This window comes from Rhamphochromis sp. 'chilingali' (assembly GCF_963969265.1).
Source record: "Rhamphochromis sp. 'chilingali' genome assembly, chromosome: 12".
Classification (NCBI taxonomy): domain Eukaryota; kingdom Metazoa; phylum Chordata; class Actinopteri; order Cichliformes; family Cichlidae; genus Rhamphochromis; species Rhamphochromis sp. 'chilingali'.
In genome coordinates, this window is record NC_137939.1 from 35,652,268 (window position 1) to 35,796,446 (window position 144,179).

The following is a 144,179-nucleotide window of genomic DNA, read 5'->3' on the forward strand; positions in this document are numbered from 1 at the left end:
GAGAGCCATCCATTTATCCATTTCCTGCCACTTATTCAGAGCTGGGTCACCAGGGCAGGAGCTTAAACAGAGAAGCCCTGACCTCTTTGTCCAGCCACCTCCTTTAGCTCATCCAGGAGAACACTGAGGCATTCCCAGGCCAGCCGAAAGATGCAGCCTAATCTCTCCAGTGTGTCCTGGGTCTATCTCAGGGCCTCTTCCTGTTAGGACATAGCCAGAACACCTCAACCAGGGAGCCTGCTAAGAAACCATCCCAATCAGATGCACAAAACACCCCAATTAGCTCCTTTCAGTGAGGATGGAAATTATCAGCTAATGCTAGCTACCTTGTTTAGCAATTTTGCATCATAGACTGTACAGGTGATTCATAAACTATACGGGTTAATCATATCCGCATACATATCTGCTAATTAGCACTAGTTACATTTTTTTTAGACAGGCAGTAGCTCACAACAGTACCAATAGCACAAACACGGACGATATCAATGCGAGTCTATCTGGTCTGTAACTTTTTTAACATGTTTTTAACATGTTTTAATGTTGTTCTATTTAATCTCAACAAGCCCGTAAAAACAGTCAGTGATCACAGTTGGCTTCTCTTGGTTTTTATTACCGCTAATCATTTTAAAGCTCAGTTTTTAAACCCTTGTGATGCAACTACAGCCCAGCCCATGCAGCAGTATATTAATGACTACCCTGATATTGTGGATGGATTATCTCAGTTGTTCTCCTGAATGAAGTTTGGTCCGTTTACAGCATCCTGCCATGCGATTGCATTTGTCCCTAACCATCGGGAACCCTCACGTTAACTTTTATCGAGTGGAAAAAAGCTTCACTGTGTTTGTTATGCTAACGTAGTTGTGTGGCTAGCGATCACGTAGCACAACATTATATACCAGCTAGCCCAACTTCAGTAACCTTTCAAACGTCACTGCTGTTTACTTTCCTGTCTTCATTTATGTTGGAAGTGATAGCAGAGCTGTACATTTGAATTTGTTTCATAAATCTCTCAGTCAGAACATGCTATATTATACTTAGAGGGAAGCTAGCGAGCTAACTCCTTGCTAACTTCTAACTCCGTTAAATGTCATAAATTCCATATTCATGGATGCCTGGATGTTAAACTTAATTGTTACACCTGGTGGAGCAGCAACAGTGATCATTTTTATTACAGATGAAAGAATTTAGACAGTTTTTCAACTCTCAGTAATGCTGCAGTGATCATTTTACTTAGGGACCTGCGGCGGAGTTTGGGCCCAGACATGGCTAATGACGTCAGACTTAAAGCCCGGATAGGAGTTTACTTAGTTTGTAGCCATTCAAATCATCAAAGAGAAACACCCCAGCACTCAATAACTGCTGTGTACACATACACTCAGGATCTCACAAGTGAAATGTCAGCAGGTCCTGATTAAAAAGAACCACGTCTAACATTAACGTGCTGGACGTGTATTCCAACAAAGACACAAGTAGTAAAGAAAACAGCTCAAACAGCTTAAATCAGTTAGGCTCCTCTGTAATCTGAGGGAGATTCCGTTACCACCTCTCTCTCAGATGTTACTCATGTTAAAAGCTTTGCAACTTGGCAGGAGGAAGATGAGATTTGCCCTTAAATCCAAGGCCTGGGTGCTTTTAGGTTGTGCTGTGTCTACACATGAAAAATAAAATACAATTCAGAACTCCATCACAGGATATGTTCAGGTAAAATACCACTGTTTAGGTGAGGAGAATGTGAACTCCAAAATTACAGCAGGTCTCTTTGGAGGAATAAATCACTACATGATGGCTCAAAACCCAGGTGTAAATACGAAGGGAAGCGTTATAGACGGGCTGAAGTTGCTCCAATTAGATGATGTCTTATTAACACAATGTAAGTGCATCTGCCTCTGAATATGCAGACATATTTTACAACTCTTCTCTGTGTGAAATTAACCAATAATTTCTATTTGTCAGCTTCCCAACACTTAAACTGTTGAGATATGGATATTTTAGGTGCAAAGTTCAAAACGTGTAAATCTGTGTAAAAATGTGTAAGAAAATACTGTAACAATGTTTAAAGACTATTGACATAGTGCTTTTCTCCTCGTGAAAGTATTGCCAGCGATTGTCCCACTGATGAACACTACAGCGTTAAACCCGTCAAGTGCAAACGAGCTGTTCTGCCTGTAGCTTGTGGCTGACTGCAATCGGGTTGGAGCAGCCTAAACATTTCACAACAGATGAACTGACAAGGCTTTGTTTTGTGTTTTTGTAAGCAAGGCAATCAGAAACTGCTTCACGTTATATGCAACAATGGACTAATTTTCTTCTTCCCGGGACTTTTGCCCTGCCATTGAAATGTCAGACACAAAGTACTGGAGGAGCTTTAGGCTCCGGAAAAATTTCTGGACAAAATTCAAAAGCTATGAAGTTTCTAAAGAAGCCGAGTAAAGTGAGTAAAGTTTCCAGCTTTCGAATCGTCTTCGCAGTTCTTATGGAGGGATTTTAAAATACTACATGAGATGTAAACAATCATCAGATTAATTCAAAAAGTAAACGAACAATTCTGCTGGATAAACTGCTGATGAGTATAGAGGACTAAAAAATGTATCGGAATGAGTCCCTAGAGGAACATGAACCACATTTCTTGGTAATCCAGCCATCCTTATATACTTGCTACCATGAAGTGGGATAGAAGTTAGTACCTCAAAGCTGTACCTCTAGAATTATTACCTCAAAGTTATCTGGAAAAAGAGCAGAATGAGTTTGAGAAGAAGTTATTAATGAGCATCCTCTGAAGGGTCCTCTGAACTCGTCCTTGGATAAAGTGTGAGAGGATGAACTGCTTCGATCCGGAGGACGTGGTTTGAGTGTCTGACCAAGTTGCTTCCACAGCTTAGGTAATGTGTTTTGGGAGCGTCCATCTAGCAAGTGGTTAGGATATGCCTCAATGTCCACCCTGAAGAAATTTAGGCGATGGTTAGAGAGATCCACAGATGCCTAGACTGTCACAATTTTACATTGGATAACCAAAGGTAAAAAAAAAAATCACCCAAGAAAGTTTGAACCACAGTCCATCAAAACTTTCTTTCATTTGAGGCTTGACTGAAGACACTGCTCAATTGTCTGTAATATCTCTTCACCTACACAGCCACCACGGTCCTTAATAACTCTGTATATCGTTAAGAAAGTAAAAGTCTGTAAGTCAAGGTAAAAGATCTAACTTGATTTTTAATAAGGTAAGTTTCTAAACTCTGAGTCATTTCTCAGAGCGTCTAATGTCTGATTGTGTCCACACAGGCTGACCTTCAGCTGTAGTGGCCTCATTAGACAAAACTCTTCAGGACTTTACCCAAAACAGCTTGTGAGACCTTCTGACTCTCAAACAGGAAGTGTAACAAGACATGGTAGCTTGCCTTCAGACTGGTTATGACAGATCCCCCGATGTGAACTTTGGCAGAGGAAAGAGGGAAGAGATGAAGCGGGGATTTGACATCTGGAGCAGGTGTGTGTGCTGAGATCTGATACATCACCGGTGTGTGTGGCAGCTAACTGAGCGAGTGCGTCTGTCAGCAGATCAGCAGTTTGATCTCCTTCAGCTGTTGAGTCTGGGTGTAATAAGGCTCCATCAAACTGTCCAATATGTGACCTTTTTAATCGGAGGATCAGTGTCTGTGTGCACTTGTGTGTGTTTGTGTAATGAGGCTCTGGGAAACTGTTGACTACATTAGACGGGCTCTAATGGACCAGTTTAGACATGCTTGAAAGAATAACATCCTTTTCTCTGACTCTCTTATCAGCACCGAGGTTGTAGTATGTTAATGGAATCCACTGCTTTGACCTCGCTAATTTAAAATACGTCACTTGTGTTACAGCCAGAGAAGATGCAAAATTACCAGATATGCACCACATGGGCATTATTGGGTCTACAGCTGTGGCTGAGATCCGGCATCTGCAATTGCTGTTTGCACAAATATAAGTCCTGACATCTCAGCCATATAAAATCATAACAAATCTAACTATATGTGAAGCGTTGCTGATACATTTTATACTGGTAGCAATAAACAATTAAATGATGATTGTTTACTGATCATTAGTAATGTTAACATTTACATTAGACAAGAAAGTCTTTGTGAAAACTGTCAGCCTCTGTATGCTAAACTGATTAGGCTCCAACAATCTGAGGCTAAATCCAAAGCTCTGTTTTTGCTTTAGTGACACGTTATTATCTGAACCACTAAATTTGGGCTCTCTGATGAGCATTTTGAAACTGAACCCTCATTAATTTGATCTCTAGGCTTACAGAGACTTTGATGTTTGCCTTAGCAAGTTGGCCAACGGCTCATTTATTTCCTGTGCTTGAGTTTCCAGAGTCAGCTTTATTGACCAAGTATGTGTACACATACAAGGAACTAGGCTCTGTTTTTTTCTTTCAGTACACTTCCTGGGAGACTGTGGATTCTAAAAACCTCAATATCAGACACAGTGATGTTGAGTGAGGTGAGCGTGGCAGTGGAGAGGAGCTCCACCTTAAGTCCACAGTTTTGACCATATTCAGCATGTTGTCATATAATAAGTTTCATGTTCAACTTCTTCCCTTACTATACCTGCCCGCTTAGTCAGCATATTAGTAAATGCTAAGGAGTTTGGACCACACTCTTCGCCTAATTTTGAGATGTGCTGATATTTTTTCTGTCAGATTTAACCTCATGAATGTAACAGACGACCGTTTTTTCAAGCTTCCTCTATGTGATACTGAGATTTTTAACCAGTCACCTTTCATTTGTGTCTCTGAACATCAAGATAGTAGAGAACACGTCCAATCCTAAACCTGTCTGTCTCAGAAAGTGTGTTTTTTTAGCCATTTAAATGTGGAGACTCTTCACTATCAGCAGATATGACACACGGCCCGATGAAACTGTCCATATAAATGAAAACAGGGAGGGGTGATTGTGCCCACGAACTGCTGGGAGACAATGTTGGAGCATGCAAACACAAATAGAGAGGTCTACGTGGTTATGAAGGACCTTCATCATAAGTTTTGCATACAAATGCAAATATGTGTTAAATGATTCATATCATCTTTCTCTCCTACTTTGCTTTAATGTCACATTTTGCTGTTGTACTTTGTAAACCTCTGTATGCTCAGCTGATTAAGCTCCAACTATCCGAGGTTAAATCCAAAGCTCTTTTTTCCACTTTAGTGAGTCATTATTATCTGAACCAGTAAATCTGGGCTGCCTAATAAGTGTGCCGGTGGTCATTTTGAAAATAGATCCTCATTAATTCGATCTCCAGGCTTACAGAGGCTTTGATATATGCTTTAGTAAGTGAAAACAGGCTGATTGTGTCCAGGAACTGCTGAGGACCATAAACACACACAGAGACAAGCCTACTTGGTCAGGAAGGACCTTCACCCTGAGGTTTGTATACAAATGCAAATATGTGTTGCATAATTCATGAAACTCTAACACATACCAACTTTTTTCTCCTACTTTGCCTTCTGTGTCACATCTTGCTATTGTGCTCTGCTCACCATAGTGTCAGCTCATACTGGAGATAATGCCTTGTCCTTTCCCAAAGCTCTGTTAGGCAGAAGCCAAAAAGAACTGAAAGGACTTTGCCGGCCTTAAGCTATAACTCCCAGTACAGTTTAAGTAAGGTAAATAAATGGTTTCGGAAATTAGGCCCACAACCTTGTTAATCTGCCATTGCTGCTGCAGGTTATAAATCTCCTGTGCTGAGAAACTGGAGGGCCTGAAACTGCAATCTCATCCGAACGCCTCCCTCTGTCTGTGGTCCAGTTGCTGTGGTCGTTAGATATGGAGGATTGTGGGTTCAATGACCACGGGCACTAACAACATAATGACCAACATATGGTGCGCAGGGACGGAGGGAAAGACGAGAGACAGATGGAGGGAGATTGGATGGATTCAGTGGATCCAGACTGGGACACACCGAGCAACAATGAAAACCTGTCATCCTCCATTAACGCTGAAACACAAATACATGATATTTGCAACAGCTTTGGTCCTCTTCGTATCAGCGGAGACATCATTTTACAATTATTAAAAGACAATCATGTGCTGTGCCATAAAGTTTTATATGTATTAACTAGAAGGAGGTAATAGTAGAGTAAATGAGATTCTGTTCATTTGTTAATATTGTGATGATGTTGTTAATAAAAAAAACAATCTAATTTGATTTAATATCCATTTCAATAATCTGTTTTTTCTGTTTCCTGTTTTTTATTTAAAAACACAAACACTTTGCAATGACCCCTACGAAGGCCACGAGCCGCAGCACGTTGCTCAGCTGGTAAAGCCGCGCCGCTGGAGTCTTTGCGTCTAAATAATCTGTTCACTGACAGGATGTTTTCCCCCAGGATCCAGTCATGGAGCAAAGTATCTTTGCAAACAGGGGGTTTTGATTTAACATAGCGAAAGTTCAGAGTAACTCGAGCCGAACCAACCAAGTGGCGGTTTTGAACAAGAACAACACCGCGTGCAGGTGCAGCGACACGTCTTTCGTGAGTTAACAAACATGCAAAGAGATAATTTTTTTTTTTTTTTTTTTTTTTTTGCCTGTCCCGTTTGGCTCTTTTGCCATCAGAATTGTTGTCTAAAGGCAAAGAAAGATGCCCAACGGATTTACTTTACCAAACTGACCATCCCAGCCTTGCCGTAATGGTCCATTTGATTCACCTTTTATTGTTTATTTTATTTTCACTTACTGGATACGGGACAGACTTGACTGGGGGAAAGAAGGGGAGAAAGAAAGAGGGAAAGAGAAACAGCTGAGAAGAGGGACGGGGGAGAAGGGCAAAAGACAAAAACCAACAGAACGGGCAGAGAAAAAAAAATGCATATATCAATCACCTGGATCACCTGCTGAGAAAGAAAAAAAGAAAACAAGCAGAAGAGAACAAGAGTAATAGAATAAACAACATCACAATGATATATGGGAATATGACAGTAAATACTAAATATTAAACATTATTGTGCAGCACATAAGATCAACAGAACACAGTGTGCTTTGAGGTAGGAGCCAAAAAGGGTGTAGTTTGTGTGTGTGATCACCCGTGTGTACACCTGTGAGCATGGACGCGCTTGTTTTTTGTTTTTTTTAAAAGGTTCCTTCATGTAATAATCTGCTAGAGGGTGTGGGGGGGCCACAGCCCCGTCCTCCAGGGGGTGAAGCAGGTGTGGAGGAGATCAAAACTCCAGACATCCAGAGGCCCCCAGAACACAAGAGACCAAGGAAGACCAACAGAGGGGCAGCCGCGCCACTGTCCCAGAAAGAGCTGAGGAGAGTCCCAGATGAGGGCTCACTCAGCAGCCGCGGAGCAGAAGCCAGGGGGAGTTGCAGTGACGCGCCCGTGAGCTCCGCTGGCAGCCAGCTGCGCCTGAGTGACCGAGCCCCAGGCCGAGAGGCCGGGGGCACCCCACCCCCGAAGTGGCCCGAGCGAGCCCCAGGCTCCAGGCCCCGATAAGCGGCCGCCAAGGAGTGAGCCGGTGTGTACCTGGACGCCCATCCCCGGACACAAAGAACCACCAACGCACCGATGTCTGAGGGGGTCCGCCACTGGCAGGGGAAGTGGTGGTAGGGGGAGATAGGCCTCCAAACCTTGGAGGGCCTGAGATGTCCCCAGAGAGGTGGCGCCTGACACCCAACCTGACATATAGACACAGACATACAGGCACACACAGATACAAACATCCATTCCCACCCTCATGCTCTCATATGCACTTACTCCACACTCAACACACGATCACACTCCCCAAGCGTACTCTACAAACCGGGTCTAGGTGCCCCCGCCCCTGGAGGGGGGAACTGCACCCAGACCCAGGTGGTGTTTCCCTTTTCCCTGCGGTGGGGGGAGGCAGACCGCCCCGACTCCGCAGCAGCAGGAAGGCTCCACACTCCAGACCGCAGTCGGACGGCCAACTCCTCCTCCTAGTCCTAGCCCCCCTGCTCCAGCAGGTCGCAGAGAACGGGGGTGAGAGAAGACTCCAAAGAGATAATTATTAAGATATCGTGCCAGATGATCAGGAACCAGTCACAGACCAGTGGTTCCCAAACGCTGTGCGCTGTGAGGCATATCCAGGTGTGTGATTTGTGTCAATCATGCAACAAAAATGTTTTTATACCTTCCGTGAAAAGGAACTCAAGTCGGCTCTGTAAGCTGTGAAATGGTGGGAATTATTATAGCGTGATAAAAGTGTGCAACGAAGCGTTGAAAGCAGCCTTTGGCTCTCAGGGAGTACCTGTAGCTGACCCCGTTATTTGAAACTCCAGCTATGTTTGATGTAAGCGTTCACAAATTATGTGAAAGCTGGTAAAGAAGATAAATAAGTTCACCTGAACACGACTGAGGAAACTGTTCAGTTGTCTAGAAACGTGTTTGAAGGTAACAGATTTAACAGAAGATTCATGCAACATGATGCAACAGCCTGCACGAGGTGAGAAGATTAACTGTGTCGTCCTATAATCAACAGGTAAATAACATGAAGGTGCACAAAGTTTACTTTTCAACTCTGTGTCTGCATGTTTAACCCAACCTTTGTGTCTCGTTTTAGCCTCGTGCTAAATTTTCAGGAAGTAGAAGATGGTAGATTTCCAATAAAGTTTTTTCCTGTTAGAGCTTTTAAAGTTCAATGGTCCAAACAGGCACAAATTAAAAAAAGGTGTTGATGTTAACTCCAACTTTACCTCCACTCACTCAGTTTACAGTGTTATGCTTTTGTGTCTGATTTAATAGGTTCAAATTATTCATATGGAAACTCAGACAGTTAACATGTTTCAAGTCCTGCGAGCGGTTACGTGGCTGCTGAATCTAATTTAACCTGGTCTGAAAACTGAACACAAATACACTGAAAACCAGGCAACACAGTCTTTGGCAAATGGACACACAGGAGCAGAAACACATAGGCAGTCTGTGTAGCCTGAAAATATTATCCTAATATAGAGTTTTAAAGTGAAAATGCATCACTGGGAAAAAAACAGCTTAATCATAAAACAGAATGAATCATTTTTAACAGATGTGGAATCAATAAATTGGTTTTTAGGGCAAACTAGCCTGAGAAGTTTTATATCCAACAGTCTGAATTCATCACTTGCAACAGGTCCCCACAGGTAACAGGGTGTGTGTGTCTGCCTGTGTGTGTGTGTCTCGCCTCTGTGAGGGTGGGCGGTTAAGTCCAGGTTCACGGCACTCCCTGAATAACAAATCAATGTCTGCTGAGTCACCCGAAGCCCACGCACACCCTGCACAGCTACGCTCTGTGCATGTGTGCACAGCTTTGTGCCATTTGTGCGTGAGCCAAAGCACACCTGTCAGGACCCGACACCGGGGCAGACAAATAAAGCACAAGCACACACAGACAGACAGACACAAAAACTGGAAAATATGTATCTGGAGATAAAAACAATGCCTTTGCAATTAAAATGACGAGCAATGCAAAATCATCGCTCCAGGCTTCTGAGTCAGAGCTGAGACTCGACACAAAATGACAAAACTTATGTCATTTTTATAAGTTTTTATCACGGCAAATTTTTAGTAGTTTCATTTTGAAGCTGAGATCATCATCTGAGCTCACTGGCTGCATCTGGCCACATGTGCTGAATCACAGAAGTACTGGGTGTTTGGATGCTACGAGTGCTAGACGGGGATTATACTCGGTTGTTGACAGTGACACAGACAGCTGCAGACACCATGGATCAGCAGCCATTCTCATTATACTTAATAATGAAAACCGCTTGAAGTCTGCCTGAAGGGGGCATAACTGGTGCGTTTTAATGCAAAGTCTCCACAGATGAGTCTGATCTGACGGTAAAATATAAATCAGTTAGATTCCAGTGGACCCCGGTAGACGTTCAGGTGTGGAAATGCAGACACACGTTTAAAGGGGACATGTAGCACACACATATCCATAATTTACATCATGGAGCCCTGCGCTCAAAAAATAGATAGATGTAAAATAGATGAAACTCTGTCTGTGAAGCTAGATTTTAAATATAAGTGCTTAAAGTTAAAGTTTTAAAAACATGTTCAACACGAAATGTGACGTCACATGGTCGGTTGGTTGGTTGGTTGGTTGGTTGCCGCTGTAGACTTACATTAGCTTATGTTAGCAAACTAGTGACGTAACTGAGAGGAAAACAAGGACACTAAAACTAAAACCTTTGTGCCGCCCCGGGTGCAACAATGAGTTTTATGTTAAGAAACCGAGGCTCCACTGTCGCGCTCCGTCTCATACGTGGCTCGACGTCATTGACTAACTGCATGCAAACGGGACTAGCTGTTAGCCGAACTCAGGCTCCTAATGGCTGAATGGTATCAAGTAGGAAGAGATAACAAGAACAAAGGAGTCTTGTCCCAGTGTTCAGTGTGATTATTTTCACCCTCTTAGCTGTTCTGTCATTTGTTTTGCGCGCTTGTTTCTCTTCATTTAAGTGCTTGGCTTAAGGCTCATCTTTGACCTTGTGTTATATTTGTTATGTTGTGTATCTGAAATAATTGTTTTACTGATTATAACGTTTCATCAGGCAGTCCAAAATATAAAATCTCTAATTCTTACTTATTTTGCTTAATTATGGCACTTTGTAAATGGTAAATGGCCTGTATTTATATAGCGCTTTTCTAGTCCCATAGGACCCCAAAGCGCTTTACACAACCTGTCATCCACCCATTCACACACACATTCACACACACATTCACACACTGGTGATGGCAGCTACAATGTAGCCACAGCCACCCTGGGGCGCACTGACAGAGGCGTGGAAAATATATTGTTTCAGCAAACACAGTCCAAGTAATATTTAGGCTGTGTTATTATTCCAGGATGTTTTCACTTCAAAACATCCACAAATTAAGTCAGTGAGCACTACCAAACTGAAGGCAAAGCTGCCTGACCTGGGGCTCTTTGGATCAGATACTACTGGGAGGATCTTTGAAATACATAAATCTCCTAATGCACAACATCACACTGGAATGAGAAAACATTTCTGCCAGATCACATTTAACAGCTTTATAACAATGAGTCAGGAAAAGAGTTGTTGTTTAACCAGGTTTCAGAAAGTTTACTGCATATCTTTTTTCTTTTTTTCTTTTTTGCAGCAGAAATCAAGTTCAACAAAAACTACATCCGTCGTAACATTTTATTTTATTCCTTTGAATCATTAAACATTCCTTTAATCTCACTAAATAAATATGGAAACAAACTATGTGGTAAATAAAGATCCTTCAACACAAAGTACCCCATGTTTAGAGCTTCAGTAGTCTGGAGAAATTTGTTTTCGTGGGATGTTGTCCCCCTTTTGTGGGATACCATCGTGACACACAACCTTTGGCAATGGTCCCAAAGTTGGTGGCAGTATCAGCTCCACAGACAAGCTAGCTTTAGCTCAGTTGGCAGAGAAGGTCACCTGCAAACCAGAAGGTTGGTGGTTCATCTGCTCCAGTCTGCACCCTCAGGGAAGATACTAACTGCAAGTTTCTCGTATGAGTTAGGAAAGCGCTCTATACAAACCAGTCCATTTACACATAACTGAGCCATGCCAGTGGCTTTGACTGATATAACCTGAAGACTGGATTAAGTGATGCTAAATGAAATAGTTGCAGGCCTTTGCTATTCTGGTTTATTTACCTGGTCTTAATGCAGTGTTGTTTGGTTTTCTGCATATAATCCATATTTCCATAAACAGTGCTGCTGCAGCATGCAGGCTAAGCACAGTTGCTCATATGTTTGTTTTTCTATCATTTTTTCTCTTTACCACACTGGCTCTGATATTCTTCCAAAACCTGTTTGAAGATATTGATGAAGATAGAAAGAGACAATGCAATCAAGCTGTTTGTTTTAGGGGATTGGAACACCCTCTTATTAAAACTGATTAAACTGATGGCATTACTTGGAACTGGACTCAGTGATTTCTACAGATTACTCATATTACCTCACCAGTAAATACAGCCCCCGGAGCACAAACAGTGTCGGCATGAGTCAAATCACTAATGCAACCCGTAACAAACATTGTAAAATGAGTTTTTTCTGCTGCGTCTGTCCACCTAACCCGTCTACATCACCAACCTCCTACCTGTGTGCTCACCTCTTTCAATGAGGCAGCTCTCTGCAGTCATTCAATAATAGATGAAGGTCTTTTCTTCTAAAGCCAGAACCTGAAAAAGCAGGAATGGACCAGCACAGCAGGAGGGAGTATTTTACATACACACAAATACAGTCCTCAGAGCCAATGAACTAATGGCTTCCTCGGGGACCAGGCTTATCAATATCCCAGTGGATGCAAGAGAGAAAAGAAAGAGGATGAAAGGTTGAACAATTTAAGGTGCAATGCAAACACCAGAGAGAAGCTGAAGTGTGGAGCAAAAGTGTTTTCTGTCTGTATACAAACTGAAACGCAGTCCAGCTGGAACTGAGTTTCCTGATTCACCGTTTTTGGGATGAAAACGTAGAAACAGGAATTTTACATTAAAATCTATGTTAGCTCTGCTCACTTTAGGGGGACTTTTTTATAATGGTGTAATTATGTATAACTGCAGTTGCAAGAAGAAACGTCGACGTTGACCAAATGTGGAGCTTTGGAGACAGCCAGCGTCACTGCGACAGTAACACAAATGTCTACAAACCAGCAGAATGTTTCAGTTCCACGTTGTTGAAGTATCAGGATACACACACGCTGCATGTCTTATGAAATTCAAAAGTCTGTGTCACAAAGATCCCGCCCACATTTTTATGGGTCTCACGTTCTTTTTGTAGGGGGAACCACACGGGCATCTAACATGAGGCCCACTTGGGTCCACACAGGACGATTCCACACACACGTGGGTTCTAGCTGGTTCATTATAGGAGACCTGCTACTTGTTGTCGTCATCTCCAAATTTTCATTCTTCAACTCTAAATAGATCTTTTTGGAATTTACAGTTGAGTTTAATCCTATTTCTTCCCCTCTGCTGTTGGACACATGAACAATAAACGTACGACTGTTCCCACCACTAACACATGACCCTACGCTGTGTTCACTGCATCATTCCATGTTTGGCACTGATCACCACCTGCACTCATGCATATATCTTTCTACGTAGCACTTTTAATTCTTCTTCTTCTTCTTACTTTTATTTTTTCATGTCTATTTAAGCGCAATTTATGACAGTATGTTTGCACTGAAGCACCGCAGCAATTTCCTAATGTTGTAAACCTGCTCAACATTTGGCAATAAAACCCATTCTGATTCTGATTCTCTTGAACTGTCCCTGCACTATGTAAGGACAGTAAAAGGGCCAACTACTCTATTGTCCCAGTGGATCCATGATGTAATGGTGCCCACATTAAAACATGTCCCTGGTTTGATCCCTGCCAGAGACATAAATCACTTGGCAGTCTAAAAATTTGCCAAATTAAATATTTAGAGCTACCTGCTGTGGTGACCCCTTCTGAAAAGGGAGCAGCCAAAGGTAGCTTTCAAGCTACACTGGGCCTTTTTGCAGAGCATCCTGCTTAATTGTTCTTTTTACCTCAGACGTGTGTTTGAAGCCAAAAGTAAATTGATGATAATATTGCGAGTGTGGTACAGCTTTAGCCTCTTCAGATTTGTTTGTGCACCTTGGTGTCAGGCAGAGTTGTGGGCCCACAGTGCTGACTCGCAGGCTGCACTGTGCTCGGAAATGGATTTATTGCTGGTTTTACAGAAACAACAAAACTGGAAGGCTAACTGGCAAACAGCAATAGACAGGTTCAAACAGAGAATTACTATCAAAGTAAAACAGGAAGTACTGGAAACACACACACTGAGACGCAGACTGACAAAACCCAGGGAACAGAGGGAGGATAGAGAAGGCGAGGGAGCGAGGACAGAAAGACACACACAGAGACGAGACAAAGAGACAAACGGGCCGATTAACAACCAAGGAAACCTAAACCAGAAATACTGAAAAATTCAAGAGCCCAAGCGAACTGAACTAGAAAACGACACACAGAGAACCTAATAATGAATAAATAAGACTCAAAACTCAAAACACTGGGCCAACGATCCAGGTAACCCAACTATAGTTGTGTCTCCAAACTCTGTTTCTACAAAAGACTTGAAACTTGTGACTGAGGCCATCTCTAGGGGTGGCTGTAGCTCAGGTGGCAGAGCAGGTCAGTCACTAACCAGAAGGTCGGTGGTTCGATCCCAGGCTGCCTCCTGGCTGCATGCCAAATATCCTTGGGCAAGATACTAACCCCGTGTTTGCCTACTGGTGGTGGTCAGAGGGCCCGGTGGCGCCAGTGTCCGGCAGCCTCGCCTCTGTCAGTGCGCCCCAGGGCAGCTGTGGCTACAATGTAGCTTGCCGTCACCAGTGTGTGAATGTGTGTGTGAATGGGTGAATGACTGAATGTAGTGTAAAGCGCTTTGGGGTCCTTAGGGACTAGTAAAGCGCTATACAAATGCAGGCCATTTACCATTTTTACCATAAACTCGTGAGGTAAGTGTTTACTGTGGTTATTAATGAATTGTACCAACAGTAACAGACTTCTATAAAACTAAAGGTCTTTGTAAACCCCACGGTCGTCTCCTGCTGGCCATAAGAGAGATCTTAACTATTTTTATATACAGACTGATTAAACTAGAAAAATAAATGATTTTAAAGCACACATCTGTCGGTGAGTGCTATTGTCCTGTCCTGTCATCCAACCAATAATCTCTGTATGTGTATCCCTCACAAGCAAGGGGAAAACGCATAAGAAGCCTTCTATGGAAGTTTGTTTTGCAAAGTCCTTCGATGGAGAAGAATCTGTGTGCTGCTGATGGTTAGCAGTCCAGCAAACACCCACCCCAGCATCAAGCTGGTGTCTTGTTTTTATTTAATCTATTCATATAAAAAATATATTTGGGTGAAGATTTCAGGCTAGCATTCTAAGTGTTTCTGTCCTGACTGAGCTTTAACTTCATGTCAGAGCACTTCAAACTGTTCGGCTTCAAAGGCTTCCATTAGAAGTCGGCTTCAAATATTAATAACTGCAGCCAGCAGGCTCGCTTTTTAATCAATACCTCTGACTTGCACACGCACAAACACATCGATGCATCGCTACATGGCAACAAGGGCTACGCAGTCACATCCACACGCACACACCAGTTGTTGTCCTCGCAGCTGCACGCTACACAACTGGGTCTAAATCAGCGTTTTTCTACCATTTACTTTGCTCCGAAGGGAAAATGTCAACACACGGTTTCTCCCTCGCTTATAGAAAATGTCCTGAGAGAACAAACTGTCTGTAGAGTCTGTCCTGCTGGCTGAATGTGATGCAGCACAATGTGCACATGCTCATGAATCAGTATTTGCTTCCTTTTGGTTTGTTATTTCACAGTTAAGGAATGCAAACAGCAGCTTTAGAGCCAGCTGGTGTACTTTAGGTACAGACCACATACATTCTCTCTAAATCTGCATTTAGATGCTTTCCACTGACAAACTTCTAATATGTTTGACTTAAGATTTCCCCCAGAACAGTCTTTTTACTGTCCTGCAGTCATGTTTCAGATGAGAGGCGAGTGGAGCTGATAAAAATGTTGATATGCTCGTCGAGATCGATTTTAATGAGTGCAGCACTCACAGCAATTAAGCTTTAGGAATAGCACAAGACCTTCAGAGATGTTATTTGCCCCTGCCAATCTGCAGTAACACAAATAATTGTTTAGCCAATCGAATGGCAACTGAGTGCATTTAGTCCTATAGACACAGTCAAGACGACCTGCTGCTGTTCAAGCTGAGCATCAGACGAGGGAAGAAGGGTGATTTAGGTGGCTTTGAACATGTCGTGGTTGTTTCTACCTACAGAGAGGTCAAAAACAGAGAAAATATCCAGTGAGCAGCTGTTCTCTGACTGAAAATGTCTTGATGTGAGAGGTCTGCTTCACAGAAAGGAAACAGTAACTCGAAAATAAAAACAGTTTATTACAACCAAGGTATGCAGAAGCCCATCTTTGAAGACACAGCACGTCAAAGGTCAAAGCAGGTGGGTTCTGGCAGCAGACGACCACTCCAGGTACCACCTCTCTCAGCTAGCAGGAAACTCAGGCTACAATACACACAAGCTAACCAAAGTAAGACAACAGTTCAGGCCGGTGGTGGGACACACTTCAGCTCCTTAGTCCCAAGAGAGCATTGTTTAAACACCACAGCCAACCCGAATATTGTTGCTGACTACATTCATTATTCTGTTCTACAAAGACGTAAGGCAGGGCTCCAACCCTGTACTAGCAAGATGTAGCTAAGAAGGTGAATCTAGATTTGCTCAATACTAAGATGCTAGTGGCCAAACCTAAATCAGACAGGAGTGTAGAAATACACAAGGGCAGCTCAGCTGGTCAGTTCATACTAATATACAATATAATAGGAGTGAGTACTGCAATGAATACAACACACTGAATTTTTACTTTATCTGAAAACCAAAAAGTCATTTACATAATAGTGTCTAAGATAAATAAATAGAAAAACCGTCATTCAGAAAGTAATCCAAAATGTAAAAAACTAACTTATAAACTAACTTATATTGTGAACATGTTTTGAACCTTCGGGCCAGGGTTGGTTTGTTGAATGCATCTAATGGACTAATATTAGTTTATGTTCGCTAACTAGTACGACTGGAACCACAAACTCAGGACACTAGAAGCAGTCTAACACAGTCACGGTTGTACTGCCTGTGGCTGCTGTGAGGCTAGCTGCTGTTTTTTATTCCTACACTATGCGGCGCTATTTAAGATGCATTTAAATTGTATGCACTTGTAATGTCTCTGGATTCACTTACTAGCATTAATACCTCACCTTCTTATCCCAATATGATCACTTCTGGTACAAAAGCCAAGATGGTTGTTGCTAAAATGCTAAATTACAGGGTTTGAAACAGGATTTAAGAAACCAGTAGGTGATACAACCGTGACGACATTCACAGGGATTCAAACCAACCAGGGTGAGCCCTAAAGCTGTTATGGAAACAGTCCAATAAGCTCAACACATCATTGTTTATACTCGTGAAGATTTGCATTAATAAGGTAGGAAGGAGGACGCAGGAGCAAAAACAAGTCTCGGATCATATCTGTGACGGTTTCACGTCCATCACGAGTCCAACAGAGAGTTACAGCGTGAAACCGCCACCACAATAGCACAGTGTCACGGCGCTGCCACGCCCGAGTGGAGCTCTGCCATTATTAGCTACAGATGCCAAGTCAAAATGTTCACAGTGGGATGTGAATGGGACCGTTGTTGTTCGTGGGTTGGGCACAAAATTCCTTTGCTGACTTTTTTTGCCAAACCAAACAGACTTCAGAAACTGAAAACGCAGGTTAGTGCAAGTTAAAGTAGTGAACATAAGTCTGCTCTCTAATTACACAGAGATGCACGGGAGGAGTGTATCTGCTGGTTTCCTGCCAACTGAGGACTTGATGCTGCATTTTCCCAGAATAAAATAAAGCCCAGATTAAACCTCGGACCTGATCATGGCTTCTCTTGAATTAACCGAATTTAATTCCTTCCACATTACTTAATCGCTCTGAGTTTGGTGTCTGAGAAGGAAGGGCCACAAAGAAGATATGACCACAACAACTGTCGTATAGAATATAACAGAATGTCTTCATTGGTCGTTCTACAGGTTTACAACAAAAACTTCATACTTCAATTATCCAATGGAATAAATGACACCAAACAAGCAGAATAAGCTGTTTGGCAGCTTTTTCCTGCACGCAACTCACAAACTCTGCTGCTCAACTCTGGTGCCCATTTAAGGGGAAATGAACAACAATCAATCAACACTAATTTCTATATTTTTTTGCAAAGTTTTTATGCAATGCATGCACACAGGCAGGTCCTACAAAGGATATATGCACATATCGTTTCTACAGACCATAGTGATAGAGATAAACACTTTGATGGGATTTGAATACAGATCCTGTAGTCTGGAGGTACAGAGATTATCAATCTGTGGCACCTTTCAGAAGGCAAAGGAGTGAAAAGGTGGCAGTCAGGATGAGAAGAGGCCTTGATGTAGATCTGGTCAAGTGAAGGTAGCAGAGTGTTGGTGGTCCTCTGTGCTGGTTTGATGAATCCTTTGATGAAGAGCCTTCTTGTCAGCCTCAATGGAGTTGACATGCCACACTCTCTTTAAGAAGTAGAGCCACTTCTTTGCCCTCCTCAAAGGAGAAGTTGTGTTTAGGATTTAGGGTCCAAGTCTCTCAGATCCTGGGAAATGTCTGCTGAGGAATTTAAAGTTTGGCACTATCTCCACAATGTCTCTGCCTGCATGATGGAACATTTTTCTGTCTCCTGAAGCTGATCAGCTCTTTTGTCTTGGAGACATTGATTGGCAGGTTGATGATGGAGGACCATTGGGACGGTCAGCAGGCTTCATCCCTGTAGGCAGACTCATCACCATGGTGCATTAATTCAATTACAGTGGTCCTATCTGCAAACTTGATGTCTAAGTTGGTGTTGTGGGTTTTTGTGCAGTCATTGGTTATTTTAGAGACTAGTGGGGGGGGAAGCAAGTGCAATGGTGGAAGACTCGAGGCATTTAGGCCTGTGCAATGTGACAGTGAAAGGTGAAACATCTCCTGAGCAGCCTCTGTGGGATTCCATCAGGACCTGTAGCGTTCCCAGGGCTGCATGTTGATAAGTGTCATTTTGCAGGTGAGTCTTCTTTCTAAGCTTCTGATTTCAGGATTTTTATACAGCAGAGTCACATAAAAACACCAGTTAGTTAAAATGATCAGATGTTCTGCCTTTTTTCATTTGTTTAACCCACAAATTCACAAAATATTTAAATCAATTTAATGAATAACCTGTGTTGATAATGATCCATATTAATTTTCTCATTTGATATGCATCTGAATGCATCATTGTTCCTCAGCAGTTTTCCCCTTTGTTACCACACTATGGTGGAGAATTATTGTTATAACTATTCGTTCTGGATTTTTGAGTCATGCATGGGCCGCTGTGACTGACAGATCTAACTGATCTATGTCTAGAACTAGCTGACACATAATCTGACAATGTGTGCCGCAGCTCAACAAGTTTAAGGGTTGTGTGCTTCAGTTACGGTGGGTTAAATTTTAGCATGTTATTACTTACACATACTGTCATATGTGTTTTTGTGCATTGCATCTGCACAGTCTTGCTAAGTTAGCAGCTAGCTTAGCTCACTTCTCTTCAAAGCAAACACTAATGCTGCATCGTGGTGGCTACGTCTATCAGTCCAAACATTTTCAGTGGAGAACTTTATTTAATCTGTCTGAAAATAAAATACCATCCACAATTTACTGGTGGACACTAAAGTGCAGACACTGCTAGTCCTGGGTCTTTCTCATTTTGTGTTTTCTATTCCGGCTCATTTGCGGGGTGGACTGCTCCTATAGCTGTAGGATGGAATATAACTCTGTCGTCTTCGACTGCAGATGGCAAAGGGGGTCCCAGAGGCTGCAGCCATTGCCATCTGCAGTCCAAGATTGTCGATTTGGGGTGCATCCAAAGGGCAAGAGGATCAGTGAAAAGGAAACTGATTACTACATTATGATTATTGCCAATAGCTTTGTTATAATGATTCTTTAAGAAAGTTTGTATCTATACACAGACAAAGACCATCAGCAGAAAGTGTAGCGGTGTGTCTGAGTGAAATGCAATTAAACACAAATTGGAAGGTGTATAAGTGTCAATAATTTAAAAATAGCTGTGTGTCCTAGTGGTGCTATTTAAAGTCTAAACGAGGTTGTGCTGAATGACAGATTTGCACTGTGGGACTTGTAACATTTGCCTGAGGGAAGGAGATCATATCATCAGAGGTGCATGGGTGGAGATTATGTGTTTAATGGCTCAGTGTTCACACAAGGGTTGAAGGGACTGATGTTCTTATCAACTAATGACCTTCATGGACCAGAGAAATGACCAGAGCGAGTCGATTGCACATAATTGTTGTCACACTTTAATGCAAACATGATTCTTATTTTTAAAGTTGCAACTTTTTGATTTCAATCCAAACTCCCTGAACTCAAGCCAACACACAGCGACCAGTCACGTGCATAAGAGTTGAAAAGGGTTTCTGATAACTCAGAGCCAACATGACACGAGCCACTGATAAGTTTATTCAAGCCATTGTTACGGAAGGAAGGTTAGGTGAAGGTTAAAAAGTTAATTTGGTGGAAAAAATCTGCTAGAATTCTGCAAAAGTGAGACATAAACCACCATCATCGGAGCAGACACGAGGTGGCTCCCTAATTTATGACTCAGTGAACAAAACGTCCTGAAAAATGCAGCCCATTCACCATTTGGACTTTTTACAGCGCCAACAAAGTGAAACAAAACCTTATCAGAAATATGTTCACCTAAACGTCAACAGAACGACAAGATAAAGAGAGTTTATGACCAGGCAGCCACACCACATCAAATGATACCACTTCTCCACCTGAGCAACACCAATACAGCAATATCAGATCTATATATCATCTTTATCTATAAAGATGTTCCTTATAGATGAGTCATCACAGGATACAGATGGGCTGAAAAATGTGACGTACTGAGTCAACCTGAATATGAGGAAAACGTCATTAAGCTTTAAATTACAACAGCTCGGTCTCAAAAACCCGATGGCTGCGCTCTTATTCGCCAGTAAGGACCAACGCAGGTGATTATAATCTCGTTTCCGTCCTTCCTCAAACACTCTGGATGAAAAATAACAAATCCAAGTTTCACATGTGTCTGAAAAGCCACCAGTTAAGAATGCACTCTCTTCCTCTGGTTTAATTTAAACCCAGACAGGAAAAACGTGCTCATTACTTAAATGGCTTCAGTGCTGCTCGTTTTTATACTTAAGGCGGAAATGGACCCAGCATCCACAGGAAGAGGTTTTGTCAGCACAGAGAGAGCAAATAAATAGTTGGAAAAGAAGTTTCCTGAATGCATTCGGTTATATGCAGGCATCAGCGCTCACCTCTGTGTCAAAGTTCAGGTTTAGAGCTTACAGACACAAATCAGAGCCAAACAAGAGCCGCAGGCAGGTGGGAAATTATGGAAGTGTAAGCAGACCAATTAATGCATTTTACCCGTGTGGATATCAAAGGCTGCGGGGCTGCTGCACAAGAAACAACATGTGATGAGAAATAAATTAACATGACTCACCGTCACATGAAATGAAGTAAACGGCTGTGGGTAATTACCACCCCGAGGACAGCGCCTTCCCTCCAAAGCCGCAGCTTCTCTGGGAGGCTGCAGTTGGAGGGAAGTTTGATGTCAGAGTGTGCGCGTGGGAGCCGTGGGACAGCGTTTTCATGAATGTTAATGAGCCTTAAATTTTTGCCTCTCTCAGTCCTGGCAGCGGCGAATCTGCAGAAAGCGAGCGGCTCTGTGGGCATTATCAGATTCAGGTTGTCTGATCAAAAGCAGGGAGCAGCTGTTCCAGGTTTATAATGTGGACAGGAAGGACTGCGGGGACTGCACTCGAAACTCTCCCAGCTTCTCGCAGAGCAAAGAACAACTTGTTTCGTACCCGTGGGTCCCAGAAAAGAGCATTTAAATATGCATTTAGATAAGATGGTAAGATGAGAGAGGATGAAAGATGGCAGTCTGAAACACCAAAGCTTCAGAAAGCATCAGTCTGTCCATCATCAGGACTCACAGGCCTCCTGTTTGTGACGTTACATGTACGAGAAGCTGTAAAACTATTTTCACGAAACCAGTTCAGCTTAGGTCTCATTCAGATGAAATATAGGTCTCCAGAGGTGCAGCAGGCTTTTTAATATTACCTGCTTTGGTTGGTAATCTTTCACCTCCTCCCCAAGTAATAACTACGACTAAAATTACCTCTCGTTTTTCAGCAAACTCGCTGCTTGTCCTTTAATTTAACCCGCACACAGAGACACGTTCTTGCATTTAAAAAAAGAAAACGACATCTCTCCCTCCTCCGTTCTCGAGTGTGACAGTTTGTCTCGTGGAAACATGAGATTGGTAAACGACACATGCACCTCCAGGTCCTCGAACGGCTACTCGAAACCTGCTCCAAGAGCGAGACGGTCCCCGAAGGATCCCGTGTCCAAGTGCCAGTTCGTGCAGAAATAAACATGTTTACAGGCTGGTAGAAAAATATTTTAAAGGTTTCCCTTGGCAGCCAGTGCTGATTGGTGCTTGCTTGGCCTAATGCAAGTCAGTGAACCGGACCTCTGCAACTGTGACTGTACTGCCGGAGCCTTTTGGAGCACTTTAATTAATTTACCTGACAAATAATGTTCATTTCCATGTGCTGCAGACTGTCCTAGAACTGGTGAGTTAAACCCAAATATTTTATTAGTGTGTTAATTATCACTAATCAGCAGGTACCTGTGCACCCATAAATGTTATTAATGCCGCGTCTTTATTACAGCTTGTGGCCATAAGCTGCTCACTGATGTGCAGAGACATCCTGTGTTTCCTTTTCTGGAGAGTAGATGTGGGAGGGAAATATGAAACTGTAAAAATAGAATATCAGAGTTGTCTCCTCGATCTCAAGTTAAGCATCTATAATAAATGAACCTCCAAAAGTTGATTCTGTTCATCTGGACGTAGCGTTTTGTGGGAGAAACGTTTCGTCATCACCCAGGTGACGTCTTCAGTCTCAGCTGACTGCAGGACTCTCCAATCTTATAAACAGTACATTTGCATAATGACTGAAACCAGCCCACTGAGGAACAACGGGCTGGGAGGTCAGTTCCTAACCAACAAAACATAATTTCATGTTTTGTTGGTGATGGTGGAACGTACCAACATTGTGACCTAAAATCTGCCACAGGCAGTCGGGAAGGTTGTGATTTGTCTTCATCAAACCTGAGAGTGAGCCCTCATCAAGAGTCCACTCCCATCAGAGATGCAAAGTTCACTACAGGTTCACCACGAATAATAATCCAACAAAGCAGCAGGAAAAGGAAAAGCCCAAAGCTCGAGTCAGGGAGAAGATCATTTTCAACATATTAACTATGTTAATTAAGGTATTTTCTTTTTAAAATCACTACTTCTGCTTGGTTTTTCTGTTTAAATTGAATTTAAGATGAAAAGAACTCGGAAACGAAGCTTTTTTTCTATTATTTTTCAGCGTTTTCATCAACCAGGCCTGTACATCTAAAACAGCGTTCATCCTAAATCCCAAAACAAGAAGATAAATCACCAGGAGCCACATATCCCACCTCACATCCCTCTGAAATGTTAATCCTATTTAAAAAGAGCTTTGTGAGCAGACTCCACTGATCGCAGCCTGGTTCGTATGAAAGAGATGGAGAATGACTTTATAACACGAAACACGAACTCAGTTAAAACTAAGACTGAAGCCTTTATGGATCATTGTGGGAATTACTGTATGTATTTAATATAAAGAGTTCCCTTTGTTTTGTTTGATCACGAATACGAGACAAACATCACGTTTAAAGTTCTAGAAGTGTTTCATCTGCTCGCTTCCTAATCTCAACAAAGTAACGTGCTTCCATCAGCTCACACTATTTATTTACTCGCCTCAGTTTTTACTTACTTGGATTATTTTTGCACAGTTTGGTTTGAACACAACACATCTTACTGCCAACTGACTTCAGGTCAGCTTCTTTAGTTTTCTGGTCCTATAAAAAAACTCGCCTCAGTCCTGGAAGGCAAAAGCAGGATTTCACCCGTGACGTGTCCACGTGCATGACTCAGATTTTGCCGTCATCAGTAATCCTCTGCTTGCATCCTTCATAGTAAACAGCGTTAATGAGCCACAAATAAAGTTTGTTACCTCACTCGAGTCGATTTCTTTCATGCTCGTCTCCTCTGTCCTCGTCTCAAATTCAAAAAATAAGGAAATAATGACGATTGTTTCATTGCACATTTCTTTATCTGCGTGTGTGACATCTCCCCTGTGGCTGGAAGCGCCTGCGTGGACCACTTAACCCATAAACATGAGATTAATGCACAGGAACGATCAACGGGTGTCAGCTTAATCTATTGCAAGGACACACACACACACACACACACACACACACACACACACACACACACACACACACACACACACACACACACACACACACTCCGATCAGGCTGTATTGAACAGGGGACAGGAGGGTTTTTTACGCACGAGAAGCTCTCAGGAGAAAATCAATAAATCTACAAATCCCTCTGTTGTGTTTCGTGCCGGTGAACATCCGAGGCTGTAAAGCCCGACCCCGAACACATCGCGCTGTTGACACTGCAGATGGACAAAATCAATGTGGATAACACAACAGGCTGAGAGGAACCAATCTATTAAAAACAGGCCTTTTGTTGGTGCTCGCCATGGGCGCAGGGCTGCCTGTGGTCCCTCGCAGATCACGCGTTGTTCAGTAAAACAATCAGATCATTTTTAAACACAAAGTGCATTAAAATGTTTTTAAAAGAAGCTGACAGAAAGAAAATGTATAAAAAGTTATCTCGCTCCCAAGACACCAAAATATAAAGACTAAACATGAAAACACACGCAATAAATAATAAAAATAAAAATAATAGTGGACCTCAGAGGCAATAGGTCTGTAACATACTGTGGATCTCCAACATGTGAGATGCCTCCTGAGCCACATTAACAGATGTTAACAGATGTTCACAAAGGGGAAGTTGGAGGGGAGGTGGTGGCACATTCTTCCAGGTTTACCAGCCCACAGATCCAGGTGTGCATCCCTCTTTGTCACCTGCTCTTCAGTGATCAGGTTTAGCCACGAGGACGCCTCATACGACGCCACGCCAGCAGCTTTGATGAAGCATCCAGGGCTGAGAGCAGGTTGGGATCTCGAGCACCTGAGCCAGAGTGATGGATGGTCTTTATCTTTTCTTTCTAGCAGGGAGATACAGAGTCCAGAAAGAACTGTTTGTACGTCCTCTAGAAATAAAACTAAGAAGATGATCTTGGTTGAGAAATTTTAAATCAGGTCCAGCTTTTGGACCTGCTTACAGAACTTTTTGATCTCATCTCGTATACCAAACACGCCTTCCTATTTTAGTCGTCCGTTTAAGCTTCGATTTCCTGCTCTGCCTCTGCAGGTCCGTGCACGCTGCTCTGAATACATGTGGAGGCTCAGGCATGTTTACTCATCACTCACAGTTTCTATCTGCATCATGTTTGTGAGGATGGTAAACAATCTTCTCCTGTAATAAATCATTTCAAACTGAGGTGACTGCTCTTTGTTGTACACATTACTGTGTATAATTCATTCACTCTGACCCACTTTAAATCAGCACTAAGGCTTAAACTGAATGATTTGAATGTTTTACTATAAAAAAGCATTCATTTGTATTCTGTCATCTTCTGTTGGAACCTTTAAATCCTCACAAAGCCACAGAGATTAGACTGTTTGAATCAAAGTCTGTAACCTTTGATGAAACCGCTGTTGCTTTGCTTTGTCACACCGAGCCACCAAAGTTCAACCATCTCCAATAATTATGTCATTAAAAAGGCGTGAAATTGGAGAATTCGTTTTTCACTTTAGAGCAAAACTGGATTTAATGGCCATGAGAACCTGCGGGACGAGTGTGACGTGGCCTCAGAAATCACATTAACCCTTTCTTGTCCCGGTCACAAGTCGAAAGGATGGAACAAAACAATAAAACAATACCGCGAGCACACCTCCCCCTCTCCCAAAACTGCATCATCCCCCACTGTGACAACCTGTTGCCACGAGTTACCATGCCATCCTGTCAATCACCACGGTGGGAAACAATGCTGCGATTGGTGGGGGTCACCATGACAACACAAAGACCCGCTGATGACTCAATGGAGACCGAGACGGAGCGAGGTTTGCTCTCCTGCCGGCTGCTATGGAGCCCCTCGCCGCCTTTATGTGTCGGAGTTTAGCTCGGGGGGGATTATGAGCTCCTGTTAACAGCTGCTGATGTGACTGAGTGGACAGAAAGGTTTACAGACAGAGAAGAAGAAGAGACGGCTGACAGAGAGGGGAAGGGGAAACGTACTTCCATGGTGTCATCAATAATAGGTGTCTGGGTTTGATTCAAGGAAAATCAAACTGAAAGAACATCAGATTTTTATTTTGGTGAAAACAGAGTGAAATGGGAGGAGGAGGAGGAGGTAAAGATGGAGGCAAATGTCTTTCATGGATAATAACAGTTGAAGGAAAATAAATAGCTCTTAGAGGCTGCGCTTAGAAAGTTTGTTTACATTTATTAAAAATAATAATTTACCAAAACATGGTGAACGCTGCCTCTCATTAAGGAATCCAGCTTTACGTGGATGTAGAGCCTCACCTCCCAACATTACGTGTGGTAGCAGGAAGGAGTTCCTCCTCGGCTGTGCTGCGATCTGTGCTATGAAGGAAAAGTATCGCTGCCTCTGGACAGGATCAGACTTGGTAGCCCAAGCGAGGGAGTTTCTGCACGAGTGCCGTGACGGTGGAGCGTCACAGTGATGCTGGGTTTATGTTTTATCTGCAGAACTCGTTCGTTGTACTGGACTGACAAAGGCTGTGATTATCAGTCAGGCCACGATCCGGTCCTCATCTCTGATCATGAGCTCTGATGCAAGAATGAGGATCTTCTTCTGTAGTCCAGCAGAGCTCATAAATGTAAGGAGCTCGCACACTTCCAGAAGCCTCCCCAGCACAGGTGGAGACCCCACAGTCAGGGGCGCCACTAGGGGCACCTCGGGTGGGGCACATTTGCCAGCCGGCCTTTTTCTCATTTTTTCCATATTTTTAAGTAACATATATCTGACAACAGCATAATAAAACTGGAAACTTTGTTTTTGGTGCCCCACCCCAATATTTTTATTGGCCACTGCTTAAAAAGCTCCCGAGGAGCTCCCGCCCACATTAGACCCGGAGCCAGCTTTGGAGATTGTATATCTCAGCTGTTTAGTCTGGTGCTAACGCAACCTGAACCTTCAGATAAGCAGAAGAAAACGCTTCCATCTATTCTCTTCCACTTATCTAATTCAGGGTCGCGGGGGGTGGAGCCTATCCCAGCTGCTGAGAGGCGGGATTCACCCTCGACAGGTCGCCGATCTGTCACAGACAATGAGCCTCAGAGAACTAATTTTCCCCCCACATGCAGCACAAAGAAACTGGGAATAAGGTTCAGTTCTGCTCACGTACTGCACACATTCTTCATCAGAATAGAAAAAAGAAAATGATCTAATTAATCCACTTCATGCACTGGGTAAATACGGCTCCTGACTCTGTTTGTGCTTGCTGTGAAAAAGAACTCTGCAGGAGTCATAAAAATGAGCAGCACACACATTAGACCGACAGCACATAGATGGAGAAACAATAATTTCCTCCTGATTAGCTCTTGTTAGGAACAAGCGTAACCCTTGATTACTTAATAGCTTCCTCTACAGTGAAAGTTGAATTAATGAAGCCTTATTGAGGCTCCCCTGTGGCGTAACACCACACTGAGAAATACTGAAGCTGGCCAATGATTCCTGCAGAGGGTTGAAGATTTCTGCTCAAATCAAAATATCCACAAAACCTGACAAATCCAAGCAGCCTGATGATCTGCTGCAAATATTCATGCTATGGATGCTATAGATTATTGTTTTAGACAACAGCAAGCCCTTCAAACCTGCCCCTGACTTTGTGCTTCATTAATCTCTGTTCACATCAGCTGTTTTCTGTTTTCCTTCCATGATTTAATCTCAGGTCAAACTTTATTGTTCGAGCTGGTTTCAAACTTCTTCTTTCTACGTGTGAAGGGTCCGCTGTGTTCAGACACACCGAGCTGACTAATCAGGATAATAACTTGGACTTAAAATCACAGAAGTCATCCTTCTGCTTATTTGTGAACAGATTTTGCTGCAGTCACAAAGCTTAACAAAATGACAAGTGCCCGACGACACGAGCGACCCGAGCCACACGTGCTGTAAAAATAGTAATGACTCAACTCAAATTTATTCACATTTAAAAAGAACTCCCTTTGACCAAAGTGCTGCACAAAAAACAGAATGGATAAAATATATAGGAGGATAGAAATGAAATAAATAAAATACAAGTTAGTAGGTGCTAAACATGCACAGCAGCGGCTGAAAAGGACACAATAAGCAAATCAGACAGACGTAAATAACGATGGATAAAAAAAATGTAACCGTTTTAAAATACAAAGATGTGTCCGTAAAGCTGTTTCCGCAGAGGGGGCGGAGTCAGAAGGATCCAATCAGCTGACCCGAGGGTCTGGAGGCTGAGCAGGAGTTTGACAGGAGAGCTGTGAAGGGTTTAGTGGACAAACAGGAGGATCTCGAAATCAGTCCTGGCAGTTAGTGGAGAGAAGCCAAAGCAGGTGCCTGCGAGGAGCCTAACAGCAACATTTTAATAGCGAGGACTGGTCTGAGGCCAGTGTGGAATGAGCTGCAGTAGTCCAAGTGGGAGGAAATGAGGGCATGATTGATAATTTCGTGTTCTCTCAAAGAAAGAAAAGGCTTAATTTTGGATACGGGGCACAGAAAAAGCTGCTTTCATCCACTGAAGAGAACAATTTCAGTTTCATCCTCATTCAGCTGAAGGACGTTGTGTGCTTTCCAGCTCTTAATGCTCTGTGATGATGCCATCCAGCCTGGACTTGTTGGGACTGAAGAGGATGAAATGTTTCAGTATCATCAGCATAGTAGTGAAAGGAGGACTCGGTATTCATGAGTCAGGTAGTCACAGGTAACAGGTGTTAAAGCTGCTGCATGTATAAATGTGTGTGCATGTAGTGATATAGTCTGTTTACAAGGGGAACCAATCAGAAGTAACTTGGCTTAAAGGGGCGTGGCTTCAGCCTGTTGACTTCCACCAGATCATTGGCTATGCTTTGTTTTCATAGAGTTCTCGTCTACTGTCATGGCAGCAGCTGCTGTTCCAGAATTCATGAGTCTTGCTTTAAATGTAACATCGTCTGGTTTCTGATATTTGTCTTTAACACACAGCTTAAACAAACCCAAACCTAATGGGCCACACGGGCACAGCACTGGTCTGAAATAAGGTTGGATGAGAGAAAGACGTCTCATCCACAAACTCAATTACAACACAAACTAATCAGAGTTCAGGAAATCCAATTTACTGTGAAGTGACTCAGTGTCTGTGCTGAACAGAAGCAGCGGCGTGAGGCAGAGCCAGAGGAGGAAACACTTCAGAGGAGAGCCGGAGAGAACAAAGACACCACTCACTGGCAGGAAGTGTTTCGTGAACACGCATCGAGCGTCCCGCGTGACCTTCTCCGATGATCAATAAGATTCGAAGGCGCCGGATTTATCTGTTTATCTGGAGAAGTTTTGACAACTACACAGCTGACAAACAACTGATGAGGCGGAGAGGAAGGACGGTGAGCGAAGAGAGAGGGAGCTCGTTTTGAATAATGAATGACTTGTTTGCTGTCTAAAAGAGGTCTGGACCACTGGAGTCCACACACACACACACACACGCACACGCACACACACACACACACACACACACACATTTCCAAGCATGAAATCTCTGTCACCTGTCCTCGCATTAACTCGAAATCCTGTGAAATTGTTTCCTCTCATTTTTAAGTAAATTATTTTCTTCTTAATGAAAATCAAAACTAAACAAAAAATGTAAAAAATAAAAGGAAGCACCGTCCTCGTTTAGGTTTCTTCTTCCCCTCGCACTGTTTCCTCGCTGTCAGAGATAATTGGCTACTCTTGGTTTCACATCACTTCACAGTTTAAACAAAGAAGGATTTCAGTGCAAATTGCAGAAACGTCCGAGCTTCGGTTTTTTTATACATTTAGCACGACTCAGCATATGCAGAGTTCTTGTCATGGAAAGTAGATTAAAACTTCGTACATGAAGGTCACTGAAGAGGCTCTGTTACACAGTCTGCATCTTTACTATAAAGTCTGTGTTTAAATATCATCTGTGAAATAGTGATACATGGAAACTCCCATCTTTGAAGGCGCTCCGTTTTCAGTGCATATGTTAGTGACTGGTGTCTTTGCAGAGCAGCTTCATCGTCCATCTGGACACTAATCTGGAAACTAATTCATAAATGAAGACCATGTTGTAGCATTTGAGCCTAGAGGAATTAGGATCATGTTTATGTCACAGTGGGCAGACTTTAAAACTACACGAGTCGCCCCCTGCTGGTCATTAAAAAGAATGCGGGCCTAGGTAAGTATGTTTCCCCCTTTAAAGCTGAATAGGAAAAAGGTTTTGAAAAGAAGCAGAGCTCATTTAAATCATCATGATTCTTCCACAGTGGTAAGCTTCTGAGGCCTGAGGGTGACGAACCCCTGCAAAGCTCAAAGCTGCCACTAGCTGCCAATCCTGCTAACACTTCCATTAAATGACCCGCTGTATGTATTTAGCTTGAGCTTCATTTGCATTCATTTAATTGTGTTAATATTAATAAAATAAAAACTCAAATAAACAAAGTGGACTACACAGACGCCCTCTAAATGAAGCGCCAAAGCCAGTGCGGTCTCTATTTTATGAAACAGTTCTATAACATCTGCCAGACGGTGCTTCAGGATGCTTTATGAGTCTGCAGTGGCCAGCGCTGTGCTGTGCTACGCTAGCAGACTGAAGGTAGCAGATAACAACAGACTGAACAAACAGATCCATACATCCAGCAACACTGAGGGTGAGAAGCTTGACTCTGATGAGTTACAGAGAGCATTAATCCTTCAGACCTTCTCCAGTCACACGAGCATGTTCAGTGAAAGACTCACTCCTCCTGTGACAAAGTACAAATATTATAATTTTATTTTAGAGGCTCTGTTTGTGCCACACATTCGATCAGTTTGTCTCACTGCATAAACTACATTAGTTTACCGTTTCATTTGGGTTTTGGAAAGTTTGTACCCTCTGTCATCCCGACTGTGACTCAGAGATCAATTTCAGTGTCACATTAAAGGATGTCTTAATTCATAAAATATATCTGGAGGGGGGGGGGGGGGGGGATGCTGCAGGATGCACAGCCATGCCCTTTTCAGAAGTAGTTCACATCAATTACGTTTTATTTATCTGGTGCTCTTTCGCAGCCACCTCAAGACACTTTGCAAGGTAAAGACCATAAAATATCTGAGGAACAAGCACGAGGTTACCTCTCGTTTTAACAGGAAGAACTCCCACAGTATCAAGCAAGAGGCAGCCACCGGTTGGAGGTTGAGGGAAAATAGAAAAGAAAAAATGAGAGCATAAAGAGTCAAGCAGTAGCATATAATGCACGGGGACCACAGTGAGTGGAGAATAAGTGCTTGGTGCATCATGGGACTCCCATTCTTCACACTCAAGGAACCACAAATAAGCTGCAAAGTGGGATAATATGATGCTATAGTGCATGCAAAATATTAGGCACACTGCTAGAATATGAAACATCTGAGCTGAGAGATGCTGAGTGACGAGCATCTTAAGGTCGAAATGTAGAAATGATTTCATCAGAGGTTCAGAGTCAAACTGGAGCAGACAGAGTCCTTTACCATCTGCACACACGTATATACGTTTATATATAAAACCAGCAAATGAGCTGCTTGGCACATTTCTGTGTAAACTACCAGTCAGTGCACACACACACACACACACACATATCGTCTTTGTAATCATCACACGCTACACAACAGGAGGCCTGGGACCCCCGAGTATGTGTGTGTTTGTGAGAGTGTGTGTGTGTGTGTGTGTGTGTGTGTGTGTGTGTGTGTGTGTGTGTGTGTGTGTGTGTGTGTGTGTGTGTGTGTGTGTGTGTGTGTGAGAGAGCCTGAGGTTTGATTAAAAAGCTCTTTTGTGGTTTTGAGATGCTAATCGTTGTATTATCAGCTGGATAAAAGAGAGTTTAGCTGCTTAAAGACAAACAAATGACTTCTGGCACACATACACCATACATGGCTAATGAGCACGGTGTGTGTGTGTGTGTTGTGTGCTTTAAACAAACTGACAGAGGAACATCTAAATCGGTCTCAGCTCTCAGGCTTCGAATACTAACTCTAACACTTGAGGAAGAAATCCCATCATGTCAGCGACAGGAAGCATTCATGACATCACTTCTCATGTCAGCTTACACACAGTGGCCAACTGTGATGTCACAGTGCGAGCTGAAAGGCCGCACTGGTCTCAGGTCCAAACTCGTCAGTGAGTCCGAAGAGCCTTCAGCTACTTGGATTCGGTTTCTGAGTTGCTCATCGAGTCGCTCACAGCTCTGCTTTTAACCGTTACTCGGCCTTTCAGCTGACTTCATGTAATAGATGAAGAAACATTCCTCAGAGATTTCACTGTCGTGTTTAAGACACCAGCCTGTGATGATCTTTATGACGTGGTGTGTTATCCTCTTGAAAGCAGCCATCAGACGCTGATGTACATGGTCAGCAGCAACACTCAGGTCGGCCGTGGTGTCTAAATGCTGCTCAGTTGGTTCTAAGAGACCCAAAGTGTGTCCAGGAAATGTCGTCTGCACCAGCGATCGCTGCTTTCATCTTCCTGACATCTATTCTGACCGTCGCAGCAGAAACCGATCAATGTTAATAACTATCAGTAACACCTGCTGCTTCCTCTGTGGTCGCTGTGACATGAAGGCGCCGTGTCCTAATCCTCGGCTCCGCAGCCCGACCTAACAAAACGCTTCGATGTTAACATTTACAATGATTACTATGATAGTTTGACAGGCAACAGTTTGCACAAAATAAAAGCTTCAGACACGCAGAGAAAATGAAAATCAACCCAGTGAAAGAAGAATGATGCAAAACCAGAAAGAGAAAAAGATAAAAGCGAGAGAAGAGAGAGAGGGGCGAGAGAAAATGTAAATTTTCCACAGCTCTGTGGCGTGGGAGTTTCTCTGCTTCCTTTCTTCACACATTTTGCCTGAACACACACTCATTCGCACATCATCATTATTAAAACCTTCTATGAATGTGATAACAAATAAAAAGTGCATGAGAGAGCAATCCCAGTAATCTGTGAGGCGGAGAAAACGAGCTTCCTGTTTCCGCTCCGGATTCTCTCGGGCTGGGATTTCTGACTGGTTCCACTCAGGTGTGCAACCTGCAACATTACAATCAAAAGACTGGTGCAGCACAAAGAAACAGACTCTTTCAGCTCCCAGGTTTTACATATCAGGTCCTGTGCTTCCACAGGAGTTCAGGGTAATTAGCAGCCAGGCACTGCTAATCAAATGCACTCATTAAATGATCAGCAGCAGTTGGAGCACCTCCATGCTTAACGAAAAGTTATAAAGTCATTAAAAACAATCTGAAGTCCATCCATTCGCTTCCACTTCTCATTTTCAGGGTCGTGGGGGGTGCTGGAGCCTATCCCAGCTGTCATGGGGAAAGGGGCGGGGTACACCCTGGACAGGTCGCCAGTCTGTCGCAGGGCCAACACACAGAGACAGACAACCATTCGCACTCACACCTAGTGGCAATTTGGATTAATCAATTAACCTATCCCCACAAGCTGCATGTCTTTGGATGGTGGGAGGAAGCCGGAGTACCCGGAGGGAACCCACGCAAACACGGGGAGAACATGCAAACTCCACACAGAAAGAACCCGGCCTGATGGTGGAATTGAACTCAGGACCTTCTTGCTGTGCGGCAACAGTGCTAACCACCGTGCTGCCCCCATCTGAAGTCCATCATTCTAAAATATTCAATTATTCACAACTGAAAAACATCCAACTGTCTTCCTGGAAGTGGACGTCCCGGCAAATTCCCCCCAATGCTCACAGAAACTAGGAAACTGCCCCAGAGCTCCATCTCAGACTCTACCGGCCTCACTCAGCATGTTAAATGTTCGAGTTCATGGCAGCACAGTTAGAAACAGAGTATTGTGGGGCGATCGTGGCTCAAGAGTTGGGAGTTCGCCTTGTAATTGGAAGGTTGTCGGTTCGAGCCCCGGCTTGGACAGTCTCGGTCGTTGTGTCTTTGGGCAAGACACTTCACCCGTTGCCTACTGGTGGTGGTCAGAGGGCCCGGTGGCGCCAGTGTCCGGCAGCCTCGCCTCTGTCAGTGCGCCCCAGGGTGGCTGTGGCTACAATGTAGCTGCCATCACCAGTGTGTGAATGGGTGGATGACTGGATATGTAAAGCGCTTTGGGGTCCTTAGGGACTAGTAAAGCGCTATATAAATACAGGCCATTTACCATTGGCTTGTTTGGCAGGGATGCAGAGAGCTTGATAAACTGGCTTTTATAGAGCGCTTTGTAAATTCTACTTGAGCACTCAAAGCGCTTCATACAGCAGGCCTCATTCGCACATGTTCATACTGCAGTGAACGCACCGCAGAGCAACTGGGGCTTGGTATCTTGCCCTAAATGGTAAACTGGCACAGAGACTGGAGCAGCCAAGGATCAAACCACCAACAGACGACCTTCTCTCCTGAGCTACAGCTGCTCTCTCTAAGAACATCTCAGCATGGTGTAGCTCTGCATAGCTGCATCTGAACAAACCACCTCTGGAACAATGTGCACAAATATAGCCAATCACTCAGAACACACGTCTACTAAGCATCAGCAGGGAGGTGGCGATGATTTGTACCTTGCAGACATGAAATCAACCGTGAACTCCTCAAACGTGAGGCCACAACGTGGCTGAAGTTGGATCATACAACAGGACAGCGACTCCAAGCAGCAGCCAATCTCCAACAGGATGGCTGAAAAAGAATCAAAGTCCATAACCACACAGAGCCGCGTGAAACGGCGCTGCAGAGCATCTACGACCATGTGGAGGCTGATTACTTCAAGTTATTGCTGCTGATGCTGGCTCTGCAAACTGCTGAATCATGACATAGTTAGTACTTAGTTTTTCCTCACACCGCTTCATCATGTTGGCTTCATGTTTGTTAATTAAATAATGACACAATCTAATATTTCATGTTTTTCATTTCTCTGAGCTTGCATTTAGCTAATTTCACTGAATCCCTACATGAAGGCAGTGGAGCTCAGCTGCGTTCAACACGACAAGTTTCAACAAATAAAAATGTAAAGTAAACAGAATTTGTTTCATTCGCCTCTCTGCTCGGCTAAGTTCATTTGCAGCTTGGTTCAGACGGTCAGTGTGCGGTTAGACTCTCTAAAGGCCGGCGTTACATAATGTTTACAGTGGAGGCATTTAGCAGAGGCTCTTTGCCACAGAGTCTTACTGTAAGTGTGCAGCCATGTGCTGAGTGCCAGGCTGACTGCGCTCCCAGTGCGATCAGCGTGAGGGTCACTGAACTCATCACCAGCAAGACTTCATATTTAACAAGAAGCTTTTCTTTCACCCTCACTGAAGCTTTAGTTTGAGCACAAAGGAAATCAACACATCCTCAGACTAAAGGTCAGGTCAGCGCTCTCACTTTAAGCTGTTTAACGTCGGTTTGATGTAAAAATGAAGCAACGCTGAATCACACCATAGATCCAGAAGCTGCAGTTCCTCTAATGACCACCGGAAGCAGTCAACCCTCCCATGTTAAAATGTCCAGTTCCTCCACCACGTCTGAGCTGCTGGTGCTGTTGTTGGTCCATCAAAGGTAAATTCTAGTTTGATAATAGTCTGCTGCTCAGCAGTAATCCAAATATGGTCTGGCTCTGAAAAACATGCTCACTGTGGGTGTGTCCATCTTTTAAATACAGTCTGTGTGCTAACATAAGTGCTGCTATGTAATTTAAGTCCAGGCTGCATTGAGGTGTTTTAAGCTTGTAGAAATCCTGACTAAATGTGACTTCACAAACCGATGAGCGATCGTTCGTGCCACTGGTGTTATCTGTGTGTTGCCTTTCTGCTGGAGTGAATGGACACTGAAGATAAGCAGGGATATCACCGGCAGAGCCATCCTGAACTATTTCTGTTTGCAAGGCCAAACGTCGTGTGTCGGTTCTCAGAGATGATACGAAGATGGAACAGAGGATACTCTCACAATACAGAGATCGGCACAGGAGATGGATTCAGTCCGAGAGGAAAAGGATTAATTTGCTACTCGTCCGCTGTGTCGGTTTTCAATCTCTGCCCCGAGGAGAAAAAACATCCACTTCAAATCTATTTCTTTCTTTTTAATACAAAGTTTTCTGCAGTGAAGAGAGAACGGAGACAGAGTAGCCTTGGCATCTTGTTTTCTTCAGTCCCGCCTGTTTATTTCCATTATCTGGATTTTATTTAGTTTAATATATGTGCAAATCAAAGAAAATCTGAGATATTCATCTTCTTACTGGAGCTGACAGGAGCTGGAGGTCATTTGCCACGCTGTCTTTCATCTTCCTCCACATCGCCGTAAACAGGAGGTGAGGGCAGAGGGTTCGTGGAGCCGAGGGGAGCTGGTAACGCTCCACGATGGCCTGACTGGAATATGAAGTCCTAAGTAAGAGCGTTAATGTCCCTGAGGGAACCAACACGCGGAATAATTTATGACTTTATACGTTATTTCGCACTCGGGTTCTGTCTCTGGCTTTTCAGAGGACGAGGACTCCTTCCCTTTTCATCTCACATCACTTTCTCCTCCAGTTTCTGTTCGGCTCCCAGTCACGGTCTCACTCTCTTGTCTCTGATTGGTTGGGAAAGATGCACGTCCACTTCAAAGACTACAAAGACATTGCTATTCTGCAGGAGAGGAGGACGAGTGGACAGGGTTGGATGGAGGAGACGGAAATAGATGTTGAGAGGGGAGAAGGGAGGATGGGAAGGTGGAGGTGCGGTGCTGGTGCTTCAGATGAGACTCAACACGTCTCAGTCGAGCTGCAGTGTGTGCAAAAACTCGTGCCTGCTGCAGAAAGGCTGAACGTTGATGGAGCTCCGGGGTGACATCACACGCACTCATTCACACGAGTTGAGAGAAATCAACAAGGACGAGTTCTCTAACTCTCTAAGTTTGCACTCAGGGAGCCGTTTAGGCTTCAAAGTGAGAGCTGAGAACAGAGAAATGATGCAGAATCCTCATCTATCACACGACTCCAGTAAAGCACTTCTCTCTGGCTTATTTGTGCTTCCTTGATAAAAGTCCACGCTTGGCTTTGTGGACACCATGTGCTTGTATGTCATTAACTTGCGTCTCTGCGGTTTGTTTTGGCCTCTGTGCTCCTCTTTTCTTTCTTCCTGCTGTCCCCGGGTCTGACTGTTGACACTTCCTGTCTGATCGTTTAAACGATCGATTCATTACTTACCAATAAAATCTTTTATATAAAGAAACTTGAAACAAACACTTCTGACAGTTTTCAGGCACACAAAGATTGTGTGTTACACCTGTGTTACATGAGGAGGGTGAATTTCATCAGATCATTTCCGAGCAGCTCTGTTGGACAGATCATGTTTCAGCACAAAAACAATTCAGACATCAACATGAGAGCTCTAATATTCAGGTTTCAGGCTCTTTAAGCCTCTTTGTTACATAAGAAGCTGTTTAAGGTCTTTCTGATGATTTCAGTGACCAACACTGAGTTTGTCACAGTCCCGATTCTCCTCTGACCCTGCTCTCGACCTTATCTCCAAAGAATCAGGTGCAGTGTGTGTGTGTGTGTGTGTGTGTATTCATATCTTTATGGGGACCAAAATCCAGGTCCTCACAAGTTTGAAGGCATTTTTGAGAGTCAAAATGTGGTTTTAGTGTCAGGGTTAGTTAGGTTATGGTTAGGTTTAGGGTCAGGGTTAGGGGGAGGGGCTAGGGAAAGCATTATGTCTATTTGATGTCCCTACAAGATATGAATACCCGACGTGTGTGTGTGTGTGTGTTTAAAGGTTGACCAGTAGGACCTGTGTGTGTCTGAATACGCCTACTTACTTGTTTACATAATCCAATATGAATAAACATGAGATGATTTATGAATAAACATGTACGAGGCAGCAGTGTGAACACACACACACACACACACACACACTGCTGGGAAATCTCAGTGCTTCATGAATATTCAGGCGGCGGTTCTGTCGTTCGTTCTCACACTCATTCGTTCTGTTTTCCTCTCAGACTGACGGCTCTCTCAGGCTGGATTGACACTCGTCCCACTAAGCCTCTCCTCTCTCCTCCTTCACTTCTTTCTTCACTCTCCTCTGTTCCTCTACCTTTACCCACCCACCCCCTCTCTCACACACACACACACACACACACACACACACACACACACACACACACACACACACACACACACACACACACACCGGGCAGCCATCACTTCCTCACTTGCCACACTTTCCTCTCCATCTTTTCTTCCTTTTCATGTCTTCTTTGGTCGCCTCTCAATGAGGTCATCCACTCTTTGACCTCTCTCTCCTCCTTCCTCGTCTCCTTTCCTTGCTCCTCAGGTTTTAATGCACCAACTAAAACATTTCCACAGTGGCTTTGTTGTTTTTGTTCATCAGACGTAGTGAATATTCAGTGTTTTATGTTTTAAGCTGTTCACTTTGGTCCTGCAGTCTTAGAAGCTTTACGACTAAAATCTGGATATTTTGTAACAGTTTAGAGGTTTCGTTATGATGCTTCATCATATCTTCTTGAACATTAGGGCCCAGCTCCAGTCCAGCTTCAGCACATCCAGCTTCATCGCGTGGAGGCTCTGCTGTTCCAGATTAATTCGTTTTAAGTGGAGGTGAGTTATAAAGGCCTCCAGCTCAGAGTCAGGAGTATTAACAGCGGTCTGTGGGTCCAAGATGGAGGAAAGTCAATGTTTCATGAGTGTGACTTTATTTTGAAGGCGTTATGCTTTTAAAAACAATATTATTACCAATATGAACAAACAAGAAAGAAGAAAAGATCACAAACACATGGAAGCAGGTCAGACATGCTGTTACAATTTGGTTTTCCAGTCAGTGGACTTGATCTTAATACAGAAATCTGACAGCAGGTTAAAATGCTGCAGACTGTTTGTGTTGGAGAAAGCCGAGGGAGTCCCGGAGCTTCCTGCTGTATTTTTGAAGTTTGACTCCACAGAGTTCGGCGTGTTACGGAGCAGGTGAGTTAGCAGCCGGATCGGAAATGGCCTTTAGTCGCTAATGATCTGGTGGCCGGGTGTAACTGATGAGGCGACTGACAGCTACGACACAGGATCCGACTGCTGTGAGATAAAGACGTGATGGTTTTTATGAATATAATGCATTTCTATTGTAACACGTGTACTTTAAGGTGAAAGGTGAGAACAATATTTAAATTGATCCATTCGGCTCATTTCCAGCTCCGTGTTTTAGTGCTTGGACTCTGCTAGAGCAGCTTTGCATGATTCAAAGGTCAGAATAATCCTAACTTATCTCATTCTGTCTGAAACAAGCTCCTCCCATTTAATCAGAATCAGATACTTTATTAATTCCTGAGGAAAGTATGTGTGTTGCAGTTGCTCCAAGACAGTAACAATAACAGACTGAACTAAAAATACAAAATGTTACAGAACTGACAAATTTAAGAAATAGCACCAATTCTAAATATCAAGAATTTGAGAAGATCAAGATTTAAGCCAGCTTTCTTCTACCTGAGGATGGCGGTCATCATGACCATATAAGGATAACTGCTCATGATGACATCATACAGAAGAGTAGGGTAAAAAAACTGTCTGAAACTGAGTGTTTGGAACAGTCTGATTATTTTAAGTCTTTAATATGAACAGCTACAGAAACAGGAGATGCATGAGAGACAAGGAAAATGAAAAGTCTCGTGAAAAAATAAAAAGCTTTGCAAACTTTAGAATGACAGATTACTATTTAAATATGTTTCACGATAGGCTAGTTAAACAACACTGAGTTCAGACTCTTCGTACCTCAGTGCTTGGCATGAAGCTCACAGATCTGGAAACAATAACTGGTTTAAGTCATCGTTGAAGGAACGTCTGACCCTTCTCTAACTACATTTCAGAGAAACACAAACCTGACTTTTGGGAAGAAAATGTGAATAGCTGTTGATTTGTGTCAGCTGGAATAATTAATTCCTTTGTTCTGTGATTGCCAAGAGAAGTGGGAGAAGTCTTGGCAATCAGAGAAATGACATATTCTTATTGGCTGTCAGGGGCGGGCTCGTCACTGATGGTGACTTAGACCTCAGAGAGCTCAATCTTAACAATATTTCCACAGGTGATGAAATATTCCAGCAATCAGTGTTTTCACATCATGCAAACATCAAACTTTCTCTTAGATATTAGACACAGAAACCGCCTTTAGTGGAAACTTCCAGGTGTTTGCACAGTTGCTGTTATGTTACTGCTGCAGCTGTGGTGGAAGTTTAGGGCTTGTTTTGTGCTGCCATGATCAAAGTATCTTAAAGCTGGTCTTTCCTAGCGCTTGGTAGACGCTTGGTTTCTTCATGTCTGCCTCTTCCTCAGCCTGTCATGCAGCGACTTGATGGTCCACGCTTGTTCCTCTTCCTGTTCCTCATCACGTCTGTCTTCAGCTGCCTGAGGCTTTCTTGGAGCAGCGTGTCTCGGGAGGCTATCATCCTGATGTACTAAGCTCCGTGTTTCACACACATGTTGGTTTTATTTGGTCTGCAGCACCTGGAGACGTGTCTCACAGTCGAGGAGTTGCTGCATAAAAACTGAGACTAAATAAAAACTAAAAGCAGACAAAAGCAGCTTTTCTGAGCAGAAAGAAGGAAAGTCACAGAGAGTCGATGAAAGGTGAAGTCGTGCGGTGCTCAGACCTTTAGTGTGTTTGTTTACAGGCGGAGACCTTTCTGTGACCTTTCCCTCTCCGATGGACACACAGATCGTTTCAAATCCACCGTCTTGTTTACTTTTACATTATTTAGCTCGATCATTTGTGGGCCCCACAGAGTCGGGCCAAAACCTTTAACACAAACTTTAAAAGGTCAAAGTACATTTCAGCATTCAGAATGTGTCAGGTCCGATTTAGTGGAGGAGAAATGACCAAAGTGGCCCGTGTATCAGCAAAGTACGAAGACACAAAAAACTCCTAAAAAGCTGGAATTCTGCAGAAAATGTCGTTTTACAAAATGCACTGACGAGCACATCTCAAGACTTCATTATTTCTTCACAATGACATGTCCTCCCCGCTAAGAAAACAGAACAAATCTACGAGAAAAGAGCGAAAAATTACACACTGTGTTCAAATCTCTGTCCAGCATGCAGGTCATGAGTCCGGCTGGAGCCACGTCTCAGAGGTCAAAAAATCCAGCTGTGGACCATTTAAACATCTACACTTATGCCTGCTGTTAGCAGCATCATGCACATCATGCTCCCAAACACAAGAAGCAAAAGCAGCTTTTGTCACACACGAGAGTCACGAGTTGGCTTTGAGTTTTTCTTTCCATAAATAAAAACATTTGCACCAAGAAATGAAGCAGAACAAGAAGCAGCAGGTCCAGAAAGTTCCTCTCCAGAGTTTTCCACGAGCAGCTTGCATGAGGATGCAGAGGGAAGCTGGGGAGGTGCTGCCCCCTCTGGTCCTCACCGGTCCTGCAGTAACTGTTACACTGCCCGGTGACGAGAACATGAGCAGGACCACAGACTGACGGCGGCTCAGTGCATTTACTCAAGTACTGCACTTGTACTTTATTGAAGTATTTTTCATTTGGATATTTTGGATACATTAAATGTTTTATGTTTTGTATATGATGCATATGTGTCATCATCCGCAGCTGCAACATTAAAGTGATTTACACATTAATGAATTAAACATGACCTAGTGGACCACAGCATGCAGATTTTAATACCAAGACTTTTGCACTGTTACTGTCTGAAGTAAAGGACGCGTTTCCCTCTGGAGAAGACTTTTCTACCTTTTGAAGGTTGCCGGTTCGAGCCCCGGCTCGGACAGTTTCGGTCGTTGTGTCCTTGGGCGAGACACTTCACCCGTTGCCTACTGGTGGTGGTCAGAGGGCCCGGTGGCGCCAGTGTCCGGCAGCCTCGCCTCTGTCAGTGCGCCCCAGGGTGGCTGTGGTTACATGTAGCTGCCATCACCAGTGTGTGAATGTGTGTGTGAATGTGTGGATGACTGGATGTGTAAAAGTGCTTTGGGGTCCTTAGGGACTAGTAAAGCGCTATATAAATACAGGCCATTTCATGCAGAGGCACAGGCCTGCACACGAGCATCAAATCATACAATATCTTTGATCAAATATTCTAATATTAAACAGCAAACGTCTCATAAAAATCTAAAAATAAGTCCAGAAGTTTGTTTTGAATTTTCCCGTCATCTCATAACTCGCTCAGACTTATTTAGAGCAGAGGCATCAAACTCACTTTACTTCATGAGCTGCGTCTTCAGTGGCCCGGAGCAGCGAGCCCATCGTACCAGCTTCACTTACACGATCATTTCCATGTGCAGGTGCCCACAACACAAACACAACAGTCGCAGTAAGAGCCACAGGCCTGAGTTTGCTCCACTGATATCAGGATGGCAGACAAACATTGAACTGGCACTGATTTTGTACCTGAACATGTTTTACTGAGCAGCACAGCTGCTGACATCTGCAGGGGGAGGTCGCCCCCCTGTGTCTGCATGAGCACACTGCAGCTTAAACAGCCGAGGCTCTAACAGCAGCAGTAATGCTGACGTGTTTGTTGTTTCTGCAATTATCTTCAAATGTCGTACTTTCCTAACTTTCTATTGACGACAGTACAGGACAGAACAGAAACAGATTTATGTCCAGTGTTGATGATGTCACAGCGTCTCACACAGAGGCTGTTTGTCATTAATAGTCTCAGTAAGACTTTCACTGCTGCAGCAGAAAGAAGATGCAGAGGTCTTTTAATGACACGAATCAGTGGTGCACATTTAAAATAGACTTTAACTGCTTTATCATTTTACTTTGGTAGGTTGAAGCTCCTTTGCCTTAAACTGCTGCCGAGCATCAGGCGTCGAGCTCGCGGCTGCTGCGGCGTCTCTGAAGCCCAGGATGTTTAGACAGCGACCTTCAGCTGGTCTGTGTTTTTGGATCACATCTTTCACACCTCATTCTGAACAACACTGCCGAGACTCTGTGGGGTTCAAACTGTGCTCTTCCAAACATTTGGTGCAAGTTTTAGCAGCAGGCCCTGGAGAACGAAACGGTGGCTTTGGATGTGATGAAGCACAGCGGACCAACCACACGAGCAGACGACACCACAAATCATCAGATTTTCACAAACAAGAAAAAGTTTACTTTCACCTGAGAAGAGGACTTCGGACCTTTGAGCAACCGTCCGTCCTCTGACCTCTCAAGTGAAAATGAAATATTCTAACACTGAGTTACTGGAGCTCTGCTTCTCATGAGCAGTAAAGAGGCTTAAATTATTTACTTATGATTAACATAGATGTCTCATTTTTAGGTGCACTATTAAGAACAGTGTTAGCCCTCAGCCTCCTGGCAGCTGCAGTTATGCTATTAATTTGAAAATCCTACGTCGTTTCGTTCTCGAGTTATCACATTCACAAACTCGCCGTCCACGCCACCCAGCGAGGCGATGACATGCCCCGTGAGCTTTTTACGGCTGAGGCGCAAAAATGACACGATTTAGAATATTTGTATTAATTACAGACTTTTGTATAGAAAAGTGTCTGGACTTCTTTAAGTTGCTTGAAGACGTTTCACCTCTCATCTGAGAAGCTTCTTCAGTTCTAAGGTCAAATGGTGGAGAGTCCCAGATCCATCTGCATCTAAAGGTCAAAGGTCACTCTTTCGAGGATGCCAATGTTCACATTTTGGACAGAGAGGACAGATGGTTTGAAAGAGGAGTGAAAGAAGCATCTATGTCCACTGTGAGCGACCATCTTTGAACAGAGGCGGGGCTTACGACACCAACTCTCTGCCATCTATAATCCAGTTTTGAGATCCTTCCCAGACGCCTTAACGCCCACTCACATCCTGGGCCATCTGACCTCAGGAAATCACATGATAAGGTGGGGCCAGGTTTCACAATGAACACACCCGAAACTCTGGCTGATTGTGACCCACACCCAGTTTCCCACCTTGGCTCAGGCGATTAGAGGATCATCAGGGGTCCTTTTGTCCCTCTGTGGGGGGAAACTCCCACTAGGTTTATATCTGGGACTCTCCACCATTTGACCTTAGAACTGAAGAAGCTTCTTGGATGAGAGGTGAAACGTCTTCAAGCAACTTAAAGAAGTCCAGACGCTTTTCTTTGCAAGCTCCTTAGACTACGATGACCTGGATGACTGAGAACCTTCACAGACATATCAGACTTTGTGGAGCTTTAATGTGAAGGCGAACAGTCTGGAAACTTCACATTAAAGGTCGACCGCTTTGTTGAAAACAAAACAAACTTGGAGTTAAAAGAGGGGCAGAAGTTTTAATGTTTAAACATTCAGCTCTTTACAAACATTTTTGCAGGAAAACGATGAATGACGGGAGACTCGGCTTCAGCTTTAATGACACAAACAGCTGTTTCACACATCAGCTCATCAGCAGCCATAAATTAACACCCCAAAAATACTTAAAGGGAACATTTGATTCTCGTGGCCTCAAAACAAGCCGACACTAAACTAAATACACAGAAGACGCATTTTCAAATGACACAAATGAAACAAAGATTAAAAAACATAACTGGAATCACTCGGAGCTGCTCGTGTCCTCACACAGAAACAAAAGTACAACATGCTGCCACGTCCAGTTCAGAGAGAAACACAATTATTGCAGTTTCAGATGATCAGAAACTAAAAACAGTCACTGCAGCAACAAACACGCAGCTCAGACAGCCAACATGCTGACCTCCTGTCACATTAAACCACTGCTCTAAGCAGATGATCATCAGAACATAAAACAGACTCAATTATTTGTATTTCACACGCTGTGAGAACATGGCGTGCACTCTGATCGCAGGTGCACGCTGGAATATTCACTTCTACTCTCGTTTCTACTGAAGCGAAAAGAGCGTAAAGGTTGGAAACCCGTCTCACCCGGGCTCCTTCACTCCTCTGTACAACCGAGAAAGTTTAAATGAAAATGGAGGAAAACTGGAACGTTCTTCCACTTCCTGCTTCACTACAAGGTGAAACGGCTTTAAAAAGGTAAAAGAAAAGGCAGGAAACAACAACAGGACATAACTGTAGCAGAGTTTACGACGATGTGCTCAATACTCCTGGATGGCTTCTTTGTAGCCTGACAGGCAAGACTCGGGGCAAACTCCAACCTTGGCATTAAAAACAATAAGACAACACACGCCGCTCACGCTGCGGTCGGGTCAGCTGTCTGCACGCTAAAAACACTCCAGAGGCGCTTCCAGACGTGTCGCTTCCTCCCACTGTAATCACACGATGAGATGAAAGCACAGGTGCCGGGTGACAAGCAGCCAATCAGAGAGCAGCCACAGAGGGGGCGACTGTAAGAGGACAGAGAGCACTTAGACGACCTCACTCCAGGATTACACGACACAAAGCTCGCAAGCTCGGCTTCTGCGACGGCAGCAGCAACATTCACCTCCTCCTCTCCACCGCGCTCCTCCGTCTCTGTCCGTCCCCCGCTCAGGTGCGCCTCCTCTTGGCTCCTCCCGGACTCGCCGGGTTGGAAGACGACAGGAGCTTCTCGGCCGCTCGACTCCTCTTCCTCTTCTCTGCCTCCTTCCCTCCACTACCGCTTCCGCCGCCTCCTCCCGTCGCCGCTGACGACAATCCTCCGTCACTTCCTCCCTTCTCCTTGTCTCGCTCTCTCTCCTTATCCCGAATGCTGCTTGTTCGCTCCGACATCTTCACAGAGGAGTTACTCCCTGAAGCAGAGAGACGGAGGATCATATTAAAACCTGGTGTGGTCTAAACTCTCCAGACTGCACAAACTTCACCTCGTCGCTTATATTCTTCTAAGACTGCTGGGACTTTAATCTCTCCTCATCTTTTCTGACTGATTTTATTAGATTTACACTTGGCTGGTGTCGGTGTCACTACTGGTAGCACGAGGCGACACCTGGAGCAGAACGTTTGCTGTGGATCCTCCAGGCCCGTATCTGCTCCTTTATCCAAGGAGGAAAAGGATGAGTGCAGCCAGAGCTACAACATGACCTCCAGCAGGACACTGGTGAGAATGTCTCTGATGTCTCTGACCAAACAATCAGAAACAGACATCACGAGGGTCGCCCGACGGCCAGACGTCCTCTAGTGGGCGCTGTGCTCTGACCAAAGTCTGACTTTACAAACTTCTGCAAGTGTCACTATCATCTGCTCAGCGAGCAGAAGCAGCTGGAGGGTGTAAGGTGTGATGGAACGACTGGACTACAGAGCGGATCGACCAACTCTAGCAGCTCCCAATGAAACCTCCAAGCCTTACACATGGTTGACGCTCTGAGTCGGTTTAACCTTTTCAGACTTCACATGCTATCAAAATGTATCAAAATGCTCTCCGTGAGGAGAGGTCAGAAATATATGTTTGATTATATCAAGCTGTGCATTATTTGTTTAAACCCAGTGGATCACATGCACATGTGTCTGAAAGCGAGCAGCTAACTCTGAATTTAAGTGTAAAAGAACCGCTGAGGCGCCAGGACGCCCCAGCTGACTGCACCTTAAATGCGAGACACAGTCTGGTACCTTCTTCATGTGTAGCTGGAGGTTCTCTCTCCATCCTGAACTCCTCTTTGGACTCCTCCTCTGAGCCCAGCTTCCCTACAAACGCACAAATTAGCGTCCGTTTAGACAAAGAAACGATGTTAACTTTTTTGTACTGGTGTAAACAATTTTAAAAAGCTGCATTTCTGACGGCAGTTCCCTCACCTTCCTTCACCTCCTGGATGATGTCATCGGGCAGGGAGAAGCTCTTCTCGTTGTTTGGGAACGGCAGGATCTCCGACTCGTGCTGCGTCACAGAGAAATGACAGTCTCAGTGGTGATGACCGCGTTCAGCGCGGCATGTAACAAACACTCAGCATGTGTGTGTACGTCCTCACCAGCGCCTGCATGTCGTACATCGTTCCCAGGTGGTCCCAGATGACGGAGGAGGAGACCTGCCGTCCAATGTTCTGACTGAACTTGTCTCTGATGCAGATCATGTGGAAGTGACGGTTCACGCCTGCAGACAGAGACACACAGCATGCACTGCATCATGGTCACTGTTTTTTCCCAGGAAACACATTAACGCATCAGCTCTTTTGCCTTCCTGCAGTCTGACGGAGCCACCTACAGGCCAGCTAAGCCAGATCAGTACATTTATTGGACCATAACTTTTCATATTAGCTGTATTTTATAGAGGAACCCAAATCCTTTATAATCCTCCTCCCTCAGTTAGAGGGACTTAGCTTCTCTACTTTATACACCTTTCTTCTTTTTTGTAGAGTTTTCTTTCTTGAAAATACTGAGTCACTCTGTTTACACATAAATCCAAAATTGGATTTTTAAATGACTTCTTTGAACTTTTTTACTCTTACAAAACTGCAGGAGCAAAAATAAAAATAAAAAAAAAATTGGAAAAATATGAAGTGAAACTGTAACTGTACTGGAACTTAAACAGCTCTTTTCCACATTTACTGAGCACTCAAAGCATGTTCAACTGCACACTGCATTCAACCATTCACACAGCGAGGAACCAGGCTGGACGTACAAGAAAAGTGGTGTAGTTTTCCAAACACCTGGACTTTATTTTACCCGGAAATAGAATAGAATTCAACTTTATTGTCATTGCACATGTCACAAGTACAAGGCAACTAAATGCAGTTTGCATCCATCCAGAATAAGGCTGCCACGATTACGTCGACTATCAAAATCGTCGACGACTGATTTAATAGTCGACGCGTCGTTTGAAGCTTTGTAAGATCCTGAGAGACGCAGGAATAAGTAGCAGGATTTAAGAGTGTAATAATGGACTGAAACAGAAGATGGCAGCACTGCATGTACAAGGATGCCAGCTGCCGTTAAACCCCGAAGAAGAAGAAGAAGAAGAAGCTGTGTCCCAGAATTCATAGCGCAGCCCAGCTCAGTTTCCAACAATGGCGGCAGCTAGTTAGTTTGAATATTACTTATTATTCTTTCTGGGTCACAAAATAAACGTTTAACATATTTTCAGGCGAGAATGTAGCTGTGTAAACCTCAAATATCTGCTCAGTTTATCAAGACAACACATATTTTCAAAAGCGCTCCGACGTTTTCGGAGACGTCTGTTACCCACTAGCTCGATAGCTAGCCGGGGGCTAGGCTCACTAGAGCCGTGAGAACACCGGACTCCCAGCACATCGTTTTCAAACCCACCGCAATCTTTCCTACTCAGGTTAAACATACATAAGTCACTTAGATAACTTCAAAATGTTATTGTTTGGCTTTTTTAGTATTTTATTTGTTCCTGAGTAAATCTGTTATAGTTATAGTTTTTACACAGCTGAATAAACGTCAAGCAGACAGCTGATTATCAGAAGTGTGAGATGCTCAGAATCTACTCCGGTGTCCTGTTATATTTTAGATAGCAAGGAGTTTATTAAACTTCACCGAAACAATCTGCAAATTTCATTACAATTTAATAAACTATCATCTTGTCTTTATTTTTAGTTAGCACAGACCTTAAACACTTCAAGCTGTAAGCTAATGATAGTTATATAAGAGCAGATGCTGCTGGTGCAATAAGCTGCACGTTTTACATCCAATGGATGATGATCTGATTAGTCGACTAATTGCAAAAATAATCGGTGACTAGTCGACTATCAAAATAATCGTTTGTGGCAGCCCTAATCCAGAAGGCAATATTATAGCTCTATTACAAAAATGGGTTACAATGTACACGGTATGAAGGTATTTTATGCATAAATAAATAAATTCAAAATGCATAAATGCAAAAACAATATTAGAAAAGTTAAAAGCAACAGTGGTGGGCCCTTAAAAGAAGTCAAGTAAATTGAGTTGGACTGTAACAGCAGTAAGACTCCAAAGTAACATAAGGATCAAGACCTGTTCCAACAAAGAGGAACTCAAATACTGATGAGATCAACACTAACACACGACGTCATTAAAGGAAACAAAGGCAGCAGTTGGTTAAATCTGATTGTGGTGTTGATGAGCACTGTTAGGTTTGGTCAAAGGTATCGGTGTAATATGAGTTAGGTTAGGCTTCCTTAATACTGGCCATGGGTTGGATGCAGTGAAGTAAACAAACAAAGAGCAGTAAACCTCAGAGTCCGCACAGCTCAGCTGATCTCACGATTTTTATTCAACTTATCTCGAAGTCAGCGTGTAATTCCCTCTTTGGGTTCTCTGTCCTGCCAAACACAATTAACAATCGTTTTCCTCCTTAGAATCAGTTTCACTCTTGACCTGCTAACCTAAGTGTCTCACCTGCAAGGCGAAATCTCTGGTTTTTAACTTTTTAAATAAGCATCCTCCATTAAACACCTGTTATTGCAATAAACTGAAATTAACGGTTTCCTAGTGTTTACATATTGATTCAGAGGCTCCCGAAAGCAGTCCAAGTTAAACTGGTTTAACTAGAGGAGATGCTCCAGCTAGCCGCATGCTAACGTTAGCTCTGGTCTTACCGACTGGTTTATGTCCGATCATCGCGTGGAACAGGCACACCTCCACCTCGTGGCTCCACACCACCGAGTCCTCTCCGGGAGCCAACGCCGAATCCGGCGGCTTCTCGTCGGTCTGGTTCAGCGTCACATCAGCTTCTCCCATTATTAAGGCAAAACCTAAAACTGGCCAGAAGCAAACGACCGTGCACCGTTAGCATCGGCAACCGGAAACGTAGTAAGACTTCCGGGTATCGGATTTCAAGATAAAACGACAAAAAATAGCCAGAGTGAAAAAAAATTTAAAACCGAATTTTGAGGTAAATTCATTTATTTGTTTTTAACAAATTCCAATATTAATCCTACACTTACAGTTTCAGTGACCGTCAAAGTTAAATGATAAACGGTCCGTTAAAACGCCACATAAAGATGGCTCTAGAATTTTCTCTTACAAGTGGCATGTGTTTGGCATAGAGACACCTCAGAAAAGTGAAGTTTGTTCCCCAAATCTAGTAAATAATTCAATAAAACTAAGTAAAAGTGTCTAGGGACCTAAAAGACATTAAAACTGCTTTCGTTTGAGGAAGTCGCAAAGAAAGCGACTGGACTTAAGTTTCTTTCCAAGCCAGACACTTTACTGTTTTAATTTTACTAGAGCATCAGAGATAGGATTATTTGTATTTTTTGGCATCAACATTCAAATTTATGTTAAACAATTTTATTTTCCATGATATTTCCATATTTTTAAAGCCTCAAAAGACAAATTTAAAACCAATTTATCAGTGAGTTTACCATTGTCAGACATCAGATTTAAATCAAATTACAAGCCTCAAATATATTATCTCCCCAAATTAGGAGTTCCTCAGAGATCTATTGTAGCTACTCCGTGGTTCTCAAAACAAGACAATGTAGTTTAGTATATGTATAAATGCCCAAACAAATGAACTTTGTCGTGATAATAAAAAAAATGCACTTTTTCAGGTGCTATTTTGCCAAGTAATTAAATTGTTAAGCACCAAATCTCTAAAGGTGAACATACAAGCAGTGGATGAGGAGTCATAGAAGCAGCCAGACTCAAAGGTTATGCTTCTCTATGCGGTGATCAAAACACCAAAAGTTTTATTGCAAATAAAACGGATACAGTTGGCGCCGTAAAACGGCCGCCACCACAAATACAACCAGAGAGGAAGAAAAAAAAAACAATTTCAGGTACATTATATTTAAAATTAAGTGGCTACTGAACTTCACTGAGCTGAATAAGAGCATTTTGTTTTTACATTGATACAAAACTGTGCATCTCTTAATAAAGCATCCATAACAATCAATAACATTGAGAGTATTAACGTGAGGCTGATTATGTTCAGTTAGGCAGGGTTTTTCCAAGCATCCGAAAACTTTGTAATTATCTGCAACTGCATATGATTTTATTTAAAAACAAGTTAGGACCGTTTTCCGTTTAAACCTTTACTTTGAAACTCTGAATTACATTAAATTGCAGTTGTACTTGCATTAGGTTAAGCTCACTGGCTTATCCCGTGGAAACAGTTGTAGGATATGTTGACATTATGGGAAATGCAGTTTCAAGCAGCAGATTTTGGAAATGAACCTGTAACACAGGCCAACAGTCACCATGTCTCCGATTCTGCTGAATTCTTTTTGGCTATTTTTCTGAGTTTGATCCTAGTTTGAGGATGCTTTTGTAAAACACCATGTGACACTTTGCCTCCTGGGCTCATTCTCACTGCTTATCAAACGAAGAAGCCACGGAGCTCCTCCCATTGCACCTTTTCACCAATAAGGTGTGAGAATGATGCCTCTTGCTGGGCAGTGAAGGCAGTTCAGTCTGCCGCCGCCTCCTTTTGCTCTTCTCCTCTCACAGGCCAGAACTTTAAGACTGAAAACCAAGAATCCAGTTTTTATTTATCCACACAGGAAAAAGTTCACCTGTGCAGCTGATTAAATTCCAGACACACGCCAACTGAAAGGGACAGCAAGGAGCGAAATTGAGGGAAAATATTTTGTACCTTTAGTTTCTAACTACTTTTTGTCATCATTATTTATTTATTACGAGTGGCTGCACTGCAGTATTCACACCTGGAGCTATAACTAATTATTCTCACTAAAGAACCACAGTTGGAGTTCAAGTCGCCCCCTCGTTTTCAACAAAGAAATCCAAACTGTGCTTTTGGTTTCTAAACATTTTCCACAAAACCACACTGGCATTTTTCTGTCACTACAAAAAGTGTATCTGTTACACGTCTGAGCAATAAAGCTCCAGAACCTTCATAAGAGACTGTAAATAAAAGATGGACAGCCACTGTGGCATCAGTGAGGGCAGGTCTGACGTGCTCACTGGCCACAGACGGGTCAAACCTGCTGTTTCACATTTAAACTAAGCTAGTGACCGACGCCGTAGACCAATGATTGCTAACGTGTGGGCTGCAGCGATAACAGCAACTCAGTTTTACTCAAGTATGTAAGTTAAATATTTATATAAATTTATATCCATTCATCCTCTTCTGCTTATTGTCAGGTTCACAGGCAGATTGGAGTCTATCCCAGCTACCATTGGGCGAGAGGTGGTGGTTGGATTGTTATTACTGAGCTAAATTTGCTGCTCTTGTATTCAGTTGTGTCCCAGTGGCAGCTGGTCACACATTGGCCTCAACACTTTATAGCAAACAACCTGCGTTGTGTTTTTTGAAGAAAAAACAAAACAAAAACTAAATTAATACTTTCTCTTGAATTTCAGAGGGAAGCTTTTAAGACTGGATGAGCCTCGTGGGACTTTGTTGCAGCTCTCTTGACTTTGGGGAAGAGCCATAAACTATTCATCTAACTAATCCAACACATTATACAACTGGAACTCTTTCATCTTTTATAGACGTGTCTACGATATTAGCTCTCATCTGTGCACCAATTCACCTCCAATTTCCTAATTCCAAAACAAACCAACTACTTGATCCTCGTCAGGAACAGGAACCATATTTTAGGTTAAAAACCTATAATACTCGGACTGTTTCTACTTCCTTTCTCAGCCTCAGCTGTACGGCCCTACGACCTACAGCTGCAGGGTTTAACTTGAAGCCACGTTAGCACCACAGGTCTGATTGGAAAGCAGATTTATTCTCTGGCAAACAGCTGGACAGACAGGGAGAACTCACATGTACAGTCAGCATGGAGACAAGTGGATGTAAACACAATACAGCTTTAACAAATGACAACATAACTGTATACCTAAAAAACTGAACCTGTTAGCCGGGGTTTCCCCTCTTAAAATTCTGGCCTATTATAAGAAACAAATACAGATAAAACCAGTAGAAGAAGCTGATGCTGACGGAGCAGACGGCAGTGTGAGCAGCGCCTGGTGAGCGGAGACACCCGGAAACAAAGAACCACATCTGGAGAGTTCCCACGCCTCCAGACTTTTTTACAGGATCAGATTCTGGGGATCATCACAATCGTCAGCGGTTCTTTGTTTGAGGGTTTCAGAAAAAAAAAAAAAAGTAACAAACAAGAAAGAAAATGGCAGCAGCGCTCGTTTTTCCGTCCGACTCGTCCACGCTCGGGGCCGTGTAAAGGCTAAAACAAGCGCTCCTTCTCGTTTCTCTGCCTATCTGAGCGGCGAGCTGCAAACACATGATGAGATCCGATTGGACAGGTGTTCCCTGACACGCCACTTCGTGGTCCTGTGTGAGAGGATTCGTGGTAGGCACCGGGTCCCAAAACGACTTTTAATAATTACAAACATCATCGTTGGCAGCGCGACGGCAGTCGTAACCACGGGTAACAGTCGGCGGCCGCTCCCGTGGTTATCAGAGACAAACGCGTTGGCAACATGAGCCCCGTTTCCCCTGGCTGACAAGCTGGAGAGACTGGAGGGGGCGGGGCTTCAGTGAAATGTGGTGGCAGCAGGCTGATGATGAAAAGTGTTTGAAGGAGGAGGGAGGGCAGGGGGTGGGGGCGACATGGATATTATTGGTCCTTCTTCTCTGATTCTGTCGCTTCCTCTTTAGTCTCCTCAGATGACTCCTCATACCTGAAGAAGAGAAGAAGGACGATGTTAGTGTGTTTCACGAATATGAATCCAATGCTGCAGTTCCTCTAATGGCCTCTGGAGGCTCAAACACCCCGATTCAAACAGTTTGGATTCTCGCCAATCTCCACCTTAAAACAACTGAAAGGTGAGCGATCGCTTTTCTAATAACTCACCCATTTGGATTTTCTCGAGGCCTAAAGTTACGGGTGCAGCTGCTTTGCAGCGTTTGTAAAGATCGGTGGAACAAACAGTATCATCGTGTTTCATTTCTCGGTTAATTAGCAGCGACCTGTGTCTGTGCACTGCACCTGTCTGCTTTACCAGTGCTAATCAAGCTAACAACACCCCACCTTTGGATCAGCTGAATTTTTCCTCCTTCATGATTTTATTAATGCTATAAAAGGTGAATCTGATGGAGCGATGGTTTCATGTAGGCAGGTTAATGGGCTCATTAATGGGCTTTTTACCTGCCCAGGTGAGACAGAGAAGGGGACAGTAAAGATAGAGGGGCGGGGCTTCTACATCGAGGTGGGTTGTAATCTGCGGTGGCGCGGGGAGGAGCCTGTCGCCACAGAGACGGCATCCATGGAGCTAGCCAGGCTTGCGGGAGAGCCGCTGACGGTTGGAAAGGAAGTAAGTCTGGGAGAGGTGGGAAGAACTTCCTCTGAAGACTCATAGCTAACCACGGGGGGGGGGGGGGGGGGGGGGGGGGGGGACACGGGGAGCAGAGGAAGGAAATGGAGACACAGAGGAGATAAAAGAAAAATACAGAGAAAGAAAAAGGAGATGATAAAAGTAGTGAGAAAGAAAGGAGGCAACGACAGAGTGTGGTAAATCATCTTAAACTCTAAAGGTCTAAGTTACTATAGAGCTCTACTGCCGTGACAAACGAGGAGGACGGAGGATAAAGACCGACCGGAAAGGTGGAAGAAGAGAGGTGGGAAAAAATGTAAGAGAAAGTACAAAACAGACATGGGAGCAGGGAGTGAAATGATGAGGTCGATGAGCAGGAGACCCTCAGTCTGCTGACAGAAGCACCTGAACATACAAAGGAGCCGTCGTAGACTCTGCATTTAACATGGAAACTGCTGCTCGGAGAACCTCGGCGGTTCCTGCAGCGCAGACTAAACTCCAGACTGAGAGATCCTTTAAAAACTGAGGAGGTGCTCCTGTTTTTAAAACTCTATCATTAAATCAGGCCCCGAGGTTGTCTGTGCTGAAGTCAAGGTCCAAATCTTATTTATTCTTAAATGAAACAAAGAAATGTGGTTTAGCAGACGTGCACTTTGGTGCATTTAATAACAGAAATGCTTCAGTGTCATTGGTCGATAGATCACACTTTTAAATTTTACATTATACCCGAAGAAAAAAAGAAAAGAAAGAAATCTGTCCAATCACAGAGCTTCATTCTGGAATAAACAGCCAATAGGGTTTCAGCCCGCCAGGCATGAGATTCTGAACCTTTAATCCACTAAACAAAGAATCCTCATGAGTCTAATTTCAGTAATTACAAATAAATCTCTCAGCTCGTTAATTTTAGTGCAAACGTATGTTCAGACTTCAGAAACATGTTTTCCTGCTAAAACAAGCTCGGCCCTGCTGCCTCACCGTGGTTGGTCACCGTGGTTACTCACCTGAACATCTCTGTGAGCTCTCCTTTGAACAGCGCTATGATGACGGGGAAGCCGACGCAGGCGGGCACCAGGTACAGCAGGGCGGGCTGGACACACAGATTTAACAGCTTTTAACGTCCTCAATCATTAAAACTGAGACGGGCAACATCATCGGGTCTTTTTTAAGTAAATGATAACTGTAAATCCTAAATACAGCAGCACAGCATTTAATGGTGTCTTTCCCTTGTTTGGATGTTGGTCTGTAAATAAATAAACTGCACAACAACAAACAGCCGTGAGCGACGAGTAAATCCTTAAAGCTTTATTGGCTGCGGCTTCTTAAACACACCGTGTGCAAATTTAATACCTACAGCAGATTTTCCAGAAAATTAAAACTTCAGACTTTTCACTTAATAAGCTGCTCACAAAATCAGACTTCATGTTTGTCCCAGTTTTAATAAAGCCAACGTTTAGTCCGCTTCCAGGAAACAGACTCCACGTTAGACAAAGGACGGACGCTGAAGTTAAAGGTCCCGAACAGTGAGAACACAGAGTCACTGCAGCCATTTCATCAACCTCATGTTCTTGGCAACCAATTATCAATTGTTTAAATAAGAGGAAAAAAAGAGAGCAGATTAGCTGACTGTAACTCTGGTCGGTATGACAGGGTCCCAGAGGTGGTTTAAACTGGAAATTCGAAGCTTTACTGCACTGATGATAAAAGGAATAACGCAGGAACACAAAGGTCCCAACCCTTAAATCGGAGCCTCTCTCCTATTCAAAGCTCTCTGGAAATCTCCCCGACAACATTCAGCCTGGCTCAAGAGCAGTTCTGGACATTGAGTAGACTAAAGTCTGTATTCTGCTTGAATAAATTAGACTGAAAGGAACAACAGCAAACAGAACGCAGGAAGAACTCTGGGATACACAACGAATCGAATTTTAATCTCGATCACGATTTAGACTAAATTATCAAACGATGCGGCGTTTGCTAACGTGAATCGTCCAACATGAACTCAAATGCCCGTAACTGCGAGTCCTCAAAATGAGCTGATGCAACTGGCTGCAAAGAGGCTGTTTTGAGAAGAGACTGAACAAAACAAAGTTGAGAAGAGTGATTGCGCTTTAAGCCTCGTACCTGTGCATGTTTGAAGGTGTGCATGACAAAGATGGTGAGGCCCAGTCCAAAGATGTAGGCCAGGAAGCTGGAGTAGAAATACGTCCTGCTGTTTTTATTCAAGCTGCAGGTAGAAGACGGTTTCACATGAAAGGGAATAAAGAACATTCATCTTGTTTAAATCCCACAAATGAGAGAAAACAAAGGAAACGAGGCAGCTGAGAGGAAAGAGGACCGAGTGTTACCTGACATCGAAGCGCAGCAGCAGAGCGATGAAGATACCCGGGATGACAATGTCTCCCAGTCCCAGCATGGCAAAGTTACTGGCCTCCAGACCTTTCTCCAACAAGTCCTGTGGAAACACCACTGCAGTGGAGCAAAGACGGGTGGGGGAGATCACAGCAGGACAGGAGGTCAGCTGGGTGAAGTCTATGAAGAGCAGGAGCTAAAACTGACTGACACGGTCATACACAGCACTTACATTTGATTGGTGCTTCAAATGACTTGGCAACAGTCACCATGACGTTGGTCCCAAACACCTGGAGACACACAGAATAAGGATGATGTACAGCTGTGTTCATGCTGGGTCATTGTTGGAACATCTGGATTGTGTCAAAGTGCTGAAACTGAACATCTGGACATGACAGAGCTGAGCTCGAATCTTCTGGAACGTTTCCGTACGACTACCTGAGCTGGACACGTGATCTACTCACCCAGAAGACGTCGTAGATGAACAGCCCCCCCAGCAGGATACAGCCGGTGCTGACGTTGTTCAGGTGGAGCAGCTCCACTCCGTTCAGGGCAAACGCCAGCCCGAACAGGTTATTGGCTATCCAGTGCTGTGATGTCACAATACACACGCACACGTGAGCACAAAATGAAGCATCTGAGCGGCTGAGACGAACACATTTACACAAATCCTTTTGTTTTTGAATCCTTTATACAGATGTTGACCAGATGTTCTTTAGTCTCAGCTAAATAAACGAGTTTGGATTCAGAGGTTTTATCCTCATTATTCTTTAAATAATAATTACGGTAGAAGCCAAAAGTGAAGCTGACAGCAGGCTTCGATCGCATTACAGATTTCAGCTCTATGTCACAGCGTGGAACATCATTTCTGATGGAAATAATTAGAGCTTACATTTTATACCATCTGTCGGAAAAACAGGAAACATTTTAAAATCTGTCGATTTTCTTTGTTTCACACCAGAAGGAATCAAACATAAGCACTAAAAGCTATTTACTCAGTAAATAACTAATTTGGCATCTTGATGAAAAAACAATAATAACGTGCTTCACTGTTTTTACTGCTTTTATGTAAAAGAGTAAACTGAAAAATTCAAGAACAACAAAAACAAGATTTTAACACCATGAACATTAAATATCACTTTGATTATAAACTTGCACATGTTTGTGGATTAACCATTACTGTCATTTAGGGCTTCATAAATAATTCATTACCCCACAGATCTAAGCTCAGCCATGTCGGAGCTCACAGCTATGCTCAGCTCTGTGTGCTGCACGTGTCACTTTTACCTTTTTGAGCAGGTACCAGACTCCCACCACGCTGCTGATGAGCAGACACACCAGGTTCTTGGTGTCAAACTCATAATTGACTATTTCTGTAGAGACATGGAGAGACGCAGGTCAGACATGAATGTGAAAGACGTCAGAAGACCTAAATCGGGTTCAAAAGGCCGTTCAATAAACCACATTTATACAGAGATGCTTACAGCTCTGACAGATTCAACCTAATAAACTTTAACTGAGGCCGTTTGTCGCTTCCTCAGTAAACACGATTCAACGAGAAGATTTACTCTAAAACTTTACTCGTGCAGATGAACCTGTACAGCAACATTATCGTCCTGACAAAGAGAAACAACATTCACTGTTCTAAGGTTTTATACATCAAGACATAATAAACAGATCATGTGTTTCTTTACTGCTTCAAAGGGACCTCAGAGGGTAAGTGGCAGCCAGGCGCTGATAGTTAAATGCACTTCATTAAGTGATCATCAGCAACAAAGTCCATCATTCTAAAATTAAAAAATACTGACGGCTGCTAGTGCCATCTGTCAGCCTCCTCCTAACTCAGGGATGGGGAACTGCAGGCCTCGAGGGCCGGCGTCCTGCAGGTTTTAGACGTGTCAGCTGATGTAAATGGTTAAATGACCTCCTCAACATGTCCTGAAGTTCACCAGAGGCCTGGTAATGAACTGGTCATTTGATTCAGGTGTGCTGACCTGGGGTGATCTCTAAAACCTGCAGGACACCGGCCCTCGAGGCCTGCAGTTCGACAGCCCGTCCTAAATTCACCTTTGGTATCATTTTGAAACCTACGTACAGAGATTTTCAGACCTCTGAGGTCACTGAGATTCTAACTCATTCGAGATTAGTAGCTGCACCTTTGGTATGAATTTGAAAATACTGCGTTGCCTCGTTCCTGAGTTATCGCATTCAAACTCGGGTCGTCACCTCGGCCCATCCACCCGTAAAAATACCCTTTTACAGGCGAGGAGGGCAACAATTATTCATCTGAAAACTTTCCATGTCAGACTCTACAGGCCCCAGTTAGCATGTTAAAGGTTAAAGTTCATGACAGCACAGTTAGAAAAAGAAAGCACAGCTTAGGTTAGGGAAGCTTCATCTGAAGGAACGATGACATAATCCACAGCAGCACACACATCTCACACCAACCGGCAGCACAGCAGCGATTTAATCATCGAGCCGAGCGTGAGGTCCTCTCTATACCAAAGTATTCTGGGGTCAAGCGTGAGGTCGTCTGTCTCATAGCTAATGCTTGAGCTAACATTTGGTCCAGAGGAGGATCCAAGCACAGCAGCAAATCTCCAACAGAATAAGAAAAGAATCACCGTGCAGCAGCGACCCAGTCAAAGTCCAGACCCGAGTCTGAATGAAACTCTGCAGCAGGACTTCAGAGAGCCGCGCATTCACGAAACCCCACAAACCAAAGACTGGACTAAAATTCCTTCAAAGCGATATGCAAAACAATTCACTTCCTCTGGCATCTTTGCCGTGCAATACTTTAAGAATTAAATCGGAGCAATAAACAGTTTGAACACGTTTTGGGTTTTTTGTGTGAAACAAAAACATTTGCCTGCTCTTTTTAGGAATCTGGGTCTTTTAAACTGTATTTTTAAACGGTGTTTGTTCCCGTCGTTGGTGGAACGGGCAGCAGGTCTCACCTTCTTTGGACTCTCCGGAGCCCTGAGTGAAGAGCAGCTGGTACTGTTTGTTTGGGAAAGATGCTGGGAAGACTCTGGACATCAGAGGACTGAGAGACAGAACCAAGAACAGAGTCGAGTCACCTCCAACATCAGTTAAACCAAAGCGATTCACTCGCACACACATTCACGTTCTCTGACGTACCTCATAGTGTGAGACAGAGCCAGGACGCCCAGGACGAAGAAGTAGACCGACAGCAGCAGGTTGATGTACTCTTGAGAGAATACCTGCGTCACAGCACACGTCCAGCATCAGAAACAAGCCTCATCTGACGAAATGCACCGTCGCAGCTCTCCCCGAGGTAAGAGACGCCGACTTACCTTGAAGAAGAGGTAGAGCCCAAATAGAGTGCAGCTGGCGATGATGGGGAACCTCGCTGCGTCCCGACTGGTGATGGTCTCGGGCATGTCGGCTGCATTCTGGGAGAAACGGAGCGGAGACAGAAATATGAGCAGGTAAGGTGAAGGTTCACCAGAAGACAGGGATGTGCACACCAATCCAAACACCAGGTGAGACCACACCAAGCTAAAGCTTCCCATCACAAATTTAACCTGAAAGAAGATGAACTAGTCTCCAGACAGAAACCAGTGAAGTTTTAAATGAAGATCATCAATTTTAAATTAGGGTTATATGGACCACAGTTTATGTGTTGTAATGTAACTGTTACTGTCAACGTTTAACGCCTAAACTAACCCAAATACCGGGATTAACCCTGAGGCCCTGTGAGGCCCTGTGAGGCTCTGTGAGGCCCTGTGAGGCTCTGTGAGGCCCTGTGAAGCTCTGTGAGGCCCTGTGAGGCCCTGTGAGGCCCTGTGAGGCCCTGTGAGGCCCTGTGAGGCTCTGTGAGGCCCTGTGAGGCTCTGTGAGGCCCTGTGAGGCTCTGTGAGGCTCTGTGAGGCTCTGTGAGGCTCTGTGCCAACACTGCAATAAGCAGTTGCTTCACTCTGCAACCACAAACTAATCTGAGGCGCCGCCTGCTGCTCGTGAAATGAGGCAACACAGGCACCACAAACCTGCCTGCACAGCTGTCATGCTGGGGGTCAAATACTCAGTTTTGCTTAGAAAGCCTGAAGTAACTGCAGCTGTAATCAGAGCTGAGCCAATCTCTAAATACTAGAATAACGTGCTGCGGTGCGTCCTCCTCTGTGGAGGTGACAGTGGAGCATCGCTGAAGAAAGAAAGGAGAAACTGTCCAACAAGTGCTCACCGGGACTGATGGCAGGCACACGGGCACAAATCAGGTAAATATTAAATATTAGTGTGTTTTTCACGTCATGCTACAAACTGATACGAGTTTAACCTTCAGTGACAGCCTGAGTTAGACCCACAGACGAACACTGAACACTATGCCTCTGTGATAAAATCTGATTCTTATCGAGGCGTCGCTCGTGTGGATATTCATCATTTAGCAACAAAGCTTCTGAAAGCTGGGACTTCCTGGTGGTATAAAAGGCTTTGGAGGATACAGCCATCACACCAGCGTGGGTTTGAGCGCTGCAATAATTACACAATGGCAGAAATGTGCGTTTCCACAGACATGCCAGAGGGCACCTCCCTGTCTCTACCGAGGCCTGTCCTCCTCCCGATCAGGCCGTCCTTCCACACTCGGGTCGGATCACAGAAAAGAAGAGCTACTGTAGACTGACAGAAGCCCTGAGAGAGAAGCCTGAGAGTCACCTCCATCTATATTCTCCTCCATCTACTCACCCGAGACAGAAACTGGGACAGAGGAGGATGTAGAGGGATAAGGAGAGGAATCCTACACAAACCAATGCTTTATAATCCAAAGCTCAAGTTTACAGTAAATGCAGGATTAATATTACAAACATTTTCTAAATGGTAACATCCTGTCTTTCCTGAAACTAAAGATGTTTTTAAAGCAACATGAGCTTCTATAGAAACCAGTAAATCTGCAGGTGACTGAGTTACTAGGGGTGCAACGATACACAAAATTCACGGTTCGGTACGATACTTTGGTGTCACGGTTCGATATTTTTTCGATACAAAAAAAATGTTCATGCCTTTTTAATTTGTCATTTATTAAAATTATAAATATATATTTTAACTCAAAAGTACAGTTTTTAAATTTAACCCTAACCCTTGTGCGTGTTTTTTATTTTGACAGCGAATGCGCACCTGCGGACCACTTATGTGCAGCCCTGGTTATTTAGCTCGTCATATTGCAGCCACAGAAATTATTTTGTCCATGAAACCATAAAGCTGCACTTTCTTTTTGCCTTATAGTCTGATTTGTCATAACTTCTCCTGCTGCTTTTACACACTCACTCACATAAGCTCAGCGATTCTCTGCGCGATCAACCTCTCACATGTTTAAGCTGCGGGAGATTTCACTTGTCATGTTTGCATAGTAAGCTAACGATTAATAAGACGATGTCAGAGGAATTGGTGCACAAATTATCATCACTCACAGATCAGTGCTGTCGCTCTCTATACACAGTTCGCGCGACTGCAAAGTGAAAGCAAAAAAACAAGCGCAAATTCAAACGCGACTTCAATATGTCACATATTGACAGTGGCTCACCGATGCCAATGACATAATTACCCAGCTACATTTCTGAAAGAATGCAAAAGCATTGACATATATTTTTCCTTCCTACAATAGCCCGACGGGCAGGGCAGAGAGATTTTTGTAGCCCGACTGAAAAAAAATCGCTAGCCCCGGGACGTCGGGCTAGCGATATTGCGAGCCCTGTATCTGATTGAGGAATCACTCGTCTTTGGAAAAGAGAGTTTATTACAGAGAAATGTCTCTTTCCAAAATAAAAGCTATACTATCCGCTTCTTCTGGGCTATATTCTCAGCAGCATAAGGAGAATCATGTGCTAACAGCTGTCTAAATGACTCGGCTAAAGTTAGTAGCATGCTTGTTGTTTTTGTCTTTGCACTAGGATGATGTCGGCGTAAATGTGCAGTCATATTCGTTGTGTTCCCACTAGTGCTTTCAGGTTAATCTCGTTGAAATGACCTTAATGCCACAACACGGCAAATCTCCGTTAACGAGCTACCGCCGATCGCTCCGTGCATGGGGCTAGACGGCCAACACGTTAACGAGCTAACTGCGCTAACACACTAGTTCACACCAATGTAATTGAGCATTGCATGGCACATCCAACATACTGTTTTACTTTAGTCCATGACTCGCTTACCTTCAGGGTCATACGTCACATGAAAACCAAAATAATTCCAAACGCCAGATCTGAATGAGGGTGGGGGAGGTCCATGTTGTAAGGAGAGCTTAACTTCTGTCTCGCTAGCTTGCCCTGCGCTCTTCCTTCTGACGATGCTGTCTGTGTTGAGCGCTCAGTGAATCTGCGTTCGACTACTCCGCCTAGGCTGCACTGTTGACCCTAGGCGGAGTAGTCGAACGCAGATTCACTGAGCGCTCAACACAGACAGCATCGTCAGAAGGAAAGTTGATAAAATAAATTACAAATTTTGTATTGTTCATACATATGCGTACCGAACCGAAAGCACTGTATCGAACGGTTCAATATCGATACAAATATCGTTGCACCCCTATGAGTTACATGTACCACAAACACACAGCTGTTAGCAAACAGGCTGAAGTAACACCGTGTTAGTGCGAGTTAGACGCTGCTAAGATCTACATGAGGACGAGGTTAGTCGCAGGAACCTTCCTGCACAGTTAATATATTCTAAAAATAAACCTCAGTACTGTGAGGTTGTGCGTTTTATGTACCAGTGTTTGGGCTCCACTGAGTCCAGTCATTTTTACTCCCTTTCAGAAGTATTTTCTACTTTAAGCCGTTATTCTATTTGCAGGCTGTGTTTGTGGTTTTGGCTTCTTTAACGAGTCCTCTGTGCATGAAACTGGTTCCTGGCATTGCTGTAGGACTTCCTGCCAACATCCCCCCCAGTCTGTGTTATGTGCTGCTTTGAATTTGTTTTTGTTAAAGTCTGGCTTACAATTTGCATGAACCTGAACCAGACTAAGTGATCAGTGCAGTCGGGACACAGGTGAAGCTTCAGTGGAACTTTGCATGTAATCCAGACGCCACGGTCTGTGTGCGACTGCCGAACCAAAGAGGCCGTTTAAAGTAATCAAGTTCACGTAGCGTTATCAATTCCTTACGTCACCCATGAAATGCCGTGCTGATGGTTTGAGGACACTTTAATGCGGCCATCAAAATGCACATTACTCTGTTAAATTTCGTATTTTCTTTCACTCAACCTTCATATTTAGACACGTCATTTCCCCCATTCTGATAAATTCCTTTCTGCACAAATTTTCCTGAAGTAGTTTTAGACAATTTCCTGGGAAATCCTGCAGCAGAATCTTGAACCTGTTTCAAAAACGTGTTTATACTTTTGGCACCGCGTTTCATTTTCTCTAACGCCTACAGAGCGTGTGAGCAGCTAGCTGTACCCACTAAGACACAATAAAGTTGAATATATCAGGCAGGAATAAGCTGGGATTATCAGCCACAGCAGATGATCTTTTTTTAACTTATCAGTGCAGAAAAACAGAAATCTAAATCTGATTGGTTCTTGACCCTCTTCTTCTCCATTGCAGGCGTTCCTTTTATTTCACATGTCTGTTTGTTTTTGGACAGCACACACACTGAAACAAGCGTGAGCTGATGAGCAGTTTGTTGTTCCGGCTCCACCCAACACCTCTGCGTTCATGCAATCCCTGCTGTGTCAGTGCTGGAAACCAACAGTGTCTGGGTGTATTGGTGCACACAGCGGCTCTCATACTCACTCTGAACCCAGAATCGTAATCATTTTCTCCGAGCTCCTACAGATAGACAGACAAACAGAATGGGTGGACAGACAGATGTGCACACAGACAGACAGGGAGAGAGAGGATCAGATCGGCAATCAGGAGCAGGGCTGGAAGCAGGGCCCAAAATTAAAGCAAGCAAACAGGTGTCCAATGCAGGAAACAGATCATCATTGCTGGAATTACACAGGGCAAAAGCTTCAGTGAATAAAAGCTTTGATGTATCTGAACTCATATTCATATTATAGGATGGCTGACAGAGGAGAAACAGCGAGAAAGAGGAAGAACGGAGGAAGAGAGGAAGGATGCCATGGACGCCGATTTTAAACTGAACATCACCCGAGGCTCAGGCAGAGACTTTCTGTCAGATTTACCAACGCCAGCACAAAACCGCGTTTAAACCCCCCCACACATCTTTGCTACAGAGGTACGACCCGAGTCGTCACCCAGAGGGTTTACGGCCCAGCTCCAGGTATTTCTCATCTCCAGTGTTGCTATCCCAATGTCACAGGGCAGAGCGTGTAATGCTGAGGAGAAGGAAACACTGAGGAGCCACAGAAAGAGCCATACAAGTCACAGATGTATTAAAATGAGACAAGTATCCCCGTACAGTGAGCAGAGCGCTGTGTGGAGGGTTATAGTCAAACTTCTGCAGAGTTCACACATCATCAAGAAAACCTCCATTGGTAAGTGCGCACACACAGAGCTCTGCAACATCACAAATCCCTGTCATGTGTTTTGCAATAACTGTTAAAGGCTCCATCCCATAACACGGTGAAATATTTGAATTAATTATTCAATACTGTATTTCAATTTTCTAGGATCATTTAATGCCATATACAGATAGCATTGTATCTCTGTAATGCTTTAATAAACAACACATTTGAATGAAGTCAACACAGTCAGGCTGATTTTCATACCTTGTTTTTTCCGTTTCCAACTAAATGTGAACAAAGACCCAGTTTGTAGATTTAAATTATTTTGTGAAGAACTATAAAATATTTAAATTCTCAGCATTACTGAAAATTCTCCCAATGAGGTGCTTTATTTACGCAGTAATTACAAATTACAATCAAAACAAAGCCTATAATGTTAAAAACCCACATATTTCAAACTATTTTCCATCTTCCTCACAACGGTGGGAAGAAACTGAGCATATGGAGAATTAGCAAACTGACAATTTCACAGTAGTATGTATAAATGTAGGGTTGGGGTCAAAATGACCCACTGGAAAATTAATCCACAACTAAAAATAGTCCCCCGAAAGAAGACTGCCTGCTGTTTTCAACATCTAACCAGCTGACGTTTTAATGGTTACTTTGTTCTTTAAATTTCCAAACTGAACATAAAATTAAATATTTAGTTTTGAAATTTCATGTCAAATTATCATTTCAACTTTGTAATGATAAATGTATTTTACTAACTTAAACATATATTTTATCTCTAAACATTTAATACTTTTCTCTCTTTATCATTATTATCACTCCTGCTATTTTCTTAATATAACTGCACACTTTCTATTTGCTCATGTAAAGCTGAGGAGCCAAAGAATGTCATTATGGGTAAACGTGGCTACACGGTTTATCTGCACATGACAATAAAACTTGACACTCTCATACTTGCTGTGTAATAGTTTCATGTAAGAAAAGACAGAAACTGCGTCCTTTCGAAAAATTATTTCCATTCTGTGAACATTGTGATCTCAATCCATCTCATTCCCACCGAGTACGATCCTGTTTTGTGAAACACCTGCCTCAGGCCACCGAGCCCATTCTCTCCTTCCTCGCGAGATTTCATTCGCTTCCTGTTTTTGCAAATGTGTTAAGCAGCCGCTGATATTAAAGAGACCAAAGGAACACCCGTGGTTATGATTTCAGTCTAGTTACTGCTGTTTACGTCTCATTTCAATTAATGTCGCAATTCCCCCTGCGTGACACGTCCGCCTCGGTTTGTGGATGCGTTACATGCGAGTGACAGGATCCGCTGTGACTCAGTGAGATAAAACAGAGTCTACGTTAACTACAACCATCAGTGAAGGCAAACGTCAAAAACCAAAGAAACGAGCGACAGAAAATGAGAAACATGACAGACAGCAGCGTGAAGCGTTCAGTCTGAAGTCATTTCTGAGAGACAGGTGAAGCTTTCTGGCATTACAATAACTGAGCAGCTCATGTCAAACTGAAATTCATCAAAAGTGGTTTTAGTCTTGTGCTGTAACCAGGGGAAAGGTACATTTGTCCCTAATGTGACAAGAATCCATCTAGTTTCTGTTTTGTCTTTAGCCAATTAAAACATCTTGAGGGGAACTGAATATTTCTCTCTGCTCGGAAACCCGTTTTTATGCCTTCTGTATACAAACAGAAGAAAACAACATCTAAAGTCATTCTCTTCTGTCTCATTGTCATGTGTAAATCTGAAAATTTAAATACCTATAGTGCCAAAAACATTGGGCGGGTGTGCCACTGCAGAGCACTGATGCACTCTGCTTACTGTTGTTCAGCATCTAAGTACTCTTTTAAAGAATCCCCACAAGAGCGTCATCAAAACTTTTTTCTGGAAAAATCAGAAACAGGTGTGTCCCAGAGCACACGGAAAACACCTGACAGCTCCGGCCTACATGCTGTCAAAGTTTAATCTAGTCTTAAAGTTTCTGAATGTGTCTGATCTCTCGACGCTTCTCACGGTTGCAGATCAGGTTCTGGGTCAAACTGATATCGCTCCTTCACTTGGACCGTCACACAGATATCACCCACTCTGAGAATTCAGTCTAGACATTACTCTGTTTCATGACCCGACTTTTCCCTCTTAAATCCGAACTTTGTGCATCAGAGCATGGGGAATTTTCCCCGTTTCACCAGATCCTACACTTGCTGCAGGACAGGTAGTTTTAACATGCATCCCCAGACAGTGCGCCCATAAAGGCAGAGCACCGTTAGAGCAGGGTGTGTCTCTGCTGGTGATACCTGAAACAGCAGCCGGTTTCATTTCACAGCTGTTATTAGCAGCTTCCGTTATGCAGATTAACGTGATTTTCTGCCAGCTGTGTTGCGTCCTCAGTCACTAATAAAAACCTCCATCACCTCCACCCGGCCGTTCAAAGGATGTGGGAGGTTTTTTTCTACTTTAAGCTAACTGCGCATGTCTGCAAAAACCCCAAAACGAGAACAAACAGAAACAGTACACGTCTCTCTCCATCACCTGGTGATGCGTTCACGACCACGAGGCTAGCTTGGCGTTTTCTGACAGTCGGTTTAACCTCGTATTCATGTCACGACTCCGTTCAGCACAGTCTGTTTTCGGCTCACTGTACAACTTTTACTACAACTTTAAGTTACTACTCCCCACCCGGATGGCAGCGGTCCCTGTTACTCAGCCAGGTAAAAGTCCGTTAGGAAAAATGTAAATAAACATCTGTGCACACATCCTTTCATCACACGCCAAACAAGCACAAGTTGAGAAAAAAAAAAACAGTTTAAACAGACACACACCAGAGGACCCGACACCCACTACGCAGCGTTATGAGTGCAACAAGTGCAGATAACGACTTTAAAAGCCTAATTAGCATCTGGAAATAACCGGTAAAATCAAACAGCTGGATCTTTAAACCTTCACTCGGAGTCTGGACGCGTATTTCCCAACTTTATCGATAATTTCAGCACATCATTCTTCAATTAACTCTATCGCGACTCCCACTTCTGTATTTGTTTTGGAAAAATATTATTTTTAGCGTCCTGGTGAGCCGCTAGTTAGCCAGCCGTTAGCTGTAGCAGCTAGCCGCTGAAGGCTAACGAGAGGCGGGCTGAAGTCAAACCCAAACGCCGGGGTCCACTAACAGTTACCTTGGATTTTGAGCAGGTGACGGACCGCAGGGCTCCGAAGAAGATGGGCAGGAGCGCCATGAAGACCAGGCTGCCGTACGCCAGAGCCGTGCCCTCCGGGGTGGCCACGAATTTGGCCGTGGCGTTGAGCGCCTCGGTCCCGTTGGAGTCCGTGGCGTTCAGGGCGTCCAGGACGGCCGATGCGGCGGCCTCCGAAGCAGAGGCCGGGATTTGCTCAGCCTCAGACATTGTTCTTCACACACAGAGAGGCTTCGGGGTCTGTTGAGGCTGTGGCGTTAACTGACAGGCGGATAGAAGTGGAAGCTGAAGCGGGGAGTCTGTCATTCATCTACCGCTGTGCTGCTGGAGTCCTGATAAGGCCACGTTTCCTAAAGCAGTGAGCGGAGAGCAGGCAGGAAGAGGAGGGCTCAACCCGCTGCTGTTTCCGGGGACACTGACAAGGCGTGCACGGCAAAAGAGGAGGTACCACGGGAGTAAAAAAGCAGGTAATCACCATCTCTTTGTTCTGCTTTCAAAGCTATCAGACTCATATATTATCTATGTATACATAGATAATATATGCATATTCTGAGAAGCCACTAGATACAAACAGCAAGAAAACATAAATGAATACATTGCACACAAATAGCAGGCTATCTATATTAATGCAACTGAATTGTAAAACAACGACAACAACCCCCCAAAAAAGTTTTCAAAAAGCGCGAGCAATGGGATTTTTTTTTTTACAGTAATAATGAAAGTTTGTGATGCATGAAGTGTGTTGTGCTTGCAGAATGACGACACGCACAAGCACCAGATGCTTATTTTTACTGTTCCCTCATTCACAAAGAGTCGTGGCAAGGAAATGATCAGTGGGTGGATCGATTCAAATATCAGCGGTAACCTTAACAACGCTGGGATCGATCACCTAAGTCCACTAAGTCGCTCCCGTATCAGAGAGGAGACAGGTCTGTGCAAACACCGCTCCTCTGCTGCAGGAACACTTTGCTCCGCCACCTCTTTCCTCCTGTGCTGTTCAGTAGTTCCACAGTCACGTGACTCAGTGGGCCAACGTCAAGCAGGGCTGGCTCAGTGGTTGAGAAGGGGCGGAGCAAAGTGTGACAGCATGAGAGGTGTTTACATGCTTCCTTTCTGATGACCGAGAGCAAAGTATTGAACTTACAGCAGAGAAGCAAAGTCCAGCATTGATCCTGTAATAATATCAATATCCAACTACCAGCCTCTGTATATTTTATATATTTTATTTTAAACTCTAATTTGTAAAATATGTATACACACACACACACACACACACGTAGATATACATATTTAGTATACACATTCAGTAATGTGCATACACTCTTATATCGTACATATATTTATTCATATAATTCTCAGATTTAGCCATTCCTATATTTTGCTTGTTCTTATGTTATTGTATTTTGCACCTCTGTTGCTTGTGAAGCTCGCACACAACAATTTCACTCACATGTACTGTACCAGTGTACCTGCACAGGTGATGTGACAAAAGTGATTTGATTTTAACACTATCATTGATCCAATGCTGATATCAACACTGATATTGATACTATCAGTGTTTGGATCGATCCCCCGAGCCCAAAGCACTGATCTATGCAGGCTGCAGTCAGGAAAAAGTGAAGTGTGCTGGAAAGGTATTATGCCACGACACTCACTAATCTCATTGATGCTCATGAGATTAAGGAGTGTTATAAAAATAAAATGTCTCCATAATCCCAATCAACAGATTAGTTTTGTGATTAAGTGAATTTCAGACTGACATACTAATGTTCTTTCACTGATATACAAATAATCAAAGGTGATAGGATCAGCAAATCAATTTGAAATACATCCTTAAAAACTTTGTGGTGGATGAAGTGTTTTCTTACTGCAGTAAGAAGAAATGCAGGATAAGACGCGTTCTGCTCAGTTTTAATTCCAATTCACAACAACAGTCGCTTCAAGGTAAAAACAGGAGAGAACGTTCAACACCTGTCTGCTGAGGAAAAATGACAGACCGATGATTTTTTTGAAACCCTTTAACTCATTTAGTAATCGATCCATCCCTGTGGTGTTTTCAGGTGAACCTGTATCAATGCAGGCAGCTCGTCCCAAAATAACAACATCTTAAGAATGTTTTTTAAATTTTATTTTACTATTAAAAAAAAAACTTTACTGAATTTTATAAAACTCAAGCAATGAAAATCTTAACATTTTCAGAGGAATTCTAAATATTTACATCAGTTTCTGTACAGACCCGAGGGGGACACATCAAGAAAAAGATGGAAGGAAGAAGAAAACAAAGAACTCCTAAAAAATAAAATCAGATTACATTTTCACCTCATAACAAACAAGACTGTTGGATGCACTTTTGTCTTCATGCAAAAACCTTAATTTAAAATATTTTAAAATCAGCACCAAAAACCCTGAAAGTCTCATATTTGAATTTTTGTTTTAAAATTTTACACATTCTGTTCCTGGAGCTGCCTCGCTGCTCAGTCACTTCACTTTGGTCTAAGAGCAGTAGAGCTGGGACTATAAAATAAACCCGTGTTAAAAGAACGGACAGCGCCGAGTGATCCTGGCACAGCTAGAAGGTGAACTGGTTTTGGAATAAAAAAAAAAAGACAAACGAGTATATAAAGCATTCAGAGCCTGGGATGATCACAGGGCAGAGAGGAAGGACCAGAGGATCACAGAGGCACTTATTAGGCTCAGGAGGGGCGTGGCCTGAAGGAAGAGGGCGGAGCTCTTTAATACCACTTCCACTGGGTAATGGTCGCTCAGCTGCACCACCTGGCAGACAGAAGCAATGGAAGTCAGAGTCAGACATCATCAAACAGTATTTACATCGGCTGTTTTAACAGGACACACAGGAAAAGGTGACAGATATTTAAGGTGTCCTGGCAAACCCGGCCTGAGAATGAGGATAAAAGCCGATCACTTAAAAATGACATTTATTTTTTAAAAAAGGAGGAAGAAATCCAAAACTATGTTGTGCAGCTTTCTATATTTTGGATTTAAATACCGTTTTTTCAGATGCTGTATTATTATAGATAAAGCTACCCAGCAACAGATCAGTGCTTACAATATTAAAGTAGTATACACATTCATTATTCCACATGTATCAATTAATCTTACGGATCAAATAATATAATTTCTACATAATGAGTGGCCACTTTATTAGGCATACCTAGCAAAGTGTTGAGCTGCTCGTTAACACAGATGTGATCAGTCACACGGCAGCAGCTCAAACCGAGCATCAGGATGAGCAAGGAAGGGGCTTTAAGTGACGTTGAAACCTGCTGTGGTTGTTGGTGCCAGACGGACTGGTCTGAATATTTCAGAATGGTAAATAGACCGGTTCTTAAATAGGCTTTTCTGCTCCGAGTACTCAAAGCTGACGTAGTGGAATTTTCCCACACAAACATCTGTTTACAGAGAATGATCTGAATGCACAAGACATGAAACCTTGAAGCAGATGTGTTACAGCACACTCTTGTCAGCTAAAAACAGGAAAAACATCAGACTCCTTTATCATGCAGTGTATCTGTTTGAGGGCTCAGGCTTCGCACGTACTCTCATTACAGCTCAAGAAACTACTGATGTGCCATCATCCTAAAATACAAATTACTCATAACTTTAAAATAAACATGTAGATAAATTGAACCCACTAAGATGTTCTAATTTATCAAACTTCCTTTTCAGACGTGTACCAAATTATTGCAAATCCAAATGATTCAGAGTTAAAGTTTATATGTTTGATATGATAAGACTTTTACAGACCGTTAATGAGTAAACAAACTGTCTGTCTGCACACTAGAGGGCGCTGCAGAGGATTCTTAAATATCAATTTCATGCTTTCAGACATAATGCCGTGTCAAAAAAAAAAAAAAAAAAAAAAAGAAAATATGTCAAGAAGACTACAAGCAGCCAAATGTCAGCATAATCAGCAGATGATCATAACCCACACTGAAGACAGACAGCAGCGTTTGTCCTGCTGGGCAGGAACTATAACTATAAAGACTGTAACAAACTCTGACGCTTCCAAATGCTTCAGGAAGGCTGTGATTGTGTTTTATTAGACCTATTAAATGTGACCAGTATATATGTGGTGTCATGTGATCAGTTACCTCGCTCCTGGACATTTTGAACTCCGCTCCGAGATCAAAGACTTTTGCAGAGAATGGCTTGATTGCCCTCAGGAAGGGTTCTCCATGCACAACAATCCTACACACACACACACACACACACACACACACACACACACACACACACACACACACACACACACACACACACACACACACACACACACACACACACACACACACACACACACACACTAAACCATTAAAATTAAATGCAAGAACATAAAACTCCTCATCCACACATGAACCTTTAAAGTTAGATTAATAACAATAAGATTAACTGTAGCTGACATCCAGCAGGTAACTCTCTACATTCACCAGCTGTTATATGTTAATCCACAGTTTTGTCAGCACACACCTGTCGTATGCACAGCTGGTCGCGTCGGTGACAGTGGTGTCCTCTCGGTTTCTGATCAGCCAGGAGAACTCCGACTTCATGAACAGCCGTATGTTTTTCCTGTCACTTCGTTTCACATACGCACAGCTGGCATGGAAATCTCCCAGGAACATCACATTCTACACACACAACAAAGCGAGTGAGTCAGCCTCCAAAGAATCCCACAGTAAAACTTCACCAGTTTTTTAAATCCTGCTGTGAAGGCCAGTGCTGCCCCTCAGCCTCCAAGCAGATGCACCTGTGGTTTCAATCTGAAACTCCTACATCGCCTTGTTCTCAAGTTATCACATTCACAAACTCGCGTGTTCGTCCTGCCCGGTGGGGTGATGACAATACACCATTTACAGCCCAGGGGTAAAAATGTTTACATTTAAAAGACATGCATAAATGCTTTTAGTCTCTATAAATATCTGCATCTTGATGAAGTCAGTGCTTCTATTTATTTTTATATTTCCAAGTTAAAGCTTGCTGATAAACCTGACATCTTCTGTCTAAATACGGACACTTTTGCCTGCAAATAAATTATCCAACAACACTGCAGATGGTAAAGTGCTGATACCGAGGCTTCAAAATCCTGAGTGCAGAGTCAGGCTATGGTTTCAAAGTCAGTGGTTTTTGACTTTTGTGTATAAAGTGACCTTGGATTCCTTGAAAGGCTCTATGTGAATAAAGTCATTTTCCATTTTAAAGCAGACCTTTACAAACACTGATTATGTGAAAATCAGAACAAAGTTCTCTGTCACATCTGTTCTGATAAGCCTGTTATTAGATGAGTTTTCGCACCGTGTTGTTCCATTTCTTGCTGACTTCCACAAAGACGTCGTAAAGCTTGTTGATCTCCTGGACGGCCTTGCTGGGCTCACTGTGGAGAGGGACCAAGATAAACTCCCCGATCGCTGCCGGGTGGAAAGAGAAAAGGAAAAACAAGAGAAAGAAAAAAGAGAAGAATGAAGGGCACCGTTTTAGTTTAAATCTGAAACTAAGAAGAAAAGCATTCAAAATGTTTTCTTATGCACTAACATGCATTCTTGCTTTGGAAGCGAACCACAAAAGGCTCTCTGACAAACGACTGCTGGCTCCTGTACTGGTATTGACCCGTCACGTTCACCGTCTGCATCCTGTTTGGAGAAGAAAAGATTAAATGCTGTTTAATCATTGGTACGAGCAGCATGTGACCCCTGGTTAATCTAATTTTTGTTCAGCCCCTCCTTCATGACGATTAAGTGGCAGGGTGAAAGTGACGGCGAGGTCACGCTTTATCCAAAGCTGGACAATTTTAAATGTTGCATTTGATTAATGTACTTTAACAGTAGCTGTGAAGCACAGACGCTCGTCTACACTTTACAGTTCAAATCAGCAAGAGATCGCCGAATCACAGTTGGTGTTCACGTACTGCAAACAATCTTGTAGCCTACAAGCAACAAACACCAGAGCAGCAGGATGAAGCCAACACAGAGAGGTCTTTTTCCAGTCCTGGACCACAGCCGGTAGCGGTTTTTGATACGGGCGACACGGGTGGTTGCCCGGGGCGGGATCGTGGTGGGGGCGGCATCACGGGCATCGGCAAAAAAAAAAAAAAAAAAAAAAAAAAAAAAAAAAAAGGAAAAACCATCCATCCATCCATCCATCTTCATCCGCTTTGTCCGGGGCCGGGTCGCGGGGGCAGCAGCCTAAGCAAAGAGGCCCAGACCTCCCTCTCCCCAGCCACCTCCTCCAGCTTATCCGGGGGAACACCAAGGCGTTCCCAGGCCAGCCGAGAGATATAATCTCTCCAGCGTGTCCTGGGTCTGCCCCGGGGCCTCCTCCCGGTGGGACATGCCTGGAACACCTCACCCAGGAGGCGCCCAGGGGGCATCCTTGTCAGATGCCCGAACCACCTCAGCTGGCTCCTTTCGACTTGGAGCAGCAGCTGCTCTACTCTGAGCCCCTCCCGGATGGCCGAACTTCTCACCCTATCTCTAAGGGAGAGGCCAGCCACCCTTCGGAGGAAGCTCATTTCTGCCGCTTGTATCCGCGATCTCGTTCTTTCGGTCACTACCCACAGCTCGTGGCCATAGGTGAGGGTAGGGACGTAGATCGACCGGTAAATTGAGAGCTTCGCTTTTACACTCAGCTCCCTCTTCACCACGACGGACCGGTGCAGCGTCCGCATTACTGCAGCTGCAGCCCCAATCCGTCTGTCGATCTCCGGCTCCCTTCTCCCATCACTCGCGAACAAGACCCCGAGATACTTGAACTCCTCCATTTGGGGCAGGAACTCATCCCCGACCCGGAGTGGGCACTCCACCCTTTTCCGGCTGAGAACCATGGCCTCAGATTTGGAGGTGCTGATCCTCATTCCCGCTGCTTCACACTCGGCTGCGAACAGTTCCAGTGCGAGCTGGAGGCCCTCACCTGATGAAGCCAACAGAACCACATCATCTGCAAAAATCAGAGATGAGATTCTGAGGCCACCAAAGCGAAAGCCCTCCGCCACCTGGCTGCGCCTAGAAATCCTGTCCATAAAAATTATGAACAGAACCGGAGACAAAGGGCAGCCCTGGCGGAGCCCATCACCCACCGGGAACGAGTCCGACTTATTGCCGGCAATGCAAACCAAGCTCTTGCAACGGTTGTATAGGGATTGAATGGCCCGTAGCAATGGGCCAGACACCCCATATTCCCGCAACACCTCCCACAGGACACCCTGAGGGACACGGTCGAATGCCTTCTCCAAGTCCACAAAACACATGTAGACTGGTTGGGCAAACTCCCATGCACCCTCAAGTATCCTGGAGAGGATAAAGAGCTGGTCCAGTGTTCCGCGACCAGGACGAAAACCGCATTGTTCCTCCTGTATCCGAGGTTCGACTAACGGACGAACTCTCCTTTCCAGCACCCTGGCATAGACTTTCCCAGGGAGGCTGAGGAGTGTGATCCCCCTGTAGTTGGAACACACCCTCCGGTCCCCTTTCTTAAAGATGGGGACCACCACCCCGGTCTGCCAGTCCACAGGTACTGCCCCTGATCTCCACGCAACATTGCAGAGGCGTGTCAACCAGGACAGCCCTACAACGTCCACCAGGGGCTCTGCCACCAAGGAGTTGTTTAACTGCCTCAGTGACCTCGCCCCCGGAAATTGGCGGGTCATTCCCCTCATCCCCAGACTCTGCTTCCTCCTCGGAAGACGTGTCAGTGGGATTAAGGAGGTCCTCGAAGTATTCCTTCCACCGCCTGACAATTTTCTCAGTCGACGTCAGCAGCGCTCCGCCAGCACTATACACAGTGCAGGTAGAGCACCGCTTTCCCCTCCTGAGACGTCTGACGGTTTGCCAGAATCTCTTCGAGGCAGTCCGAAAGTCTTTTTCCATGGCCTCTCCGAACTCCTCCCACACCCGAGTTTTTGCTTCAGCCACTGCCCGAGCTGCATTCCGCTTGGCCTGTCGATACCTGTCAGCTGCCTCCGGAGTCCCACAGGCTAACCAAGCCCGATAGGACTCCTTCTTCAGCCTGGTGGCTCCCTTCACCTCTGGTGTCCACCATTTGGTTCGGGGATTACCACCACGGCAGGCACCAACCACCTTGTGGCCGCAGCTCAATGCAGCAGCTTCGGCAGTGGAGACGCTGAACATGGTCCATTCGGACTCAATGTCCCCAGTCTCCCTCGGAATGCTGTTGAAGCTCTGCCGGAGGTGTGCGTTGAAGATCTCGCGGACTGGGGCCTCTGCTAGACGTTCCCAGCACACCCTCACTACGCGTTTAGGTGCACCAGGTCTGTCCAGCGTCCTCCCCCGCCACCTGATCCAACTCACCACCAGGTGGTGATCAGTTGACAGCTCAGCCCCTCTCTTTACCCGAGTGTCCAGAACATATGGTCGCAGGTCTGCTGATACGATTACAAAATCGATCATCGACCTACGGCCTAGAGCGTCCTGGTGCCACGTGAACTTATGGACACTCTTATGTTCGAACAGGGTGTTCGGAAAGGAAAAACAAAAAAGAAAAATTGCTTGTACTCATTGGGCAAGACACTTCACCCATTGCCTACTGGTGGTGGTCAGAGGGCCCGGTGGCGCCAGTGTCCGGCAGCCTCGCCTCTGTCAGTGCGCCCCAGGGTGGCTGTGGCTACAATGTAACTGCCATCACCAGTGTGAATGGGTGAATGACTGGATGTGTAAAGCGCTATACAAATACAGGCCATTTACCATACAGTCCAGTATATAGAGAGACGAGACGACGAGGCTCCAGTTACAGCAGTGCAAGTAAACAAACAATAAATATAAGAAGAGTAAGAAAATAAATCTACACTTTAGGACCAGGGGTAAAGGGTCAATAACAATTTAAAATTTATATTTTATAGTTTGATGATTTAAAGTCTCACACACAACCCGTCGAAAGGGGAGGGGCTGCTTCCAAATAGAGCACATTTCATTCATAATGATGTGAATCCAAGCCCATTATGTATTCATGATCTGAATCCTGGGTTGTGTGAAATCCCAGAAATAAACCTTAGACAAAGTGAATCTGTGAACTAAGGTGTAGGTGTGTTAGATCATGTTGTGGTGATCCTCGAGTTGGTGGATTTGTGTTCATACTGGAGGGCAAAATTAAAACCAATGGAAGATGGACAAGAAAAGTTGAAAGCCATCAGGTGCTCAGTTTAGAAATAATAGAAAAGAAGCGAAGAGAAACGAGCAAAAGATGCAGGCAATACAGGCCAGAGGGAGTGTTCGCCCGGGGTGCCAAACAGGCTAGGACCGCCACTGACCACAGCCATGTCTTACCTGTAGATGAAAACATACTTCTGCTTGTCGTCAGGAGAGTTTCCCAAACTCTCACTGGCCACTGCCTCGTAGTCGTACTCTTCATACCTCAACGCAGAGAAGGAGACAAGAATGTGGAAAAACGCAGCAGAGAAAGGAGCTGCACGTCACACAGTACGCAATACACGAGCCCGCCAAAACATCAATGTGAACAGAGGAGCACAAGGACCGCTGGGGCTTATGAAGCCATCAGGTGAGCATTACAGAGCAGTCCTCATTGTTCTTTCAGAGAAACAAGGAAGCTAAAGTCAGATTTATCCCAGTGATCTGCTCTGCTGGAGTTCACGCCTCGATGAACGCTCCCTCGTGCACCTCTCTTCACATTGTTCAAGCAAATTTATACCAACATTCCTACAATTTAAACAAATTGCATTTTTTAGGTAACCAGTGCCCTAGTCACTGAAATGTCCTTTTTTTAATGGTCTTTTTATTTACACTTTCCAAAAAAAAAAAAAAAAAAAACCACAACCCAAAACCCCCCCAACACACACACACACACACACACACACACACACAACCCAAGATTGTGCATGTGTGTTCGTGGTGGGAAGTCATACATGCATGTATGTAAATCTGCATGTAACCTCATTATCATGTTTTAGAAACACATTAATGCTTTTTGTGCCTGAAATGCTAAATAATATGCTAACATGACTAAAGCTAATGTAGCCCAGTCCCATGATTTTTACTACACCTAAACATAGTATCCAGGTACTTCTATTTGGAGTATTTTTTATTTTTATTTTAGCTCTGTTTAGCTGCTTTTGAGCATTTCCCCTCGCCTTCTCTTTCCATCATTTTAATCGAATGTTTCTGTTTTATGAGACCGCTGTAGTTTCATTCTGGTTTTTTTTTTTTTTTTTTTTTTTTTTTTTTAACTCATGTAGCCATTTTTCTCGTTACATTGTGACTCCTAATGTCGCTTAGCAACTATTTCATGTCCACTTACATTAGAAGCTTTTCAAACTATTTCTGTTGTAATGCTACTAAAATTAATACTGAAACTTGGCACTTTAATCTACTGTAGTCTTATGAAAATGTTGCATGGACTTTTATTATGGGACTTTGGTTAAATATGACAGTAAGATTTCTTGAGATGAAGTCTTAATACTAGAAAAGCACATGAAAACAGTCCAGCGTGATAGTCCCAGAAGTGGAGCTCCCCAGGGCTTAGCACCCGGCCTACTAAGCTTTATACATGTACAGAAAGTATTTCAGTCACGCTGTCAGAAATATGAGACATATTTCAGCACGTGAAATTTGTAGTTTGGGATATTTACATCTAGCTAAATAAAAGTACAATTTACAAAACAAACAAACATGAAAATGTTTATTCTTCAACTTGAACCCACAGCATGTTTTTTTTGTACAGCGCCCACCCAAAGCTTGGACACACTGCACTGATGGGTAACACTTTATTTTGTTAAGTCAAAAGTACCTTTCACAGTAACCACTTAGTTGATAAATATTTTTGCAATTTAAACAGTCAGCAGTCCATAAACACATCACATATTTACATTTCGTTATGTGCTTTCACATGTGTGCTCATCTGCATTTACTACAGCTTTGATCCTTGGCTGCTCAGGTCTCCATGCTACTTCACCATTGTGAGTAGAAATGTGTTCATGTTAGATAGAAAGCACTTACATGGGAAAAGCATAGAAGAAAGTGCTTGTGTGAATGTGTGTGAATGTGTGTGAATGAGGCAAGCGTTTTGAGTCCTCACTCAGACTAAAAAGGAGCTACATTTTTACCAAATTTAACAATAATAAATAATAATAATAATAATAATAATAATAATCAGGGTTGTAGTGAACGTTACTTGAGTTGGCATTTAGATTGATATTAGTTTCTGTGTTTCTATTCTAGTTTCTATTCTTTTCCCCATAAAGACTGCATTTTACCACCTCCCCGTAACCATAACAACAAGTTTTGACATCTCCATGCGTGTCAATAAAGATGAGGTTTGATGACCTTTAGAATAGTTTCCAGGTTTTTCCCACGGTAAGTGCATGAGCAGAGACCGCCCTCACTAACTTCTAACGTGTCGCTCTATAAGCAGACATGAAAATGACAGAAACAGCTCAGCTCATGAAGAGGTTCAAGGGTCACTAGTGGCCCTTGAACCTCTTTTTAAGGCCCTGCTACTGACTAGGAGGCTTTCAAGTTGTTCAGAGTTAAATCAGAATCATTCAGTTCATGCTTTTCCCTTTAACAAATACTGGACTGATAAACCTGTATGACACATTTCCATCCCGATTTTCTCTAATAGTGACTTTCCAAAGTAAAGTGTTGCCATTTCAGGCATTTTGGTTAGTAAAGGGTGTAAATTTCGATTATTAGGATTAATGAATATGATTAGATGATACTTCACATGCTCATTAAATCCAGTGTACCTGTCAGATCCCCTGTTGAAGGCAGACAGCAGACACATAATGACCATCATTATGCACATATTGTGGTTAAGCAGTGTTAGAATACTAGCTGAGTATATTAAAAGATCGAGCAGTTTACGGTCTTGTATGTCAGCAACATGCCCACGTACTCTTTAGCAATACAGCAATCTCTTTGCATCGTTATCATAAAACACTGACTGGTAGTGAACTGTAGCTTTGTCAGTACACACAGAGTACAAACATAAAACAGGAGTAAGCCACAGCCAACTGAATCATGCTGACACCTGTTAGTGCCATCGTGCTGTGTTTTCATAGAGCTCACAGCTGCTGTATTAGAAAGGGTCAGACTTCCCTTTTGCTCTCACACAGTCTCGCTTCATGCTGAAGATTTTGGAAAATGCTTTTCCTGCTTATACTTTTTCCTGTCAAATATATGAAGTGTAATCAAAATGTTCTGGGAGTGGGTCTACAAAAATCAAATACCCTAAATTATGTAAGTGATGTGAGGCAAGGTAATCTTATGGAGCCCTGCACTATTATATGGCTGGTTTTATTTGAGAAGAGAGAACAAAGTTGCCAGGTCAGGTGAGTGAGCGCAGAATGGGACATCCAGGAGAACTACAAATAATCAATAATAGTGAATAATGACATCATCATATGATTATTTCAAGCACACACTGTCTCTGTCCGAGACCACAGAAGTCCCACCTACCTAATGGTCAAACTTTCTCTTTATGATTAGCATCCAATGAGCAATGAGTAGAATAAGTCCTCTTTAAGGGCTGAAACTCAGCTGACAAGATTTTCATGCTGATAGTTTAAACTGTAGCCAGAGTTTCCAGTGAATGTTTACCTGTTGAGCACAGACAGCAACTTTTCAATGGCTCGACCGTCTGGATCCACCACGTGCTGTAGGAGGCTGATATCACAACGAGTCAGGACCTGGACAGACACATGGGCACACAGAAAAAAGGTCATAGGTCGAGTCATAAATACAGCACCAGATCCAAGTCTGCCAATAATTCATTCATAACGGCAGCAGGAAAAAATATAATATAAAATGCATAATAAAGTGTGTGTTACCAGTTTGAGATAGTGCATCAGTCTCTCGTCTGATGCTTTCGCAGAGTCGAATTTCTGCACGTTGTAGGCACAGATCCTGAGTTCAGTTGCTGACTTCAAGACAAAAATGGAGAGCAAAAGGAAGAGGGAAAGACCAGAAGAGCGCCACCTCATGGTTGGATCTGTGAAGGAATAAAAGACGCACGATGTCACTGATGCAAAGCACAGTGTCCAAAACGCACAGCTCTCACTGACGTGGAATAAGCTAAAGAAACCAACTTGTGGAATGTCTTCACAATGCCTTGAGTTTGGAAATTTGATATAATAGTGAGAATAAAAGATTCCAATGACAATCAACCATCCTGCAGGTCCGACCTGCGTGCAGCCATGAATCACCCCAAAAAGCCAAGACGACAGAGCAAGGCCTGACAGTAACTGTGGTGTCACTACAGATTAATAACCACACTTCCTGTCTGCACATGCAGAAACACAGAAGCAATTTACAACCATCACACAAAGACGGTGCAGCAGCAATGCCACTCACGGCACAACCACACTGCCCACAGTCTCCATTTCTATCGATATTCTTACACAAGTTCTGTCAAACTCGACGCATCATCGTTTCCTGTTCGCAGCCTCTGGCTCACATTATTAGTGTAAATGTTACACAAATTGATAACCTATATATATGAAATGACTACATTTTTAACCTGAATGCAAATATGAGAAAGCACAATCCTAAATGAAACAGGGACCAGTGATAAATACAGATTCAGTCAACACAGAGATTACAGGACACACAGCAGGCTGATCCTTGTTCTACAGTTACTTTCTACACTGAGCCAAATTTCTGTCACATTGTTACAGATATCAGCTCATAATGGAAACAAAAACTGCTCAGAAAACTTCAGGGAGCAGCTGACCATCACAGTACGACACAGTCAGGTAAACTTGAGGAATATCAGTCTGTCCAGTCTGGACGCATGAGGTGCACTGGAGAGGCAACAACAAGAGAACGTCCCAAAAGCGAATGTGTTAGCAGGCGGCGTTCACAGATGACTCTCCTCTTCCTTCCCCTCTAGTTTTGTGTTTTGTTAGTGACCGTCAGATGTTACCTGCACCAGCGTCTCAAGGATGGCATGTCCATTCATTGCATCGCAAGAAGGCCCGTGCGCCTCCCAGCACAGTCCATGACATGACCGTTAGAGAAGACAGACACACAAAAGGTCAGCAGCAGGACCAATATCTGCTCCTATGTGAGAGGAGGGAAAAGAAGCATGGCCAGGAAAATCACTTCAACCTGTCAGAAACTGAATTGAAGAGGTCCCAAAGGTTGATTCTGGTTAACTCGATGTAACGTTTTCACTGGGAGAAATGTTTTGTTACTCATCCAAGTGACTTCTTCAGTCTCAGCTGACTGCATTTCTGAGTCGAGGAGCGGGCCTAAGGGTACATCTTTCACCTTACAGTGCTGTGTCTGCAGCCATTCCCCGACTCTCTGTGAATGGTACTCATGGCCATTGATCAGTGGTTGTTGATCAACGGTCATGGTTATTTGCATATTAATGATCAAGGAACTGACCTCACAGCCCATTGTTCCTTCAGTGGGCTGATTTCAGTCATTGTTCAAATGTACTGTTTATAAGGTTGGAAGCCTGCAGTCATCTGAGACTGAAGAAGTCACTGGATGAGTGACGAAACGTTTCTCCCAATGAAAGCGCTACGTCCAGATGAACAGAACCAACTTTTTGGCGCTGCATTTTTTGTGCACTTTCAAATCGTCTATATCAGGGGTTCTTAACCTTTTTCACCTCGCGGCCCAATTTTTTCACTACAAAGTGGCTTATAGCCCAGCTTTAATGGCATTCACCACACATCAACAGGACTGGCAGGTCTGACACATGTGGAAGACATGAGAGTCTGGAGGCGTTGAGGAAAGTTTTATGCATCATCCAGCGTCAGTGGAGGCCTGAGGAGGCACGTCCTTATCCTGCATATTCTTGGAAGAGCAGACAGATCCCGACTGCTTTTAGATGCGGGAATGACATCATTACCCTTCTGCTAATGCAGTGCACTCTGGGTTCCTCCACTGCCTCATATTCCCCAGATCTGAAACCAACCAAGAACCTCTGGGTGCCACAAACAGTCCACGAGGTCACTGAGGTCACTGCCCTGATCCAGATGTGGGAGGAGGTCCTGAGGGCAGCCTTCACTGTCTCATCAAGAGGTTGCTCCCAGATTGTTGGGAGTGTACACTCCTGAACAACTAATGCAGTTTTACTTTAAACATTCATATAGTATTACTTCTACCTCACTACATCTTGGATGAAAATACTACTCTTTGTACACTTTTTTAAACCTTTAGTTTTTTCCTCATTTTTAATATTTCAAAAATTCTGACGTAAAAAAAAAAATGCAGCAGAAGTAGCTGGTGGAGTAAATATTGTCTTTTTTAAATGTTTGAGAATCTTTTTGGTAGTAAAACTTGTTTATGACATGTGACTGTTCTGGGGCACTCAAGGGCAGTGAGCCAAGCTGTGAAGGCATCTTCATTATAACCATACATCACACAGACAGGTGCTTCTGCTATTTAGTCTGATCCTCATCTGCATCGTCCTAATGGCGACGAGCGAGGCCCTGCTGCAAAGCAAACGTGTTCCCAGATTTAATGACTACACAGGTGAAACAGCAAGGTGAGTCAGTGATGCTTAACTGACACACCAGCGTCAGCTCACAGGAGCAACTACATGGAGAAAGAGGACGAGAGAGTGAGGCTGCTGGGACAGAGAGAAACTCCACATCAGCCTCATGACTGCAGAGGAAAAGGGGAAATGTTCAACAGTCTTCAGGGGAGGAGACACAAAAGCAAGTTTGTACAGCTGAGAATGAGAGCAGGAAGTGTGCCGCTTGATTTTAAACACCAGCTTAATCTTGGCCTGTAAACATCCTTTCATAACTCATGAGTGTGACGGAGAAACATGAGACAGTGTGAGTGTGGAGGAGTCGTCTGCCAGCAGAGCTGACTGGTCTGACTGGTCTGATGGACGAGTGACAGCATGCTCAGAACTGTGTGCAGAAAAGCTGTTTGTTTGCTGACACACTTTAAATTATTTTATTGTTGCACATTTTCACTCCATTTCAATAGTTTTGATCATGAAAATTCTGTTTTTGTTTGAGCCATAAAGAAAAAAAAAAAAAAAACTGCTGCCGTGTTTAATACTGCTGTTCCTCGAGAGTGTGCCGAGCTACTGCAGCTCTTTGTGATACAGCGCATCCTTGTGCAATACGATTTTCATCGCCCTCTGATGCTACTTTTTCATACGCTGACAGCAGAACTATCCAGGTCATCAGTTAACATTTACAGTCACAAGATTACTCTAAATCAGCCGTAGGTGTAAATGTGAGCGTCTCCATACAAACAGAAGGTCTGGCAGTTTGAGTGTCAGCTGTATGTTAACAGTGTCACAGTCTTCCAGGATTCAGTCCAAGGTCAGACGTTTAACATGTTAAACGTTCAAAGGTCTGCAAAGCAAATGCAAATCTGAACAAACAACAAGACCTTTGGAACAGACAAGACCAAAGCGCAGGAGTTCGGTCATCATGGAAAAACCAAGCCAAGCTGTGCAATACAGCTGTGCATAAATCACTGCTCAGAAACGTCAGTGAACTGGAGCAAGGCTGTAAAGACGAGCAGGTCAAAATTCCTTCACAGTGACGCGAGAGCCTGAGTCGTAGGTCGTACTTTCATTTTCCTGGACCTGAAACATTTGATTAAACTGTTTTTAATGCAGCCTTTTTAAAGTTGAACCCATATCAATATTAAATACACAAACACACTCTGTCCATGACTTCTCACTATAACATGACCTTATAGGAGGCACAAACAGAGCGAATGAGTAGAGATGTATATGCCGAGTGGCTGCCTGCTGCTAATAATAAAATGAGGAACTTGCAGGAATTAAAGTGAAGTGGTTACTCGCTGTGGTCGGGTTAGTTAACAGTCAGTCAGCCCAGCTGTGACTCTTCAGATGTCTTCACTCCGCCCCTCCCAGGCGTAAATGCGGTGCGACCGGTCGAGTGACTCCCTCAGTACACCGGATTTCTACACACCAACCGACCTGACTGACGACAACAACCCTCACTGTAACCTGCACGATACGAGATTACAGCACAAGGCGAGCAACAGTTTACAAGTTGCTTTGCCAAGTTGAGCACTTTGAAGGTTCAATTCAGACTTGGGTTATTTTTCAGGCTGTGGACGAGGATGTTTTTGTATCAGAGGACATAAGGCCTTAAAATCCTGTGTTGGCAAAACAAACAGTATCATATTGCAGCCACCACCCCAACCACCTTTCACAACCAGGGGAACTTTGTGGAATTAAGCTTCTGGCTACACAGTCATCGAGCTGCTTTCGAGTACAAACACAGTTTGATTTAAAACTGCGTAAACTAATCAGCCTTAGCTTTCAGACTGAACATAGAATTAAAACACTCGCTTCACCGTTTCTGACACTTGGTTGAAAGACTCATTCGGCCTGAGAAAGTGTTAGACGAGGAGCCCTGGAGCAAGGTGTGCCATTTGAAATGCAGAAGAGCCTCACAATGAGTGACAGCACAAAGTTGATTTTGATGTTATTTAACCAGGAAGTCCTGCAGGGTTAACAGCACTTTGCAGGGAAAGGAGGAGGGGCTTACTTTGTAGTCACTGCCACAAAAGTTCTAGAAACAAGTGTCGCCGCTCAGCAGGTGTTTTGAAAAGCCTTATTTCAGTTGTTATTTTAAAGTATCGCCTACATTTAATTTAACTTGTGTGGTTACCAGGAAAAAGTCTCACGTGGCCATCTTTGTTATTTACGGTTGTCGTCTTTCTGTCCCACAGCTTTGATGTCAGGACTCTGAGCGCCACGTCTCTCTCTGCTCTGACCGAATCAGTAAAATATCCAGAACTGACTTTAAATTCTGTGAACGGCTCCAAACTCCTTGGAATAAACCGTTGGGTAAACGGCAGCATAGTTCATGTGTTGTGTGGCCTGCTTTATTGTTCTTTCTGTTTATGAGTTTTAAGAAAGGATCTGTGTGAGTGCTGCGCTCTGGTAGGACACACCTGCATTTAAGGGGTTTTTGAATTCAAGGACACAAGGTCCGACATCTGATGTGTTTGAAGCATCTAATCTTAGAAGATCAATGCTAAGAGCTAGCTTCAATGGCAGCTACCTGCCCCTCCCTGATATGCACCACTGGAGTTTTATGGGTTGCCAGTAAATAACGCTGTTTACACAGCGTGCGTGAAAATATCTCAGTTTTAAATATTTAATCTGGAGTAAAGATTCTGTTTAAAGTGTTGCTGCATAATTTGAATACCTCCTGAGGAACTGCACAGCGTCTTTCTACATCCTACTGTGACTGGCTCTGTTTTACATTCCTGCTGCTTCACCTGCTTTATGTGGTTTTTCTTTCTTATTTTCTCTCCACCTTTTGTCACGGCCACGCACTGAAATACCAACATAGATTCCTTTGACGTGACTCTGAAAACATCCGAATTTAAGTTGGGAAATTTAAAAGATGTTAAAAACTACTACCATCCTCACAAAGGCACGAAAACACTTAAACATTGACAGAGTCCGTTCACACAGCCTACACACCCACGGCCACTTCAATTTTAAGCACTCACACACTGAGCAGACCCAGTAACCGGTACTGGTCTCGTCCCAGTAACGGCTGCTGGATCAGTTGTTGTTTTTCGTACCTGTTCAGGTGAGTCAAATTACGACCGTCTGCTGCTAAGTCTCTGAGCGTATCCTGCTGGGTGTGGACGCTGTCTCAGCCTGGCGCAGGTATCGCCGTCCAGGTTGTTTCAGGTTGTTCACGTCTACAAATGCAGCATTCAGGGTCTGTGGTAAAGACGGGACGTTTTTTACATCATGACATCTGTGACACCCATTTTATGTCACATGATCAACCAACTTACCTATCAGCTGCAGCCCCAGAGCAGGTGTGAGCCACAGATGAGCATGACGTAGTCTGGTGAAATCTGATTTCCTTACTGCAGCCACATAACGCTCCCACAGCGCAGTGCAAAAAAGTATCATCGTCATAAGAATTATTTCATATTTAACACATAAAGTGACTTGAACTGTCCAAAAAATTGGTTAGGCAGTGAAAGCATGTTGGACTGGAGTCAGTGAGAATCTAAGATTAGTTAGAAATGTCATCTCTGGATATTTAAGTGTGTTTTTACAGTAAAATCAAAACCACCTTTGAGTATTTCCTCATCACATGCTCCACAGTAGTTTAAAAGGTGTGACTGATTATGTGTGATGATGAAATCCCATGGCTTCTCGGTTGTGTTCACACTGGAGTATAATAGCTGTGAGAAAATGTTGAGCAACACAATTATTTCCTGTTACTCCACCAGAGCCACACTCACCTGATGGCAGCTAGCATGAGCTCAGCTGGCTGGGAGCTCGTGGCTTCAGGCTGAATTCTGGGTAGAGGCAGAGGATCTGTGGGAGCAGAGCTGTGAGTCCGGAGAGGGCTGCAGAAACTCTACTGCTGCCCTGCAATCAGGCTGCTCAGCCACAGGCCTATACTCCTGGCAGGAAGAAGGACGCTGAAAAAAGACTTGTGAGCTGAGCTGTTCAGCTCAGAGGTGGTGTGTGTGGGTATCCTGTTCCTATTGCACTCTTCCAGTTTGAGGGTTCACAGTTCCTAATGCTCCTATTACCACTGAGACATTTTGTGCTTTATTCCTACACGTTTGCTCCACTTCTTCCTTCAGTGCCCTGTCCTTTACCCCATCCTCCTTATTTCTGATGTTACTGTCTGCTGGGATTGCCACATCTATCACAGCTGTGGCTTTCCGTTCCCTGTCAGTCACCACTGTGTGGTGGTTGGCCAGCAGCCGCCTCTCTGCCCAACAGGACCTCAGCCTGCTATTCTTTCTCAGCTGCCTTCTGATGTGTCTCCTATCAGGCCTTCTGCAGCCCTGATGCTCGTGCACACTATCCCAGCCACTTGGTTGTGCCTCTCGGCGTCTGCTGTTTCAGCTCGTATCCTACAGCCTGCTACTGTGAGCTGGACTCTCTCTGGGTCACTGTTGCACAGCATGCAGCTTGCATCCTGTGGTAGCTTGTGCTGTGGTAGACTCCTGTCTCAGTTTATCTGGTGCATAGGGGCCATGGTCAGAGCCTCTGCGATGTCCTTCAGGCCGGCTTATTTTAGCCACTTCCACTGTCTCTCATCCATCGGTCATCATCAAACATCAGAATTTCACAAAGAATCCCAACTTTTAGAGACTTACTAAACTGCCTGTTTTATTTCCATCAAACTGCTGTAGGACTTTTGAATTCAGTTTCATAAACACAAAGTTGAAACAAGTCATTCAACTTTCATAATTATCAAGATAGCGAGATCATTTACAGTTATTCTGGTCTCTGGTGTGTCTTAGCATCAGGAAGAATGAAAACAGTATTAGTGAGCAGGTTAGGAGGTCACTATCAGTCCTGTATACTTCATTCATACTTCATTCTAGGAGAATGAAAAATTAAGAAAATAATTGCTTGAAGTTCATTCGGTTATATGACCACAGACTCATCTCTACAGATTGTTGTGTACTGTTCTTCTTCTTTTGGTTGGTCCTTTTAGGTCTCCCTACAGCAGATCAACTCATCCATGAACCCCCTCTGAGGTTTCCCCTTTTCCTCCTGCCGGGCAGCTCCTCTTCAACATCCTTTGTCCAGTATATCCACTATCGCTCTCTGTGCATGTCCAAACCAACTTTGTCCCTCTGACATACTAATATTCTAACCTTGTCCATTGAATGCCTGAACATCTCCACCTCAGCCTCCTGTCTTTTGATCAGTGCCACCATCTCTAAACCACACATCACAACAGGCCTCACTACTGTCTTTTAAAACTTCCCTTTCACTCTTGCTCTTGCCTTGACACTCACTCCACCCTGCCTGCCCACACTCTCTGTTTCAGCTCTCTTGTGGACTTGCAGCTTAAATTATCAGCTCAAATAGCTGCTGCAGCCCTGGATAGATGCACTGTGACCCCTGTGAACAGAACGCTTCCAGTGTTGTGCCAAAAAGTGATTAAAGGTTGGTGGTAATTAATATAGAACCTGCCAGACACATCGCAAACATATCTCTCATAAATGATACGACTTTAAGTATATTAGACATAAAAGCACACAGAAATCTGTTTTTGGTAGTCCATCGCTTTGATCTCACTAATTGCGACGACTCAGTGAGCATGTAGCCCCCTCTGCTGGTCGGACCCGAAGAGTGCATGTCCTTATATGGCAGCTGCCCGATATCCAACCCCGGGCCGCCTCCTCCTGTAGGCTGCGGCGGGTGGACAGCCCCAGGAATAAGGATACAGCTAGTCAGCTGTGTGCGTGTGCGGAGCCCACAAACCCCGACAGGATCGTGCGACTCCCAGATCCCGACCCGCTGGGCTTCAAACTTTACTCTGGAGGAGCTGGTATGGAGTAAAAGGAGCGGAGGGAGTGCGGGTGAGTCCCGCGGAGCTCGGAGTTAATGAATCGGAGGTGGAGGAGCAGCTCGTGGAGTGTAAACAAAGTTTTCTGGGGTAGCTTGTTAGCTAGTTAGCCGTTAGCGCCACAGCCCAGTTGATGCAGTCATAAACAGGAATGTCAGCTTCAAATTAGAGGGCGGAGACTTAAACGTCTAATCCACGGTGCTCGGATAGATTAACAGGAGCTGTGGGAGTTTTCCGCTTGAGCTACGGGGTGAGTTCGTCCAACCTCCGGAGAGCTAACTAAACGCGTTTATCGTGTGATGCTCAGTAACTTTGAACCCCCCGACAAGCAAAGCTGTTAGCTGGTTTGCTAACGTCACACTGCTGTGCGTGTTAGCCTCCACCTCTACAAAATACACATTTTATTACTGGTGTCCACAGCTGATACATACTTGTGTATTTAACGTTGTTTCTGGTGTTGACTACATAATAATTATCTGAGGCTTTCACGGACGTCACGTAAATTCTCTTTCCTCGTGCTTAATAGTTGTAAAGCGTATTCAAACTTGTTTATATTGTTAATAGTAATTGTTATAATTGTTTGTTTAGCTTTTTTTTTTTGCGTAAAGATGCAGCCTAAAAGAATAGTAAAAGTAAAACAAACAAAAAGAATGAAAGAAGTAGAAAAAAGATTTGATCAAACAAAAATTAATTAAAAATAAAACTGATGGTGCCCCCCCCCCCACCCCCCCACCCAATAAATAAATAAATAAAAGTCCAATTTAAATACAATTAAAATGAAAAGTGAGCAGCAGACGAACAGATGTTAATCAGGATTCACTGTTGCTGTCACTCAACCAGCTGTCAGCTGAGTTGCTGACTCCCAGCTCTACAGGTTAAAGGTGTTTGTTCTTGTTTTGGTGGTTTTGGAATAATTTTAGAAGAACACCAAAACGGATAAATCCTAAAATCTTGTTAAACTCCTTTCACAAACAGCCCAGATATACATGTTACAGAATGCAGTCTTTAGCAGTGCATGTGACTCAGTTTACACAGCCTATCCTTTTTATGTGACATTTTATAATCCATCGACCTTTATTCAGCTGTAACTTTGTGTTTAGCACTTTTCTTTTACAATTCTTGTCTAAACTTTTTATTCTCTCTGTATGAAGATAAACACACCAAAGTAACAAACCAGTCTAATATTCCATACGCTCTGATGCAGCCTGCTGGATGGCTTAGATAAAATGCATTACAGTTGATGTAATGCAAGCACAGGAGAATGTAAATGAAAAAGTATTTTTAGATTAGATAAACTATTTGAATCATACTGTTCAGCTGGAACAGGGAAGGGTTTGTGGCTTTATGGATCCACTATGATCACTAATGTTTCATCACTAGAGGTCAAATTGTTTATGAGCAGAGTCCATCTGCTGGTTGTTTTGTAGGTGATGTGGCTCTTTTGACTTCATCAGACAGCGACTTCCAGCTTCTACTGAAAGTAGCATTAGAATTAGTACTTCAGAGTCTAAGGCCATGGTTCTCAGTCAGAGTGCAGTGAGTCATCAGATGTGTTGAAAATGCAGAATTGGTGAGCGAGGCATCCTGAGGAAGTTCAGCAGGCCAAAGCCTGGCTGCAGGCTGACTTAGCAAATCGGTGCATTATTAATGTGTGACATGGTTTCCATTGAGAGGAGCTGCCAGCTCTGTAACTGGAGCCAGCTCAGCGGGTTTGTTTCACATGTGGATCAGTGTGTCTGCAGTCTCTTCCTGACCTGGATTCTAAAAGTGAGTGAATTTTATTTTTCCCTGTGGTGCTGATTCACAGTCCCAGACACAGAATAGAGTGATTTGCAAAGCAATTCAAGTCTGTGTTATAGAAAAATAACACAGAAAATAGTGCTGTTTTTGTCAAATAAATGCACTTTTGGAATTTGTTGCCACAATGTGTCAAATGAAATTGCAGCAAGAACATGTTTCGTCTTCTTTTAACAGCACTCTGTAAGAGTTTGGGACCCGAGGAGCCCAACTGATGGACTCAAATGTTTTTCCATTCGTGCTTCAGGGTTTCAGCTGCTCAGCTGTTCTGGGCCTCCTTTGCTGTATTTGTTTTTGTGTGTTGTTGTTTTGCAGTTCTTATGAGTGGGTCACAGATGTGGATTCTTAAAACTACAAGTCTAAAAAAGGAGAAAGAAGACAAGAATATACCATAACCAAATGTCTTGATGCACCTTCATCCAGGCAAGGACATCCCAAAAAGTTGAGACTGAAGAAGTCACTCCCACTGAAAACGCTACGTCCAGATGAACAGAATCTACTTGGGATACCAAAACATTCCTCAGAGATTTTGGTCTTTATTACATGGCAGCAAATGGGTTCTACTTGACTGAGATCTGGTGACCGGAGGCTGTTTGAGTCCAGCGAACTCAGTGTCATGTTCAAGAAACCGGTGTGAGATGATCTGCGCTTTGTGCACTGCTGCTGTTGTGCATTTAAAGATGTTCTTCTAGGACCCTGCTCGTAACAAGTTGTTTGAGTTAATGTTGCCTTCCTGTCAGCTCAAAGCAGCGTGCTCCTTCTCTGATGCCATCATCAAGGCTTATTCTTCCACAGAGCGGCTGCTCACTGGATGTTTCATTGTAAACCTTGGAGATGTTTGTGCGTGCTTGGTTTGAAGTTTATCACTGCTTACTAGAGATGGACCGAGCCGATATTACGTATCGGTATCGGTCCGATACTGACGTAAATTACTGGATCGGATATCGGAGAGAAATAAAAAATGTAATCCGATCCATTAAATATCAAAAAAGCACCTCACAAAACTTGTGACACGGTGTAACTCGGCTCATAACCGTAGCATAACCGTAACTGCCTCTCTCCCTCTCCGGCTGCTACTTCAATCATGAAACTGATCAATGATCAGCTGATCGGCTTTTCTGTCGCGAGTCCGTGTCTCTAGTTTGCTTTTGGCCCACTTTGCACCAGAAAGAGGAAACCAGCGGCTGAACAACAGCAGCACGTTTAAGCTTGATCAGCTGTTGTTAGAATTTATTTAATATTACTTTCTACTCGAGGATCTTTTTCTACGTAGCTGACGGCTGGTAACTGTGCAGGGGCGGATCTAGCAAAGTTTAGCCAGGGGGGCCGACAGGGCATGAACAGGGAAAAGGGGGCACAAAGACATACTTTTCTTTCTTATTCTCATTTAAAATGTCGAGCTTTTAATAAATAATTATCTGAATCTTACACCCAAAGTTTTAATCTTATGTAAAATATATAGAAGTCCATTACTGTATATAGTAACTGTTAAGTCTAATATACCCTAGTAAGCTATAGTACTTTTTCCTTTGGGAACCATCTGTGCAGTCTGCAGTTCTGTTGAAGAAATTTGTTGAATCTATTTAATTATTCTTGAAAAAGAATTTATTTCTTCATTTTTTTTTTCACACTGCATCAAATTAAAGTTGTTTACGTCGATTAAGCATCATGAGGTGGAGGGTGGGTGGTTCCCTATTTTTTTTTTTTTTTTTTTGCTGGGAGTTGGAACCCTACTAGTTAGGTTGCTTAATATTTCTGCTAAGTACTCTTTAAAATACCAGAATAGGGAGGATGGTGTAGGCTTAAGTTTATTAGATTGATCAGTATTGCTGAACTATGAAATATATTGGGTGCAGTGTATTTTTTTGCATACAGGTTTAACAGAAAGCTTTAGTGTTGTTGTTTATTTAAATTTGAGTATGAACTTATACAAAATGCAGCAAGATATTAAAAAACAGTTTTATTGATTAAAAAACACTATCAGATTCATATCGGTATCGGCAGATATCCAAATTTATGATATTGGTATCGGACATAAAAAAGTGGTATCGTGCCATCTCTACTGCTTACTGAAATCGGTTTGTTGGCATGTGATTTGAACAGGCCTACCTAATGACGTGGCAGGTGAGTGTGTTTCTAAGTACAGCTTCGTTATCAATGCTACATATACATCTACATGCATGTAGATAGTTCATGCAAATGTATACAAATTACATGCAATGAAAACCTGTGCAAAACTAGAATGAAAAAACAAATGAAGCTTTAAAATAATATTATCAGAAGATGCTTTAATAAGTAATAGATAAAATGACCTTGTAATCTTCTATTTCTTTAGGCTCCTCCCCCTGTGGTGGCCTGGCAACATCATGGCGTCTCGGCTGTTGGACCGCCTGAAGCGCTCGCTGTTTAAAGATGGTCAGGGGCTGGAACCTGAGCAGGAAGAAGGTGGCGGGCCGGAAGAGGAGGCGTTCAAGCAGGATTGCTGGGAGGACGAGCTGGCGGAGGATGAGGAGTGTGTAACCGATCGGCTCGGAGGGATGCTGTGCTTCGACGGCACAGACGGCGGTCTGGAGGACGGAGCCGAGGGTGAAGGGTCAGGACAGGACAGCGACTCTGACTTCCTGGGAGAGTCGATGGAGGATGGTCCCAGCAGCATGGGTGAAGTGCTGTTCTCTCTTTTCACTCAGCCTGCAGTTAATACATACGGGGATGTTGTTCATAGTTGTACTTATGCTTTAGAGATGTTTTTATAGCTGAAACCAATTAACAGAAACTATAATCTAATGTAATATGTTAGCCAGCTCCATGGTTACAGCTCAGCAGCGTTGATCTCCAGCAGGGGAGCAGTTTAGCTTCAGTCCACTGGAAGCTAAACTCGAGGAAACCAGGACATGTTGTACTCCCTGGTCACCTGACCTGGCTTTCACCTGTCTTTTGTAGACACCAGTCCTGTGGGTATTTCCCCAGTGGGCCACTCCTCCTCTTCCTCCTCCTCCCTGCTGACTCGGCAGCTTCAGGAGAGCTGGAGGAGTTTGCGCGGACTCAGTGGAGGAAGCTCTGTGTCCTCTGTGAGATGGCAGACGGACAGCGTGTTGTTCGAGGTGACCGACGCCAGCGTGGTGCAGGACGGCTCCTCAAAATATGTGGTGAGTTGGCAAAGAGAAAAAAACTGTAACACAATAACCAAAACAGACATAAAAGCTTCAAATCCAGGCACTCTAGATTTGACAAAGGCCTTTAATTTATTGGTCTTAGGACAAACAAATACACCGACAGGTATCAGCTTGTCCCTTCTTCAGGCTGCTGAAATACGAAGATGCCTACAGAGCAATTTGAGCTTCAGGGCCACAGAGAGCCCCTGACCCTTGTATCTTCTCTGTGTAAAGTGCTGGTGCACATCCATAGATTGGATTTGGATGCTCTGATCAGAGTCACGTATACGTAATAGTCTCTGATCCACAGGTGATGTTTTAAATGTGCCGTGGGACAGATCTGTGCGCCGTGGAGCTCAAACTCTCTGCTCTCCGTTTCTCTCCAGCTGTACACGATCCATGTGATCCAGTCTGGCGCGAGCGATAAGATTCCTGCCATCATCACGCGTCGGTACTCTGACTTTCGGCGCCTCCATGCCACTCTTCGCCGTAAACACGGCGAGCACATGGAGCGTTTCTGTTTCCCACGTGAGTAAACCTCATGTATGCTGTCTTACCTTGATGCTGTGGTTGTTACAGTGGTACAGGGAAGTAAGAACTTCATAAAACATGAATGTTTGGTTTGAACCTCCGCAGGAAGAAAACTCAGGAGGAACTTCACAGCAGAGACGATTGCTAAGCGGAGCCGGGCGTTTGAACAGTACCTGTCTCACCTGTGTTCCCTGCATGCCCTGCGGGGGGCGCTGTGTGTCCGTCAGTTCTTCTACTTAACCGACTTGGAGACTGGACAGCTGCTCATCAGGTAACTCTCATAAACCTCTGTCTCCTCACCTTTATCCGTCAATGTCAGTGTTGTGTAAGAAAACTTAACAGGAACAAAGTGAAATGATCAAAATGCTCTCAGTGCTGAAATGTTATACTGTTTCTATTACGCAGATAGTGAAACAGGCTAAAAAAACAAAGAAGGTATTTAATAGATTAATAAAACTTTGAGTTAAACTATTGAGTCATCGCCAATTTGTGCTCTGAAGCTAGCTACAGTGTTTGCGCAAATTAATTACGCTGTGTGGTCAAATATTAGAGGAAATGTGTCCAACATGCACTCTTTGTTGATCAGTGTTGGGTCACTAGTCAAAAAAGTAATATATTACACATATTACAAATAACTAGGGATTGGTATCGGTTAGGTTTTATCCGATACCAGTACCAAACCGGTGCTCAAACGGTGCTCGAACCGGTGCTTAAAGAATGGAGAACACAAAATTGGTCCTAAAACCTCTCATGTTCAGCTGTTATTTTGTAAAAAGATAACAATGTTAGCCTTTTCTGCAGCTATGGGGCATATATGGCATCACTCTTGGCTGGAAGCAGTGCTTAAACAATGGAAAAAACACAAACTTTGTCCAAAAACTTCTCATGTTCAGCTGTTTTCCACTTTTTCTGTGGTCATTTTAGCCTTTTTGGCCAGGGTGAAGGGAGTATCTGCCATCAAACAAGAAGACAGCCGCATGTAGCTACGACGGTGTTTGCTAGTTCACCTTACATGCATTAATGTAATAACGTGGTTAGCCTACTAAACTAAATTACACACAAACAACATTAAGCTCCTGACGCAGAGAAGAACGGCTGCTGCTGCATCATCATCCTCATCATTTCTGCTACACTGGCAGGGCTAGGGGCCAGGACTCTCCTCTTCGGGTTTTTGGGGGATGTTGCTAACTCCAGGTCCGATAACAGGCACCACACCCGCAGTAGATGTGCTCGGTGTGAGGTCTGGCAGCAAGCTATCAAATACGGCGCATTTCTCGGCTTTTAACAAAACGCTATGCGTCGCCAGGTGTTTCATCAGATTCGAGGTGTTACCTCCTTTGACAGTATCACAGTATCAGCTTAAAGCACTTGTTGCTGCTGAGTTTGCATCTTTTGCTGTGAAGTACAGCCAGACTTTGACCACTTCGCCTTGGGCATTTTTAATCTGTAGCTCTGCTCTAAAAGGACGTACGTACCTGGACCCGCCTACTACGCTCGCAAAGGTAAAATGATTGGCTGGAATCCAAAGTGTGTGACATCCGGATATTGGATGGTTACTACCGTTTATGTCAGAACAGGTGCCATCATGGCACCGGATACCGGTACCCATCCCTACAAATAACACTTTAATTTAAAGTAATGCAGTACGTTACTTGGTTACTAAAGGGAGATGATAATTCATCACATTTATAACATTACTTTCAGTTTACTCTGTAAAACAGCCTGAAACACATTGTGTCATAATTACCATTTAACAGTATAAACCTGAGGCTACAGCCCCCTGCACCAACACAAACCCATAATGTATTTAGTTATGAACAAAAAGCCGACAACACAAAACGAAGATGAAAACCAACACGAAGAGACTTTAAAGCCATCGTCACGGTGATTCAGGTAGAAACGAAGGCTGCAGCCTGACGGCTCATCCGTTTGTTATGCGATGAAGTTCAGCGGCGGCTCGCTTCACCGTGGTGCCTTGCATCACTCTGGGTTTTTGACTAGCTTAGCATTATCATGCTGTCTGTGCAGGTGCTTTCAAAGAGTCGAAGTTGTGTTAACAGCATAATACAGTTGTTTCTGTCCTGGATACAGTTTACCATTACGTTCTTGCCCTTTTGTGCAATAGAAATAAAAGTTGTGTCCATCTCAACGCTGTAAACTTCTATTTTCCTTCTCCAGCAACTGAAATCAGCTGATTGCAGAGCAAATGTAAGAACCAATAAGCAGGATCGATAGGCAAGTAGACTAATAATTCCAACTAGGAAAGGTTCTCGATTGCCATCCCTACTGAGTACACACTCATACAATAACTACAGTGGGGCAAAAAAAGTATTTAGTCAGCCACCGATTGTGCAAGTTCCCCCACTTAAAATGATGACAGAGGTCAGTAATTTGCACCAGAGGTACACTTCAACTGTGAGAGACAGAATGTGAAAAAAAAATCCATGAATTCACATGGTAGGATTTGTAAAGAATTTATTCGTAAATCAGGGTGGAAAATAAGTATTTGGTCACCTCAAACAAGGAAAATCTCTGGCTCTCACAGACCTGTAACGTCTTCTGTAAGAAGCTTTTCTGTCCCCCACTCGTTACCTGTATGAATGGCACCTGTTTGAACTCATCATCTGTATAAAAGACACCTGTCCACAGCCTCAAACAGTCAGACTCCAAACTCCGCCATGGCCAAGACCAAAGAGCTTTCGAAGGACACCAGGAAAAGTATTGTAGACCTGCACCAGACTGGGAAGAGTGAATCTATAATAGGCAAGCAGCTTGGTGTGAAAAAATCAACTGTGGGAGCAATCATCAGAAAATGGAAGACATACAAGACCACTGATAATCTCCCTCGATCTGGGGCTCCACGCAAGATCTCATCCCGTGGGGTCAAAATGATCATGAGAACGGTGAGCAAAGATCCCAGAACCACACGGGGGGACCTGGTGAATGACCTGCAGAGAGCTGGGACCAAAGTAACAAAGGTCACCATCAGTAACACACTACAACGGCAGGGAATCAAATCCCGCAGTGCCAGACGTGTTCCGCTGCTGAAGCCAGTGCATGTCCAGGCCCGTCTGAAGTTTGCCAGAGAGCACATGGATGATACAGCAGAGGATTGGGAGAATGTCATGTGGTCAGATGAAACCAAAGTAGAACTTTTTGGTATAAACTCAACTCGTCGTGTTTGGAGGAAGAAGAATACTGAGTTGCATCCCAAGAACACCATACCTACTGTGAAGCATGGGGGTGGAAACATCATGCTATGGGGCTGTTTTTCTGCCAAGGGGACAGGACGACTGATCCGTGTTAAGGACAGAATGAATGGGGCCATGTATCATGAGATTTTGAGCCAAAACCTCCTTCCATCAGTGAGAACTTTGAAGATGAAACGAGGCTGGGTCTTCCAACATGACAATGATCCAAAACACACCGCCCGGGCAACAAAGGAGTGGCTCCGTAAGAAGCATTTGAAAGTCCTGGAGTGGCCTAGCCAGTCTCCAGACCTCAACCCCATAGAAAATCTGTGGCGGGAGTTGAAAGTCCGTGTTGCTCGGCGACAGCCCCAAAACATCACTGCTCTCGAGAAGATCTGCATGGAGGAATGGGCCAAAATACCAGCTACTGTGTGTGCAAACCTGGTAAAGACCTATAGTAAACGTTTGACCTCTGTTATTGCCAACAAAGGTTATGTTACAAAGTATTGAGTTGTATTTTTGTTATTGACCAAATACTTATTTTCCACCCTAATTTACGAATAAATTCTTTACAAATACTACCATGTGGATTCATGGATTTTTTTTTTCCACATTCTGTCTCTCACAGTTGAAGTGTACCTCTGGTGCAAATTACTGACCTCTGTCATCATTTTAGGTGGGGGAACTTGCACAATCGGTGGCTGACTAAATACTTTTTTGCCCCACTGTACTTCGCTGCACTGAAACAAACATTGCTTCAATATCCTTTTTGATTCTAATGGTTGACTGTGGTTTACAAAATAAGCACCGTTTCCTTTAATTAGACTTCAAACAACCAATTGAGTCCACAAATTCATCAGGAAAGTGTTTACTGACGTCAACTATCAAGTGAAAATATCAAGATTTTGCAACTAAATGACTCATTTAAGACTCATTTAAAATGAGGCCATTTAAAAACAATGTGGATCCACATTTATTTAATTGTATTTATATAGCGCCAAATCATAACAACACTCACATCAACAAAGAAATATAGTGAGAAAACCCCAGCATTCAGATGACTCACTATAAGCAAGGACTTGGTGACAGTGGGAAGGAAAAACTCCCTTTAAAGAGGAAGAACCAGAAGGGGCAGCCGTCTGCTGTGACTGGTTGGGAATGAGGGGAAAGACACAAGACAATAGAGTAACTGTGGAAGAGAGCCAGACTGTCCATCTTTTATATACAGTACATGCATAATGCTTTGGTGACGAGTGTTTCCTCAGGGAGTTTCAATTTTTGTTTATAGGTTTGGCTTTTTTTCAACTCTGTAACCATAAAGAAACAACTATAAATGATATACAGAACAAATTTAGCGTATGCCTTAAGGCAGGGGTGGGTAAACGTTTCAGGTAAGAGGTCACATTACGTTTGAAAATTTGACAGGCCAGCACCAGATGCATACTGTACATATCAAACAGAAGCCTAAAAAGGCCTTACAGTGACAAGTCAGACTCCCACGTAGCTTGTGCCTCTCGATGACCCCAACACGCTGTCGTACAGGTCCTCTCCACCCATTTTCCCCTTTAGGAAGGCCAAAAACTCCTCCGTTATCCCAAAATTGTCATTATTCTCATCCATTCTATACATCCAATTTCTTGCGCTTATCCGGGGCCGGGTCGCGGGGGCAGCAGAGAAGCCCAGACCTCCCTCTCCTCAGCCACCTCCTCCAGCTTATCCAGGGGAACACCAAGGTGTTCCCAGGCCAGCCAAGAGATATAATCTTTCCAGCGTGTCCTGCGTCTGCCCCGGGGCCTCCTCCCGGTGGGACATGCCCGGAACACCTCGCTCAGGAGGTGCCCAGGAGGTGCCCATCCTTGTCAGATGCCCGAACCACCTCAGCTGGCTCCTTTCGACTTGGAGCAGCAGCTGCTCTACTCTGAGCCCGTCCCGGATGGCTGAACTTCTCACCCCATCTCTAAGGGAGAGGCCAGCCACCCTTCGGAGGAAGCCCATTTCTGCCGCTTGTATCCGCGATCTCGTTCTTTCGGTCACTACCCACAGCTCGTGGCCATAGGTGAGGGTAGGGACGTAGATCGACCGGTAAATTGAGAGCTTCGCTTTTACACTCAGCTCCCTCTTCACCACGACGGACCGGTGCAGCGTCCGCATCACTACAGCTGCAGCACCAATCCGTCTGTCGATCTCCCGCTCCCTTCTCCCATCACTCGTGAACAAGACCCGAGATACTTAAATTCCTCCACTTGGGGCAGGGTCACGTCCCAGACCCGGAGTGGGCACTCCACCCTTTTTTCTGGCTGAGGACCATGGCCTCAGATTTGGAGGTGCTGATTCTCATTCCCACTGCTTCACACTTGGCTGTGAACCTTTCCAAGGCAAGCTGGAGGCCATCACCTGATGAAGCCAACAGGACCACATCATCTGCAAAAAGCAGAGATGAGATCCTGAGACCAACGAAGTGAAAGCCTTCCGCCAACTTGGCTACTCCTAGAAATTCTCATTTCTAGTCATTATTCCCATTGTTTAAAATTCAAAGCTGAGCGGTGTCTCTACTTTCGTCCAGTGCCAAAGAATACAACTCTGCTTTTTGGTTTAGCTCACTAGCTAAGTCTTCATCAGCTAGCTCAACACAGTGAGTCACTGTCCTGCGTGATAAGCTAATTTTTTTTCTAATTTGTTCAACATCCCTGGACGCACTCTTTGAGAAACTGCCCTTGCTGGTATTTGCTAATTTGAATGCCAGCAAACAACTTTGTGCTTGATTCTTGGATGGCACTTTGTCGGCTAAAAATGTTTTGCTGATTCTGCAAACTAGCTGCCGACCCCGTTCTTGCATTGACCGGTTGTTAGCATTATTAGCATGCTTGGTAGAAATGTGACAGCTGATGTTGTATTCACATCTAGACATACATCCTTTGACTGAGGTGAAAAAGTATAAACACTCACACTCGATGTTTCTTTTCTTTTCTGAGCATGAGACCACAAATCACTGCGCCTAATGCGCCATCTGGTGGAACGCCAGGCATTACAGGACAAGGTCAAATGAATGCAGTCATAATTATCATCTGATTTGGGCAATTTTGTGCTAATCTTCGGCAGGCCAGATTAAAAAGACCAGGATGTGGCCCGCAGGCCGTAGGTAGCCCATCCTGCTTTAAGCAGAACTCTGTTAGTCCAGGACAGAACAGCGCACCTCAACATCTCCTTAGCTTGATGCTTATTTCTAAATGTACTGTAAGGATAATATTAGATTTTCTTGTGCATTTCTTGAGTTTCATTATTTATTGAGCGGTTTGCCACTGAGTGTTTCACTGTTCAGTTTGTCTTGTTTCGTTGAGGGCGGGACGTTACCAGGATGCCTTGGGTCCTCTGCTCAATGCCAAGAGACTGCAGCAGAAACTGGGATGGGCAAGTTTCTATGACAACCAGACTCAGGCCCCTCCTCCAACCTCCTCCCATTGGTTCTTCACCCTGGTGGGACTGTCGAGCTGTTTCCAGCAGGTGGACCAGCTGGAGGAGGCTCGAGATCACTGTGACCACGCCCTGCGTGTTCTCACCCCCACAGAAACTCAGACTAACACAGAGGATAAGCCCCTCCCACCTGACAATAAGCCCTTCCAACCGTTGGAGACATCGCGTCTGGATGACGACAGGCCACACCCCTTGCTGTTGCCGCTGTTACGAGTGATGGTTCGGCTGTCGTGGCAGACGGGAAAAGACAAGCGACAGTGGGAGGAGCTTCTGCAGCATCTGGAGGAGCGGTGGGTGGGGCTAGACAATCATCCAACCATCAAAGAATTTCTGGTTAAACACAACCTGCAGGATGGCGAGGGTGAGGGCTAAAGAGCGCGCACGCTGCAGAGGGCAATCAGTACGGTACGGGTCGAGTGTTAGAGCCACTGCAGGGGAAACAAAGCAGAGATTTTCAAAATAAAATCTGAATGTTTTGAGTAATTTTAGTTTTATTTCTAATAAAAAAAAAGTTATTAAAGGGAAAAAAGTTTCACCTATAAAATCTGCTTTTTAATGTTGTGACGTTGGGCATTTTAATGTGGGATTGGAGGCAGCCTCAAGTGGCCGTTAGAGGAACTGCAGCTGTTCACACGAGTTTGGTTTCAGTAATAAAACCAAAAACATTGTTCTGAAAAAGAGTGATGTTAATGTAATGAAAGAGTAGGCCTCAGTAAATATCTGGTGGAAAGAAGCAAATCACAGAAGCTTGATTACAAAATGACAGAGCTGATGAGACTGAAGGACAGTTCACCTGAAACTCGGCCAGTTCAAAATCTCAGTTTTTATTCCCCCTGACAGCGGCTGTAATACTCTGAGTACTAATGGATCAGTCAAGGGTTCAGTCGTAATTTCAAAGCCTTAAACTAGTTCAGTGGTCTTTGTAGGTCCGATGCTTCACATGAGTTTTGTTCTTAACCGTGACTCCTCACAGGATTTCTAAAACAACAGCCTGTTATTCTACTTCAAGAGGAACTTCTACAATATTTAAGACTTTTCTTTTTCAAATAAATTTATTTTGAAAATTTGATCCAGTCGAAGAAAAAAAGTGTCCACATCACATTTTCAGAGTTACAATCAATGAAACTGCAGAAATGTTTCGTAGAAACGTGAGGAGCACAGATTAAGAACAAAGCTCCAAGAAGGAAGCAGAGGAAGGAGAAAAGGCTGCCTCAACAATCACGTTTCACTCTGTGACTCTGAGGAGGGAAAACACTTACAGTTTTAAAAGTCCTCTGACTTCCTACTAAAAGGTTTACTGATGATTAACAGTGTTACATATTGCAGCATTTAAAAGGGAGCAAACGGTGCCGAATGTAGAGACTCCGTGAATCTTGTGGACGATGCACGACGGGTTCAAGGCGCCTTTAAATGTTTCACAGCAGAAAACTTTGATTGTATTTGAGCTCTGATGAAAACCACAAGACGAGCGACACACGTGCAGAGCGCGTCCTGCAAAAACAAATGACAGTCAAACTTTAGTATCCATCTATAAATCGATATCGGTAAGTGAGGCGGGGCTTTCTACTCATGTTGAGCACTCAGAGGCTCCAGGCCTCATTCACCCAGTCACGCACACATTCATGCAGTGCTTTTATTCAACACTCAGCCATCCCATATTACTCTGCTTATCCACTCGCTCTCGTGTTCGGCTGCTGTGGCGTCGATCCGACTGTGCCTGTAAATAACAGTACTGTGGCGCACTGAGCTGAATTTATGTTACTGCAGTAAATGACTAGAATAGGTCTTTAGGTCATTTTAAATATATTTATATTCTTAAATGTTTTGTTCGTCATGTTTTATTTCAAATGGAGCCTTTCGCGTTCCTCGCACTGAGGAATTCAGCGTCAGACGCTGTCACACATCCCTGCTAATATATACGCCTGTTTCTCTTATTCCTGCATATAAATCAGTCACGTTCACCATATTATCAAACTGTGTCCGGTGTGGGTAAAGCTCACAGGGCTGAGCAGGTGGATCATATGGCTTAAGACTGTTGCAGAGGCCCGGGCTTTAATCCGTCCAGAGGCCTTTCACGGTTCCCCCCGTCCTTTCTCTGTTGTTGCAACACAATAAAAACTAAAATCACCAAAAATATACTTTAGAAAAACCCTTTTTTGGTTGCAGGGTTAAAAAATATAGGCACCACGTTATCTGAAGGTTCTGTTAATTGATGGCTGAACTTGACAGTTGAGCTGGATCCATGATCAGTGTCTCAAGTCAATTAAAAAATATATGCATGTTCAAAACAAGATCTGTGGCACACTAAGTGTACATTATTCAGACAGTGCTGCAGGTGAGCATCCTGCTAACTCATTTAGTGCTTTAAAAGGTTGATTGAATGAATATGATAACATGTAAGGCCTTATTTATTTATTTTTTTAGAAAGAGTGAAAGTATTCAGTGCCTTTCTAGATTTTAACGAGGTTGTGATCCACCTGTGCACCAGGAATAAAGGGAATTGTGAGTGCAGGTCAAACAGGAGCTGCAGAAACTCCACAGCGCACCTGTAAAGACCTGAGCTGTGACACAGTCGCGCTCACACTGAGCCTGCTCTGTGTGTGTCTGCGTTATTTACTCTTTGTGAGAGAGCTTTCATTTCACAGCTGAGGAGTAAAGCGACTTACTTGCACGTGTTTTCCTCCACCTGCACCGTTTCCACCTGCAGTGGAAAATTTCAGCGGAAAGCTTTGCCTGCTGCCGGTGCGTCACATATTCAGCGGTTAAAGAGGCGTTAAATGAGAAACGCTGTTTATCTGGAGGAACACTTAGCGCCTCTCCTCCCCCCACACAGCTCTCACAGCTTCGCAGTCATTCGAAGTAAAATCTGCGTGCTTTTTACGTGGATGCGGTTACTGTGGAGACCGGCCCGAGTGGACGGCCACACGAGACAAAAATAGACGCGAGGAGCTGGATTTACATCAGCAGGAGAAATGTCAGACAGGACTGATGGATGGAGAGGAAAACAGGTGATTAATAATGAGGGACTAAGCAAAGTTGCCAGCGCCGTGATTTTGGGGCTGAAGGTTGGACACTGCACACGTAGAGATTTATGCACTTACTGTGTCACCTGTCATGTAGAAAAGCTGCTGATTTGTCAGATGTGAGTGCTGCAGGATCACAGTACATGTTCAGTATTATGCAGAGTTCTGTTATATCCAGCTGTTCTGCCGCACTACAGAAACCCTGCAACGCTCTCAGCTTCACTTTCTCATCTAATCTGGTAAATGTCTGTCTGTGTGCAGCACTTTATGCTTCTCTTTATGCACTCAGGACCATCAACCCTGTGATGAGTGCAGGAGCAGCTCTGGCTCCTGAGCTCCCTCTATACTGAAGGTAGAGTCAGAGAGGCCACTGCAGAGGAAGCGTGTATACTGGAGACTATGCACAGTTAGGCAGTTTCTCACTTCAGTTGTGTTAGCTGTGACCGTTACACAGTAACTGTCAGCCTGCTCTGGTTTCATACACACCACAGTAACCACAGGGCATCGAGGGGGGTCAGTGCATTCACACCCCGACTGTGAAATACTGTCAGACGATGCTAGTGCTACAGAAGCATGTGCAGGGCGTCCTTCGGTCTCAGCGCGTCTTTGAACGTAGGGCCGCTCCTGCAACTAATGATGATCTGAGTAAACCTGAACCTAAGTGACTCATCAAAAAGCAAGAAAACACTTGGAACAGTTAAATCTGGTTTGATGTCCACACAGCTGAGCCGAGTGTTTTAGTGCATCGCTCTCTGATATTTCAGTTTGAGGAAATGAGCGGCAGTGTGTCAGAATAAAGTCCTGCAGGATGCTTCGTGGGGCTGTTGTCTGCCTTACTTTCCACCTCACATGTGTGCAGTTTCCCAGCACAGAAGGAGAAGAGTGGGTTGAACCAACTAATAACTCTAGTGCCGGACGTCCTTATTTTGAAGAGCTGTTCAGGGACGGCAGAGGAGTAAGTGATTTTAACCCACTTCTTACTTTCAGTTTAAGCAAAAAGGACTTTCTGAGAGGTTCAGCTGAGATTGTGGTTTGGGTTCAAATATGCTTCTTTGCTGCATTGAGGCTGCACAGTGCTTTAGATGAACACTGTGCAGCTGCAGGTTCTGCAGGATCTGACAGCTTCAGGGCATTACACAAAGCACCTTTCTCTCTGCTGATCTCACAGCTGATTGGTTTAGACCAAAAATGTGGAACGTGGTTTCCCCTCTCAGCCTCTGCAGCTCTCCATAGCTGCTAGCTGTCTGTTAATAACAGATGACATTATCATTATTTTTATTTTTACATTACAAAGCCAGTCTGTGCAAAAAATATGAAAGTCCTACACCCAGAGTACTAGTTTCTGGAAGGTCACACCTGATTTCTGTTTTCTTGTTTTTGTGTCTTTTAACCTGAGCTGCAGTTTGCAGTGAGAGCGTTTCTGTGTTTTGTGACACTGACGTGAAAATGAAAACAATCATTTGAGCTGTTAATCGCATGAAATGTGAAAAACTGCAGTTACTCTAAATGTGTCTCCTGCTCCTCGGCCAGCTTGATGAATTTTTATTTTAACGGTGTTATTTGGGCTAAAGCTGACGCAGACACGTCACAGATGTTTCTAATGGTTTGAAAATGCACTTGTTGTGTCAGATGTGCAGTTTTCAGTGCAGACTGTGTGTATCCCACTTTATGCAAGCGCAGAAACACGTGGAAGAAACCTGTGCGTGGGGAGGCTTAGCGTGGATCTTTTGGCCTTTGCAGCAGCACTTCATCGTAGAGCTTTATTCAAGTTTATTTTCTGGAATATGTTTGTTACAAACTGCAGATCATGCCTTTGTTTTTCTTCATGTGTGCATCTCTGAGATGATTCTATTCTACTTTATTATAGTAAGAAATGTGAAGATCTTGACAGTTGTATAAAATTATAATAAATATATATTTTTCTTTTACTAGATGATGTCTTGTTTTTATCTATATGCCCTGAAAGCAAACTGATGATGTTACCTACTGACCGAGTCTCCTATCAATCATTTCTTTAGGTGACCTAATGTAACGCGTTTCCAAAGAGCTTGTTGTCATATAACACATGTTTAGCTTCATCAGTTTGCTCGGGCACCCATAAATTTTCAGCGGGGTCAGGTGACTCTGGAGCAAAGTCTGACAGTCAGCACTCCTTTTCCTTCTTTGGGGTTCAAGTAGCTTTTCCTAGATAAGGTGTTTTAGGCTCCTTATGCTGGTGGGTTAAGAATCCTCCACAAAGATGTAAACCAGCGAGAGAAAGTATCCAGGAGTGATGGACAGGAGGTGAAATCTGGAGCCAAATAAACTTTTAAAACAACATTTTAACTTAAAAGGACAAGATTTCATTTGTTAAATGTTAAAATTAGACGAGAATTTCCACTGTTGATAAAAGGAGTTCAAGTGGATCAAAAACATTCGTTCGTGTGGAAAACGACACTGCTGCCAAATCAAAGACACTCTGGGCAACAAGAGCCTGGAAAGAAGGCTGTTACCTGAGGAGCAACACTGCACAACAAGCGAGTGTAGGTCTGCAGGGAGGTGGCGCAGAGGGTGGAGCAAGTCTCTGAAGGATGTGGTTGATGTCCTTTACCCGTAGAAACCTTCAGTCGAGCCTCGATCCCACATCGATGAAGCCTCTGTGACGCTGCACTCAGGTCTGCACAGTCAGCAGTTTGTCCTCATAACAGGTGAGCAACGGCTGCAGGTTCAATCGAGCTTCTATGAGTCAGGTAAATCCATTAGTTTCATAGGGGCGTGGCCAAACCACCGCTCCTTCCAGAAGATTTGTTGCAGTGGCCGCTCCGAATGCAGGTGAGTTTAATTCAGGTGTTCTCAGGCGTTTGGATCCTGCTGTAGGATTTCTTTGTTATCTAAGCCAGAGCTGTTGAATGCAGATCGCTGACACGGCAGACTAACATCTTTGAAATTACAAAGTAAAACATTTTGCTGTGGCTGTCGTCGTCGGTGACTCTACAGTGTGACGGGATGCGAGCAGGTGGGAGGGTTTCTGAGAACATGAGATGGGTGCGTTTGTGTTTGGCAAAATGAGATTCAAAGGCAAACACAGAGGTCACAATATGAGCCTGACTGTGTGCTGAGCTCATCCTAATGTAGTCCAGGTGAGTGATTAGACGACGAAGAGCTAATCACTCACTCGCAGCTGAGGATGCAGCTGGAATTGGTAAGCAGCCACACCTCTGAGAGGACGCTCAAACAGGAAACCCGTCCACCGACACAGAGGTGGCGGGACGGCATCGAAGACACGCAGCGTTTCCTTTTGGGAGCTGATGCAGAGCACTTTAATCACAGTGACAAAGATCTCTGCCTCTGACGCACTTATTGCAGCATTCAGTCATACGTTACTTTAACAGCACGGTGTTAGCTTTATCTCAGTCTGCATACTCAGACACTCACTTTTTATTAGCCATAAACAAAATAAGTGAAATGAGGTTAGGGCTTGAAATTGTGAAACAATTTTCCAAAACAAACAACATTTAAATTTCAGATGTGTCAAAAATATTATGGCCTTGAGTTTGTGTCTTTATTCTACTTTAACCTATTGTCTCCCATATCTCCTCAAATATATCCAAAGTTTCCCGTAACGGTATGGAGAGTGTATGTAACCCATATGTGCAAAAAGTTTATTCTGCTGTTGGACCTTTGATGTCATCAGACACACAATATGGCCGTGACCACAGAAACCTTACACGCCTGATGTTTTAAACCTTGTGTCTGTGAGGGGCAGCCAATCAGAAGAAAGCTGTTTTAGGCAGATGAACTGAAAGGATGCACCAAAGCTCGATATAAGATATGCAAAGCTGCTTGGTTAGAGTCCAGGAGTAAATACGTGGAGCTGCACATGAACAGAGCGGGTCCCCTTTAACGATGGCGGCAGTGATGCCTCCTGATGACCAGCAGAGGTCGCCCTCTCTCAGCACATTTAGTCATGATGACGCAGTTGGCTTTGAGGTTCCTCAGATCCTCTGATGGAGGAGTTTGCTCAGTGTGAAGTACATCGCGGGCAGTTGTGTGTGGCAGCTGTGCGGGGGTGAAACAGTTGGACGGTGCAGAGCGTGCAGGAAACGGACCCGCTCTCAGATTCAGCCCAGGTGGCTCGCTGCTGCTTTTCTCTGCACAGCTGACGACTGTAAGCTGTAAATCAGGCCTGTGCGAAACATTACCATGGTGACAAGGCCAAGAGCTGAGAGCTCAGCTTCTGTGGAAACACCAGTTGCTATGGCAACGGTCAGAGCAGGAAAGAAGCGCCAACATGGCCGTCGATGACATGACCTGCTGCTCCTTGGCAGGTAGCTCCATGCCCTCCTGGGTTTTAATTGCACCTTAGAACACACATGCATCAACACTACAATGAGCGGGTGGAGGGAGGTTTGGAGTCTTCTCCCACCCCCATTCTCTGCGGCCTGCTGGAGCGGGAGGGCTAGTAGGAGGAGTTGGCCGTCCGACTGCGGTCTGGGGTGTGGGGCCTCCCTGCTGCTGCGGAGTCGGGGCGGTCTGCCTCTCCCCACCGCAGGGAAAAGGGTAACACCACCTGGGTCTGGGTGCAATTCCCCCCTCCAGGGGCAAGGGTACCTAGACCCGGTTTGTAGAGTACGCTTGGGGAGTGTGATTGTGTGTACAGCGTCTCTTTATGTCTGTCTCCACGTTGGTTGAGTGTGGAGTGAGTGCATATGAGAGCATGAGGGTGGGAATGGATGTTTGTGTCTGTGTGTGCCTGTATGTCTGTGTCTATATGTCAGGTTGGGTATCAGACGCCACCTCTCTGGGGACACCTCAGGCCCTCCAAGGTTTGGAGGCCTATCTCCACCCACCACCACTTCCCCTGCCGGTGGCGGACTCCCTCAGGTGTCGGTGTGTTGGTGGTTCTTTGTGTCTGGGGGTGGGCGTCCGGGTACACACCGGCTCACTCCTTGGCGGCCGCTTGTCGGGGCCTGGGGCCTGGGGCTCGCTTGGGCCCCTTTGGAGGTGGGGTGCCCCCGGCCTCTCGGCCTGGGGCTCGGTCACTCAGGCGCAGCTGGGGGCCGGCGGAGCTCACGGGCGCGTCACTGCAACTCCCCCTGACTTCTGCTCCACGGCTGCTGGGCGAGCCCTCATCTGGGACTCTCCTCAGCTCTTACTGGAACAGTGGCGCGGCTGCCCCTCTGTTGGTCTTCCTTGGTCTCTTGTGTTCTGGGGGCCTCTGGATGTCTGGAGTTTTGATCTCCTCCATACCCGCTTCACACCCTGGAGGACGGGGCTGTGGCCCCCCCACACTCCCTAGCAGATCATTACATGGAGAAACCTTTGGAATGCAAGCATGCTGATCCACACAGGTATGCACACATGGGTATTCACAGACGCGGACTAAAGCTTTCTTGGCTGCTGCCTCAAAGCACACTGTGCGCTGTCTATCTTGCGTGCTGCACAATATCGTTTATTATTTAGTAAATATTGATATCTATGACTAGCTAGTTTATTGTGATGGTGCTTTGTTTTCTCTATTATTATGTTGCTCTTTGTTGTTTGCTGTCTCCTCTGTTTGTTTTTTTTGTTTGTTTGTTTTTTTTTTCTCCATACAGGTGACCCAGGAGTTCTTTTTTTTTTTTTTTTTCTCTCTCTCTTCCCCCCCCTTCTCACCGTCTCTTCTCCCCTTTGGTTTTCTTTCTTTCTCTCCCCCTCTTTCTCTCATTCATTCCCCCTGTCCTATTTATTAAAAAAAAAAAAAAAAAAAAAATGACAAAGGATGAACTGAAGCTCTGCCATCACGTAATGTCGCATACTGCTGTTTCTGATGTCATTTAGAAAAAAAAAAAAAAAAAAAAAAAAAAAAAAAAAACATGGCCGTCGATGGAAAGCGTCACGTCCGAACTCGGAGCGCGGTCACAGCTAGTTTTTTTTCTCGCCTCGCAACGAATGAGGGGAAAATGAAAGAAATCTCAGTGACACCTGTGACTGTGTGAAGCTGAGCGCTGGCTGTCATGGAAATAACTCATTTGGTACAGAAAGGGTTTCACTGTTCTGCTTCAGACTAAAGAGGCTCTTTGTGGTCAGTTTCCAATCCTCATGTTTGTCCCGGGATGAGAGCTGCTGATCCTCAGTGGGAAACAAATCATTTTAGCTCCCTTCCAGCTCCTGTAGTTCTACTCTGTTTCTGATTGGTTGCCCTTCATAAACGGAAGGTTTGAACAACAGGTCTGTGGGGCTTCTTCGCTCAAAGCTTTGTTTTCATTCTAGAAATTCACAGTGTGGCTTTGCATTACTCACCGTTGGAAGAAATCCTTACTGTGCCTGTGAGCTGTGCTTGAAGACGGCACAAAGAAATGAGCTCATCGTGTTCAGCAAAGCTTGCTTGTAAAGCCTTGAGCTGAGCGTTTTCACCTTTGTTACTAACAGAGATGGGCAGTAATCCGATTACTTTTTTCAAGTAATGACTAAAGTAAGGGATTACTAATGCAAAAAGGTCATTAGATTACGGTTACTTTCCCGTGAGCACGCTGCGTTACTGCGTTACTAAAACCGTGATTTTTTTTTTGCGAGAGTGTCTCATGACAGTGACGTAAGCGAGTGCGACATTTGTGGCAAAAGCTGTGTGCAGATCAACAATGGATCATATATCGAGTGCGGGAGAGAGTATGAGCGTGCAGCGTTGAAAGCGTGGAAGTTCTGACCTTACTTTGAGTTTGATTCCGTAAAAAGTGACAAAAACATTAGTGTCCGCTGTTCGAAGAAAACGTCTTTTTACAGCTAAAAAACCGTAAACTTCACTGACATGACGGCTGTGACACACCTGCACCAGGGCAAACCTCCGCCTGCCTCACTCCTGCTTTACAGGTGAAAATAGAGCAACAGGACCGCTGATGTTATTTGATTTTATTTAGTTTCTGCTGTGTTTTACTTGCATCTATTTGAAAGAGTGAGTGTAAACACAAAAAACTTTTATTTTATGTGCTGGAATGTGCAGAAAATAGGTTTAAATGTTAAATTAATTTCTTCCAGTCAGAGAATGTTGCAGATAATTTAATATTTGCTTGATGCATAAAGTTAAAAGATTAAAACTAATAAAACAAGTTTTAAAAAGAGACTTTTCCATTTGATTACATTTTATATGATGATTATGCAGAAAAAGTAGAATTGGGATTGATTTGTCGCTTCATTACCTATTCAGGGTGTAAATCGTGTTGTTAAAAAGTAACTAAGTAACTAATTGCTTTCAAAAATAAGTAATCAGTAAAGTAACAGGATTACTTTTGGGGGGAAGTAATCAGTAATTAGTTACTGATTACTTTTTCAAGTAACTTGACCAACACTGGTCACTAAAACCAGGTGTTACAGGTGAGACAGATCTGACAAACTACAGATCCCTGCTTGGTAATCACATGTTAAATACCCAGACATCGGGTCTTTGGTGCTGCTGTAGTAGGTTATGCTAAGGTCGTTCCCATAGTGAAAAAGAGGGCCATCATAGGGTCTGACGCTGGGTCCAAGCCCTGATTCAGTCAGGGTGCTGTTGCCTATCCTGTAGAGGTCTGTACATCCCCCCATGGTTTCCTCCATCCTCTTGAGACTCTGCTATGAGACAAAGCAGGCTTATCTATCTGTGTCAGAAAATAAGGAAAAGAGGAACAGGATGGAATCCAGTCTTCAAGTCTGACATCATTAGCCATGCCTGGGCCCAAACTCTGCTGCAGGGCCCTAAGTCTAACGATCACTGCGGCATCACAGAGTTAAAAACTGTCTAAATCGTTTCATCTGTAATAAAATGATCAGCGTTGCTGCTTTACCAGGTGTAACAATTAAGTTTAACATCCATGAAAACTGAATTTATGAAATTTAATGGAGTTAGAAGTTAGCAGGAAGTTAGCTCGCTAGTTTACACCTAAACATTTCATACCATGTTCTGACAGAGATTTCTGAAACAAATTCAAACGTACAGCTCTGCTATCACTTTGACATAAATGAAGACAGGAAGGTAAACAGCAGTGACGTTTGTAGTGTTACTGAAGTTGGGCTAGCTGGTATATAATGACGTGCTATGTGATTGCTAGCGACACAGCTACGTTAGCATAAACAGTGAAGCTGGAGGACGAAAACTAACTTTTTCCCACTGGATAAAAGTTAACATGAGGGTTCCCGATGGTTAGGGACAAATGCAATCGCATGGCAGGAAGCTGTAAACGGGCCAAAGTTCAGTCGGGAGAACAACTGAGATAATCCATCCACAATACGAGGTTAGTCATTCATATACTGCTGCATGGGCTGGGCTGTAAGGTTTTAAAAACTAAGCTTTAAAATGATTAGCGGTAATAAAAACCTAGAGAGGCCGACTGTGATCACTGACTGTTTTTAGGGGCTATTTGAGATTAAATAGAACAAGATACAAAACATTAAAGCATGTTAAAAACACAACAGCCTTATTAAATGCAGACTACTTTGGGCCCGGAAGCAGGATTCATCACGTCATCACTTACAGACCGGATAGGTTCCCATTTAGGGAGAATTGGAAAACTCGTAACTCCTCCCACCTGCAACTCATCATAAGAAATTAGTTGTGTTTCTGTATTTGACTGCAAACATAAAGATGGGCAGCAGAGAGCAGGGTCCAGCTCATCAACATATCATCTAAACCTGGTTCGCCCCAGAGGAAAAGGCCACGTCCAAAACATTTGTCCACACTATTCACTTAAAACTTAAAGACACACAACTCACAACACGCATGTTTAAATGTTCACAGTTTACTGACATTTCTTTACAGGAGTTCTGGGTGATCGATCAAACCAGCAGAAATCTCTCACAGCTGCAACAGTTTCACAGACATCATGATTCAGATTTTCTGTCACATTTGTGAGGTCACAGGGTTCATGAAAACACAATCTGAAAAAATAATCGACACCGTCTCGTCAGTAGTTCATCACACATAAGCTCGCTTCCTGACGTCACGCAGACACGACCTGAGCACCAGGCGTTACAGTGCAGTTGTGCAGAAGGATGCAGTCCCTCAGAATCAACCTGCCACAGACTGCAGTGAGAAGTTTGGCAACACGACCTCAGATTATTGCACACAAAATCGGCGAAGATGCATGAACAGATTCGCACAACCTGAAGAACATGAAGGGTCATTTACTCTCTAACCGCAATCCTCAAAATGTGCTGAAGCATACTTTGTGTTTAAAAGAATTCACCAATAGCCACTAAATAAACGGTCAAACATTTGTGGAAATTTGCTCATTTCTCTTTTCTTTTGAGACTGGAACCAGGACATCGCTAACAACCCTGAAACGACCTCTAAAGTTACCACGCTCATGGTTTCTTGATGGAACTGCTTTTTGTTCAGCGGTTACTGTGCGCTGCCTGTGGCACCATGGCGTCTGATCTAAAACCTGTCCTCGGTGACAAACATGGCTGACACTACGCAGAAGAGAAAAGAATTAAAACCACAAATTTCTAATTTACATGCTCGTCTGTGTTTGGAGTTTTCTAGTAACTCCTAACTTCTAATCTAGAAGCTTAACGTGTCCGATCATCCCATGCTGAAAACAGATGGCTCAACGTCTGTGTTCATTTTGTTAATTTTGACAAAAACTAGATTGAAATTTATTGACACTTTTGTTGATGAATAGTGACTACATGTTGTGCAGCGGAGTTAGACGTGCACAGTTTGATCTGGGGGGCGGGATTACGCTCACATGCTCCGACAACATGTCAAAGCTTGGGAGGAAGAGAAGAGTAAATTTAACGCTTCGTAAACTGTGTGCAGCAACTTTTACATTTTTACACTTTATATTTTAGTCAACTTCAGATTTAGTCTAAGATGATCCAATAATGTTTAGTCGACTAAAACTAGACTAAGTAAAGGACAAGTCTTCACTGTCAAAGGTAAGTACAAAAATCTTACACTGGTTATAGTTACATAATTAAACCTGTGGTTTTAATTTCACAGTCAAAGCAGGAATATTTATTTCTGTTATTTGCCACTTTGTTACATATGTATGTAACGAAGATTTCACGACTGAAATTAAAACCACGGATCAACATTATGTAACTATAACCAGTGTAAGATTTTTGTACTTACCTTTGACAGTGAAGACTTGTCCTTTACTTAGTCTAGTTTCAGGAGGACCTGGCAGGGTTCAGAGAAACGTGTTCATGACTTTACTGACTGAACAGCCGTTTGGTATTTCAGCCCAACAAACGTGGCAAAAATAAATGGCACTCTTTGCAAAGTAGCTTGTTTTGACCTCCCGAGAGTTTTTCAAGGATGCAGCATCTTTTGAAAACTATGAAATCTTCATGAATTGCACACAGCCATGATAAGCACTATGAAGGTAGAAGTAAATATACCAGTGGCACTGGAGCACCAGACTTGGTTTCTCTTTACTTTTCCGTGCTAAGATAGGCTTCCACACTGATGATCATCTGAACCCAAGAAAAAAAGGAAAGAGCAAATTTCCTTGAAAGTTGTTCATGTTCAAAGCAGAAGCTCAGCTGACTGGAGTTGGCAAAATCTCAAGAAGCTTTAAGGAATCACAGTTAGCAAACTTATCTTCCCTTTTTAGGATTCTCTTTGGTCTGGAAGAAGTTTGGAGACAGACTTTCGTCCGGCCTCGGAGGTTCTGGACAAACTGGCATTGACACTAGCTAAGTATTAACAAATTATTTACATATTTAATTAAATTCTTATTGTTATTAAAATTCACAAGATAAGTACCTGTAGCAATCCCAAGCATGTCCAGTTTTTGGCTCTGCTTTAGCTTAACAATTTTAATTATTAGCGCTGCCTGTCAGATGTCCGATCCAAATAAAAGCCCAGGCTGTAACACCCCCCCCCCCCCCACACACACACACACACACACAAAAGAAAAACAAACACAGGACGACAGTTTTAGCACAAACAGCAGTTTAGGCAATCAATGAAACACTTGTTCTGTGCTAATCAGGTGTTAGCATGCTAGGCTTTGACTGTAATATTAGCGCTTGTATATGCAACACTCAATACGCTAACATGTATGTACACACACTAGCACAGCAGGATGTTGGTGTAAAGCAGAAGTAATCTATTCAAGGCAAAATAAAGGATAAAGTATAGAAAACTACTATGATTATAAAATATACTTTTACACGGTACAGAGATATTCTAGATTGTCCACAAACCAAAGTTACCCTGTTATCTTTGGATAATCACTGCCAACAAACCAGCAAATTCACTCTTCTTCACACACACACACACACACACACACACACTGCTTAGAAAAAACCCTCAGATATATTCGTTTGACAGGACCAACCTTTGAAACTCACTTTCTTCCAAATCTTCCCATGAAATATGAAAATAAACAGACATTTTCTCATATTTAACAAAATTGCATTGAACAGTTAGATTATGACACATTATTAAATCATAACATTTAACCCTGATAAACATTTCTTAGATTGTTGAAACCACCAGCTTCCTTCAAAGGTGCCTGCAGTCATATTGGCTCACAGCAGCCCTTGTGACAAGATAACAGAAACCTTGATATCTTGATATTTAATCATCCTCTCTGATCTGAAAATCTACCTGAACGTCATCACTGATAATCTGACAGGCTGGAACAAAGTCTCAATTACGCGTTTACAGAATTAAAAGTACAATAATTAGACTGAATTTGCAGCTAACAGCTGACGTGTAGTGATATGTACCTGTACTCATTCATGTACCGTGTTTGTGTAGTATCATCAGTGTTGTGTTTTCACAGATTTCAGATGCAACAGCTCACAAGAATATAGTGTTTTTGCCTCCTGTGTGATAAGACTGATAGTTCTCTCATGTCTCTAATGGTTATGAAATTATTGCCAGAATGTAGTTAGCTTAGCTAGGCCCGGCTAAAAGATTAGAAATAGAGCCAGTCTAGAAGAGTCTACTTCCTGGTATTTCCACCAGGAATCCAGCCAGGTGAGCAGTAGGGGGCGATCGTGAGCCAATCCTGAATATGTGTAAATGAAGCTCAACAGCTAACACGTTTATTTACACCCGTTTAAAGACAAAAAGGCTATTTTTATTTTAGTATTTCTAACACAACACTGATAATATGCCAGATTTGATATGAAACGACTCTTTTATCTCTCCTTTGATTTTTATTTTTTCTAAATTATGCATCGGTCGTTTAAGGACGGGGCGTACTTTCTCGATGGTTGTGGGAAGCGTAGCTTAACAACAATGGAAACTTCCATTTGTATATAAGAAGCTACTGGTTGCGTCCCACTTCAAAAGCTGTAAAGCTTTCTCAGATTTACTGCAACACAAAACTGTAAAACTCTTGAAAAAATAAAATAAATAAATAAAAGTAAATCTGTTGGCTCAAAGACGTCTTTTAAGAACATCATGGAAACTCGCCAAAGAAAAATGCTTTCTCCAGTAGAACTGGTCTTTTTCTTCATCTACATCGAGCTCCACTGATTATGGAATAACTCGTGAGCGCCCCCTACGCTCTCTGAGAAACAAGGGAAAATGGGTATCCTGGTTAACTGGACACCTGTGAGGTCACAAGGTGTTATCTCAGGTGTGCTTTCAGATTTGGAGATTTTGCTTTATAACATTTGAAACTGAAGTACAATCGTAATAATTTCTATGCAAAACTCCCAACATTCCCAAAATTCCCAACCATGTGCTGCATGTGGCCTCTGTGTGGATTTGTTACTTTTCTTTGTCCCATGTTACACAGAAAGAATTTATTTGATAAACTGATGGATGACGATGAAGCCGCAGGATTTCTGAGGGACAAATGTTTTATGCTTTTGGTACGCTACATAAAAAAAATAATTGTTTGTGTGTTAAAAATATAACTCAGTACTCAGACAGGCGTTTACCAGGAAAATAAACTTTACTTTCATTATTTCATTATATTTAAATTTGAGTTATGTTTAAAAATTCAAAAGGTTGTTTTCAAATAATGACTTTTACAAACAATAAATAAATAACTGGTTCAGTTTGAATGTTAGGATTACTGAAAAACATACAGATGGATGAGCATGAAGGTGTTATTGGATGTGGGGTTTTCATTTGTATTCTTTAGTGTTGAACAAAGAGCCAAATTGGATATTTTGTATCAAGTCTTCACAAAAAAATATCAAATTGAAAAATAATGTCATAGACATCTTTTTGTTAACGGAATAAAACGAACCTGCATTTGAGAAGTTCATACGTGGTGTGGACGGCCTGCTGTTGTTTGTATTTGTCCTTAAATATAAAGTTGTCCAAAGTCAGTCAGTAATTGTGTTAAATAATCGTGATCTCCATATTTACCAAAGTAACTGCGGACTGACAGATTTGTTATCAGTGGAGCGCTCTCAGGGCTACGGTAGATATGATACATCTGTCCTGTTTGATTTCCATGTCTGACCCACGTATTTGAAACACAGAACATTAGGATTTTGGACTTAACTCTGCAAGAATGTCATACGAGAGAAAGAAAATCAACAAATCCGACACTCTGACACCAGGATGTGTTCTGCACTGCAGCTTCAAAAATCATAATATTCATCATCAATTTATAGATGAATCATCGGGACTGGAGAACCAAATGTGAGAAGTGTGCGAAGTGGAGATTCAGCTGAACACAGCGCTGCACAGAGACTTGCGAGGCCTCTCGATGGCGCCGCATTTATTTACACTCAGAGTCTGTGAGAGTGCGTGGAGATTAAAACGGTAAACCACCCAGGATACGCCAGTGAAACGACGGTGTGTTGAAACAGCATCTTAGAGAATTTAGAGGCTGTTTGATCATAAAGGTGCAGAAATCCTCTAACAAGCTTAGAGCGAGCAGTTTTGTTGCTTCACACAGTCGACTTTGACATTTTATGGCACAGAAACAAAGGCGGTCAACTAGAAAAGGAGCAGAGACACGTTTCCACAAGGCAACACATCCAGTGGTGTGATATTTGATGCCGGTCGCAGGCGGTCTGGTGTGTGAAGGATCTGACCAGTTCATCGTGCGAGTTAAGAGTTTGAAGCTCATGCAGCTCTTTAGAGTCTATTTACTCGTTCAAAACAGCAGAGAGTCATTTTTATAGCAGGCCCTTGATTAGAGGCTCTCTGCAGATGGTTGTGTTGCTGAAACTGAGCTCAGGAAGGCTGACTGTCTCCAGGACTGGAATGATCATCAACATTTGTGTTCATTTAGCCTTTTCTGCAGAGAGCTTTCTCCCTCTGAGCCCCCGTTTTGGATCTGACCACGCTTTTTTTCTGCTCTTCGGTTGTTTTTATAAACCCAGATGCATTTGAAGAGCTCTGACGCATCATCAAATGAGTCAGAACTTCCTATCAGATATTAAATAACACAGCTGAGATCCAGATTCACTGAGAGTGTGATGTGAGTCTAATGTAACCTCTTAACTTCCACCGGGAAACTGGAGACCCATTTAGGGTTCTGGGTGGGTTTTCGCCTTTTTCTAGTTTCTGAAATGTGCTTGTTTAGCATCAAGCTGAAGCGTCGCCAAACCCAAGCTCTAATCCTTAGTGGGTCACCAGAAACCATTTGGATGTCTGAGTAGAATTTTAGCTCAGAAGTTTTTTCCTTTACGTCTTTACTCGGTGTGACGGAAATGTTCAAACTTTAGTCCCTGCAAGTCAACATCAGCTTATCTTCTACGGTTCTTTCAGATAGAGTAGCTATAGTAGAATTTATGAAATATTATGACAGTGTATCGTGGCCATTAAACCTTTAAAAAACATGAATGGAGCAAAGAGAGGAAGGTAATCTTCCCGAAAAAACGTATATAATTCTTGGTATTTTAATCCCAGATATATGGATTTGTAATCTAACGTTCAGAGTTATATATTTCTTTGAATGGCAGCGTACCTTGGAGAACTGATTACTGAAAGGTGTAAACTTTTGTCTTAATTTTTCTCTTTATGAGGACTTAAAAGGATATTCAGTGAGATTTATGTTGGCAAATCTTGCAAATTGTGTCCCAATACACAAAGTTTTGTTTTGAAATATATTTAAAATGTGATTTCTATGTGTAACTGAGGCGTGAGTGACCATGAAGTTTGCTGTTTCCAACACACACATTTAATGAATCTGGGTCTGAGTGATCTTGGAGGTTTTGTTCAGTGTGATCAGTAAACGATGACGTATTGCGTTCCCATCAGACAGTAGTGACCGACAGCAGTGGGCTGGGACAAAGCTGGCTGTCGCTCTCCACTCGAGTCCCGTGAGTCAACAGCTCCTCCACCGTTGTCCAATCATCGAGCAGCTTGCTGTTCCTCAGTCGGTTCTGCTTCATGTGGCTCAGTTCCAGCACCGTCTGAGATGACAGTGACCCCTGAATGCCCCCAGTTTGCTCCTCCCCACCTCCTCTCCTCTCTCGGTGTTGGCGTGACAGCGCCAGGTGGCGTCTTCTTTCCGTCCGGCTCCAGTATCGCCCCGCCAACCGTCCATCGTCTCCTTCCTCCTCCCCTAGTCTGCCTCCTTCTCCTCGCACCTCCTCGTCTGTGGTGACCTCACTGCGTTCCCTGGCCAGACGGTACGCTCGGGCCCTGAGCAGCTGATTCCTGACTGACCTCTGATTGGACAGTCTGGAGCGAGGTGAGGGTGGAGAGCGAGGACTACGTTGCGGCGCTCCAAGAGTGCTGTAGAAAGGACTGCACGTGCCCTTTGGCCTGCCAGGGCGGTTCCCGAGGGTCTGAATGCCACGCCAGTCTGACATGCCACTGGAGCCGGATCCAGGGCTCTTAGAGAGCGAGTCCTCCTCCCTGCTGCGGTTCGAGCCCGGGCTGTTTCTCATTGTGTTCTGATGATTGGTCAGACTCGTTTTGTCTATGCTCAGATGACTAGCAGGGTGACAGTTGTTGGGATAGCTGGCCCTGCTCCTGGGCCCCAGTGCATTGCTGGTTGTGTCTGGCTGGTTTGTCTTTGCTGTGTTTGGATCTGTCATGTTGGGATGGCTCGCCCTGCGCCGTCGCTGTCCTTCACTCAAATCTGTTATTGTTCGACTCCTACCTGGACCCTCTACAGTCCCGCCTCCTCTGTGCTGCTGCTGCTCCAACCATAGCGCCCTCCGCTGACAAGGCTCTGTACGACAACCTGTTCAAAGAAAGCTGTGATTAGGCGTTAGATATGTGTCTGCAAGAGTGTTTTTGGATATACTGAAATATGCTTGACGGGCATCTCTGTCCTACAACCCCAGAAACACTCACCTGAACCTGGATTATAAACATATGAGGTGAGACGCAAGTTTGTCAGGTCGTGGTGCATTAAGGATCCGAGACACTGAGCTGGTGACTTAATGCTATTTTGCTAGAAAGTCAGCACAACAATACCACGATGCAGTGCACGGTTTGTTATATAAACAAGCAAATGTGGAAACTACACGTTGAAATGTTGGCTCTCAGTCAAGACATTTAAGCATTTCTCTCCCTCACAATGAGAAAGTCTGAGACTTTATGAATAAAAGAGGGATTTAGCCACCGTGACATTGCAGATTGGTTTCTGTTAGCACTTTGTCCATCTACTAAAAGTGACTATGTTTGAATGAGATGGTAGCGTGGCCAAATTATCAGCTTGCTGAGCAAGATTGATTCATAGACTATGGGTACATCACACCAGCAAACATACGTGCTTATCAGTGGTAAGTTATGCTTCACCAAAGTCTTTACTTCAGCAACACTGAAGAGTAGACTTCTTGGATGGTCTGCAGCGATCGATGCAGGAGATACAAACACAGCAGAGAGGCTGTTCTCATTAATTCTAGAATGTGAGGTCCAGCGAATAGCTAACAGCTACTATTACCTGTGTCAGCACTCTTTCAAAGTGGCCACTCCCCTAACTTTGAGCCTTTGCTGTATCTAAATGGATGGATTTTAAACCTGATGTGTAGCTTACGTGAAGAAATCCATCTATAGACAAAACTCTACCCAGCTGTTAACCTACCTTTGTGATGCTGTAGAGTTGGGCATTTTAACATGAGCTGTTGGAGCCGCCTCAAGTGATCGTTCAAGGAACTGAAGCTTTGTCCCTGCCTTAATTTTCAGATGCAAATTTAGCTATTTGATTGGAGGGTGTAAACCTGATAATTCTGTGTTGATGTAGTTATGTTTTTCAGGAAAACAGGGATAAGAAGAAAAGACACCCGACGCTAAAGTCACTTTGACCTCTGGTTGGACTGTGATGAAGCCATAGCTCAAAACTTTGACAGATCAGACATAGGTGTGGACAGACAAATTAAAATGACTAAAAGTGGAGATTTTCACAATTATTTTACTGTGTTTTACTAACCGATAGAGGGTGAGGGTGGTGAACGGTGACGAGGTAAAGTGGGACTCCTCTCAGCTCTGTGGAAGTGAACTGTTGTGGTCGTGCTGTTACCCACAGAGCAATGGGATGCTTTTGGTACTCCAGGTTGGGTCATCGGAGTCGTCTCAGGAATCGACTCCAAATCCCAGCGTCCTCTCTGCTCACGAGGGGAGTGGCCTGAACGAAGATGGTGAGCTTGCCGGTGAGTGTGGCCTCCGTGAATCTTGTGTAGCCGTCTGTGCTCCCCAGTGCTGACACTGTGGAAGCCTGAGTCGCTGGGTTCGGAGGAGATTAGGGACTCTGAGGAAGAGGAGGATCCTTGAGAGGAAGGGGTGTGGCCAGGCAGTGATGACATGGCATCTGTCTCAGCTTCGGAGAGCGCTATCCGGTTGTGTGGGCTGTCGGGGCCACAGCCTAACCCGCTGTCAAGCTCACTGAGGGGAAGGTAGCCAAGAGGACGTTCAGACCTCCAGGGCTGACGATAGTCCGACTAAAGAGAAAATAAAAGAATTTAAACTGAGGTTTTTTTTCCAAATCAAACTGCAAAATATGCTGCAAATGCTCCATAACTGCAACATTTACTAATAAAAAATGGAATAGTTAGAGAAACAGTATAACAGAGACAGGGATAGGTCTGAGAAGAGGGCATAGCCTTGATACTGAAACCAGTTACCTGTCTGGGAAAAATTGTCGGGTCCACCTCTTCTGCACCGTAACAGCCAATCAGACAGCTCTCAGAGTTAGGCTGGTAGTGCAACATTTCTTGGCCCTGAAATAGAAACAAAGGTGAGAAAGGAAACTAGTGTGTCTTCATTGGAGAGGGTCATGAGTTAACTTTAGTGCTGAAAGTCTCCCAGACGTGACCTTGAAGAGGAGTTCAGTCAGATGTTTTTAAGGGCCGATTTATGGAACAATCTGGAAAGATCGCAGCTAGCGTCATATTTTAGACGAACACATTCAAGTGATATTTCAGAATAAAATGGTGTTGTAAACAAAAACAAGTTACCCGGTAGTCCAGTCTGTCCAGGTGGTCTAAGCTGTAGGACACACTGGGCAGGTAGTTGTTGCCTGGGTGCTGGTCATTTGATGATCTGGGGAGATATCCATTGGGTGGGTAGGCATCAGGTGGCATCATCATGTGACCATTGGGAGAGTATAGGTCAGGTGACACAGTCATGTGACCATAATAAGGCCTGTGTAGTGAAAGAGATCAGGTCACTTTATATTTTATGAGGAAGAGGAATTCAATAAGAATGTAGGACGCTCCAGTAAAAGTGTCATATATACCTGCTTAAATAAAAACAATACATGTATAGTCTTCATGTTCTAAGCAGACAGGTACTTCAGGAGAACAACCTTCCATGGCCATGAGAGAGACACTCGATGGAGCATCGTGCTGATCTTGCAAACTCAATTTGCCCCAAACCCTCAAGTAAAAAAGACACATTGTCCTTCAATCTGACATATCATGCAAACAGAGGCATAGGATTTATTTTGGTGTTTTTCGTTGCAGTCGTTACACGTCAGCTCATCCCCAAAACTTTTCTAAAAGTTTTTATGATACGTGTTCTCATCCTTGATCCCGAACCCACATTATCTGCTTTGTGGTGAAAGTTTACTTTAGTTGTCCGTGTAGGTTCTCAGTCATCCAGGTCATGGTAAACTAAGGAGCTTGGAATGAAAAGCAACTGGATGTTTCATCTCTCATCTGAAAAGCTTCACCAGTTCTAAGACCAAATGGAGAGTCCCAGGTTTTAAGCCCTAGTGGGAGATCTCCCTTGAGAGGCTCGTTGACCCATTAACTGATCATGAGGTGTGAAAAAGGGTGTGGCTCATTATCAGCAGAGACCGGGTGAAACCATTATCAGGGTGAGTGGGTGTTAAGTCGCCTGGGAAGGGATCTCGAAATTGGATTATAGGTGGCAGACAGTTGGTGTCGTAAGCCACGCCCTTCTGTTCAAGGATGGCCGTCGTTCAGATGGTTTCTTTCAACTAAGCCATCCATGTCCACTGCTGGGAAGGCCTTCCACACCATGTATAAACTTATTCTTAGAGTTCAGATAGATATCTACAACCAGATTAGTTTTATTTCCTTGAGAATAACAAAAAGATATCTAACCATTTGTTTTCAATTTGATATCTATTTGTGAAAATGTGATACAAAATATCCAACTGTCTGCCACCTATAATCCAGTTTTGAGATCCCTTCCCAGGCGCCTTAACTTCCACTCACATCTTGTGTCTGTTGGTCTCAATAAGTTACATGATAGCGTGACGCAGGGACTCACAATGGTTTCACCTGAAACCTCTGCTGATAATGATTCGGATAAGAGGTGAAAACATCTTCAAGAAACGTAAAGAAGTTCATTTCCACTTTCCTTAGTTTAGCTTCAAACTTTCAACTCATCCTCTTGCCATCTTTTAGTCCTACGGCCAACATCTTATCCAGTTTGCAAACACCTTATTCCCAAAATCGGACCTAGGTTCCAAACTTTGCACCATTTAATTCTTTTCCTTCTCTATAAAAGTCTCTCATACTGTGAAAAACACAAATTTCTCTATTGTCATGAACGTATGGGGTTGGGGCGCTGACTTGGTTATCAAGTCAGATCTTGGCTCCTTAAAAGTAAAGAAAACTGAAATGTTTTTTACTTAAATCACAAAAATGATGCTGTCAGAATACGACAGGAGTACGTACCCTGCAGTGTAGCCGTCTCCCTGACTTTCCTCTCCCTCCATCAGCCCCATGGCTCTCAGGGCCTCCCAGTGTCTCTCGGTGGGGACGCTGCACTCAATTGCACAATGGGACCTTCGCCTCCTGTGACCATGCCCCCTTTTAGCTTCGACCTGCACAGCGACCGGCTGGCCATACTCGTCCACGTAGTGAAGCTCCTCTCGGTGTCGGTGGTGAGCAGGTTCACGAGTTTTAGCCTAAAGACCAAAAAAACATGAAAGCACTGCAAGCTTAAGAAAAAGTGGAAATGAACATCAGTAATTTGGTTCCTTCTATAAACCATTATTTATATTTTCAGCCACCCGAGGTTTCTGCCGTGAAACATCGCAGTATTTCGTGGAGTAGTGATAAAGCAGATAGGCTGCATAAAGACACAGAGGCAAAGTGGGAGTTTGGCCTCCAATACAAGGTCAGTCAGTGCTTTTGATCCAACTGTTTGGCATGCCTGACTACAATTGCGTTACATAAAGTGGCAAATGATTCACACTGTCTTTATATAAAAAAACGAGCCATTTTGCATAAGTTGGATAACAAAAGAGAAAAGTTTGGAACTGCAGCAAAGTTTTTCCTTTAGTACTGTGTTTACTGTGTTTACTGTGAGTGTGTTTTTTAATGGAAACAGATGTTTATTGAATATAAAGCCTCTGACCGATGACCCTCTATGACACCATCAGCTGTGTCTCAGAAGGCTCCATGCAGTATTCATGTAAACTGGAATAGTTATTACACCAGACAAATAAAACCACTGGGTGATGAATAGATCGTGTAAACACACTGGTACTGCTGTCCAGGCTCCTGTGCATGTTCATGCTGATCTCGCTCTACCTCCAGGATGACCCTGCTTTCATATCTGTGGGATGCAGGTGAGCTCGGCTGATTGGTTGCTGTTTTAGCTTGCTGCAGGCCTGACGCTTGAACGCTGGCTTCCCTCCAGCTCCTGTGGGCTCTCCTCTTTCCACCTCCAGCCAGCAAGCAAACTAGTCACTCAGCCTGTGTGTAGGATGTTAACTGATATCTGCCCAAAAATGCAACAGTCCAGGTTTGGTAGAGGTGGGTGGCATCTCTGTGTAATCCTCTATTTCTTCTATTTTGCTGAGTTAGGAGTTTATTCTTCTCTTTTATTTCATTAGGTATGTTTAGGTTGTAGTCAGGGGTGAACTGAAGCAAAACTTCCTTCAGCGAGTTTGAGTCTATCCTCAGTCACACAGAAATTTTTATGCTAACCTTGCCTCTGTAGAGCTGTCACGATATCACATTTTCTCCAACAACCATGCAAACTCACTATGAATACACTGACAGCACCGATGTTCAGAACAGTTAGCATAGACCTTATAAACAGAGAGTGTTAATGCAGGCTGCATTAACACGACTGTGTATGTCTTTGGATGCATGCGGTCTATAGGTGAGCGTGACAGAGTTGTGCTGAATTTAAATGCCCTGAAACTAAACTACAAACACAGAAAGTCGAGAAGGAAAAAACGCCTCTCCCTCTACTGCACGCTCATCTTTTCTCTTTTCTTTCCCTTCAAGTTTAAAAGCAGATAACTGCCTCTCCCTGACCCCGGTTCTACTAAAGATCTCCTGTTAAAAGCACGTTCTTCCTCCCCACCATCCCCAGCTGCTGGCTCACAGGAGATCCAATCATTATAAATCAGTCCTATTTTATTTTGTAATCTTTGGTTCCTGAGTATTCTTGTAGTATTCCTTTGACAGTTTTCCCTTATTTTTTTCAGCCCTGCCATCACCTGTTTAATTAGCCACACCTGTTCCCAGTCAGCCAATCAGCTGTGTCTCCCCCTGCTTCTCTTTGTTCCTTTGCCCGATCCCCTCATCTTTTTAAAGGTTTGGTTTTCCGGCAGTTCCCAGTGCTTTAAGCATTCCTCATGTTCCTGATGATCTTGTGCACGGCCTTTTTGGATTCTCTCTTTTGCCTGCCCCTTGCTGGAATTGTTTGCTCTGCTAGCTGACCCGTGCACGACCTCTGCCTGGTCAAAGAATTTTAGTCTCTTTGCCTCCGGGGTCTTGCATTTGGCTCCTCTGCTCAGCGAGCCCTGCACTAACAGTGTCGGGTACCTCAGTCTATAAAGCCCCTTCAGATGACTTTTCTCTATATGGATGCAAATGAATTCACACAGTAAAAGACAAAAAGATTTGCCTTTGTTGTTTTAATTATGCTATTAAGAAAAACTGTGAACATCAACAAGTAATGCTGCAAACTATTGAACGCTTCCCTAAATAAGGAAGTGAAAGGCTGAATGATGGAGAATGATGGAGAGTTCAATAGAACTGAAACCAGCATAACGGAGGTCTGAGTTTATAAATGGAACAAAGACGAGTTCACTGAAAAATCGAGAAAGATTTCAGTTGAGTGACTCACATACAAATAAGGCCAGCTGTACCAGAGACGCACGATAAACACTGAGACGCCAGACTGGGAAGATTTGAGATAATAATGAAAAAGCTTCGACTCAGTAAATATTCTCTGCTGCTCGTTTCTGAAGGAGAAACATTGGCTGAGATTTTGTTTGGCTAGACCTTGAAAATAACACAAGTCTGGAGATCAGGCTGATCACAATATCTCATTTTTACAAATTAATTAATGAAGATATGATTTTGAAAAATAACAGCAACGATGTTATCAGTCAAATCAAGGTTTAACTTTAACTTAGGATAAAATGAGACCTGATCATACAGATTTTAAATATGAGAAGTTTCTTTATTAATTCCCAATTATTTAATTTAGAATTAGCTTTTTCCAGTGCTGTATACCATTTTATTTATTAAAATACAACAAATAAGATCAAGCAAGCTCACTCTGTCCAGAGTGGATCGTCCTGTCCAGTCAGAGCATAAAAGGACCACTCACGCTCCGAAGGACAGGCAGTCATTAGGTCGGCTAAAGCCAAGTGATAACAAAACCCCCGTGTAACGGTGCAGCCTTGTGTTGGAACGTCACATGTGAAAGTTAAGATGCAGCGAAGTTACAGAGAGGTGGCATCTAGGTCAGGATTCAGCCCCCCGTAACCTCTGGACCAGCACTGGAGTCTTTACTCTCTCAGTACAAGGCATGAGGTCTCTCACACACACACACACACACACACACACACACACACACACACACACACACACACACACACACACACACACACACACACACACACACACACACACACACACAGGCTCACAGAGCAGTCAGAGAGTGATGTGCTGTACCCTGGAGAAGTGTGTCGCGCTCCACTGCACTTTGACAGTAACACAGACTGATCTCTCTCCCCTCCCTTCATCTATCCGTCGCTCTCTGCTGTTTGTGATGCTTTGACTCAGTTTTCAGTCTCAAAGTGCAAAACTCTGCAGAATGCAGACATTCGTCATTCTCAGCACAAAATCACAGTTAGCATGCAACAAGAGAAAACAAGTGTCACATGAGGAAGGCTTGGTGAATCTGGGTCCACCAAAGTTTGATCATCAGAGCGCGAGTCACTGCAATGCAAAATGTCAAACTAGGCTATAAAGATAAAAACAAGTCTGATACTCAGCCTGCTGTCTTTTAAAGTAGATGATACAAGAGAGTCAAATTTATTTATACAGCATCTTTCATACAAAAGCTGCTCAACGTTCAGAGACGAAAAGATAAAAGCATTAGGACGAAACAAAAATGCAATAAATACAATAAAGTTTATATTTTATGTAAAAGCTACAGAAAAAAAGGTTTTAATCCTGATTTCAAATAATACACTCTTTGTTTTATTCCACAAACGTATGTTACTCTCATTCTGTAATCTGTAGTGGAATACATTTTAAAAGCAACCTTCCCAACACTGAGCTCCATAATCTGAGCTAAAGAAAGCATATAAATATTAAAAGGAAGCAGTCCAACAACAGAACCCTGAGGAACCCACACGTGACCTTTATTTGGTCAGAATTATGGTTGTAAAATGACAAAAAAAATCTGAATTTGTCAAATAAAATTCAAACCAATTAAGCGCAGTTCCTGAGAGTCCCACCCGTTTCTCCAGCCTATCAAGCAGCACTGAGATGAAGCACTGCTATGACTGTAACTTTTGATGCATCACTATTACGCTGAATAAAACTGTGATAAGAGTGGTGTCAGCGCTATGATGGGGTCAGAATCCAGACACTGAGAAGATTGTTCTGAGGGAATTTGCTGGTAAACAACCGTCTCAATAACCTTTGCCAAAAACGTTAATTTAGATATCAGCTGGTAATTACTAATTACTGAGACATCCAAGTTGGACTTTTTTAAAAGAGGTTTTATTACTGCATTTTTCAGGGTCTTAGTAAAATGCTGTGATTGCAGAGATGTATTATCTATCTGTAGTATTAGTGGGCAATATATCAAAGGAGAAAGTTGTAGATTTCATCTATTTAGCAATTTCTGTCAAAGATATGAGGTTTAAAGGTTTATTATTAAGTTATTATGTTATTACTATGTCTCTTGAAATGGAAACACCAACTGGTTGACTTGTCTTTTGTATTTTCTCAGTAAAAAATGCTGCAAAATCATTACATGGTTTATTAGACGATAACTCAGAAGGAAGTGGTGGCAAAGTTTTTGTTAGTCTATCAATAAACTAAATAAAACACGAGTGTTATTGACATTGTTATTGATGATCTTTGAGAAAAAGGACTGTCATGCCCATTTTTTACTTTTGATTATAAATCTGAAGATGTCTTTATTAATATTGTAATGAGCCTGCACTTTAGTTTTCCTCCACCTACATTCAGCCTGTCTGCACTTCCTGTTCTGAGTTCTAACCATTAAATCATTGATCTTTTCCCTCCACGGATAATTTTGGTCTTAATTGGAGCAACAGTATCCATAACAGTGAGCAGACTAAGGTAAAAACCATTTACAAGATCATCAGCAGAATCCAAAAGCAAAGATGATGGAGGTATATAAGCCTCAATAAACTGTGGACAGGTATTGTCACTGATACGTTGATAACTTCATCTTTACCAGTGATTTTAAACACGACACAATAATGATCTGAAAAGGCTGCATCACTGACCACAGTGTCAAATACATTTAAACCTGTAAAGATCCAATACTCTTCTCTGAGGGCCTTTAACTTTCAGATTAGTGCAAAGCTCAAGCCCAGATTACGCAGATCTTCAGGATCGGATGCCAAGTCTGCATTAATGGTGCAGTTTGAGGCTCCACCCCATTCATTGATGAACGATTATCCAAATCTTCAGGATGGGATGCTGAATCGTCCATTGATGCTACAAATCTGTTCTGTAACTTCACGGCCTGTTCACCGATAGGTTTATTCTTTGTTTGCTTAAATACTCAAATGAACATGAAGCATCAAAGGTCAAAGGTCACTCAGTCTGCTCTTCAAGTCGATTCATTCGTCTACATGGTAACATGCACTGTGCTCACAGTATTATTAACAGCTTATTGGCACATAAACCATAAAGTGCAACACACACATTTCCCCCGATTTTTCCCGTTTCTTTAAGACCATGCATGCCAGCTGTTTCCTCAGGAATCTCCCAGAATCTCTGACTTTTTAAAAAAATAATTGGTAAACACATATTAGTAAGTCTTACGTGTTTGTCGTGTTGCCAGAAACACGGTCCACACACTAAATACAGTTTATACCCATCTGTCAGTGCAACCTGGCAACACACAACCCGGTTCATTTGTGCTGCTGGTCTCAGGAACACCACTGTTATTTGCTCACAAAGGCGAACTGAGCGTGTGTTTTTGCCTTTGGTATAGTTGGAAAGATATTAATCAAGCCAAACTTCTGGCATTAAAAACTTATAACTGAAATATGGTAAAAAGACAATATAACTTTATAAACATTCATGAAAATATCCACGCTGGACAGCTAAAAATGGCTGTGACTCGTCTGTGGTTGGAAAAAGGCGGGTGTGCAAAATACAACAATGAAAAACAAAGATGCTGCAAAATCAAACGATTTGGGCAGCAGGAAAATCATTTCACACATCATCCTGTCCCATATCATTTTCATTTTACAAGTATTATTATACATGAAGTCACATGTCAAGTGCCTTAAGGACACGCTATGAGAATTAGCCTGGGAAAAACACTTTCCACAGCTTTAGTGCAAAGACTTAGCATCAGTTTTCTATTTCAGGTAAACGATACAAAGCTGCTGCCAGATGCTATTTAGTCACACTGATTAAATATCAGAGTTTTAAACTGCTCCAAAAAGGCACCAACAACACAAACACAGCTGGAAAGAGACTCCAGCTGAGCCGAGGTCTGTCAGACAGCTTAGAGCCGATTTCCCTTCTAAGTCCAGGAAGAGTCAACAACAAAAACAACTTCCAACATACCCAGAACCAAAACTGTGTTTTGTAGCAGGAGACCAACATGTTAATTTGGGCATTTCAACAGAGGAGTCGGTGGGACTGGCTCACGTTTTGGATAAACAGGTAAGTTTCATCGTGGTAGCCTGGCTTTCTTAGTCAGTAAAAATAGGACCAAACGTCTGACTGACAGCAGACTGATTTCTCAGGTTGTTAACGAACCATCAGACCACTGATGCTCACACCTAACGTCAGTCTGAGCTTCTGTGACATCACAAAACTGGAACTCTATTCAGATTTGTAAGAGCCTGATGTCGTTGGCTAATGTGCTGCATATCAACGTACATCATTTAATGTAGTGTTAAAACCATTAAAAATAAACTTGTGCTTTTTTTAAAGAAAAAAGGTTAAACGACATCTTGCTGAACCCAAAATAAAGCACACGTAAGGCTTCACAGTAACATATACATGCTGCTGATGAGCTGAAAATCTATAGTTGAGGTGGTGTTCATCCTCTGACTATGCAGCCTGACAGATGCAGAAATACTCAGGAGCAAAATAGATCATGAGCTCTGTGATTTGGGTGAAGTGGAAGTGAGTCACATTTTCTTTTGTATCGTACACACAAAGAAGGTCGTTTTTTATGAAATGATTGGACAAAACCCTGAAATGTTCTGGTACGAACATGGAGGCTTTATCTGAAAGCATCTAAATTTGTTATCATGTGATTTATCTCAGTTATAATTATCAGAATCCATGTTTGATCAGTGATTTGTGAATTATGCCGCTGACACAGTGTACTGTGCAGCCACGGGGAGGACAGAGCAGCAGCACCACTCTTTTATGTCAAACTGTCAGTCTCTGTGCAGTCACATGCCACGCCCTGCTTTGCAGCCTTAGATTCCTCCGATCACGCACAAAGCGTGGCTTTCTGCTCTGTTTCGTGTTAAAGCGCTGTCAGCACAGACAGGTCAAACATTCACATGCAGCTTTAGGGGCCATGAAAGAAGATCCTGCTGATCGTCTCCAAGAAAAACCTTGAGCTTTCACCTGGCATGTGAGCAGAGAGTCAATATGGACCGATTCAGTCACAGCACCAGTGGGATGAAGTTGAAATGACATCCTGGGCACAATCGTGTTGGTTCTTCTTCTTTTGGCTGCGCTCTTTAGGGCTCGCCACAGCATCCATCTGACCCTATCCCCAGCATCCTCCTCTGCCACACCAAACCTCTGCACGTCCTCCTTCACAGCATTCACGAATCCTCTCTGGGGTCTTTTCCTCCTTCTTACATCTCCATAGTCAGGATCCTTTGTCTAATATATCCACTATGCCTCCTCTGCACTTGTCCTTGCCAGTGCCCTCTTTCTTAGACATCTCCACTTCCTCCTTACTGATCCTGTGTAGTTCATTGTCCTCCATCTGTCCCCTCACCTCGCTAATTTTCTGCATTCATCAGCTCCCATCTTCTAGACACACTCTCTTCACTCATTTGCACATGTCTGTGGTTAACCACCCTAACTTGCTGCACATCCTTTCCAGCCTGATTTTCCTTCCCAGTCTTTTTCTCCTTTCTTAATGCCCAGTCTCACACACAGCTACTAAGCCTTTCCTGCATGCCTAGCCTCAAAGTAGTCTTGTCAATCTCTTCATCTCCCTGGAGTAGTGTAGTTATTGATGGAAAATCTATTTGGGAAAAAATACCTACTGTGCACACAAGACAAAAGATTTTTGGATGGGTCCACACAGGGATCTATAGGGGTCGTGAGACTGCACGAGTTAAGGACAGTAATCACCTCTTGTTGGCTCTTTTGATTGGAATTTTTGCTGATTGCTGATTGATACGGATTTTTATGGACAGACTGAAGCATTAGATTTGAATTATCTGGTACTGTTTTCTCATCGTTTAAATCTTATTAGCCTGTCAGATGTTCCACAGGGGTCAGTTTCAGGCCCAGTCTTGTTCTCCTTATATATCCTCACATCCTCATAGAGCATGTAAGTGAGATGCATGGTTCAAGTTGTATTTCTTATGTTAATTACTTACAGATATATCAATGTCAATGTCTTAAGGACTTTGCAAGGTCAAAAATTAATTTCCTCCAACTAAACTCAGAGAAAATGAAATTGCTGACCACGAGTTTTGGCCCATGCCTGAACAGATTCTGGCATTAGCTGATTCCCTGAAGGTAAATTTCATGGCAGTTGTAAAACTATCCTAGTGATATGTATAAGATGTAACTAATGAAAGGATATAGACAACTGATGAAAGTTGCAAAAGTGTGTAATCATGTTGGTCTGGATTGTCATTTTGGTGATCAGCTCAGAAACTCAGAAATCCTCAGACTAAATGGAGGGAGATACTAAAACAGCATCAAAAAATGTGGCTCTCATTGGGCGTGCAGCACAACCAAAGCAGCAATCATAAATAAGGCATGACATTACCGGTGTCATTGGGGGATAGTTTCATGGTGTTCAAAAATCTCTAAATGTGGGCCTGTTTGATCAGACACAGTGAGAGGAAATCCCTTCTTCTTCCAGTACTGGAGCTACTCCTCAAATACTGTAGTGTAGTGCAAGGCTGCAGTGGAGGAGTCTACAATGTAGGTTGGTGCATGGATTATAATAATTCTTTAGGTTGATGATGATGATAAAACTGTCGGTACAACTCGTAGAATCAAAGTTGAAGGAAAAACCAGAAACGTTATCAGTTCACATTCAACGAAAATGCTGTGCCTTTTGAAACATGTTGGCTGGAACTGTAAACTTTGAAGAAGAGGCTAAAAACTGACCAAATAATGAGCACAGTTAATAATTATTAAATATACTGTCCAGCAAATATAGTGCTATATCAAAGCTGTTTACTGATCTGCTGAAAACTACAATTTATTGTGTATGTTTAACTAAATAGCACAAAACTTAATGTGTCATTAAGTTGAGTTAACCCTCGGACCTGAGAATGATCTATTACATAAAAACATGATATCAGACTAGCAATAAACTACAGCCCACAAGAAATTAATGCCTTATTTCTTGACAAATACATGTCAAGGAGTTACCAAGGCCATAGAGTGTTAATTTAAGTGGTTGAACGAATACATTTGTAGGGAAATATCAGCAGATGTAATTTTGCACATAAATTTATATATATATATATATATATATATATATAGCGTATAGCAGCTGGATAGCGTAGTGGTTAGACTACACGCCTTTGGAACAGAGGATCGCAAGTTCGATTCCTGCCTGGGGCGTCTGTATCCAGTAAGGGTCCTAAGGCTAGACCCCCTATGCTAAGCAAGCCTACCGCAGACATGAGCGAGACAGATAAATATGAAGGCATGCCGGCTCGGACGTCGCCCGGATCAACAAGGTCCGCGTCAGGTGTTGAGGAACCAGGGCACCCTGACGAAAAGTGGGCTACTGGAACAAGAAGGCATCGGTGGGCAAGAGACGAAAACAGGGCGTTGTTGGAATGCTACTATGCAAGTAACCCCGGCGGAAGGGGCTACATGAATAGGATGAGGGACCTATGGATTCTTCGATACCCAACATCCACAATGACGGCGAAACAACTAGTAGCTCAGTGTTCCAACATTCGAAAAAAGGGACTGCTCTCACAGCTAGAGATTGACGAGGTACAACACAAATGCTACGGCAAGGAGGAGTCAGGATGCCAGGTCAGGGGGGAGATATCATCACCCCCACCCGAGATTGGGTACATAGCCCCAAGTGCGATAGGAGAGTTGAGTGCGAGAGGAACTGACCTGAAAAATAGGATCATGGCCAAGCTTGAAACCTGGATCCCCCGTAGCCGGTTACCAAGATTACATGAAGTTCCCTCAGAAGGTCTGCTAGATGATGTTAATGCAGCACTACGGACAATACCTACAACCACGATTACCGACACTAACAAACTGATCTACAATACGGCAACAGTGATCAGTGAGATGCTTGGCTACAAGTTGAACAGCGACAAAGGGCAGTACCCTCCATGGAGAAGGAGGCTAGAGGGCAAGATCAAAGTAGCACGGAGGGAGGTTAGCCAACTAACGGAGTTGCAGAAAGGTGCGACAAATAAGGTGCCTAAGAAATACAGCAAGCTGTCCATACCTGAGGCCTTGGAAACTGCCAAGCAAAGACTCACAGCCTTGGCCAGCCGCTTGAGGAGGTACACCAGAGAGATAGAAGGCAGGAGAATAAACCAGCTGTTCTCCACAGAACCAGCAAAGGTGTACTCTCAGTGGCAAGGGAACAATAAGAGAACAGCACCACCAAGGCTGGAGACGGAGCAATACTGGAAGAGCATATGGGAGAAGGATGCAACCCATAACGGCAATGCTCAGTGGCTAGAGGATCTGAGGGCTGACCACAGCGACCTCCCTGAACAGGGTCCAGTAACCATCACAGTGGCAGATATCCAAGAAAGGGTCTCCAGTATGAAGAGTTGGACAGCACCAGGGCCCGACATGGTTCACGCCTACTGGCTGAAGAAGCTGACTGCACTCCACGAGCGTCTGGCAGCACAAATGAACCAGCTGCTAGTTAACGAGAGACACCCGGAATGGCTAACTGAAGGCCGGACGGTCCTGATCCCCAAGGACCCCAAGAAGGGACCGGTCCCCTCCAACTACCGACCAATAACCTGCCTCAGTACTACATGGAAGCTCCTGTCAGGCATCATATCGGCTAAGATGAACAGCCACATGGGTCAATACATGAGCGGGACACAGAAAGGAATTGGCAAGAATACCAGAGGCGCAAAACACCAGCTACTGGTAGACAGAACAATCAGCCGAGACTGCAAGACCAGACTGACCAACCTGTGCACTGCCTGGATTGATTACAAGAAGGCCTATGACTCAATGCCCCACAGCTGGATACTGGAATGCCTAGAATTGTACAAGATCAATGGGACCCTAAGAGCCTTCATCAGGAACTCAATGGGGATGTGGCGTACAACACTAGAGGCCAACTCCAAGCCCATAGCACAAGTCACCATCAAGTGCGGGATCTACCAAGGAGATGCTCTGTCCCCACTGCTGTTCTGCATAGGCCTGAACCCCCTCAGTGAGATCATTAACAAGACTGGCTACGGATACCGACTACGGAACGGAGCAGTTGTCAGCCACCTCCTGTACATGGATGACATCAAGCTGTATGCCAAGAGTGAACGAGACATCGATTCACTGATCCACACTACCAGGCTATACAGCAATGACATTGGAATGTCGTTCGGACTGGAGAAGTGTAGTCGGATGGTAACAAAGAGAGGGAAGGTAGTCAGAACTGAGGGGATTGAACTACCAGAAGGCAACATTGCAGACATAGAGGACAGTTACAAGTACTTGGGGATCCCACAGGCGAATGGGAACCATGAAGAGGCCGCTAGAAAGGCTGCAACCACCAAGTACCTGCAGAGGGTCAGGCAAGTCCTGAGGAGTCAGCTGAATGGTAAGAACAAGATCCGGGCCATCAACACGTACGCCCTGCCCGTGATCAGGTACCCTGCTGGGGTAATAGGCTGGCCAAAGGAGGAGATAGAAGCCACTGACATAAAGACAAGAAAGCTCCTTACCATGCATGGAGGGTTTCACCCCAAGTCCAGCACCCTGAGGCTGTACGCTAAGCGGAAGGAAGGGGGCCGGGGACTGGTGAGTGTCAGCACCACAGTCCAGGATGAGACAACGAACATCCAAGAATACATTGGGAAGATGGCCCCAACTGACCGAGTGCTCAGTGAATACCTCAGGCAGCAGAAACCCAAGAAAGAGGAGGGAGACGAGGAACCATCATGGAAGGACAGGCCCCTGCACGGTATGTACCACCGGCAGATAGAGGAGGTGGCTGATATCCAGAAATCCTACCAGTGGCTGGACAAAGCTGGACTGAAAGACAGCACAGAGGCACTAATCATGGCAGCACAAGAACAAGCTCTGAGCACAAGATCCATAGAGGCTGGGGTCTATCACACCAGGCAAGACCCCAGGTGCAGGTTGTGTAAAGATGCCCCAGAGACAATCCAGCACATAACAGCAGGGTGCAAGATGCTAGCAGGCAAGGCATACATGGAACGCCATAACCAAGTGGCCGGCATAGTGTACAGGAACATCTGTGCCGAGTATAACCTGGAAGTCCCGAGGTCAAAATGGGAGATGCCCCCAAGGGTGGTGGAGAATGACCGAGCTAAGATCCTGTGGGACTTCCAGATACAGACGGACAAAATGGTGGTGGCTAACCAACCGGACATAGTGGTGGTAGACAAACAGAAGAAGACGGCCGTAGTGATCGATGTAGCGGTTCCGAATGACAGCAATATCAGGAAGAAGGAACACGAGAAGCTGGAGAAATACCAAGGGCTCAGAGAAGAGCTCGAGAGGATGTGGAGGGTGAAGGTAACAGTGGTCCCCGTGGTAATCGGAGCACTAGGTGCGGTGACTCCCAAGCTAGGCGAGTGGCTCCAGCAGATCCCAGGAACAACATCGGAGATCTCTGTCCAGAAGAGCGCAGTCCTGGGAACAGCTAAGATACTGCGCAGGACCCTCAAGCTCCCAGGCCTCTGGTAGAGGACCCGAGCTTGAAGGATAAACCGCCCGCAGGGGCGTGCTGGGTGTTTATATATATATGAAATATTTCATGTAAAGCTGTTTCTGAGCCAACATACAGTTTCACCTTTTTAAGTAGGGACCAGCGTAACTAACGCTTGCCCTGTCCTGCTAGAACTTAGTGCAGTGTTTGATACTGTCGACCACAATATTTTATTATTAAAGGTAAAGAGTCCTCTTCACACACTGAGGTTAGTTATGGAGTTCCACAGGGTTCAGTGCTAGGACCAATTCTGTTTACATTATACATGCTTCCCTTAGGCAGCATCATTAGAAGACATAGCATACATTTACACTGCTATGCAGATGACACCCAGCTCTATCTGTCCATGAAGCCAGATAACACACACCAATGAGTTAAACTGCAGGAATGTCTTAAAGACATAAAGACCTGGATGGCCGCTAACTTTCTGCTTCTTAATTCAGATCAAACTGAGGTTATTGTACTCGGCCCTGAAAATCTTAGAAATATGGTATCTAACCAGATTCTTACTCTGGATGGCATTACCTCGGCCTCCAGTAACACTGTGAGGAACCGTGGAGTCATTTTTGACCAGGACATGTCCTTCAACGCACATATTAAACAAATATGTAAGACTGCTTTCTTCCATTTGTGCAACATCTCTAAAGTTAGAAATATCCTGTCTCAGTGTGACGCTGAAAAACTAGTTCATGCATTTATTACTTCCAGGCTGGACGACTGTAATTCATTATTATCAGGATGTCCAAAAAACTCGCTGAAAAGCCTTCAGCTGATCCAAAATGCTGCAGCAAGAGTCCTGACAGGGACTAGAAAGAGAGAGCAGATTTCTCCTGTTTTGGCTTCCCTTCATTGGCTTCCTGTTAAATCCAGAATTGAATTCAAAATCCTGCTCCTCACATACAAGGTCTTAAATAATCAGGCCCCATCTTATCTTAATAATATTAAAGTCATGGAAAGGACTTTCACGTGATCAAATAGTTTAATTTAGCATTATTTAATTCTGTTATTCCAACTTAATTAATGATGAGCTTATTCACTGCAGTTGATTGAGTTGATGCAAACCGTGCAATCACGTTAGTCCAACAAAAGCACTTAATACTATTGGAAAGCTATTTCTTAAAGTGGAAATCCTTCCCACAATTATTTTAAGTTCATTCAAAGAGTTGTTCTTTGGAGTGTTCAACAAAGTTTAGAGGCTGGTTAAAATAAAACTTTAAAGAATGTATTAAAAAACTCACATATCTGTCACTACATCCTTCACTCACTATGTGTTTATAGACCTCTCTGCATTCAATCATTGGTTGCTATTAATCTCTGTCTCTCTTCCACAGTGTGTCTTTTGTCTTGTCTACTTCCTCTCACCCCAACCGGTTGCAGCAGATGGCCCCGCCCCTCCCTGAGCCTGGTTCTGTCAGAGGTTTCTTCCTGTTAAAAGGGAGTTTTTCCTTCCCACTGTCACCACATGCCTGCTCACACAGGCTCGTCTGATTGCTGTCTCTGTAGGATCAGTATGAAGCACATTGAGCTGACTATTGTTGTGACTTGATGCCATATAAATACAAATGAATTGAATTGAACTGTAATGTAACAGATTACTTTTAATTCCCCTTACTGGAGGTTTGATTCTTACAATCCAAGCGGGCACCGGTCTCCTTATTACAACAACTCGTGTTTTCCTCTCTGGTCTCTATTTAAAGTCTCGTGTAGACTGATATGTGTAGTGACTGTCTGTAAACACGCAGCATTTCATGTCTCATGTGTTCATGAAGTGCACTGATCAGGTCACCTCAGCAGGCATCAGCTTGAGTTATGACCTCCCTCCTGTGTTTGTCTCTGCCTGTTTTACCTGTGTGTGTGTGTGTGTGTGTGTGTGTGTGTGTGTGTGTGTGTGTGTGTGTGTGTGTATGTGTGTGTGTGTGTGTGTGTGTGTGTGTGTGTGTGTGTGCTGCGCTGCGCTGCGCATCATCTGATAAGGTGTTTGTTTACATGCACCACAGCGTCAGCGCATCCAGGAGAAAACCCTCTCCGACATGCGTTCCCAGATAATCGTATGTTCCAGAGTTCTGAGATGAACAGGAGCCAGAAAGCATTCATGCTGCAGATTGTTCAGCTCCGCATGAAGGCGAGCCTTTTGATCATTGAGGCGTTCAGCCAGGAGATGTGGTGCTAAATGAAAACACGGCTAACTCGCTGACAACAATTACTGAGATGTGGCTTCTTGCTACAACAGGCAGCGAGCAGGAAGGAGGAGCGCTCAGTCACCAAGACAAACGGGAACACTTTCCAAGAAAAACTCCCAGTGACGGCTGGTCTGTAGAGCTGGAGCGCTCTTCTTAATGTTTCCTTGTGCTATTCAGGCTTTACGTGGATAATAGAGTGTTAAAAGCTTTTAAGAGAGTGATTTTCTTTTCCCCCTCTTATACAGTAGTCACCAACGGAAGTCGCGGTTGGCAGGTTTTGGGTTAAGAAAAGAAAAAGATCTTTGTAGAGTCAGATAAGATGCTCCATATCTGTGAAGTCAGTTTATTAGAGGCACATAAAGAAGGAAAAACATGCTGACCTATATTCAGATCGCTGCCAACGAGCTCAAAACTAATTAGGGAAATTATGGGGTTAATTAACATAAGATTAAATATTTATCTTTCTGCAAAATGAAATAAAATAAATCCTCCATTTGTCTGGAATGATGGTTTAAGGTTTTGTGCAGAATTCTGATGGAAATATGGAGACCGGAACAGAAACGCTGGATGACTCATCCCTCACTGCTTCAGTAAGTCAGATGACAAACTTGATTTTTTTGTCACATGGGGGAAGCAGGGGCCTTATTTCCAGGAGGGTTAGGGGGGTTATGACCCCCCAATAATCAGATCCAACCAGTATAATGATGAATTATCTTGCATAAATAGGCTGTTGATTTTCTTTACTCATTTCAGTTATTACCAGCACAATAGTTGCATGTTTAATCATCTGGGAATTTACCCACATTTATTTATTTATTTAGACAGAGATCTTAACCCCCCAATGTTCAGCACAAAGTTACGCAGATGGGAGGAAGAAAACAGCGAAAATCCAAATCTACAGTTACAGACTGTTCGAAATAACCAGCAAAAAATACTAAAGATTTCAAAACCAAACGCTGTGTGATAATGAAACAGATGCTTTAGGTGCGCAGGTGTATTTGTAGATCGACAGATGATGAATGCATGGTCTAAACTTCTACTTTCACTTCATATTTGATGCAACATGATCTTTATCTTGTAAATAATGGCCCGCAATCACGATCATGATTGGGTGATTTACTGCAGGCCTGTTCCTTGGATTCCTTTTCTAACCCTCCTTAATCTTCATTTCTAGTTTCGTGCTGCTAAAATGGGGATGCATCTGTACTCACTCCCAATGTCTCACATATGGACAGTTGATCAAGACCCGTCAGCATCAGCATAACATAGTTTTTCTACAGGTAAAGACCGTGAACGTCTTCTTAAACTTCATCAAACAGCGAGTAAAAAACCAAGCAAAACGAAGCTTGAGACCTGAGCCACAGTCCCCCGGTTCCCTTTCTCCTGTGTAGGCTTTATGGCTCCTTTTACGCAGGAGCATTTGCTCAGATTTGATCTCATGCAAATGAGATTGGGTTTTAATTTCTTGCTCTTTATGGCCCCTCAGGCTTGTGAAAAATAACCGTCTGAACTGAGTAGTCTGGGTGTCTCGTGCACATTCTTACATAGTCAGGATTAAGAGAAGATCTCTTAGTGAAACATTCACAGCACATCAGCTCACGTCTAGATTCTGGAAGTGCAACCAGCTCAAACGTTTTTCTGGGCTCGCAGATCAAATCAAAGATTAGCCTCGGAGTGTCAGGTCTTCATCTTCAGCAGACATCAGACCAGCAGCTCTCTGAAGCTGTATTTGACCCATGCATGAAGTGCCTGATGAGGCTGTTTGAAGTTAATCCAGCACATTTCCAACCACAGCTTCTCTGCCTGAACGCGCTGCTGACAAATACAAGACCACAAATTAATTTTGTTAATCAAGTTATTAAGTAACAACAATGAAAACACCACCAAACAGTCTACAGGCGCACTAACAACTCTGAAAAGGTTACACTTGTTTCTCCCTGGTTTTACAAACCTCCAATTAATAATGAACAAGTTCTCATGTAAACACCACCATAATGGCTTTAAGTGAAGCACACATTCATAGCATTGCATGTGTAAATATAACTTATTTATAGGAATGAAAAGAACAAAGCATGCTTCATTTCAGGACACACACAGCACTGAGACGTTCTCTGCAGAGATGAGATAACCTGCTGGATGTGACCTCAGCTGATCTCTGCAAATCAGGCCTTTGCTTCAGCACAGCAGTGAGACTGGAGCCACTGTGGGTAAAACACTCGTGACAGCCTGCTTGGAGTTTGTCAAACTGCATTTAAAGGACAAAGTGCAAAGAGATTTGTTGATTTGATGAGACACAAACTCCCAGGCACTGATCATCACTCAGTGAACCCACTGGTGCAGCTAAGCACGGTGGAGGCATCATCATGCTATAGGGGTGCGTCTCAGCAGCACAAACACAGAGACCTGAGTGGGTTCACCTTTCAGTACCACAGAGACCTGGAGTAAACCGACCAGACAACACTGGAGTGCCTTCAGCTGCAGCGTCACAGGTAAAGTCCAGACTTTACACCCAGAGCCTCAGTGCACCCAGCACAGGCAGCATTTTAAAGGTTTACGTAGCCATAGTTAACAGTCCTGCTGTCAAACTTAGTGTTAAGTTAAAGGTTAAGCTTGGCCAATGACATTACCCTGATTTATTAAACTTTTGATTCCACAGTCGTCCCGAATTTACAAAGACTTAAACCTGGCGATTAAAGAATAAAGTCTTCAGAGAAGTGTCTTGATGCATTCTCAACCATCCAGGAAAGCAAATCTCCAAAAGTTGATTCTGTTCATTGGACGTAGCGCTTTGTGGGAGAAACGTTTCTGAAGGAACTGAAGGACCAACGGGCTGGGAGGTCAAACCTCCCAGCCCGTTGGTCCTTCAGTGGGCTGTTTCAGTCATTATGCAAATGTACTGTTTATAAGACTGGGGAAACCTGCAGACAGCTGAGACTGAAGAAGTCACCTGGGTGAGTGACGAAACGTTTCTCCCACAAAACGCTACGTCCAGATGAACAGAATCAACTTTTGGAGATCTTCAGAGAAGTGTTTTTACAGCCACGGGCTTCACCTCCTGCTGACCATCAGAGAGACTACAAGGCACATCTACAGTAGCCTCAGTTTTTAGACACAGAAATCATCTTTCATACTAAGGTTCTGAGGTTCTGCGAGGAGAATAAGATACACTTCTTACCCAAAATACTGGAAACTACCACTGCTGCTAGAGAAGCTTCTACAAAAGACTAAATTAGTTTTAGAATACTTTTTAAACGGCAAACAGGAGTGTTTGATTTTTACATAATATTAATAATAATAACAGAATTGCAAGAAGCAAGAAACTCTGACTGAGACTCATTGAAAAAGATGTGAGTGTAAAGTGAAGGGATGTGAATACTTTATGAATCCTGGACGTGTGTGTGCAGCTCACTCACTGCTTTTCTTTCTGCCTCCTCATCCTTTACAGAAACACACACACACACACACACACACACACACACACACACACACACACACACACACACACACACACACACACACACACACACACACACACACACAGTCAGATAACAGCCTTTAGCCTTCAGTCATCAGAGCTTCTCTCTCAGCTATTGTCTGGGTTCATTCGTAATATCTGGGTTAGGGATTTGTGTACATGTGCGTGTGAGCAGGAGTGTGTGTGTGTGTGTGCATACAGTAAAGGTGTGTGTCTACATCTCCACAGTGATATAACAGAGAGCAGGTCATCCCAGCAGCCATCACATCTCATTTACCCACCCTCCTCCTCCTCCTCGTTCTCCTCTCTTTCTCACCCCCCTCTTTGTTTATCACTCTCTCTCTCTCAGACCCAAAACACACCTGCAGAAGCTCACTCACCTTGGTCCGAGTGAGACGGCAACCCATTCTGCCTTTGCCCTCGGACAGGTCAGAGTTAGGAGGAGCAGAGAGCAGAAAATGGTGAGTATGACAGGAAAAGAAAAGGAATAAGATGCAGAGATCAGATGAAAGAAACTGCAGAGGAGAGGAAGGAAAAGGGCAGAAGAGGGTTCAAAAGCATGAGAACGAAAGACAGCGAGAGAATAGAAAGAAAGAGAGAGAGAGAGAGAGTTTGTTGAGCCTCGTCCGCCCACCAGCTCACATCTCCAAACTCTGAAAACCCACAATCCCTGGCTAATCAGCTGTCCTCCTGTGCTGCTGAGGAAACTACAGCTCCCATGATGCTGCGGTGTAAACAGCAGCAGCAGCAGTCGGTGGGAAGCAGGTCCATCGCATTAAACCCCTCTCTCCTCAGGAATGAGAAATAATCATGGGCGAGCAAACTGCAGCAGGAGCAGCACAAAGCGGGACGAGCGAGACAGAGGAGAATGAATGAAAGAGAGAGAGAGCGGTACATGTAAAGAACAGAGCTGTCTTCATCTGACTGCTTCTTCCCTTTCTCTCTGTGTTCTTCTCTCTCTCTGCAGCTCGGCTCCTGCTGGCCAATCACAGTGGCTGGATGCAGGAGGAGGGAAACATTTGCTCTGATTGGTCAAAGGAAGCGTCAGCTGAAGCATCCATTCAACGTTTTTCTCTCCCCTCTGCTCCTCGCTCTTTCTCTCGTTCTCTGTATTTTGCTGGTCTGTCCTTGTTTCACTCCCTCTTCTTCACACGGTGCTTTTTCTCTCATCCCCATCTGTCTCAGAAAGCCCACAGCATCGACTGTGTGTGTGTGTGTGTGTGTGTGTGTGTGTGTGTGTGTGTGTGTGTGTGTGTGACTCCACCAGACCCTTTTTAGCCTTCATAACTCACATGTTCAAAAATGAA

The 144,179-nt window shown here is 43.7% G+C and overlaps 5 protein-coding genes across 9 annotated transcripts; 1 reads left to right on the top strand and 4 right to left on the bottom strand.

The window, feature by feature from the left end:
- Positions 1-44,086: 44,086 nt before the first annotated feature.
- mrgbp (MRG/MORF4L binding protein) lies at positions 44,087-49,456 on the bottom strand. 2 transcript variants are annotated; one of them, XM_080898660.1, is made up of 6 exons: positions 49,258-49,456; positions 46,690-46,811; positions 46,517-46,598; positions 46,334-46,408; positions 45,234-45,519; positions 44,087-45,135 (listed from the first exon to the last, which is right to left on the bottom strand). In XM_080898660.1, the coding sequence occupies exons 1-5, from the start codon at positions 49,397-49,399 to the stop codon at positions 45,278-45,280; spliced, it is 663 nt and encodes a 220-aa protein (XP_080754786.1). In that variant the 5' UTR covers positions 49,400-49,456; the 3' UTR covers positions 44,087-45,135; positions 45,234-45,277. The 2 variants fall into 2 exon arrangements, with proteins under 2 accessions (XP_080754786.1, XP_080754785.1); XM_080898659.1 differs by having other exon boundaries at positions 44,087-45,519.
- Positions 49,457-52,338: 2,882 nt separating this feature from the next.
- On the bottom strand, positions 52,339-68,259 carry hm13 (histocompatibility (minor) 13). 2 transcript variants are annotated; one of them, XM_080900114.1, is made up of 12 exons: positions 67,853-68,259; positions 63,993-64,028; positions 59,569-59,667; positions 59,393-59,475; positions 59,209-59,297; positions 57,539-57,624; positions 56,716-56,841; positions 56,484-56,541; positions 56,248-56,368; positions 56,024-56,126; positions 54,907-54,992; positions 52,339-53,272 (listed from the first exon to the last, which is right to left on the bottom strand). In XM_080900114.1, exons 1-12 carry the CDS (start codon positions 68,078-68,080, stop codon positions 53,209-53,211), a joined length of 1,179 nt encoding a protein of 392 aa, XP_080756240.1. In that variant the 5' UTR covers positions 68,081-68,259; the 3' UTR covers positions 52,339-53,208. The 2 variants fall into 2 exon arrangements, with proteins under 2 accessions (XP_080756240.1, XP_080756241.1); XM_080900115.1 differs by lacking the exon at positions 63,993-64,028 and having other exon boundaries at positions 67,853-68,256.
- A 1,724-nt stretch (positions 68,260-69,983) lies between these two features.
- On the bottom strand, positions 69,984-86,548 carry LOC308407260 (deoxyribonuclease-1-like). 2 transcript variants are annotated; one of them, XM_080898817.1, is made up of 10 exons: positions 86,404-86,548; positions 80,679-80,839; positions 80,449-80,537; positions 79,596-79,607; positions 77,161-77,247; positions 73,418-73,515; positions 73,181-73,293; positions 72,359-72,516; positions 71,983-72,079; positions 69,984-70,645 (listed from the first exon to the last, which is right to left on the bottom strand). In XM_080898817.1, the coding sequence occupies exons 2-10, from the start codon at positions 80,829-80,831 to the stop codon at positions 70,514-70,516; spliced, it is 939 nt and encodes a 312-aa protein (XP_080754943.1). In that variant the 5' UTR covers positions 80,832-80,839; positions 86,404-86,548; the 3' UTR covers positions 69,984-70,513. The 2 variants fall into 2 exon arrangements, with proteins under 2 accessions (XP_080754943.1, XP_080754944.1); XM_080898818.1 differs by lacking the exon at positions 79,596-79,607.
- A 2,431-nt stretch (positions 86,549-88,979) lies between these two features.
- snx21 (sorting nexin family member 21) lies at positions 88,980-106,215 on the top strand. Of its 2 annotated transcripts, none has more exons than XM_080898546.1 (6): positions 88,980-89,175; positions 93,295-93,617; positions 93,900-94,105; positions 94,498-94,639; positions 94,748-94,913; positions 101,172-106,215. In XM_080898546.1, exons 2-6 carry the CDS (start codon positions 93,326-93,328, stop codon positions 101,674-101,676), a joined length of 1,311 nt encoding a protein of 436 aa, XP_080754672.1. In that variant the 5' UTR covers positions 88,980-89,175; positions 93,295-93,325; the 3' UTR covers positions 101,677-106,215. The 2 variants fall into 2 exon arrangements, with proteins under 2 accessions (XP_080754672.1, XP_080754673.1); XM_080898547.1 differs by lacking the exon at positions 88,980-89,175 and adding an exon at positions 89,200-89,412.
- Positions 106,216-119,447: 13,232 nt separating this feature from the next.
- Positions 119,448-124,389, bottom strand: LOC308407341 (uncharacterized protein; the record flags this gene model as incomplete). Its single annotated transcript, XM_080898906.1, has 6 exons — positions 124,293-124,389; positions 122,601-122,787; positions 122,268-122,363; positions 121,577-122,084; positions 120,499-120,504; positions 119,448-120,229 (listed from the first exon to the last, which is right to left on the bottom strand). Exons 1-6 carry the CDS (start codon positions 124,340-124,342, stop codon positions 119,448-119,450), a joined length of 1,629 nt encoding a protein of 542 aa, XP_080755032.1. The 5' UTR covers positions 124,343-124,389.
- Positions 124,390-144,179: the final 19,790 nt, after the last annotated feature.

Bases quoted from the DNA above. Each gene is read 5' to 3' on its own strand.
- mrgbp (XM_080898660.1), bottom strand. From the start codon at position 49,399: ATGGGAGAAGCTGATGTGACGCTGAACCAGACCGACGAGAAGCCGCCG. The intron at 46,812-49,257 runs GTAAGACCAGAG...CTCTGTCTGCAG, and splicing joins GATCGGACATAAACCAGTCG to GCGTGAACCGTCACTTCCAC. The intron at 45,520-46,333 runs GTACCAGACTGT...TCTCTGCTTCAG, and splicing joins TCCAGCTACACATGAAGAAG to GGAGTAACTCCTCTGTGAAG.
- hm13 (XM_080900114.1), bottom strand. From the start codon at position 68,080: ATGTCTGAGGCTGAGCAAATCCCGGCCTCTGCTTCGGAGGCCGCCGCA. The intron at 59,298-59,392 runs GTACGTCAGAGA...TCTGTCTCTCAG, and splicing joins GCTCTGTCTCACACTATGAG to TCCTCTGATGTCCAGAGTCT. The intron at 56,842-57,538 runs GTAAAAGTGACA...GTGACATCACAG, and splicing joins TCTGGTACCTGCTCAAAAAG to CACTGGATAGCCAATAACCT.
- LOC308407260 (XM_080898817.1), bottom strand. From the start codon at position 80,831: ATGAGGTGGCGCTCTTCTGGTCTTTCCCTCTTCCTTTTGCTCTCCATT. The intron at 80,538-80,678 runs GTAACACACACT...GTGTCTGTCCAG, and splicing joins TGATGCACTATCTCAAACTG to GTCCTGACTCGTTGTGATAT. The intron at 72,517-73,180 runs GTGCGAAAACTC...TTGTGTGTGTAG, and splicing joins GCAAGAAATGGAACAACACG to AATGTGATGTTCCTGGGAGA.
- snx21 (XM_080898546.1), top strand. From the start codon at position 93,326: ATGGCGTCTCGGCTGTTGGACCGCCTGAAGCGCTCGCTGTTTAAAGAT. The intron at 94,106-94,497 runs GTGAGTTGGCAA...GTTTCTCTCCAG, and splicing joins ACGGCTCCTCAAAATATGTG to CTGTACACGATCCATGTGAT. The intron at 94,640-94,747 runs GTGAGTAAACCT...GAACCTCCGCAG, and splicing joins GGAGCGTTTCTGTTTCCCAC to GAAGAAAACTCAGGAGGAAC.